Below are 144,179 nucleotides of genomic sequence, written 5' to 3'. Positions count from 1 at the left end.
GAACCAATTGGGTCTAGTGTGTTGTAGATTTTTTGTATCAACCATTTGGGTTTATAGTATAGTAAGTCTATGCACATTTCTATAAACAAAAACGAACCTTACTATGGAATTAATTGAAACTACATTAACACTCTATAACTTGGAAGGAATCAACAAGTTATTCGTTCGAAAAAAGGTAGATGAAAGGAAGGGATCATAATGAGGTAATTATGAAAGCGAAGGGATCAAATAGTAGAATAAAGGAAAATGAAATTCAAAGAATGTGAAAAAGCGTTAAGATAAATTAGCATAATAGTAATAAGTTGATTTGGTTTTGAAATGAGGAATTTATGAATTAATAAAAAAAAAATGTTAAGTATATATTGTCATAACACTTCACTCCAAATTCTGATTTAATATAGACCCAATTGGGTCTATGATGTTGTGGAAATTTAGTACAAATTTACACCAAATACTCTTTCACCATATAACCAAAAGGGTCAGAACTATCATGGAGTAGAATCTCATTTTTTACATCGTTACGCCATTCAAGATACCATAGAACCAATTGGGTCTAGTGTGTTGTAGATTTTTTTATTAACCATTTGGGTTTATAGTATAGTAAGTCTATGCACATTTCTATAAACAAAAACGAACCTTACTATGCAATTAATTGAGACTAGATTTACACTCTATAAATTGGAAGGAAACAACAAGTTACTAGTTCGAAAAAAGGTAGAAGAAAGCGAAGGGATCAAAACGAGATAATTATGAAAGCGAAGGGATCGAATGGTTTAAATGAAAGGCAGGGGATCAAATTGTAGAATAAAGGAAAAAGAAATTCAAATAATGGGAAAAGGCGTTAAAATAAATTAGCATAATAGTAATAAGTTGATTTGGTTTTGATATGAGGAATTTAAGAACTAATAATAAAAAAATGTTAAGTATATATTGTCATAGCACTTCACTCCAAATTCTGATTTAATATAGACCCAATTGGGTCTATGATATTGTCGAAACTTAGTACAAATTTACACCAAATACTCTTTCACCATAGAACCAAAAGGGTCCTAACTATGATGGAGTAGACGGTCATTTTTTATATTGTTACGCCATTCAAAATACCATAGAACCAATTGGGTCTAGTGTGTTGTAGATTTTATATTAACCATTTGGGTTTACAGTATAGTAAGTCTATGCACATTTCTATAAACAAAAACAGACCTTACTATGAAATTAATTGAGACTACATTAAAACTCTATAACTTGCAAGGAATCAACAAGTTACTAGTTCGAAAAAAGGTAGATGAAAGCGAAGGGATCAAAACGAGGTAATTATGAAAGCGAAGGGATCGAATGGTTTAAATGAAAGGCAGGGGATCAAATTGTAGAATAAAGGAAAAAGAAATTCAAAGAATGGGAAAAGGCGTTAAAATAATATAGCATAATAGTAATAAGTTGATTTGGTTTTGATATGAGGAATTTAAGAACTAATAATAAAAAAAAAATGTTAAGTATATATTGTCATAGCACTTCACTCCAAATTCTGATTTAATATAGACCCAATTGGGTCTATGATATTGTCGAAACTTAGTACAAATTTACATCAAATACTCTTTCACCATGGAACCAAAAGGGTCATAACTATGGTGGAGTAGACGGTCATTTTTTATATTGTTACGCCATTCAAAATACCATAGAACCAATTGGGTCTAGTGTGTTGTAGATTTTATATTAACCATTTGGGTTTACAGTATAGTAAGTCTATGCACATTTCTATAAACAAAAACGAACCTTACTATGCAATTAATTGAGACTACATTAATACTCTATAACTTGGAAGGAATCAACAAGTTACTAGTTCGAAAAAAGGTAGATGAAAGCGAAGGGATCAAAACGAGGTAATTATGAAAGCGAAGGGATCGAATGGTAGAATAAAGGAAAAAGAAATTCAAAGAATGTGAAAAGGCGTTAAAATAAATTAGCATAATAGTAATAAGTTGATTTGGTTTTGAAATGAGGAATTTAAGAACTAATAATAAAAAAAATGTTAAGTATATATTGTCATAGCACTTCACTCCAAATTCTCATTTAATATAGACCCAATTGGGTCTATGATGTTGTGGAAATTTAATACAAATTTACACCAAATACTTTTTCACCATATAACCAAAAGGGTCAGAACTATAATGGAGTAGACAGTCATTTTTTACATCGTTACGCCATTCAAGATACCATAGAACCAATTGGGTCTAATGTGTTGTAGATTTTTTTATTAACCATTTGGGTTTATAGTATAGTAAGTCTATGCACATTTCTATAAACAAAAACGAACCTTACTATGCAATTAATTGAGACTACATTTACACTCTATAAATTGGAAGGAAACAACAAGTTACTAGTTCGAAAAAAGTTAGATGAAATCGAAGGGATCAAAACGAGGTAGTTATGAAAGCAAAGGGATCGAATGGTTTAAACGAAAGGCAGGGGATCAAATTGTAAAATAAAGGAAAAAGAAATTCAAAGAATGGGAAAAGGCGTAAAATAAATTAGCATAATAGTAATAAGTTGATTTAGTTTTGATATGAGGAATTTAAGAACTAATAATAAAAAAAAAATGTTAAGTATATATTGTCATAGCACTTCACTCCAAATTTTGATTTAATATAGACCCAATTGGATCTATGATATTGTCGAAACTTAGTACAAATTTACACCAAATACTCTTTCACCATAGAACCAAAAGGGTCATAACTATTAGGGGTGTTCAAAACCGAACCAACCCAATAGAAAAACCGCAAACCAAACCAATCCAAACCGAAACCGCAAAAAACCGCACTTGGTTCGGATGAATTCGGATGACTTTTGCACTGAACCGCGCGGTTCGGTTCGGTTTGCGGTTTGCATCTCAGAAACTGAACCAAACCAAACCAAACCGCAAGAATAATGAATATTACTTAAATATGTACTAGCTCAATTACATAGCTCAAGAATAATCTCTTTTGATTCGATTTTTCCATCGTTGCACCATCATGTTCGATTATAATTCCTTTCCATCTCTTTCAATTCATTTTCAGTGATGAATTTGTTTTCTTTACTTCCCAATAATTTTGTTTCATGCTTATGTTTCTTCTTAATTTTACCTATTTTGATATAAGTTTTACCTAATATTTTATCATATAAACTTCAAAATAAAATGTCCTATGTTTATTTTGTAACAAGTTGGCAATATTAGAGTTAATGTAATATTTTTTATCTCGCGATAAACCGCACAAACCGAACCAATTCAAACCGCATTGGTTTGGTTTGGTTTGGTTTGGATGACTTTTCAAAAATCAACCGAACCAAACCAAACCGCATGCTTTTTTATCTCGCGGTTTGGATGACTTTTTTGCTCAAAACCGAACCAAACCGCACCGCGAACACCCCTAATAACTATGATGGAGTAGACGGTCATTTTTTATATTGTTACGCCATTCAAAATACCATAGAACCAATTGGGTCTAGTGTGTTGTAGATTTTTTGTATCAACCATTTGGGTTTATAGTATAGTAAGTCTATCCACATTTCTATAAACAAAAACGAACCTTACTATGCAATTAATTGAGACTACATTAAAACCCTATAACTTGGAAGGAATCAACAAGTTACTAGTTCGTAAAAAGGTAGATGAAAGCGAAGGGATCAAAACGAGGTAATTATGAAAGCGAAGGGATCGAATGGTAAAATAAAGGAAAAAGAAATTCAAAGAATGTGAAAAGGCGTTAAGATAAATTAGCATAATAGTAATAAGTTCATTTGGTTTTGAAATGAGGAATTTAAGAACTAATAATAAAAAAAATGTTAAGTATATATTGTCATAGCACTTCACTCAAAATTCTCATTTAATATAGACCCAATTGGGTCTATGATGTTGTGGAAATTTAGTACAAATTTACACCAAATACTCTTTCACCATATAACCAAAAGGGTCAGAACTATAATGGAGTAGACAGTCATTTTTTACATCGTTACGCCATTCAAGATACCATAGAACCAATTGGGTCTAATGTGTTGTAGATTTTTTTATTAACCATTTGGGTTTATAGTATAGTAAGTCTATGCACATTTCTATAAACAAAAACGAACCTTACTATGCAATTAATTGAGACTACATTTACACTCTATAAATTGGAAGGAAACAACAAGTTACTAGTTCGAAAAAAGTTAGATGAAATCGAAGGGATCAAAACGAGGTAGTTATGAAAGCGAAGGGATCGAATGGTTTAAACGAAAGGCAGGGGATCAAATTGTAGAATAAAGGAAAAAGAAATTCAAAGAATGGGAAAAGGCGTAAAATAAATTAGCATAATAGTAATAAGTTGATTTAGTTTTGATATGAGGAATTTAAGAACTAATAATAAAAAAAAATGTTAAGTATATATTGTCATAGCACTTCACTCCAAATTTTGATTTAATATAGACCCAATTGGATCTATGATATTGTCGAAACTTAGTACAAATTTACACCAAATACTCTTTCACCATAGAACCAAAAGGGTCATAACTATGATGGAGTAGACGGTCATTTTTTATATTGTTACGCCATTCAAAATACCATAGAACCAATTGGGTCTAGTGTGTTGTAGATTTTTTGTATCAACCATTTGGGTTTATAGTATAGTAAGTCTATCCACAATTCTATAAACAAAAACGAACCTTACTATGCAATTAATTGAGACTACATTAAAACCCTATAACTTGGAAGGAATCAACAAGTTACTAGTTCGTAAAAAGGTAGATGAAAGCGAAGGGATCAAAACGAGGTAATTATGAAAGCGAAGGGATCGAATGGTAGAATAAAGGAAAAAGAAATTCAAAGAATGTGAAAAGGCGTTAAGATAAATTAGCATAATAGTAATAAGTTGATTTGGTTTTGAAATGAGGAATTTAAGAATTAATAAAAAAAATGTTAAGTATAAATTGTCATAGCAATTCACTCCAAATTCTGATTTAATATAGACCCAATTGGGTCTATGATGTTGTGGAAATTTAGTACAAATTTAAACCAAGTACTATTTCACCATATAACCAAAAGGGTCAGAATTATAATGGAGTAGACAGTCATTTTTTACATCGTTACGCCATTCAAGATACCATAGAACAAATTGGGTCTAGTGTGTTGTAGATTTTTTTATTAACCATTTGGGTTTATAGTATAGTAAGTCTATGCACATTTCTATAAACAAAAACGAACCTTACTATGCAATTAATTGAGACTACATTTACACTCTATAAATTGGAAGGAAACAACAAGTTACTAGTTCGAAAAAAGGTAGATGAAAGCGAAGGGATCAAAACGAGGTAATTATGAAAGCGAAGGGATCGAATGGTTTAAATGAAAGGCAGGGGATCAAATTGTAGAATAAAGGAAAAAGAAATTCAAAGAATGGGAAAAGGCGTAAAATAAATTAGCATAATAGTAATAAGTTGATTTAGTTTTGATATGAGGAATTTAAGAACTAATAATAAAAAAAAAATGTTAAGTATATATTGTCATAGCACTTCACTCCAAATTCTCATTTAATATAGACCCAATTGGGTCTATGATGTTGTGGAAATTTACTACAAATTTACACCAAATACTCTTTCACCATATAACCAAAAGGGTCAGAACTATAATGGAGTAGACAGTCATTTTTTACATCGTTATGCCATTCAAGATACCATAGAACCAATTGGGTCTAGTGTGTTGTAGATATTTTTATTAACCATTTGGGTTTATAGTATAGTAAGTCTATGCACATTTCTATAAACAAAAACGAACCTTACTATGCAATTAATTGAGACTACATTATTACTCTATAACTTGGAAGGAATCAACAAGTTACTAGTTCGAAAAATGGTAGATGAAAGCGAAGGGAACAAAACGAGGTAATTATAAAAGCGAAGGGATCGAATGGTTTAAATGAAAGGCAGGGGATCAAATTGTAGAATAAAGGAAAAAGAAATTCAAAGAATGGGAAAGGCGTTAAAATAAATTAGCAGAATAGTAATAAGTTGAATTGGTTTTGATATGAGGAATTTAAGAACTAATAATAAAAAAAATGTTAAGTATATATTGTCATAGCACTTCACTCCAAATTCTCATTTAATATAGACCCAATTGGGTCTATGATGTTGTGGAAATTTAGTACAAATTTACACCAAATACTCTTTCACCATATAACCAAAAGGGTCAGAACTATAATGGAGTAGACAGTCATTTTTTACATCGTTACGCCATTCAAGATACCATAGAACCAATTGGGTCTAATGTGTTGTAGATTTTTTTATTAACCATTTGGGTTTATAGTATAGTAAGTCTATGCACATTTCTATAAACAAAAACGAACCTTACTATGCAATTAATTGAGACTACATTTACACTCTATAAATTGGAAGGAAACAACAAGTTACTAGTTCGAAAAAAGTTAGATGAAATCGAAGGGATCAAAACGAGGTAGTTATGAAAGCGAAGGGATCGAATGGTTTAAACGAAAGGCAGGGGATCAAATTGTAGAATAAAGGAAAAAGAAATTCAAAGAATGGGAAAAGGCGTAAAATAAATTAGCATAATAGTAATAAGTTGATTTAGTTTTGATATGAGGAATTTAAGAACTAATAATAAAAAAAAATGTTAAGTATATATTGTCATAGCACTTCACTCCAAATTTTGATTTAATATAGACCCAATTGGATCTATGATATTGTCGAAACTTAGTACAAATTTACACCAAATACTCTTTCACCATAGAACCAAAAGGGTCATAACTATGATGGAGTAGACGGTCATTTTTTATATTGTTACGCCATTCAAAATACCATAGAACCAATTGGGTCTAGTGTGTTGTAGATTTTTTGTATCAACCATTTGGGTTTATAGTATAGTAAGTCTATCCACAATTCTATAAACAAAAACGAACCTTACTATGCAATTAATTGAGACTACATTAAAACCCTATAACTTGGAAGGAATCAACAAGTTACTAGTTCGTAAAAAGGTAGATGAAAGCGAAGGGATCAAAACGAGGTAATTATGAAAGCGAAGGGATCGAATGGTAGAATAAAGGAAAAAGAAATTCAAAGAATGTGAAAAGGCGTTAAGATAAATTAGCATAATAGTAATAAGTTGATTTGGTTTTGAAATGAGGAATTTAAGAATTAATAAAAAAAATGTTAAGTATAAATTGTCATAGCAATTCACTCCAAATTCTGATTTAATATAGACCCAATTGGGTCTATGATGATGTGGAAATTTAGTACAAATTTAAACCAAGTACTCTTTCACCATATAACCAAAAGGGTCAGAATTATAATGGAGTAGACAGTCATTTTTTACATCGTTACGCCATTCAAGATACCATAGAACAAATTGGGTCTAGTGTGTTGTAGATTTTTTTATTAACCATTTGGGTTTATAGTATAGTAAGTCTATGCACATTTCTATAAACAAAAACGAACCTTACTATGCAATTAATTGAGACTACATTTACACTCTATAAATTGGAAGGAAACAACAAGTTACTAGTTCGAAAAAAGGTAGATGAAAGCGAAGGGATCAAAACGAGGTAATTATGAAAGCGAAGGGATCGAATGGTTTAAATGAAAGGCAGGGGATCAAATTGTAGAATAAAGGAAAAAGAAATTCAAAGAATGGGAAAAGGCGTAAAATAAATTAGCATAATAGTAATAAGTTGATTTAGTTTTGATATGAGGAATTTAAGAACTAATAATAAAAAAAAATGTTAAGTATATATTGTCATAGCACTTCACTCCAAATTCTCATTTAATATAGACCCAATTGGGTCTATGATGTTGTGGAAATTTACTACAAATTTACACCAAATACTCTTTCACCATATAACCAAAAGGGTCAGAACTATAATGGAGTAGACAGTCATTTTTTACATCGTTATGCCATTCAAGATACCATAGAACCAATTGGGTCTAGTGTGTTGTAGATATTTTTATTAACCATTTGGGTTTATAGTATAGTAAGTCTATGCACATTTCTATAAACAAAAACGAACCTTACTATGCAATTAATTGAGACTACATTATTACTCTATAACATGGAAGGAATCAACAAGTTACTAGTTCGAAAAATGGTAGATGAAAGCGAAGGGAACAAAACGAGGTAATTATAAAAGCGAAGGGATCGAATGGTTTAAATGAAAGGCAGGGGATCAAATTGTAGAATAAAGGAAAAAGAAATTCAAAGAATGGGAAAAGGCGTTAAAATAAATTAGCATAATAGTAATAAGTTGATTTGGTTTTGATATGAGGAATTTAAGAACTAATAATAAAAAAAAATGTTAAGTATATATTGTCATAGCACTTCACTCCAAATTCTCATTTAATATAGACCCAATTGGGTCTATGATGTTGTGGAAATTTAGTACAAATTTACACCAAATACTCTTTCACCATATAACCAAAAGGGTCAGAACTATAATGGAGTAGACAGTCATTTTTTACATCGTTATGCCATTCAAGATACCATAGAACCAATTGGGTCTAGTGTGTTGTAGATATTTTTATTAACCATTTGGGTTTATAGTATAGTAAGTCTATGCACATTTCTATAAACAAAAACGAACCTTACTATGCAATTAATTGAGACTACATTATTACTCTATAACTTGGAAGGAATCAACAAGTTACTAGTTCGAAAAAAGGTAGATGAAAGCGAAGGGAACAAAACGAGGTAATTATAAAAGCGATGGGATCGAATGGTTTAAATGAAAGGCAGGGGATCAAATTGTAGAATAAAGGAAAAAGAAATTCAAAGAATGGGAAAGGCGTTAAAATAAATTAGCATAATAGTAATAAGTTGAATTGGTTTTGATATGAGGAATTTAAGAACTAATAATAAAAAAAATGTTAAGTATATATTGTCATAGCACTTCACTCCAAATTCTCATTTAATATAGACCCAATTGGGTCTATGATGTTGTGGAAATTTAGTACAAATTTACACCAAATACTATTTCACCATATAACCAAAAGGGTCAGAACTATAATGGAGTAGACAGTCATTTTTTACATCGTTACGCCATTCAAGATTCCATAGAACAAATTGGGTCTAGTGTGTTGTAGATTTTTTTTATCAACCATTTGGGTTTATAGTATAGTAAGTCTATGCACATTTCTATAAACAAAAACGAACCTTACTATGCAATTAATTGAGACTACATTAAAACTCTATAACTTGGAAGGAATCAACAAGTTACTAGTTCAAAAAAAGGTAGATGAAAGCGAAGGGATCAAAACGAGGTAATTATGAAAGCGAAGGGATCGAATGGTTTAAATGAAAGGCAGGGAATCAAATTGTAGAATAAAGGAAAAAGAAATTCAAAGAATGGGAAAAGGCGTTAAAATAATATAGCATAATAGTAATAAGTTGATTTGGTTTTGATATGAGGAATTTAAGAACTAATAATAAAAAAAAAATGTTAAGTATATATTGTCATAGCACTTCACTCCAAATTCTGATTTAATATTGACCCAATTGGGTCTATGATATTGTCGAAACTTAGTACAAATTTACATCAAATACTCTTTCACCATGGAACCAAAAGGGTCATAACTATGATGGAGTAGACGGTCATTTTTTATATTGTTACGCCATTCAAAATACCATAGAACCAATTGGGTCTAGTGTGTTGTAGATTTTATATTAACCATTTGGGTTTACAGTATAGTAAGTCTATGCACATTTCTATAAACAAAAACGAACCTTACTATGCAATTAATTGAGACTACATTAAAACTCTATAACTTGGAAGGAATCAACAAGTTACTAGTTCAAAAAAAGGTAGATGAAAGCGAAGGGATCAAAACGAGGTAATTATGAAAGCGAAGGGATCGAATGGTTTAAATGAAAGGCAGGGAATCAAATTGTAGAATAAAGGAAAAAGAAATTCAAAGAATGGGAAAAGGCGTTAAAATAATATAGCATAATAGTAATAAGTTGATTTGGTTTTGATATGAGGAATTTAAGAACTAATAATAAAAAAAAATGTTAAGTATATATTGTCATAGCACTTCACTCCAAATTCTGATTTAATATTGACCCAATAGGGTCTATGATATTGTCGAAACTTAGTACAAATTTACATCAAATACTCTTTCACCATGGAACCAAAAGGGTCATAACTATGATGGAGTAGACGGTCATTTTTTATATTGTTACGCCATTCAAAATACCATAGAACCAATTGGGTCTAGTGTGTTGTAGATTTTATATTAACCATTTGGGTTTACAGTATAGTAAGTCTATGCACATTTCTATAAACAAAAACGAACCTTACTATGCAATTAATTGAGACTACATTAATACTCTATAACTTGGAAGGAATCAACAAGTTACTAGTTCGAAAAAAGGTATATGAAAGCGAAGGGATCAAAACGAGGTAATTATGAAAGCGAAGGGATCGAATGGTAGAATAAAGGAAAAAGAAATTCAAAGAATGTGAAAAGGCGTTAAGATAAATTAGCATAATAGTAATAAGTTCATTTGGTTTTGAAATGAGGAATTTAAGAACTAATAATAAAAAAAATGTTAAGTATATATTGTCATAGCACTTCACTCAAAATTCTCATTTAATATAGACCCAATTGGGTCTATGATGTTGTGGAAATTTAGTACAAATTTACACCAAATACTCTTTCACCATATAACCAAAAGGGTCAGAACTATAATGGAGTAGACAGTCATTTTTTACATCGTTACGCCATTCAAGATACCATAGAACCAATTGGGTCTAATGTGTTGTAGATTTTATATTAACCATTTGGGTTTATAGTATAGTAAGTCTATGCACATTTCTATAAACAAAAACGAACCTTACTATGCAATTAATTGAGACTACATTAAAACTCTATAACTTGGAAGGAATCAACAAGTTACTAGTTCAAAAAAAGGTAGATGAAAGCGAAGGGATCAAAACGAGGTAATTATGAAAGCGAAGGGATCGAATGGTTTAAATGAAAGGCAGGGAATCAAATTGTAGAATAAAGGAAAAAGAAATTCAAAGAATGGGAAAAGGCGTTAAAATAATATAGCATAATAGTAATAAGTTGATTTGGTTTTGATATGAGGAATTTAAGAACTAATAATAAAAAAAAATGTTAAGTATATATTGTCATAGCACTTCACTCCAAATTCTGATTTAATATTGACCCAATTGGGTCTATGATATTGTCGAAACTTAGTACAAATTTACATCAAATACTCTTTCACCATGGAACCAAAAGGGTCATAACTATGATGGAGTAGACGGTCATTTTTTATATTGTTACGCCATTCAAAATACCATAGAACCAATTGGGTCTAGTGTGTTGTAGATTTTATATTAACCATTTGGGTTTACAGTATAGTAAGTCTATGCACATTTCTATAAACAAAAACGAACCTTACTATGCAATTAATTGAGACTACATTAATACTCTATAACTTGGAAGGAATCAACAAGTTACTAGTTCGAAAAAAGGTATATGAAAGCGAAGGGATCAAAACGAGGTAATTATGAAAGCGAAGGGATCGAATGGTAGAATAAAGGAAAAAGAAATTCAAAGAATGTGAAAAGGCGTTAAGATAAATTAGCATAATAGTAATAAGTTCATTTGGTTTTGAAATGAGGAATTTAAGAACTAATAATAAAAAAAATGTTAAGTATATATTGTCATAGCACTTCACTCAAAATTCTCATTTAATATAGACCCAATTGGGTCTATGATGTTGTGGAAATTTAGTACAAATTTACACCAAATACTCTTTCACCATATAACCAAAAGGGTCAGAACTATAATGGAGTAGACAGTCATTTTTTACATCGTTACGCCATTCAAGATACCATAGAACCAATTGGGTCTAATGTGTTGTAGATTTTTTTATTAACCATTTGGGTTTATAGTATAGTAAGTCTATGCACATTTCTATAAACAAAAACGAACCTTACTATGCAATTAATTGAGACTACATTTACACTCTATAAATTGGAAGGAAACAACAAGTTACTAGTTCGAAAAAAGTTAGATGAAATCGAAGGGATCAAAACGAGGTAGTTATGAAAGCGAAGGGATCGAATGGTTTAAACGAAAGGCAGGGGATCAAATTGTAGAATAAAGGAAAAAGAAATTCAAAGAATGGGAAAAGGCGTAAAATAAATTAGCATAATAGTAATAAGTTGATTTAGTTTTGATATGAGGAATTTAAGAACTAATAATAAAAAAAAATGTTAAGTATATATTGTCATAGCACTTCACTCCAAATTTTGATTTAATATAGACCCAATTGGATCTATGATATTGTCGAAACTTAGTACAAATTTACACCAAATACTCTTTCACCATAGAACCAAAAGGGTCATAACTATGATGGAGTAGACGGTCATTTTTTATATTGCTACGCCATTCAAAATACCATAGAACCAATTGGGTCTAGTGTGTTGTAGATTTTTTGTATCAACCATTTGGGTTTATAGTATAGTAAGTCTATCCACATTTCTATAAACAAAAACGAACCTTACTATGCAATTAATTGAGACTACATTAAAACCCTATAACTTGGAGGGAATCAACAAGTTACTAGTTCGTAAAAAGGTAGATGAAAGCGAAGGGATCAAAACGAGGTAATTATGAAAGCGAAGGGATCGAATGGTAGAATAAAGGAAAAAGAAATTCAAAGAATGTGAAAAGGCGTTAAGATAAATTAGCATAATAGTAATAAGTTGATTTGGTTTTGAAATGAGGAATTTAAGAATTAATAAAAAAAATGTTAAGTATAAATTGTCATAGCAATTCACTCCAAATTCTGATTTAATATAGACCCAATTGGGTCTATGATGATGTGGAAATTTAGTACAAATTTACACCAAGTACTCTTTCACCATATAACCAAAAGGGTCAGAACTATAATGGAGTAGACAGTCATTTTTTACATCGTTACGCCATTCAAGATACCATAGAACAAATTGGGTCTAGTGTGTTGTAGATTTTTTTATTAACCATTTGGGTTTATAGTATAGTAAGTCTATGCACATTTCTATAAACAAAAACGAACCTTACTATGCAATTAATTGAGACTACATTATTACTCTATAACTTGGAAGGAATCAACAAGTTACTAGTTCGAAAAATGGTAGATGAAAGCGAAGGGAACAAAACGAGGTAATTATAAAAGCGAAGGGATCGAATGGTTTAAATGAAAGGCAGGGGATCAAATTGTAGAATAAAGGAAAAAGAAATTCAAAGAATGGGAAAGGCTTTAAAATAAATTAGCATAATAGTAATAAGTTGAATTGGTTTTGATATGAGGAATTTAAGAACTAATAATAAAAAAAAATGTTAAGTATATATTGTCATAGCACTTCACTCCAAATTCTCATTTAATATAGACCCAATTGGGTCTATGATGTTGTGGAAATTTAGTACAAATTTACAACAAATACTATTTCACCATATAACCAAAAGGGTCAGAACTATAATGGAGTAGACAGTCATTTTTTACATCGTTATGCTATTCAAGATACCATAGAACCAATTGGGTCTAGTGTGTTGTAGATTTTTTTTATTAACCATTTTGGTTTATAGTATAGTAAGTCTATGCACATTTCTATAAACAAAAACGAACCTTGCTATGCAATTAATTTAGACTACATTTACACTCTATAAATTGGATGGAAACAACAAGTTACTAGTTCCAAAAAAGGTAGATGAAAGCGAAGGGATCAAAACGAGATAATTATGAAAGCGAAGGGATCGAATGTTTTAAATGAAAGGCAGGGGATCAAATTGTAGAATATAGGAAAAAGAAATTCAAAGAATGGGAAAAGGCGTTAAAATAAATTAGCATAATAGTAATAAGTTGATTTGGTTTTGATATGAGGAATTTAAGAACTAATAATAAAAAAAAATGTTAAGTATATATTGTCATAGCACTTCACTCCAAATTCTCATTTAATATAGACCCAATTGGGTCTATGATGTTGTGGAAATTTACTACAAATTTACACCAAATACTCTTTCACCATATAACCAAAAGGGTCAGAACTATAATGGAGTAGACAGTCATTTTTTACATCGTTATGCCATTCAAGATACCATAGAACCAATTGGGTCTAGTGTGTTGTAGATATTTTTATTAACCATTTGGGTTTATAGTATAGTAAGTCTATGCACATTTCTATAAACAAAAACGAACCTTACTATGCAATTAATTGAGACTACATTATTACTCTATAACTTGGAAGGAATCAACAAGTTACTAGTTCGAAAAATGGTAGATGAAAGCGAAGGGAACAAAACGAGGTAATTATAAAAGCGAAGGGATCGAATGGTTTAAATGAAAGGCAGGGGATCAAATTGTAGAATAAAGGAAAAAGAAATTCAAAGAATGGGAAAGGCGTTAAAATAAATTAGCAGAATAGTAATAAGTTGAATTGGTTTTGATATGAGGAATTTAAGAACTAATAATAAAAAAAATGTTAAGTATATATTGTCATAGCACTTCACTCCAAATTCTCATTTAATATAGACCCAATTGGGTCTATGATGTTGTGGAAATTTAGTACAAATTTACACCAAATACTATTTCACCATATAACCAAAAGGGTCAGAACTATAATGGAGTAGACAGTCATTTTTTACATCGTTACGCCATTCAAGATACCATAGAACAAATTGGGTCTAGTGTGTTGTAGATTTTTTTTATCAACCATTTGGGTTTATAGTATAGTAAGTCTATGCACATTTCTATAAACAAAAACGAACCTTACTATGCAATTAATTGAGACTACATTAAAACTCTATAACTTGGAAGGAATCAACAAGTTACTAGTTCGAAAAAAGGTAGATGAAAGCGAAGGGATCAAAACGAGGTAATTATGAAAGCGAAGGGTTCGAATGGTTTAAATGAAAGGCAGGGGATCAAATTGTAGAATAAAGGAAAAAGAAATTCAAAGAATGGGAAAAGGCGTTAAAATAATATAGCATAATAGTAATAAGTTGATTTGGTTTTGATATGAGGAATTTAAGAACTAATAATAAAAAAAAAATGTTAAGTATATATTGTCATAGCACTTCACTCCAAATTCTTATTTAATATAGACCCAATTGGGTCTATGATATTGTCGAAACTTAGTACAAATTTACATCAAATACTCTTTCACCATGGCACCAAAAGGGTCATAACTATGATGGAGTAGACGGTCATTTTTTATATTGTTGCGCCATTCAAAATACCATAGAACCAATTGGGTCTAGTGTGTTGTAGATTTTATATTAACCATTTGGGTTTACAGTATAGTAAGTCTATGCACATTTCTATAAACAAAAACGAACCTTACTATGCAATTAATTGAGACTACATTAATACTCTATAACTTGGAAGGAATCAACAAGTTACTAGTTCGAAAAAAGGTAGATGAAAGCGAAGGGATCAAAACGAGGTAATTATGAAAGCGAAGGGATCGAATGGTAGAATAAAGGAAAAAGAAATTCAAAGAATGTGAAAAGGCGTTAAGATAAATTAGCATAATAGTAATAAGTTCATTTGGTTTTGAAATGAGGAATTTAAGAACTAATAATAAAAAAAATGTTAAGTATATATTGTCATAGCACTTCACTCAAAATTCTCATTTAATATAGACCCAATTGGGTCTATGATGTTGTGGAAATTTAGTACAAATTTACACCAAATACTCTTTCACCATATAACCAAAAGGGTCAGAACTATAATGGAGTAGACAGTCATTTTTTACATCGTTACGCCATTCAAGATACCATAGAACCAATTGGGTCTAATGTGTTGTAGATTTTTTTATTAACCATTTGGGTTTATAGCATAGTAAGTCTATGCACATTTCTATAAACAAAAACGAACCTTACTATGCAATTAATTGAGACTACATTTACACTCTATAAATTGGAAGGAAACAACAAGTTACTAGTTCGAAAAAAGTTAGATGAAATCGAAGGGATCAAAACGAAGTAGTTATGAAAGCGAAGGGATCGAATGGTTTAAACGAAAGGCAGGGGATCTAATTGTAGAATAAAGGAAAAAGAAATTCAAAGAATGGGAAAAGGCGTAAAATAAATTAGCATAATAGTAATAAGTTGATTTAGTTTTGTTATGAGGAATTTAAGAACTAATAATAAAAAAAAATGTTAAGTATATATTGTCATAGCACTTCACTCCAAATTTTGATTTAATATAGACCCAATTGGATCTATGATATTGTCGAAACTTAGTACAAATTTACACCAAATACTCTTTCACCATAGAACCAAAAGGGTCATAACTATGATGGAGTAGACGGTCATTTTTTATATTGTTACGCCATTCAAAATACCATAGAACCAATTGGGTCTAGTGTGTTGTAGATTTTTTGTATCAACCATTTGGGTTTATAGTATAGTAAGTCTATCCACATTTCTATAAACAAAAACGAACCTTACTATGCAATTAATTGAGACTACATTAAAACCCTATAACTTGGAAGGAATCAACAAGTTACTAGTTCGTAAAAAGGTAGATGAAAGCGAAGGGATCAAAACGAGGTAATTATGAAAGCGAAGGGATCGAATGGTAGAATAAAGGAAAAAGAAATTCAAAGAATGTGAAAAGGCGTTAAGATAAATTAGCATAATAGTAATAAGTTGATTTGGTTTTGAAATGAGGAATTTAAGAATTAATAAAAAAAATGTTAAGTATAAATTGTCATAGCAATTCACTCCAAATTCTGATTTAATATAGACCTAATTGGGTCTATGATGATGTGGAAATTTAGTACAAATTTACACCAAGTACTCTTTCACCATATAACCAAAAGGGTCAGAACTATAATGGAGTAGACAGTCATTTTTTACATCGTTACGCCATTCAAGATACCATAGAACAAATTGGGTCTAGTGTGTTGTAGATTTTTTTATTAACCATTTGGGTTTATAGTATAGTAAGTCTATGCACATTTCTATAAACAAAAACGAACCTTACTATGCAATTAATTGAGACTACATTTACACTCTATAAATTGGAAGGAAACAACAAGTTACTAGTTCGAAAAAAGGTAGATGAAAGCGAAGGGATCAAAACGAGGTAATTATGAAAGCGAAGGGATCGAATGGTTTAAATGAAAGGCAGGGGATCAAATTGTAGAATAAAGGAAAAAGAAATTCAAAGAATGGGAAAAGGCGTAAAATAAATTAGCATAATAGTAATAAGCTGATTTAGTTTTGATATGAGGAATTTAAGAACTAATAATAAAAAAAAATGTTAAGTATATATTGTCATAGCACTTCACTCCAAATTCTCATTTAATATAGACCCAATTGGGTCTATGATGTTGTGGAAATTTAGTACAAATTTACACCAAATAATCTTTCACCATATAACCAAAAGGGTCAGAACTATAATGGAGTAGACAGTCATTTTTTACATCGTTATGCCATTCAAGATACCATAGAACCAATTGGGTCTAGTGTGTTGTAGATATTTTTATTAACCATTTGGGTTTATAGTATAGTAAGTCTATGCACATTTCTATAAACAAAAACGAACCTTACTATGCAATTAATTGAGACTACATTATTACTCTATAACTTGGAAGGAATCAACAAGTTACTAGTTCGAAAAATGGTAGATGAAAGCGAAGGGAACAAAACGAGGTAATTATAAAAGCGAAGGGATCGAATGGTTTAAATGAAAGGCAGGGGATCAAATTGTAGAATAAAGGAAAAAGAAATTCAAAGAATGGGAAAGGCGTTAAAATAAATTAGCATAATAGTAATAAGTTGAATTGGTTTTGATATGAGGAATTTAAGAACTAATAATAAAAAAAATGTTAAGTATATATTGTCATAGCACTTCACTCCAAATTTTGATTTAATATAGACCCAATTGGATCTATGATATTGTCGAAACTTAGTACAAATTTACACCAAATACTCTTTCACCATAGAACCAAAAGGGTCATAACTATGATGGAGTAGACGGTCATTTTTTATATTGTTACGCCATTCAAAATACCATAGAACCAATTGGGTCTAGTGTGTTGTAGATTTTTTGTATCAACCATTTGGGTTTATAGTATAGTAAGTCTATCCACATTTCTATAAACAAAAACGAACCTTACTATGCAATTAATTGAGACTACATTAAAACCCTATAACTTGGAAGGAATCAACAAGTTACTAGTTCGTAAAAAGGTAGATGAAAGCGAAGGGATCAAAACGAGGTAATTATGAAAGCGAAGGGATCGAATGGTAGAATAAAGGAAAAAGAAATTCAAAGAATGTGAAAAGGCGTTAAGATAAATTAGCATAATAGTAATAAGTTGATTTGGTTTTGAAATGAGGAATTTAAGAATTAATAAAAAAAATGTTAAGTATAAATTGTCATAGCAATTCACTCCAAATTCTGATTTAATATAGACCTAATTGGGTCTATGATGATGTGGAAATTTAGTACAAATTTACACCAAGTACTCTTTCACCATATAACCAAAAGGGTCAGAACTATAATGGAGTAGACAGTCATTTTTTACATCGTTACGCCATTCAAGATACCATAGAACAAATTGGGTCTAGTGTGTTGTAGATTTTTTTATTAACCATTTGGGTTTATAGTATAGTAAGTCTATGCACATTTCTATAAACAAAAACGAACCTTACTATGCAATTAATTGAGACTACATTTACACTCTATAAATTGGAAGGAAACAACAAGTTACTAGTTCGAAAAAAGGTAGATGAAAGCGAAGGGATCAAAACGAGGTAATTATGAAAGCGAAGGGATCGAATGGTTTAAATGAAAGGCAGGGGATCAAATTGTAGAATAAAGGAAAAAGAAATTCAAAGAATGGGAAAAGGCGTAAAATAAATTAGCATAATAGTAATAAGCTGATTTAGTTTTGATATGAGGAATTTAAGAACTAATAATAAAAAAAAATGTTAAGTATATATTGTCATAGCACTTCACTCCAAATTCTCATTTAATATAGACCCAATTGGGTCTATGATGTTGTGGAAATTTAGTACAAATTTACACCAAATAATCTTTCACCATATAACCAAAAGGGTCAGAACTATAATGGAGTAGACAGTCATTTTTTACATCGTTATGCCATTCAAGATACCATAGAACCAATTGGGTCTAGTGTGTTGTAGATATTTTTATTAACCATTTGGGTTTATAGTATAGTAAGTCTATGCACATTTCTATAAACAAAAACGAACCTTACTATGCAATTAATTGAGACTACATTATTACTCTATAACTTGGAAGGAATCAACAAGTTACTAGTTCGAAAAATGGTAGATGAAAGCGAAGGGAACAAAACGAGGTAATTATAAAAGCGAAGGGATCGAATGGTTTAAATGAAAGGCAGGGGATCAAATTGTAGAATAAAGGAAAAAGAAATTCAAAGAATGGGAAAGGCGTTAAAATAAATTAGCATAATAGTAATAAGTTGAATTGGTTTTGATATGAGGAATTTAAGAACTAATAATAAAAAAAATGTTAAGTATATATTGTCATAGCACTTCACTCCAAATTTTGATTTAATATAGACCCAATTGGATCTATGATATTGTCGAAACTTAGTACAAATTTACACCAAATACTCTTTCACCATAGAACCAAAAGGGTCATAACTATGATGGAGTAGACGGTCATTTTTTATATTGTTACGCCATTCAAAATACCATAGAACCAATTGGGTCTAGTGTGTTGTAGATTTTTTGTATCAACCATTTGGGTTTATAGTATAGTAAGTCTATCCACATTTCTATAAACAAAAACGAACCTTACTATGCAATTAATTGAGACTACATTAAAACCCTATAACTTGGAAGGAATCAACAAGTTACTAGTTCGTAAAAAGGTAGATGAAAGCGAAGGGATCAAAACGAGGTAATTATGAAAGCGAAGGGATCGAATGGTAGAATAAAGGAAAAAGAAATTCAAAGAATGTGAAAAGGCGTTAAGATAAATTAGCATAATAGTAATAAGTTGATTTGGTTTTGAAATGAGGAATTTAAGAATTAATAAAAAAAATTTTAAGTATAAATTGTCATAGCAATTCACTCCAAATTCTGATTTAATATAGACCTAATTGGGTCTATGATGATGTGGAAATTTAGTACAAATTTACACCAAGTACTCTTTCACCATATAACCAAAAGGGTCAGAACTATAATGGAGTAGACAGTCATTTTTTACATCGTTACGCCATTCAAGATACCATAGAACAAATTGGGTCTAGTGTGTTGTAGATTTTTTTATTAACCATTTGGGTTTATAGTATAGTAAGTCTATGCACATTTCTATAAACAAAAACGAACCTTACTATGCAATTAATTGAGACTACATTTACACTCTATAAATTGGAAGGAAACAACAAGTTACTAGTTCGAAAAAAGGTAGATGAAAGCGAAGGGATCAAAACGAGGTAATTATGAAAGCGAAGGGATCGAATGGTTTAAATGAAAGGCAGGGGATCAAATTGTAGAATAAAGGAAAAAGAAATTCAAAGAATGGGAAAAGGCGTAAAATAAATTAGCATAATAGTAATAAGCTGATTTAGTTTTGATATGAGGAATTTAAGAACTAATAATAAAAAAAAATGTTAAGTATATATTGTCATAGCACTTCACTCCAAATTCTCATTTAATATAGACCCAATTGGGTCTATGATGTTGTGGAAATTTAGTACAAATTTACACCAAATAATCTTTCACCATATAACCAAAAGGGTCAGAACTATAATGGAGTAGACAGTCATTTTTTACATCGTTATGCCATTCAAGATACCATAGAACCAATTGGGTCTAGTGTGTTGTAGATATTTTTATTAACCATTTGGGTTTATAGTATAGTAAGTCTATGCACATTTCTATAAACAAAAACGAACCTTACTATGCAATTAATTGAGACTACATTATTACTCTATAACTTGGAAGGAATCAACAAGTTACTAGTTCGAAAAATGGTAGATGAAAGCGAAGGGAACAAAACGAGGTAATTATAAAAGCGAAGGGATCGAATGGTTTAAATGAAAGGCAGGGGATCAAATTGTAGAATAAAGGAAAAAGAAATTCAAAGAATGGGAAAGGCGTTAAAATAAATTAGCATAATAGTAATAAGTTGAATTGGTTTTGATATGAGGAATTTAAGAACTAATAATAAAAAAAATGTTAAGTATATATTGTCATAGCACTTCACTCCAAATTCTCATTTAATATAGACCCAATTGGGTCTATGATGTTGTGGAAATTTAGTACAAATTTACACCAAATACTATTTCACCATATAACCAAAAGGGTCAGAACTATAATGGAGTAGACAGTCATTTTTTACATCGTTACGCTATTCAAGATACCATAGAACCAATTGGGTCTAGTGTGTTGTAGATTTTTTTTATTAACCATTTTGGTTTATAGTATAGTAAGTCTATGCACATTTCTATAAACAAAAACGAACCTTGCTATGCAATTAATTTAGACTACATTTACACTCTATAAATTGGATGGAAACAACAAGTTACTAGTTCCAAAAAAGGTAGATGAAAGCGAAGGGATCAAAACGAGATAATTATGAAAGCGAAGGGATCGAATGTTTTAAATGAAAGGCAGGGGATCAAATTGTAGAATATAGGAAAAAGAAATTCAAAGAATGGGAAAAGGCGTTAAAATAAATTAGCATAATAGTAATAAGTTGATTTGATTTTGATATGAGGAATTTAAGAACTAATAATAAAAAAAAATGTTAAGTATATATTGTCATAGCACTTCACTCCAAATTCTCATTTAATATAGACCCAATTGGGTCTATGATGTTGTGGAAATTTAGTACAAATTTACACCAAATACTCTTTCACCATATTACCAAAAGGGTCAGAACTATAATGGAGTAGACAGTCATTTTTTACATCGTTATGCCATTCAAGATACCATAGAACCAATTGGGTCTAGTGTGTTGTAGATATTTTTATTAACCATTTGGGTTTATAGTATAGTAAGTCTATGCACATTTCTATAAACAAAAACGAACCTTACCATGCAATTAATTGAGACTACATTATTACTCTATAACTTGGAAGGAATCAACAAGTTACTAGTTCGAAAAAAGGTAGATGAAAGCGAAGGGAACAAAACGAGGTAATTATAAAAGTGAAGGGATCGAATGGTTTAAATGAAAGGCAGGGGATCAAATTGTAGAATAAAGGAAAAAGAAATTCAAAGAATGGGAAAGGCGTTAAAATAAATTAGCATAATAGTAATAAGTTGAATTGGTTTTGATATGAGGAATTTAAGAACTAATAATAAAAAAAATGTTAAGTATATATTGTCATAGCACTTCACTCCAAATTTTGATTTAATATAGACCCAATTGGATCTATGATATTGTCGAAACTTAGTACAAATTTACACCAAATACTCTTTCACCATAGAACCAAAAGGGTCATAACTATGATGGAGTAGACGGTCATTTTTTATATTGTTACGCCATTCAAAATACCATAGAACCAATTGGGTCTAGTGTGTTGTAGATTTTTTGTATCAACCATTTGGGTTTATAGTATAGTAAGTCTATCCACATTTCTATAAACAAAAACGAACCTTACTATGCAATTAATTGAGACTACATTAAAACCCTATAACTTGGAAGGAATCAACAAGTTACTAGTTCGTAAAAAGGTAGATGAAAGCGAAGGGATCAAAACGAGGTAATTATGAAAGCGAAGGGATCGAATGGTAGAATAAAGGAAAAAGAAATTCAAAGAATGTGAAAAGGCGTTAAGATAAATTAGCATAATAGTAATAAGTTGATTTGGTTTTGAAATGAGGAATTTAAGAATTAATAAAAAAAAATGTTAAGTATAAATTGTCATAGCAATTCACTCCAAATTCTGATTTAATATAGACCCAATTGGGTCTATGATGATGTGGAAATTTAGTACAAATTTACACCAAGTACTCTTTCACCATATAACCAAAAGGGTCAGAACTATAATGGAGTAGACAGTCATTTTTTACATCGTTACGCCATTCAAGATACCATAGAACAAATTGGGTCTAGTGTGTTGTAGATTTTTTTATTAACCATTTGGGTTTATAGTATAGTAAGTCTATGCACATTTCTATAAACAAAAACGAACCTTACTATGCAATTAATTGAGACTACATTTACACTCTATAAATTGGAAGGAAACAACAAGTTACTAGTTCGAAAAAAGGTAGATGAAAGCGAAGGGATCAAAACGAGGTAATTATGAAAGCGAAGGGATCGAATGGTTTAAATGAAAGGCAGGGGATCAAATTGTAGAATAAAGGAAAAAGAAATTCAAAGAATGGGAAAAGGCGTAAAATAAATTAGCATAATAGTAATAAGCTGATTTAGTTTTGATATGAGGAATTTAAGAACTAATAATAAAAAAAAATGTTAAGTATATATTGTCATAGCACTTCACTCCAAATTCTCATTTAATATAGACCCAATTGGGTCTATGATGTTGTGGAAATTTAGTACAAATTTACACCAAATAATCTTTCACCATATAACCAAAAGGGTCAGAACTATAATGGAGTAGACAGTCATTTTTTACATCGTTATGCCATTCAAGATACCATAGAACCAATTGGGTCTAGTGTGTTGTAGATATTTTTATTAACCATTTGGGTTTATAGTATAGTAAGTCTATGCACATTTCTATAAACAAAAACGAACCTTACTATGCAATTAATTGAGACTACATTATTACTCTATAACTTGGAAGGAATCAACAAGTTACTAGTTCGAAAAATGGTAGATGAAAGCGAAGGGAACAAAATGAGGTAATTATAAAAGCGAAGGGATCGAATGGTTTAAATGAAAGGCAGGGGATCAAATTGTAGAATAAAGGAAAAAGAAATTCAAAGAATGGGAAAGGCGTTAAAATAAATTAGCATAATAGTAATAAGTTGAATTGGTTTTGATATGAGGAATTTAAGAACTAATAATAAAAAAAATGTTAAGTATATATTGTCATAGCACTTCACTCCAAATTCTCATTTAATATAGACCCAATTGGGTCTATGATGTTGTGGAAATTTAGTACAAATTTACACCAAATACTATTTCACCATATAACCAAAAGGGTCAGAACTATAATGGAGTAGACAGTCATTTTTTACATCGTTACGCCATTCAAGATACCATAGAACCAATTGGGTCTAGTGTGTTGTAGATTTTTTTTATTAACCATTTTGGTTTATAGTATAGTAAGTCTATGCACATTTCTATAAACAAAAACGAACCTTGCTATTCAATTAATTTAGACTACATTTACACTCTATAAATTGGATGGAAACAACAAGTTACTAGTTCCAAAAAAGGTAGATGAAAGCGAAGGGATCAAAACGAGATAATTATGAAAGCGAAGGGATCGAATGTTTTAAATGAAAGGCAGGGGATCAAATTGTAGAATATAGGAAAAAGAAATTCAAAGAATGGGAAAAGGCGTTAAAATAAATTAGCATAATAGTAATAAGTTGATTTGGTTTTGATATGAGGAATTTAAGAACTAATAATAAAAAAAAATGTTAAGTATATATTGTCATAGCACTTCACTCCAAATTCTCATTTAATATAGACCCAATTGGGTCTATGATGTTGTGGAAATTTAGTACAAATTTACACCAAATACTCTTTCACCATATAACCAAAAGGGTCAGAACTATAATGGAGTAGACAGTCATTTTTTACATCGTTATGCCATTCAAGATACCATAGAACCAATTGGGTCTAGTGTGTTGTAGATATTTTTATTAACCATTTGGGTTTATAGTATAGTAAGTCTATGCACATTTCTATAAACAAAAACGAACCTTACCATGCAATTAATTGAGACTACATTATTACTCTATAACTTGGAAGGAATCAACAAGTTACTAGTTCGAAAAAAGGTAGATGAAAGCGAAGGGAACAAAACGAGGTAATTATAAAAGTGAAGGGATCGAATGGTTTAAATGAAAGGCAGGGGATCAAATTGTAGAATAAAGGAAAAAGAAATTCAAAGAATGGGAAAGGCGTTAAAATAAATTAGCATAATAGTAATAAGTTGAATTGGTTTTGATATGAGGAATTTAAGAACTAATAATAAAAAAAATGTTAAGTATATATTGTCATAGCACTTCACTCCAAATTCTCATTTAATATAGACCCAATTGGGTCTATGATGTTGTGGAAATTTAGTACAAATTTACACCAAATACTATTTCACCATATAACCAAAAGGGTCAGAACTATAATGGAGTAGACAGTCATTTTTTACATCGTTACGCCATTCAAGATACCAAAGAACAAATTGGGTCTAGTGTGTTGTAGATTTTTTTTATCAACCATTTGGGTTTATAGTATAGTAAGTCTATGCACATTTCTATAAACAAAAACGAACCTTACTATGCAATTAATTGAGACTACATTAAAACTCTATAACTTGGAAGGAATCAACAAGTTACTAGTTCGAAAAAAGGTAGATGAAAGCGAAGGGATCAAAACGAGGTAATTATGAAAGCGAAGGGATCGAATGGTTTAAATGAAAGGCAGGGGATCAAATTGTAGAATAAAGGAAAAAGAAATTCAAAGAATGGGAAAAGGCGTTAAAATAATATAGCATAATAGTAATAAGTTGATTTCGTTTTGATATGAGGAATTTAAGAACTAATAATAAAAAAAAATGTTAAGTATATATTGTCATAGCACTTCACTCCAAATTCTTATTTAATATAGACCCAATTGGGTCTATGATATTGTCGAAACTTAGTACAAATTTACATCAAATACTCTTTCACCATGGAACCAAAAGGGTCATAACTATGATGGAGTAGACGGTCATTTTTTATATTGTTACGCCATTCAAAATACCATAGAACCAATTGGGTCTAGTGTGTTGTAGATTTTATATTAACCATTTGGGTTTACAGTATAGTAAGTCTATGCACATTTCTATAAACAAAAACGAACCTTACTATGCAATTAATTGAGACTACATTAATACTCTATAACTTGGAAGGAATCAGCAAGTTACTAGTTCGTAAAAAGGTAGATGAAAGAGAAGGGATCAAAACGAGGTAATTATGAAAGCGAAGGGATCGAATGGTAGAATAAAGGAAAAAGAAATTCAAAGAATGTGAAAAGGCGTTAAGATAAATTAGCATAATAGTAATAAGTTGATTTGGTTTTGAAATGAGGAATTTAAGAATTAATAAAAAAAATGTTAAGTATAAATTCTCATAGCAATTCACTCCAAATTCTGATTTAATATTGACCCAATTGGGTCTATGATGATGTGGAAATTTAGTACAAATTTACACCAAGTACTCTTTCACCATATAACCAAAAGGGTCAGAACTATAATGGAGTAGACAGTCATTTTTTACATCGTTACGCCATTCAAGATACCATAGAACCAATTGGGTCTAGTGTGTTGTAGATTTTTTTTAATAACCATTTGGGTTTATAGTATAGTAAGTCTATGCACATTTCTATAAACAAAAACGAACCTTACTATGCAATTAATTTAGACTACATTTACACTCTATAAATTGGAAGGAAACAACAAGTTACTAGTTCAAAAAAAGGTAGATGAAAGCGAAGGGATCAAAACGAGATAATTATGAAAGCAAAGGGATCGAATGGTTTAAATGAAAGGCATGGGATCAAATTGTAGAATATAGGAAAAAGAAATTCAAAGAATGGGAAAAGGCGTTAAAATAAATTAGCATAATAGTAATAAGTTGATTTGGTTTTGATATGAGGAATTTAAGAACTAATAATAAAAAAAATGTTAAGTATATATTGTCATAGCACTTCACTCCAAATTCTCATTTAATATAGACCCAATTGGGTCTATGATGTTGTCCAAACTTAGTACAAATTTACACCAAATACTCTTTCACCATAGAACCAAAAGGGTCAGAACAATGATGGAGTAGACGGTCATTTTTTATATTGTTACGCCATTCAAAATACCATAGAACCAATTGGGTCTAGTGTGTTGTGGATTTTTTATTAACCATTTGGGTTTACAGTATAGTAAGTCTATGCACATTTCTATAAACAAAAACGAACCTTACTATGCAATTAATTGAGACTACATTAATACTCTATAACTTGGAAGGAATCAACAAGTTACTAGTTCGAAAAAAGGTAGATGAAAGCGAAGGGATCAAAACGAGGTAATTATGAAAGCGAAGGGATCGAATGGTAGAATAAAGGAAAAAAAATTCAAAGAATGTGAAAACGCGTTAAGATAAATTAGCATAGTAGTAATAAGTTGATTTGGTTTTGAAATGAGGAATTTATGAATTAATAAAAAAAAAATGTTAAGTATATATTGTCATAGCACTTCACTCCAAATTCTGATTTAATATAGACCCAATTGGGTCTATGATGTTCTGGAAATTTAGTGCAAATTTACACCAAATACTCTTTCACCATAGAACCAAAAGGGTCAGAACTATAATGGAGTAGACAGTCACTTTTTACATCGGTACGCCATTCAAGATACCATAGAACCAATTGGGTCTAATGTGTTGTAGATTTTTTTATTAACCATATGGGTTTATAGTATAGTAAGTCTATGCACATTTCTATAAACAAAAACGAACCTTACTATGCAATTAATTGAGACTACATTAATACTTATAACTTGGAAGGAATCAACAAGTTACTAGTTCGAAAAAAGGTAGATGAAAGCGAAGGGATCAAAACGAGGTAATTATGAAAGCGAAGGGATAGAATGGTAGAATAATGGAAAAAGAAATTCAAAGAATGTGAAAAGGCGTTAAGATAAATTAGCATAATAGTAATAAGTTGATTTGGTTTGAAATGAGGAATTTAAGAATTAATAAAAAAAATGGTTAAGTATATATTCTCATAGCACTTCACTCCAAATTCTGGGTCTATGATGTTGTTAAAATTGAGTACAAATTTACACCAAATACTCTTTCACCATATAACCAAAAGGGTCAGAACTATAATGTAGTAGACAGTCATTTTTTACATCGTTACGCCATTCAAGATACCATAGAACCAATTGGGTCTAGTGTGTTGTAGATTTTTTATTAACCATTTGGGTTTATAGTGTAGTAAGTCTATGCACATTTCTATAAACAAAAACGAACCTTACTATGCAATTAATTGAGACTACATTAAGACTATAACTTGGAAGGAATCAACAAGTTCTAATTCAAAAAAGGTAGATGAAAGCGAAGGGATCAAAACGAGGTAATTATGAAAGCGATGGGATCGAATGGTTTAAATGAAAGGCAGGGGTTCAAATTGTAGAATAAAGGAAAAAGAAATTCAAAGAATGTGAAAAGGCGTTAAAATAAATTAGCATAATAGTAATAAGTTGATTTGGTTTTGATATGAGGAATTAAAGAACTAATAATAAAAAAAATGTTAAGTATATATTGTCATAGCACTTCACTCCAAATTCTCATTTCATATAGACCCAATTGGGTCTATGATGTTGTCGAAACTTAGTACAAATTTACACCAAATACTCTTTCACCATAGAACCAAAAGGGTCAGAACTATGATGGAGTAGACGGTCATTTTTTATATTGTTACGCCATTCAAAATACCATAGAACCAATTGGGTCTAGTGTGTTGTAGATTTTTTATTAACCATTTGGGTTTATAGTATAGTAAGTCTATGCACATTTCTATAAACAAAAACGAACCTTACTATGGAATTAATTGAAACTACATTAACACTCTATAACTTGGAAGGAATCAACAAGTTACTAGTTCGAAAAAAGGTAGATGAAAGCGAAGCGGTCAAAATGAGGTAATTATGAAAGCGAAGGGATCAAATAGTAGAATAAAGGAAAAAGAAATTCAAAGAATGTGAAAAAGCGTTAAGATAAATTAGCATTATAGTAATAAGTTGATTTGGTTTTGAAATGAGGAATTTATGAATTAATAAAAAAAAATGTTAAGTATATATTGTCATAGCACTTCACTCCAAATTCTGATTTAATATAGACCCAATTGGGTCTATGATGTTGTGGAAATTTAGTACAAATTTACACCAAATACTCTTTCACCATAGAACCAAAAGGGTCAGAACTATAATGGAGTAGACTGTCATTTTTTTACATCGTTACGCCATTCAAGATACCACAGAACCAATTGGGTCTAGTGTGTTGTAGATTTTTTTATTAACCATTTGGGTTTATAGTATAGTAAGAACTCATTGATAGTGGATTGGAGAGATCAATCTCTCCCCGAGAGTATGTCAAGTTGGACCGAACTGGGTAAACATTTCTTGCGTTGTTATCTTTTATTTACTCTCTTTATCTTGTTTATTCTTTGGTTGGATTGTGGTTTTGCTATTCACTTGGTTTCTAGATTAGGTCTAGATTGTTGTTGTTGCTTGTGGTTACTTTGGTTGTTGGTTGTCATTGATACTTGCCCCGCGAATCTAAATTTCATTGATGTGAGGTTTGGAATTTGAGACCAAATTCACAACACCTAGCAAATTAGCTACTAATGTTATTCTAAACATAAACAAAATACTCTCTCCGTCCCATATTATAAGGAAAAAAAATCACACTTATTAAGAAAACCAAAACATAGCAGTTTACAACATAGTTTCTTGTGTTATCCTTGAAATAAATTTTATAGGAAGATGTAAAAACAATTTTCATTAGTTATTGGTTATTGAGAAAATGAATGAGAGGGCAAATTGAATGCACTTTGCATTTAATTTTCCTTTGAAAAAGATAATTTTTTGAAACAATATAATTAAATATGATTAAAGTTAGTCTTTTTTTTGTTTATAATTTGAGACAAAGAAAATGAGTTTTTTTTCTTATAATTTAAGACAGAGGGAGTAGTATGTAAAGAGAAACATAAATCGTGACCATCGTTGGTCACATATTCACTTATGGGATGCCTTCAATCAATGGTCGCCTTCACAAATCACGATTTCGTTTCTCCTCGTTGTTCGAACTTGTTTTTCAAGTGAGGTGTGGCCTTTAATTTCTTTTTTAGTCAAGTAAAACCCTAATTTTCTGGAACAGCTATTGCACAATCCACACAAGCTCATGCGCATCACATCTTAGACAGTAGTAATCCTCCTTGCTTTCTTGTTTTTATGGCACAATGTGTGGCTCTTAGAGCATCACATCTTAGAAGTTAGAATGCATCATGTCGACTCTGTTTGGTAAAAACAGCGGATAGCTGATAGCTTATAGCTGATAGCTGATGACTAATAGCTTATAGCTGATAGCTTATAGCTGATGACTGATGACTGATAGCTGATAAGCTAATTTAAGTGTTTGGTAAAATTAGCGGTTCAACTAACTGATAAATGTAAAATGACATAAAAGGTCATCTTTAATTCATAATAAAATATATTTATATTAATATTTAAGTATTTAATAATTTATTATTTTTAAAAGTAATTTAAATTTATTAAATTATTTTTTATTGGCTGAAATTTTATTTTAATTAAATGTTTGTACTTTATAAAACAATTATATGTAACAATAGACCATTATTATTATATGCATTTATTTAGAAGAATTATTATTAAATGTTTTATTAACAATAATAGATACTTACAACTCTTGTCAAAAAAAATAATAGATGCTTATAATGAATATTATCTTTTGAAAAAAAAAATTGAATGTTACATGTACTATATTATTAACAACGGAAGGTATATTTGAATGAAAAAACTTATTAAAAGTTGACGTGCTGAAAAAAAATAATGGAATGTATATTTATAATTGAATGAAATAACGGAAGGCACGCACGCAGTGAAAAAGATATGTGCAGCTGGACTATTACACAGGCAATGAAATAAACAACATAAGGGTAAAAGTGGGTTTTGATAAAAATAATAAGGGTAGAAGTGGAAGAAATATTAATAAGCTATAAGCTATAAGCTCAAACGCTACTTGGAATAGCGTCTGAAAAATAGCTTATAAGCTCGTGGAAATTCGTGAAATAAGCTATAAGCTCGTTGGAAAAAATGTTACCAAACAGAGCTTATTTTGTCAGACGAGCTTATAAGCTATCCGCTATAAGCTATAAGCTCTTTTTATGGCCTTACCAAACAGAGCCGTCATGTCATGGGTAGTAGCTATCAATCTCCCGTTTACTTCTGACTGTACGACACGTGGATTCTACCATGCCAGAGACTAACTTCTTTGAAATTTTTCAACCCTTTGTCCTATTTCCCTTCACTGAAACGTCCTAGTGACTACTCCCTCTGTCCCAATTTATAAGAAAAAAACACAATTTCACATTTATTAAGAAAAGCTAAAACATTGTAATTTGAGGTATAATTTTTTGTGTTATTCTTGGGATAAATGTAAAAACAAATATCATTGGTTAATTGTTATGGAGAAAATAAAAAGGAGAACAAATTGAATGCAATTTGCATTTAATTTTACTTTGAAAAGATTATTTTTTTTGAAAAAACATAATAATAGCATAAAAGTTGGTCTTTTTTGCTTATATTTTGGAAAAAGAAAATGAGATTTTTTTGCTTATAATTTGGAACGGAGGGAGTATACCTCATGAAACCATTTGATAATCTTGTAAAAAGTAAATGCTATATTGATATTCTAAAGATAATAAATGCTACATTGATATTCTGAACTGACAATAATTTCAAGACAAAAAAAACATAAAGCAACAATTATAAAGAGACGGGTGAAGTATTTACTTCATCAATGAGAATTTGGGCTACCCACCAACAATACGGTTTTATGCTAGATTCACAAATCCAAAGGCATAAACAAAAATAAGGAAAGAAAACAAAACCATTTTGAATATGATTTTTTTTTCAGACAGACCAATATTTTAAAATTAGGAAGGGAACTTCTACGGTACATTCACAAAGTGAGGTGTACCGGTACTCTCGCTTCATAATTTTATAAATTAACGATCATTTTTCATGTAAGAAATAGCTATTTTTCAATATTTATATTTTATAAAGCCCCAAAGTCCATCGGAAGAAACACAAATTAATGATTATAACTTAAAAATTGATCTAGTATAATTAAATATAGTTAAATTGACATAAAAACCTCTATACATTAGACTTTGTAATTTGTGAACTTATCAATAATCTTAGAGAACGAGTGAGTGAGCCAATATCGAAGAAAATGAAACAAGCATCTTCTTCATCCTTCACCCTTCATCTTCATCAACAAAGGAGTACGAAGAATCGTTTACTTTGGTTGTCAACCATCCTTTCTTTTCAATGTCACGTCAGCATTGGGAGCATTGGCTCCAATCATTTGAGTGTTCTCAGAAACCCTAACATCTCTGGATGTCAGAAATATAGGTCGTGTATTGGTTGATGATGTTGTTGTTGTTTTGTCGTGATCAATCTGAGGAAATATATCACGGTTTATTTCTATGTATCAGAGTGTTGTTGTCTCCATCCCTTTTTGTAAAACTACTATACAAAAATGTTTTGTCGCTAAATATAAGACTATCTACAAGTTTTTAGATGCATTTATTACTCTTTTTCCAAATACATTCCTCATTAATATTATCATGAAATATGAAAAGTTAACATTAAATATATCTATAGATAAATGGTAGTTTGGTAATAGTGACATGCATTTATGACAAATTTATTACTACAAACATTTTTTTAATACCCGCAATTTTTGTAAATTATTCCTATAAAAAGGGAGGGAGGGAGTATAAAATAAATCTGGTTGAAGAAAAAAGGTACAAAATAAGTAAAAAAATTACTAGAATAAATAAAAGGATGTAGAAATAAAAGGAAAGAAACAAAAATAAAAGAACATATTATCAACACGCAATCCATTCCCAATTTCAATTTCAATCGCATTTTTGTGTCCTCTCTCCTCACAATATCATTAAATCCACTATGTCCCCAATTCCTAAGGTTTCCCTCTCTCTCTTTCTTAAATCAACTCATTTTCCTCAATTCTTTGATTCTCTTTGTCCATTCATTCGATGAGAAGTATGATGGAACAACATCAGGAGCAGCAACCAACTCTGCAACCAGTAATTTTAGAAATTAGAGAAGTTAGGGTTTTGGCGAACACTCGATTATAACTTGAAATCTTGCAAATCGCCTGTAAATAGCTCGCAAACCCCTCACACTCCATATTTTTTAGTGCATTTCTTATTTCTTAACTTTGCATCTCATATCCTTTGCCAAACGATTGAGATTCTCTCCATTGAAAATTCTCTCAAGTTTTCTCATGTGGAATCTCAACCATCAATCATGAGAGAGAAAGTGAGAATTAAATTATAATGAAAAGTCGTTGTTGTATTTTAATTGTGGAGATTGAAAATTGAGAAAACTTGAGAAAATTTTCAATAGAGAGGATCCAAATCCCTAGTTTTTTTGGATGTGTTGGGTCACACGAATTTCATTATGTCTAAATTTAAGGGACTAAAATATCCAACATTTGTAATTTACACGACACAAATGGATAAAAAAATCTTAAAAATCAAAGTGATCCAACATTTGTAATTTACACGACACAAATGGATAAAAAAAATCTTAAAAATCAAAGCGAATCGTACATTCTAAAATTATTTACAGATTTTAGATTTTGTTTAAAAATTTTACACCTTTGTTTTCTACAATAATTATCCAAATTAAGTGAATTTTTTTTGTGGTCAAAATCAAATTTTACTCGTAAATATCTCTACATGCATGCTAGTGCATGTCGTACGGATAACCTTTCAAAACATGGCGACATATTAGGATCTCTACTCGTATTAAATTTTTATAAAAAGCAGATCATATGATCAAAACAAAACAAAAATTCGATAAGTGTTATTCTCAGAACAAAACAAAAAATCCATATGTGTATATAAATAAATTATAAAATCACATCTTCTATTAATCAGATCACATATTTCATACAGATCACGTATCGATTATTAATAATAGATAGATAGCTTTTCTACTCATAGACCAGATGGGTTGTGAGACTAAAAACTTGTTGATTCTGTCTCTTCTTCTCTTGGGGGCAAGCTGCATGCAACAATGTGTATATGGAGCACCTCAAGTGCCTTGTCTTTTTGTTTTTGGTGACTCTTTATCTGACAGTGGAAACAACAATGATCTTGTTACAACTGCAAGAGTTAATTACAAACCATATGGCATCGATTTTCCGACAGGTCCAACAGGAAGGTTTACTAATGGATTAACATCAATTGACATAATTGGTAACATTCGCACCATTTTTTTAAATTCATAATCATAGGATTTCTTTTTAAATCACATGTCTTACTTTATAAAATAACAAAATGAAAAGCTATAGACGCTATGAAGCACATGTACTATTTGGATTGTGCATGTTCTGGTGTGGAACATGCATTTGTCTTGAAAAAAATATGTTTAATTATGTAATTTTTTAAAATTATTATCGGTGTCAACGTGTCAGTGTCTGTGATTTGTCTGAAGTTCGTGTTTGATAGTATATACATAATATGAGGTCTTAAAATATTCCCAGGTTCAATTTTTAAATCTAATAATACTTCTTGTTCAACTCAAACTAATATTTGACCATTAATTTGCAGGTCAACTTTTGGGATTGGATTTTATCCCACCCTTTGCAAGCCTTGCTGGCTGGGATATATTGAAAGGTGTTAACTATGCATCTGGCTCAGCTGGAATTCGCCACGAGACAGGCAAACATACGGTAAAAATTAAATTGAATAAACTCATCCTTATTTTATACACGTGTTAATATCCTTATATAAGTGACCAATTGATTTGAGGTAAAATATTTTTGACAAAAATAAAACACTAAAAATAAATTCGTCATTTTTTTTTTTTTGAACCTAGTATCTTGTCCAATGACATATTAATCTAAGATGTCCCATCTCACCATTACCTATAAATTTAATTGGTCGTATTGAACATACGCATAAAATAATTTGAATAATCTCTATCTTTTATTCGTTCGTTGTTTCAAATTTAATGGATTTTCTCTCGCTCACTATATTTTTTTTTCCCGCAAGATATATATATATATCAATGCAAATTAAACCATGAATATTCCTCTCAAATATTATCTCAATGCAATGCAGGGGGACAATATTGGTTTGGGAACACAGTTACGACGTCATGAACTGATAATTGCACGAATTGCTATCAAGCTGGGAGGTGTTCTACAAGCTGCAGAATATCTAAATAAATGCTTGTATTATGTAAATATAGGCAGCAATGATTATATAGATAATTACTTCCTTCCTAAGCTATACTCAACAAGTCGCAATTATAATCCGGAGCAGTATGCTGGTGTTCTTATTGATGAGTTATCTAAATCTATACAGGTATTAATTTATGTTTCACATGAAGAAAAGAAAGGAAAATATAACAGACATTAGTTAATAATTATAAATTGATATATTTTTAAGGCAATTCTTGAATCATAAAACCATGAAAGTGTTAATTTGATGATAGTATTAGCAAATTAAGGTAGCTTCTACAATACAATTGAAAATTCGACATGTATCAATTCACTTGTTTCTCAAATCAATAAATTAACTATTATTTTATAAAATAAAAAGATATATGTTGACTTCTATATTTTTTAAAATATCATTTCATAAGAAGAAGAAAAAACACCATTTAGTTATTTATAAGAATCATACAAAATTTCATACATTTTATCGTAAAAAAAATAAATAAAAAAATCAATGTTCATTATTTTGAGTAATAAAAATTCTGAAAAATTAAATTTTACTTCACTAATACTTTTGATAAATAATATACTTAGTTGTTATAGTTTAAATAAAAAAAACTTATTTAGCTATTAAATTAAATATCGATGTACATGGGAAAAAAAATGATACAATTGAAAATTGACATGTACATCGAAATTAATAAGACATAAAAATTAATAAGTTTTGTTATTTTTTATGAAATTGTTCAATTTGTATTTTCCGTAGTTCATTAACAAAACATTTAAGTTGAAGTATCTTCATTTTAGCCAAATTTAATGCATTGGTCCCTTATGTTTATTTTAGAATTTATGTTGTTCCATTTTCTTTAAAGGGTTAATGGTGATTTACCCCCCCTATAATATAGGTCATTTCCAAGTTTATCCCTGTAAAATATATTTTTTGATTTACCCCCTGTAAAAGTTTTTTTTCCAGAATACCCCCCTAATAGGACATACAAAAACCAAAAATTTTGTAAAAAAAATAAAAATCCGTTTTTGTTTGGCTATTAGGGGGTATTCTGAAGAAAAAAAAATTATTTTACAGGAGGGTAAATCAAAAAAAATATTTTACAGGGGGTAAATCCAAAAATGACCTATATTACAGGGGGTAAAACACTATTAACCCTTCTTTTAAAAAAATTTGGGTTAATACATGTTTACCCCCTCTAATATTAGCGATATTCGGTTTTACCCCCTCTAAAAAAAATTGTTTAGATTCCCAACATGTAATTTGAAGATTCTTTGATTTTGGACCTTCATGGCATCAATTTACAAAATTTAATGTATTTTTGCCCCTGTAATTTGAGAGAATTTCGGTTTACCCCCTGCCATATCATCGATTTTGTACAGTCAAAATTCATGAAGGTCCAAAACCAAATAATCTTCAAATTATAGGGGTGAAATCTAAACAATTTTTTTTTTACAGGGGGTAAACTGGAAATCGCTAATATTACAGGGGGTAAACATGTATTAACCCAAAAATTTAAGTTGGTTATGTTTTAAAGGTTTTAAGTTGGTACAAAGCGTTATTCATGTTGGAATAAGTTTTTCTCTTCCGTCACATAATATTGAGTTTAATAAAGCAACAAAATTAGAAAAATGTTTTAAAATTGATTTTGTAAATAAGTGAAATTCCCACGGTCATATTCTCAACTAAAATCTCTAAATGGCTAAATGACGGAATGGACTAACTTATTCCAGTGTGAGTAATGTTTTGGGCTAAATCGAAACTTTTAAAATTTAAGAGACCAACTTAAAACTTTTAAAAACACAAGAGGCCAACTTCAAACTAAAAATAGACATAAATGACCGAGAAATTAAACCATTAATTTTTTATTTTAACAATAATATTTAAATGATTTATTGGACAGAAATTGCATGATATTGGTGCAAGAAAAATGGTGCTAGTTGGGGTAGGTCCTATAGGTTGCACTCCAAATGCCCTTGCTAAAAATGGAGCATGTGTTGAAGAGCAGAATGCTGCTGCATTAATTTTTTCTAGCAAACTTAAATCTCTAGTGGATCAACTCAATAATCAATTCAGGGATTCTAAATTCGTCTTTAGAAACAGTACAGCAGACACGTTTGACAGTTCAAAAGGTAAAATTGCATTTTCACTTGACTATATGTTAAATTTTTTTACTTATATTTTTTTTTTAAAAAAAAAATGCTAACATGTGTCTCAATGACATATATTAAGGAGATTAATGCACAAATTCTATTTTTAAGATCTTTAACATGTACCTTGAGGAAAAAAGTTAACAAGATCATTTTAAGATCTTTAATTTAATTGATTTCTTCAAAAAAAAAAAAAAAAACTTTAATTTAACATGTGTCCTAAAGACAAGAGTTAACAAAACCCTTTTTAAATTTCCATTTTAACTCTATTTTTCTTATTTGAGTTCTAATACATAATTAGTGTAACAATGATTCTTTTGTTTCAGGTTTTAAATTTTTGAATGAAGCTTGTTGTCCATTATCATTGAATATATTTTGTACTCTTGATCGAACTCCATGCCAGAATAGAAATGAGTACAAGTTTTGGGATGGATTTCATCCCACCCAGGCTGCTAATCAAATCGGGGCAATAGATTCATACAATTCTTCTAATCCAAACATCATTTACCCAATGAATATTCAACAGCTAGTTCGGTCATGATAGATGATTAGTTCAATTGTGTGTGTATATATTTTATGAATAGTTGAATTGTGTATATCATTCTGTAAATTTGTTTTTCCTAAACATAAATTCAATTCAGCTTATCATGTATAATTAATTATTCATAATAATTGAGCAAATAAATTTTGATGATGGGCTTTCTTTTTACTATTTTATAGGTTGTTTATTTGGTATTGTTTTTTTTTTTTTTGAAGGAGGAAAGAAAAATATCTCAAAATATTAATTTCTCAAAATATGGTTAGATGAACATATATTGGTAGGAAAAATATCTTGACGATATTTTAATTTGTTAAAAAATATAATTTGAACTTATCACTATACAAAAGCAAAATGTTATAAGAGGGAACTAAGTGGAAAGAATTTGAGGTAATTACGTTACGTTAGATTCAGTTCCAAAGTTAATACTAAAACTAAAAATGTAGTGTGACTCCAAATTTCATGATTTTGTACCTGCCTAAATCGTGGGCGTGGCACGATGATGATGGCTCGTTGCACTGCACGATCTTCATGCCTATCACAACGGTAACTTGTACTATAAATTGCGGCACGATTTGTGTACATTGTTAGGCGATTTTTCACACATGTTTTGACCCATTTAATAATATACACCACTGTTGTTCTGAAATCTAGGTGATAGTTTTCGAATTTATATAATAAGAGAGTTCTTTAAATATGGTTCAGATTACATAATCCGAACATAAGAGCAATTTCGGAAAAAAAAATGGGATGCACAAGAAAGTCATGGGTTGGAAAAAGTAATAGTCTGAATATAAACTACCAATTGTAATAATTTCCACGACAAATGTATTACACACAAATCCAATTCAAGTTATCATCCTTTCAATTGTTAACTGCACAAATTAGAGCACAAAGTTAACAGAATTCATACAGTTGTATTTGATCAAGGACCAGGATTTTGAGATAAGGCCTAACAAATCAAGGACCATTTCAACAATTGCATCAATAAAAAATCAAGAAAGAAGAGAAAAACAAAATCCAACATAAAAGCAAGACAAAAGGAATCACCTTCAAGGAACCATATGGAACAGTAACATCAATAAAAACAACCCATAAACAAAACAAAAAACACAGAGAAGAAGTAACGAAAATAAAGAAAATGGGCAACTAAGAACAGCAGTTTGTGAGGTTAAGGTAGGAGCAGAGTGATGTCTGAAGGCAAAGAAGCAAGTTAACGCCACCAAAACTCATTCTTTTCACATAGATACAAACAGAGCTTGTGTTTTTTTGCTTTCAAAAAAAGACGCTCTTAATTTGATATAAGAGTGACATCATCATTGATCTTCATTACCAATTGTTGAAACTTTCAAGGAAGGATTCTCCAGATGCAACTTTTGTGACAACAAGTCCAGCCATGAAATCAGATGACATATTCTTAAGCCAAAATGGCCACTTTACTCCCAAAGAGCAACACATTCAAACCGTGATCAGTGTATGCATATCCTTTTTTAATGCCAATACAACAAATTTCAGAGCTTTGGTTTAACTATTCACAGGCTGTCCTACCATTGCTATCACCTTGAATTTCTGACAACAACTGATTCTTCAGCAACACTTGATGCAAGATCAGTACCAAAGTCCATTAATTTTCTTCCAACTAGCGTGGAGGTCTCTGATTATGATTTGCCGATGAATAATGATTTATATATGAATGCTTTATCCAATGTTTTATATATGTCGTGATTGACTATTCACAGCTTTTTCTGGACTATTCACACATAGCTCTCTTCACACACTTTCTCTGACTTCTCATTTTCACTACCCAATTTCCATCCTCTTTTTTCAATGGCTCTTCTTTCCCTTTATGTAAAGCTTCTGAAATCACCTTAGAAAGAGCCTTGTCTTCTTCACTAGGCCTTAGTTACTCAGCCAAATAGTCCTTCACAGTGACCCCCTTTTTCTTTTCAGTTCCATTATTATTACCAGTACTAGCTCCAAACTACTGATTCTTTTATTATCCTATACTTCGGTTAGGTTCATTTCAATTTTATCAAATGCACAAATCATAATTATCCTTGCTCTCTGTCTCTGCTACCACTTTCCCTCAACAACTCAATCAAATTCCTCCAATCTTTTCTTCATACCCTTTTATTCATTTTACATTCTCTAACAACCTCTTTGTCTCTCATACTATAACACAAATCCTAGCTGCTACCTCAAATACTGTTCTGCCACTAATCGAAATCTAATCCATAAAATTCAAACATGGCTTCAAAAACGAACTACATCAGCAAGTATGATCAGATCACCATGAACATCAAAGAGGATTTAAAAAATGAACAACTTCAACAAGTATAATCAGTTCACCCTCAGAGAAGATTTTAATCAGAGAGGATGTGGCTTCAAAAACCAACAAGCAATCAAATATGAATAATCAGATCACCATGAACTTGCATTTCTCTTTCTCTGCTAATTACATAAGGAATGATATAGAACAAAACGCATAGTCAACAATTTCTCATCGCATATATGTTTAAACTAGCTAGGAATATAGAATCTAAAATCCTCTTCTACACTAAGTCGAGACTGCTATCAGAGGATATATTGAGAAGCTTGTGTGTGTAAAATACAGTTGTAGAAGAAACTATTCGGCTAAAGTTTAAGCAAAAACACATTTACTATTAGCACAACTATAAACAAGGAAATCTAAATAGCATAACTACCGTACAAAGGGGGTCAAATATGCAACAAATCTCAAAAAATATAAACTACCAAGACAGCTTCCATTACTTTTAAGTTGTTTTGGATTTGTAAATTAGTAAATTTATAAATCTGTAGCAAACATCTAAAGTGTTCATACAGAGTACCTTTGCAATTATTTTGTGTATAAGAAATACAAGACAACTGCAAAATCAATCAATTTGGCATATAATCACAATCAGTAAATCATCACAAATCTATCATGAAAAGAAAGACAATGGTTTTTTTTAACGCATTTATAAGACTACTGAAGTTAAATATGTATTCTTTTTTTTTTGGCTTTCGCACCGGTTTCCGACCCACCAAAGGTGGGCGACTAATCCGGCTCGTGCATAGAGGCATGCGCACTGGCCAAGCGTTGTTCCCCCTGGGAATCGAACCCGGTATTCCTCGGGTACGTCCTTGGAAGGAGCTCCTTGCCACTGGAGCCCAAGCAACTTGGTTAAGTTAAATATGTATTCTAGAAGTCTTTTTTTACTCATTTATATTTCACTGAAACTTCAGCTAGATTTAACTTATTTATTAAATAAATCATGTCAGAGCAGGCCAAAAATAAACAGGTTAAGCTCGAGATCATGATGAGTCCATTGTTAATTAATTTTCATCTCTAGCTTTGTAAATCCAACAAAAGAAGTGTTCTAGTCACTATTTGAGTTATGGCGTGTTTGGCCTGTTCAATTAAATATTTGTACAATATGTAGCTAAAATAAATTTCAACCTGAGACGTTGAATTCAATGGTCATTTTCTACCTTTACTTTTCTAATCCATATAGGCTAGCTACTTGAAAACCATAATCTGAATCACACAGGAAACTCCATAGTAAACAATGAAAACAAACAGATAATCTGATCTATAAAGGCTAGTAATAATTAAACACCTCATACCATTGTGTACGGTAGGTGCCCGAAAATACTGATGCAGGAAAAGCTAAAGAACAGTACCATACCAAATAATCCACATAGAAAGGCCATAAAAAGACCTATAGAACAAGAAGATAAGGGTCTGTTTGATTTCAAAAGACATTTTTTGTCACATTATTTCCACTGATTCCTGTTTTCAAATTTGTATAGAAAATAATAAAAGTTGTTCTCATTGCCTTATATGCAAAACTTTGAAAGCATGAAACAACATGAAAACAAGGTAACATTTAGTAATTAAAACTTAAAAAAGAAAAAAGTGAAACAAAAACCAAACAAACCCTATTTCTCTAACGTTAAAAGGTAGCTAACAAGTCTTTTGTTGGGCTCATAAGATCTACAGAGAGGATGGAGAAAGGTGGATTAAGTGTGAGCAAAAAGATTTTGCTTAAATGTTAATATCACATCAATACTCTCCATACTATACTTTATTATCAGATAAAAGATCTGTATTTCACTTGTCATTTCACAATAAACTTAAGTAGAAAACACAAGAAAATGATACTCAGAATTCTAAATACCTCAACGAAGCAAGTATGAGCTTATGCTATGATTTGATGTTGAATGACATTGTCTGTTACATGGTACATCCATGCAATCCAGATCCGATAAGTTACCTCCGTAGTGCAACAGTCCAATGGTATAAAGTATGCAACAATGTCCAGCAACTAGTGTCTAATTCTTTGTAACATGTTAAGTGTTCGCAGCCATGAGTTGAACATATCAGATACCGGATGGAGGTGCTCAAGAAATAAATAAACGCAATGGCTGACATCTCTCAAATGCTTTTCTGGCAGCATGATTATACATGTTCACAAAGAAGAAATTAATCGGTCTCCATACCAGTTTTCAATCTGGTAACAGTTTACAACCTTTTGACTTCAGTTTAGACTCTAGACCAAAGAACTTCAATCCCGATATTACCAAGTCTGCTGTCTTTTTCTTCATGTGATCAATTAGTAATTCGTCGTACACAATTGTGTCAGATTCTGTCAACAATTTGCGCTCCCTCAAAATTGAGAAAACCTTTCTAGTCTCTTCAATTGTTCCATACTTGCACATGCCAGAGATGATTGCAGAACATACAACATTGTCTAAAGAGCAACCTTCTTGCATCATCTCATTCAATACATCAATCACCTTTTCTGCATCATTTGACTTGCACATACGAATAATGGTAAGACAATACTTAAACTCCATAGGTCCACTTGTAACATTGCCTAAGCAATCTCTGACAAGCAGCATGGCTTCGTCAATCTCTCCAATGTTGCAAAGACCTTTAGCAAGGCAATTATAAGCAGCTACAGAAGGAATAGAACACATCTCAATTATCTTATTATGACATTCACATGCCTCCTTAATTTCACCGCGATCAACAAGGCAAAGAATTGCTATGTTATATGTGGATGAGTCGGGCTCCAAGTCTGAGCCCTTTATTTCATCAAAGAGTGATAATGCTTTTTCCACCTTACCACTCAGGTGAAGAGATTCCATAAGAATATTGTAAATTTCAACACTAATATAACTTTTTTCTTTCAAATGTGTAAATATCTCTAGTGCCATTTCTGTTCCTTTCTTCTCAACCAGATGGGAGAAGAATTTTGAGAGGTCGTCAATAACTGGAAACCCCAACTTCTTCATCTTCTCGAGCAACTTAAAAAAATCGTCCATTCGTTTTGCTTCGGCATAGGCCAACAATAACGGTTTTACAGACAAGAAGTCCGGCTCAAGACCCTCCTGAATAATGACTTGGAAAAGCTTGTAAGCCTTCTCAACCTTATTCAAATTGCACAAACCTTCAATAAGGTTATTATAAATCCCCAAATCAGCACGGTATCCCGAGCTCACCAAATCCTTCAACAAATCAAAAGCCAAAGCAACCTTATTCCCCGCCACAAATGACTCAACCAACGATCCATATATCGCTCTATCTATCAAATGACCCTTACTCTTCATCTCTTTGAACAACTCATAACCCTCCAAAACCCTTCCCCCTTTCGCCAAACCACCAATGATAGTACCATATGCCATGACATCCGGCTCGACTCTATCTCTCTTCATTTCCTTCCAAACCCTCAAACATCCATCCAAATTTCCCTCTTTAACCATAATCCGAACCAACGCGGTATAGGCAAACACATCCGGCTTACACAATTTCTCCCTCATCCTTCCCAGAACCTCTAACATCTCATCAATTTTCCCACCTTTACACAATCCCTTTATCAAAATCATAAAAGTAACACTCTCTTCAACCAATCCATCTTCCCTAAAATCATTATAAACCGACAACGCCAAATCCAAATGCCCAGTCTTAACCAAAGCATCCATAATCCTATTATACAAAAACACCCTAGGTTTCACACCAAACTTATTCCTCATCTTATCATAAACATGATAAACCCTAAGACCTCTACCAGCATCGGAATGCATCCGAATTAAAATCTCGAATTGCTTCTCCGACGGAGGCTTTCCCTGAGCAACCATCAGCTCAGGTAGCTGATCGGCTGCACGGAAATGGTTGGCACGGTTAAGGCAATAAGTGAAGGCATTGTAAGAGGCGAAATTATGGTGATAACCTTTTTGTTTCTCTACCCAATGAAAAAACTTGAAAGCTAGAGTAGGGTTAGTTTGAACTTTAAGAACCTCGGCGACTAGGGTGGGAGTAACTCTGCGGAGTTTGTTGAGTTCGGTTACAACAGGTGGGCCCCAGTTGTTATTGTTTTTGCGGAAGGCGTCGAGGATGAAACGGGCGATCGGGGAGAGACGGAGCGAGGCAGAGAATGTGGCCTCCGGGGATGGGGATGGTGATGAGGAGTTTGGTTGGGAAAGGAAGTGTGGGTCCCACTTTTGGATTTGGAAACTTTGGGTTGATTTGGTGGGTTTAGGTTTGGGAGGAGTGAGAGTTTGGCGATTGGAAAAGAGGCCTCCGCGTACAGTAGGACGGTTTTGAGAAGGTTTGCGGTGACCGTAGAAGAAGTAGAATTTGTTTGGTGGGGTTGGCGTTTGAGGAGGCATTTTATTGTGTTTTGTTGGTGGCAATTGATGTTGATATTGTTTTTCTGGTCCGTAAAAGTTTAGGTGAGCAAGGCTTTGAGACTTAACAGGGTCAGGGCAAGCCTCAAGGCTGAGCAAATGGTGTTGATATTTTGGTGATGAGAAATTAAGAATGTTAAGTGTATGAAGCTGTTGGGTGGGGTAGTTACTGGTGACAAAACAAAACTGAAGATTGTTGGAAATGTACGGAATGTGTGATCTGATGCCTCCTCAAACCATAATAACGACCGCTGACCTACAAATCAGACTGGGAGCAGCAGCTCATAAATTGATTAGCAGCGGCTCCATTTCCATTTCATGAAACCTGTTCAATATGGAATGTCATGTGAAATACAAATCAATTGAATTTTCTGCACAGACTATTTAAGATAGAGAAATGGAGAAAAAAAAATTATCCCTTTTTGAATTGAATTATAGAAAAATTTGAATTTCTTGTCATCAATTAAAACTAGTAGAAATGAAGAGCAAGTTACCGTGAAAGAATAAACAGTGCAGCGATGACAACCTCACTCATAGCATCACATCCTCAACCACACATTTTTTTTAAGATTTAAGCAGTGCATTAAAACTCAGATTAGTGATCGACCCAATTATGACCTCGGGTCACTGGTTGGACCGGCGGTTAATCTAGGGCTCGTTTGGATTGGCTTATTTTTGAGCTTATGCAAATAAATAAGCTTTTATGTATTGTTCCTAAGCTTGTGAAGGTAGTTCATGAAGAAAAAAAAAACTCATGAAGATACAATTTTCATTAAGGAAAGCTTATGAATTAACAAAAAAGCTCATTTACTTGCATAAGCTATTTTTAATAAGCTAGTCCGAAATAAGCCAATCTAAACGGCCCAAAAATTTAAAATGATTCATAACATCAGATTCATAGCTATAATTTCACAAGGTCGTTTTAAAGAGAGCATTACATAATTATTATTATTATTATTATCTTATAAAGACATAAATTGATTGAATGGGATCAGAATTTGAATTTTCGTGCTGAGAATTATAAGTAGTAAAAATGGAAGGGGAGCATACCGAGAAGGCGATGACAAACTCACTCGGTCTTGGCATCACGGTGACGAGTGGCGCTTTAACAACGGGAATCAGGCTCTCTGCAACTCAACACTTATGTGAGATAGAGAGAGTGTAGTTTTTCCTTTTAGAGGGACAGAGGTATTTTTTTTTTTTTTTTAGGGAAGGGACAGAGGTAGTTGATCCTCTGTTTTATAAATATAAATATTAAGATTTGTTTCGATAAATATTTTTAAAATAGTATCAAGTTATTATAGATAAGTTAAGATATGTCCTTGTGAGTTTAGCTCAGTTGGTATGGACAATGCATCAAATATGCAAGGTTCGGGGTTCGAACCTCGACAACAAAAAAAAATATTATATAAGTTAATCACAGTTGAATATCAACATGTGTAAACTTATTGAATGAAAACTAAATTAATTCATTAATAGGGATATGATCTCTATTTTTTAAAAAATAATATACAAAATACAAATTTTTTTTGACCAGGTATCCTCCAATTTTTTTTGATCATGTATCCTCAGCGTGTAACCATGACAAACGAAGGAATTTTTTTATTATTGTCCATTCATGTGTAAATCATTGATATATATTTCTATCAATTAAAAAAAAATTTGTCCACGTGAGCATAACTCAATTAACAAAGACATGCATTGTTATATGTAGGGGTTGGGATTCGAACCCCAGACACCCACTTATTCAGCTTGACAAAGGTGAATTCTAACCACTAAACTGCTTGAAAAAAAAAAATTGGAAAGAAAAATGTAAAAAACTTAGTGATGCTGAGATCCATTATTTATTGCGTTTACATCTATTTAAGAAATGAAGAGGGTTTCTATTCCACTATATAAATCTAAATTTGCAATGATCCTTTTGTTGCCATGTGTTTTCTTTTTATCAATGAAAATAGAGATGTTCATTTCGAAAAGGATACACACATGACACACCCCAGTGACCTTTTGAGTCTCTAATTTGATGATATTTTTGGGACTTCCATACCCTACGAGTGTTTGTTTAGTTCCATAGTTTGCTTAGTTCTTTTCTTGGCCTTAGCCTCTTTTGTTAAAAACTAATAAGTATATTTTATTGTATCTATCTATAATCATTACGTAACATATTAACAGATTCTGGATTTACTTCATTTATCTACCTCCATTGTATTTTTTAGAGAGAGGACACCAGAGTGGAGGATTAGTGGAACTCACTAGTGAGGTTCACTTATCAAAATTAATCTTACTAATCTATCACTAACATATTTTTTTGGAAAAACACCAAATCTCTGTTGACGCCAAGAGTGAAGGTTACTCAGAGTGCGATGAAGTCTCATGTCAACAGTCCCAATACTACGAGTACAAATATTTTGAACAGTTGAAATGTATGTATCATCCCTTAGTCAAACTTGCTCAAAAAATTTACCAAGAAAATGTCAATTCCTGCATAAAATGTTAGTAGACAACTCTGATAAAAGAGGACAATGATTCGAGGTATATCTAAGAATATGAGTATTTGAGTAGTTAAGAGAGGAGGAAATCCAGCCACTAGTGGCTAGAAGTTTATCCAACCTAGATTTTATGTGATGACGATCGCGTTGATTATTAGCCCAGGTATACATATCACCGTGGCATTGATAACCAAAACCAGAAAGATTTTAGATGTTTACAGTATCTCTAAAAGGAATAGTTAGGTTAGGGTCAATAGGATTTCCCTACAGAATCCTTTCTTGAACAACTTGGTTATCCATGAAGAATTGGAGGAATCTTGAATCAATTTCTTGGATTTGTAAACCAGCTGGTGACCCCCAAATATTAGCTAAACTCGTATGAATCAAATTTACTTGAATAGGTTTATCAGTAAGAAATTTGCCTATAATACTTTTCTTGCAATCACTGACACCTTCATAAATAATATTCTCAGAATAGATGAAAAAACATGGCATTTGCTGTTGATTTCGTTGGTTATTTTAACTTGTAGGTGTAGCATGTCCATGAAGAGAACCCATCCGGAATCAAGATTTTTGGAGGTGTGCTCATACAGCTCTGTGAGGGACTGGGGTGCTGCAGATTGCTAGCATTAGTAGAGGAATTGTTGTTCAATTTAGGTGCAATGACAAGGACTGAGTATTTTGATGGATCCATGATCAAATGTGTTGAGGAATCACCCAGAAACCTAGGCACCAGCTAGTAATATGGAGCAGTAAAAAGAAAGGGAAACTAAAGGAAAATTCCAGGGATTCAATGGTGATGAAGGAGCACCGAAGCAAGATATAGATATTAAGGAGGAAAGAACAAATAGAAAAGGAAAGACAGATTAGAGAACACAGAAAATTCAGGAGTAAAAGCGGAAAAACCAGACAAAAACATCAACAAAATTATTTGGTATCTATTTGTTTTAGATGATGAAATGCATTCCTGAAAGTTCTTTAAAACAAATAACAATTGACATAAGGTTATTGACAGTTCAAAGTTTCATATAATGAAAGGTTTTGAAAGTAGGGAATACTTGTAGGGTACTCCATAGGAGTTCTAGAGTGCTATAAACTTCCATTCTTACATGTTCATAGGAAAATTATGAATATATTGTACTGCACTGCATTCGCCTTTTCATTTAAGTAATTAATTGGTATTTTTCTGAATAAATAGTATTTTTTTTATCTACATTGGAGAAATAAATTATTCCTTACATTATAAACCCTTTATAAGCTTACATATCAGATCATATTACATGATTGTTGCTTAAGCAGAGAGAATGATAGCTGATAACCAATGGAACATGGACTAAGAGAAACTTAGAGCCTATAGATAAACACCTCCCTTATTCCTCCCTACTCATTTGCAAGTTTACTGAAGATCACCTCAAATTTAAGCTTCCCTTTTAGGCCTGTTGCGGCCACGTGGAAGGACAGGTTCTTGTTCTTCTTGTGAATAAGTTTCCACATCATCATCATCATTATCCTCTTCTTCCTCTTCGTCAATTTCCATGATAGCTTCGTTCTTCGCCATCTGGTATTAAAAAAAACATGTCACAAAAACAGGGAAAACAAAAAACAACCGACAAATATTTCCAAAAGAGGGTAGTTAAGAGTCACATAAAGATTAAAAATTAGAAATTTGCGAATAGAGGCACATGAAGATTAGATATTCCTTATTGAGCTGGTAAGTATAATCGCATACACTTGCACATATTACAAACGTGCTAGATATTAGTGAGTCAACTGTTTCGGCTCATATGAGTGTAAATTCAAGTCTATTAAATATTCATTGAGGTAACTGATCAGACATGTGCATGGATTAAAGGCACTATCAAACAATTCTCTGTTTACCAAAAAATAAGAGAAATTTCAACCATCTCTCAGGTTATGATGAAAAACCGTCAACCATCTTCTTAACTCTAGACTCCAAAGATTTATTTTAAAGATGTAAAGATATGATGCTAAATATATCACATCTCTACAATCTGGAAAATTTCTTAAGGTAGACATATCATAGCTAAAGTTGGACAGGTCATGTTAGAAATTTCTTTAAGGAACGACTTTATTTTATGCGCATATCAACTTTAATTGAGTGTAAGGTAAACACGTTTTTGTCCTATATTTCTAAGTTTATATGTTAAACACATTCTAATTCATGCATCATGGCACTTCAGAGACTCCTAGATATATCTTCTGTATTTAACAAGTGTTAACAGACATATGCACACACACAAGGGAAGATCAACCAACTCAAAAGGCTTAATTTGGCATATAGAAATCTAAATTATAGTAATTGGAAAGAAAAAAAAATGAGTACTGATATATCTCCCGAGAGATTTTCCCACGAAGGGATAGCGAAATACTATTTAGCCAAAAAAAACTGCTGCTGTCCGGAAAAAATGGCCTTGTGGTTCCCATATATTTTTGAAGTAGCAGTTAGTCAAACAATCAAATAAAATCAAAGGGACAAAATGTTGCCAACACATTCGGGAAATTTCACGAGCTTTCACCTCGCACTATCCAGCATTATCCGGAAAAAAAATCCACTAAGCAACTCAACAAAAGAGAACTTATTCGCAAACTTCAAATCTAAGGTATAAAATTGATTTTGACATGTTTGGTTGCTCTTGGGTAGAATAAATTTTGCCTCCGTTACAAATTGGAGTTTTTTACTCTAGAATTAATTTTTACACTCAACTTTGTAATTCCACTCAGTTTTATATACATGAATGCATCCAAACATACATCACTATACCTTCAACTTACTTTTAGCCTATGTTTGGTTCCACATTTGGAGCACCCATAATTGATTCTAAATGTGTAAAATTGATTGATTTTGACATGTTTGATTGCTCTCTAGTAGAATCGATTTTGCCTCCAAAATCCAAAATGGATTCTAAGTTGAAGCTAGGATTTGTAGCGTTTGATTCTAAACGTGATTTTTACAATGAAATTTATTATTCAATTTACATTCAACTAACTGGTAAAATCAATTGCACAAAATCAATTCATTCAAAATAAATTTTTACCACTGCATAATCAATTCACTCAAAATCAATTTTTGTCACATCAAAACAAAACAATGTAAATTTGGTTACTTTCAATTTTGTAAAAATTCAAAAAATCACAACCACATTCATTCAACCAGATGGCAACACTACTTTTTTTTTAATGACAAATGTTAGTTGTTAACTATTATGTTAGTATTTGAACTCTAGACCTTTAACTCCTTCGCTTGTATGTAAGTGATTGCAATTGCAATTATACAATTGTGCAAAACCCAGTTGAGGAATTTCATCAAACACATGGAAGACACAAAAATAAACTACAAAATTTTCAACAAACAGCACAAACAATGAATCACATTACTGAGAAAAACCCCAATATTAGTTTGTGGCCTTACCTCTTCGTAGAAATCTTGGTCAAGCTTCTCACCAATCCGAAGAGCAGTGAAAACAGTTACACCGAGGAGAGAAAGAGGAAGAGCAATCGCGAAAGCATAGCTACTTGTACTTGCGCCAGCACGTGTGACCACCGTCGCGGTTCTCGGTCTCCGGCAGCCGGTGAGGAGAAGAGGCGGAGAGTTGCAGGAAGGTGGGGCCCTCAAGGAAGGGAATGTGAAAGAATGAGAAATTGGATTAGAGAGAGGAAATAACGTCGCCATGGATTACAGTGTAATCTATTTGTGTAGTGTGGATGATGAATTGTTTTCGTTTTTTAACGTTATTGTTGTTGTAGTGTTATCATTTTGGGATAAACCGTTATTTCTGGTCTAAATGTGTCAAACATGTAACTAAAATGTAACCGATTTTTTTTATATAAAAATAAATTAAAATCAGCTCATTTTAATTTTTTTTATTTTAAAAAAAGATTAGCTGAGTTGGATTTCGAGAAAATAAAAAATAGTTGAACTCACAATTTAGTAGGTGAAGTAACTAAAAATTAAAGGTTTTGAAAAACGCAAAGGGAGACAAAATTACCATTTTTTGTGCAAATTTTTTTAGGTAATTTTTAAGACCAAACTAAATTACTAAGTAACGAAAACTAAATTAATCAACGAAAGACATTCAAAATTAAACTATTAACTAAAATACAAGATTTGATGGATTAAATCAATTCTAAGTTATCCTAAAAAGAAATGTATCTGACATTTAACTAGATCTTGGAAGGAGGGAGGGTGATTAACAAATTCGGTCATGATACTTTTCCAGCCTATGTGTTCATCTCCATCCCCACTCATTGAATGCAAAACTAGGTGGTTGAAGGCATGTTTGGATTTACCTTGGTAGTCCTTTTCGGCGTCCCAAGGTGTTCTAGACGTGATAATAGAGAAGCTTTAATTAGAGTTTGGGAATTTTTCGCATCTCAAGGTGTTCTAGACGGGATAATAGAGAAGCTTTAATTTGGAGAGTTTGGAAAAACGTACGTTGGGTGGGTATCCCACCGTGGAAACAAACACATACTTGGTTTTTTAGTGAGATAAATGTCACAAACAATTGAGTTATATGATCAAATTTCTTTTTTTGATAAGAAAAGTTTAGAAGAGTTGGAAACTAGACTCACCAAGATCCAAGCATCAAGGGTTTATAAAAATATTTATATATTACCTACCAACGAGAATCTAATATAGGAGCCAAATTAAAACGGAGGTCTTTGTTGAGGTCTTTGTAGGATCTAAGTTGATTCCTTAAAAATTGTATCAACCTACATTGGCAAATCTCAACTTTTTTTATCACTTCACAATTTTTCCAATGTACTTGTAGAAGAATTGTATTATAGTAATGATTAGTCCTTTTATGCCTAAAAAAAATTGTGTTTTATTACATGAAGCAACTATTAATTTACACTCACTAATATAGCATGTCATGTTTGTTTGTTGAATATCTTCATATTGTGAAAATTACATAAAATAGAATTCACATTAGTATAGCATTCTATACAGAAAAAAATGACAAAAACAAGATATGACATATCAACCTATGGAAGGAAAAGAAAAGGTGGTCTTGAAAGTTGAAACTGATCATGAATGTGAAATGAGGTTACTATCTTCTACTACTCCTGGTGGAGACTGCGGCGGTACAGCCAATTCTTGAAATACAGAAGATTCAAGATCCAAAACCTTCCTTGCAGTTGCTTGAGATTCTTTGGTTCTTCCAACCTTTCTAGATGGGAGAGATAAAGAGGCAACAGCTCTTGTTGAATTGCTACTGTCAATTGAATGCAAAAACTTTTCTTTGGAGAGTGATGGGGCTGATGCAATGACAGAACTGAATACTCCAGATTCCCTCAAACTTTGTATTATGACCTGAAGACAAATTCATCGAGAAACAAGATTGATGCTACGAAGAAAAAAGTAAAATATGTAGAAATGGATAAATTTTCTAGATAGTAAATGTTCCAATTGGGTCTAAATCTAACTAAGTTTTTTCAATCACTGATCGCAAAGAACAGCATTTTGTTCAGATTCCACAACACAATAGTGTTATAGTGCCGTTATATCAACTATCTGACAACATCCTATGCTAAATAGCATATCCCATAACAATAGTACTTTGTTTAAATTCCACTATGTTATAGCGCTAACCTCTATTTAACAACACTACTCTAAAAAGCTGAGTCGTTGGGAGTTGGGACAACTTTTACTCCATGAAGGGTGTTAGTATCTTGTTTGTGTCCATACCATTATGAGCATGAGATTTGAATCGCAATACATAATATATGTAATATTTTCAGTTTACAATGGGAGTGACCTTGGTTTTCTTTATTCTCTTCCCTAATGACTTATCACTTACCATGGGAGTGTATATGCGAGTCAATATTCCTTTCCTCAACAGTTTAATCTTCACCTCTTTATCACCCCACACAACATGCTCATTATACCTACAACAAGAAGCAAAGACCACATGTTTCAGGAAGATTAATAACATAATGGTCAAGAAATCGAAGACGAAGAGATCATAAATGAATAGGAATTCAAGCTAGCATACCACTTCAACATTTCTTCTTCAGTTGCAGTTGAAGCAATGATGAATGCCTGAAATTCATAAAGTCTACTTAGCATAAATCAAAAGATATGATGAATGCCTAGAATCGAAAAGGTCTACTTATCAGTTATCATCAATGAGTGATTATCGATAACAAATATTTTCAAATATATAGTTAACACCGATGTAACACTGTCACTTCAGATTGAAGTTGTGTGTCCAATGTCTGACATGTGTCAATGTCATACACCGACAAGACACCAGCACATGTGATTACATTAAATTGCTTCTATTTTTAAATTATTACAGGTGTCTACGTGTCAGTATCGTGTCCGGTGTCTAAGTAAGTGCTTCATAGGTTAACACGTCATTCTCACACCAGAAAATAGAGAAATGGTAGCTCCCTACGTGAGGTTCCCAACACTACGCAAGCATTGACTCTACATTCTAGATAAAATTTCTTTTAACAAAATTCACTAAAAAATAGCCAAACGTTGTAGCAAAATAATAATACCCCAGCTGAATATATCCGGTTTTCTGATACGCAATCCAAGTGAAAACTGAATTGCAGAGAAGGTAGGAAAATAAGAAAGAACAACTGAAACTTACAGATCTGTCAAATTCCAACATGAAGCATCTTTTGACATCTTCTTTTGTAGGTTTGCAACCACAGCGATCACGTCGAGAAGTTAAATCTGAGAATTTGGCGTATGTGTAATGTAAAACAGCAGCCTCTTCCAATTTGATTTCACTGGCATAATTCAGAAGAACCATCAAGATACTAATTAAAATATCATAGATACAAATGCTTTATAGATTGATTTTGTATTATACTTTGGGGTTTTCATATAATTATGCCATCTGTGTGCACCGTTAGGCCGAAGGTGATCTTGTACCCGTGCAACTGATTTTCCGTTTCCATAAGTCAGGAAATAGTTTGGATTGCCGCGCACAGAATCTTTGTACATGCCAAAGTATGTATCCTTTGGAAGATGATCATAGTTCTTCTTGAACATCGTTACCTGCTTAGATGGATCAGAAAATAAAGAGGGACGTAGAATCGTAAATAACAAAACATGCAAACTTCAAACCAGAACCACAGAAATATCCTCCCAATTCAACCAAAACACAAAACATACACAAATAATAAAACAATTACATCCTTTACAGATTCTTCTTTTAGAATATAACACCCAACTAATTTCAAAGGACGAGCCAAAGGGACAGAGAAAAGTTTTAAGAAATCAACAAAAGTAAACGAATGAAAGTAAGTTAACAAATTTATTAATTTACATAGCATCAGTTTTGACTACTACAGTTTTTTTCTCTTAGCTGGGACTACTAAACGTATATCCCTCAATCAAATGACATTTAGAATCATTGTGCGATGTCAACGAGATTTTCAACCACCCAAATACAAATCTTGTTTAACTGAGGCAACCAAGAAACAGAGACGATTGATATATTCATCCTAGCATATAAAAAACCTGCCAATGCTTACAAAGTCATACAAAACCTAATGCTCTTTTTCATGGCACACAATTGGTATAAGTGTGTCATCAATAAAGTATCCCAAAGATTAAATCAACAGGTGAAGACACATGAATAGTTTTTATATCATATCTCTAACAATCCCATCAAGCAGCAGACCTTTGGATTTAAAGTATGGACTATGCACATGCCCACCAACCTTAATCTAAAATTCAACTTTTTTTAATTCAAAGAATAGGGCAAAAAGAATCAAACTCTGGATAACTTATTCATAATGGCTCTGAAAGCATGTCATCTACAAACTATCCCAAAAACTTCAGCTGTTAGGTGAAGAGACAAGAAGGGTTATTATTGTATATTTCTTACAACTTTGGCTAAGTAATGTTGTGCTAGCCTCGAAGGCTCCAACACCAGGTTTACATATGCAATGTACTGACCACAAATCCAATATTTTCTTTACGGTAAATAAAATTGGATTCGATAGTTTTTCTTTTAGCTAAATGATACTCCATCCGGGCTTAATTGTAAGCAAAAATACCTACTCTCACACTTATTAAGGAAGGTAGTTATGTACATTTAATTTCTTGATTTCTTGGTATTAGAGCCTACACAAGATGGAGTATTTGTTGTGTTTCGTTGCCTAGTAATGCACCATCAATTATTATTAACTTTAAGTCCTTGCATCTGTCTTATTTTTTTGTTAAAAAATTCAATTATTAAATTACTTCAAAACAGTTCTCTATCCTACTCAGCTAAGTCAGCTGAACAACTCTGATGCTCAACCCAACAAGAAATGCTTGCAATCACAACATCTCAACCTTCATGGACTTGTTCACTCTAAAGTGACCTGATGCACCAGTCCGCGTGATAAATCTAAAACTCTAAACTCAAGGACATATACATCAACTGCAGCACAAAACTAGTACCATATAGATATTGAGACTTTGAACTTTACCGTCAATAAACTTATGCTTTAACGAAAAATTCATTAAAAGCTAAAATCAAATTAAAGATAAAAAATTCAATATTATCAGCACACTTGGTTGAAGAAAAGGAATAGCATCTTTAAAATATCTACATACGTATAACTAACGAGTCTCGTATAATTATATGATAGGCCGGTTCTTTTTTTACTTCATTTCATATTCTCTGTAAATAAGTTGCACACTTTTAGCAAAGACTCTGAAAAGCTTTCAAGACTTACCTCACTAAATGGTTCTTTGATATCATCTCGCTCAACACTGCTCTCCTAGAAAAAGAAAACTGATAGAATTAGTTACAGAAGTGAAGCTAACAATATAGCCATTTCTCTTCCAGTTCCACGACTTATAAATGAAAATCATGCAATTACAAAGAATTTGCAGATTCTACTCACATAGTTAGGAAATATGACCATATCAACATTTCCTGGAACATCAAGAAGCAACTGCCTTAAAGAATACTCCCGAGCACCAGCCGGGTGTATTAATTCATCTGTATCGAGATGAAGAATCCAGTCCATACCAGAATCCTGATGTTACAACATGCAGAAAATTGCGTTGATCAACCAAATTACGCAGAAAACAATAATATTATAATAAATGAGAATTTGCGCAATTTGACATACCCTTGCCATAACAATAGCCATCTCCATATTGAGGGATTGCTTTACAAAAAGTTCATAATTGCATGGCTTGTAAAAGAAGCTTGCCAGCCATGTCTCGTTCCAAATACGGCTGATGCAACCAACATCTTATATGATAAGTATGAAAACTCCCACTCATAGAAACTAAGGAATTAGAATTAGAATAAAAATACATAAATGTATCCTGAAGACAGGAGAATGCAAGAATATCACCATGTCATATAAAAAGTATAACACTGACAAGGAAAATAAATAAAAATTTATGGTAATGAGCATGGTAGCCTTATGGTGTTGAGCATTGTAGTTTTTGTTAAGGGGTTTAAGCCTTGAGTTGTGGCTTCTACTTAATGGTTAAAATTTTGTCCTTTGTTGGCTTTGATGATTTGTGTTTCTTCCTTATTGTGGTTAAGCATTGATAGTTGCCCTTGGATTGTCGTTTCAACTGACATATCCCAGCATCTGTCGTTGAATTTTTTTTATTTGATATGTTTTCTATTGCTCATCCCAAGCTGGAAGTGCTGTGAACACCTTCCAGCTTGCAAGCAGGGTATAAGAGATATCAGTAGTTAGTAATAAGGTAGTACCTAGTTAGCAGTTAGTTTTCTATATGTAGGATGTAGGTACCGAACGTGGGAACAATTTTTGTCAATTGTATCATTTTACATTCATCACTATAATGCAGTTTTAGACTTATTTTTTTCTCCTGTGGATGCCATGTTTACTAACAGAGTTATTGTGGACACACAAATGTCAAACTATTATCATGAAAGCATATCTAAATTTAAATTGGCAAACTCTGGAGAACACTATAACCAATTGGAAATAGCAAAATCAATTCAAAAGGATGAGATTCAATAATAAAATGGTAAAAATGATTAACCTCTTAGCTTGTTGTTCTTCCAGCTGTGTTGTTCTATATATAACCTTTACACCCTGGTTAAATAACATAAACCAAATTAGAATAATAGCATTAGGGAAGAGAAATAAGGAACGTGAAATGAATTAACAGAATTGAATCCTAATACTGATTGAACACTGAAATTTATTGTTCAACTCACTTTCACCTCAATGTATCCAAACATAAATCATTACTTTGTGTACCTTAAACTGGTTTTTAACTAAAATTAATTCAATCAAAAACAATTTTCGCTACTGTAGAACCAAACACATGCTGAATTTGTGCTACTTACAGGAATTGATTCCAGGACCTTTGATACTTCAGGAGTGGCAGCCTTCCCCTCCACAAAGAGAAAAAAGTTTGTCACTCCAATGACTTTATGATAAAACATCCAGGGAAGAATCTGCTCAAGCCCTGCTGAAGTACTACTTGTGACACAGATCTGCTCATCAAGAAGAAAATATGGATTAAATTTATATCCGGAAGTGACGGACACTTGATAAAATCTATAAAGATGAAATAAATCTACAAAAAAATGAAGCGCGGGAAACGGCTTTCCATGTTTAAAATAGCTTAAACCTAAGAACACTAAAAAACTCCTAGAAACAATCTTCAACAAAAATATCTCAAAATTAACTCAACTTTCAGAACACGTCAAACACAGATCATGGAAAATCAATGAAACATAGATCATGAAATCACTCCCCAGTACTAATAACATAATTTAGTCAAAGCTCAACTCAGCCAGGACTAAATCTTAAACAAAAACTACTATAAGATTAAAAAATATCGTTTAAAAAAAAAAAAAAAAAAAAAAACTTCACTAATCGTTACTCGAAAACAATGCAAAACATACAATACTTTCATAAACAACCTTCATTATCCTCATAAACTTCACTAACAAAACTTCTACATCAACCCCATTCATAAACACAGATCACATGGCCTCAAATATCAGAAATAGCCAAAATAATTTACTCTAGTAATAACATAAACTACTCACAGTTTAACCCATCTAGTACTAAATCTTAAATATAATTTTCTATAAAGTTAGGAAAGAATTTTAAAAAATAGAAAAAATAGAAGATATTTTGCTAACCAAAATACCTTAAAACAAAAGAACAACAACACAAACAAACAATATTTTTAGAAACACCCTTCATTATCCTCATAACTAATCAGCAACAAAATTTCTACATCAGCCCAATTTAAAAACACAGATCACGTGATTAACGATACACCACAACTAGGAACATTGACTAAAATCCAAGCTCATCACAGATCATCAAACCCAAAATGAAAATCCCTATTATGAAGCCACCTCTTTTGATCGAAGTTAAAACCATACAACAACAATCAAGCATTATCCCATTAAGTGGGGTCGGCTACATGGATCAAACGACGACATAGCCCATAATGATCTATCATATACCATATTTCCATCCAGCACATTAATCTCTAGTTCTTTCTTGATAGTTTCTAGTTTTTCTATGTCTTCCTATGCCTCTAGTAATTTGACTACTCTACTCTCCATCTGGTCTACTCTCCTTACTACATAATCTACAGATCTTCTCTCTACATGCTCAAACCACCTAAACCCATCCCATATACTAAATTACTAATCACCAACCAAATTTTTACATCACAATTTAAAAACAGAGATCACGTAACTTATGATCCAGCAGAACTACTAAAATTGACTAAAAACCAAGTTCACACAGATCATCAAACCCAGAATGATACAAAACACAAAAAAAGATATAGATCACCATTATAAAGCCAACCCTTTTGCTTCAAAGTTACAATCATACAAAACAACAAAAAACAAGCACACCCCACAATTCAAAATAATTCAAAGAAGCTAAAAAAAAAAAAAAACAAACCTTTGGAGTAAGTGAGTCACCAAAATCAAGTTTCCAATTATGGTAATAAGGAAAAGACGGAGAAGAAGAACGACCAAGGTTAAGACAATCAGAAGAATGAGTAGTAGTATGAGTAAGAGGTGAAAGAGGAGAAGAATCCATGCCAGGGAAGTTATGAGCGCCATGAGGGGACAAAAGGGTCGCTGGATCGGTGATACCACCACGCCATTGAAGGATGAAAGCTATAGTAGCGAGGGAGACAGGGAGGAGAGTGAGGAGGAGGAGGATCTTGGAGGTGAAGGAGGAGGAGGTGGTGGAGGTGGGTTGACGGAGAGGGGTGTGGAGGTGGTTGTGGTGGTTGGTGATTGGCATGGTGGTGGTTGATGGAATGTGTAAATTGGGTTACACACGCAACAGCAATGAGTGCTGTGTTGTGTGATAGTGAAGAAAGTTAGAAGAAGAAGAATGAATCATGGAGTGATTTGAGTCTTATGTGTTTTACTTCTTTCATTTTCCTTTTTTGAATAACTATTTTGGACTCAAAATTACTAAAAATAAAAAGAAAACCTCTTAAAAGGTTTTTATTCACCAAACTACAAATATTAAAGAAATGTTGTGTATCCGGGGAAAAAAATGTTAATATAGTAATTTTTATATTAGAAATTGTGTAGTTATAACTTTTGTATGTATTTGACTTAGACTTTCATTTCAAGACAAAAATTCTTTTACAGATTTCTTAAACAATGTCTTTAGACACTTGTTAGCATTTCCTCAAATGTTAATCCTTAAATCAGATATAATCATAATGGACAATAATAAAGATTTTATGAAAAATATATACTATAGGTAAAATATAGAATATGTGAGGAAAAAATGATAGATATTCGAGTCATCTAAAACAATTGTGTTCATTGATAATTTAGTTTATTGTAAGATTATAATTCAGATAAAAAATTGGTATAAAATAAAATTATATTTTTACTACTATTTAAATTAATTATAATTTGTTTGATTTTGGATAATATATTAAGTTAAATTAGTTTTTTTTAAAAGAAGTTAAATTAGTTTTCCCTAAAAAAGAAAAAGAAGTTAAATTAGTTTGTTGTATCCAAAAAAAATATTAGGTTTTTTTTTAGAGGAAAAAAAATAAAATAGTTAGTCCCAGATAAAAGAAATTAAAAAAAATCTTTGCAAAAACATTAATTTATCATTTTCTTTTGTATTAATAATTGGTAAAAAAAATTACTAGTTGGGAAATTATTTAAAAAAATAAAAAAAAAACTTGTTGTGAAAAGACGATTTGGGGCTGTAGAGACAACTACTTTAGAAGAGACAGGTCCAGCGGCTGATCCACGTCTGTCGTAGTTGTCTGAATTTCGAATCCAAAGGTAACCTCGCCTTCACTCAGATCCAACTCAATTGTTTCATTCATTTGCATTATAGATTTTAATTGTGATTTTGATTTGCTTGCTTTCTCATATAATTTTCCAATTTTATTCTATTTTTCTGTTATCTATTTTATGAATGTCTTCACATTTCAATGTATTGCACTTTCCTAACTCAACGTGTGTTGCTCTTTTATGTTTCATTGCATCTTCATTTGCCTTATAGGTTCAATGGTTTATGTATTTTAGTTGAATTGAGATGCGAATTAGTATTTTTCAAAATTAGATTATTATTTCATATGAACTCTTTTACGCCCCCTTTCTACCTGCATTTTTTTTTTTTTTTTAGGCAAATGATCAAACCATGTCATCAAGTTTATATCACGATAATAGTCGCGTCAAGATCATTTATATTATTAGATTTTTATATTGAAACTAACTCTTCAGAGGTGTCACCCTTAACCTATGAAGCACGGATACAGACACGGACACGGGACACGACACAGACACTGACACGCCGACACAGCTAATAATTTGAAAAAATCACATAATTTAGTGTAATTCCAAGTGTCGGTGTCGTGTCGGTGTCAGACACGACATGTGTCCGACACCGGGACACGCCTAATCCAAGGAGTGTCCGTGCTTCATAGGAAACTTTTTTAGACCTTATGTCTTTTTTATGTGAGACTTGGATTTTTTTTTTCGAAGAATACAAGAATCTGGGTCAGATGCAGCTGATACGGCTCATATTGTGAGCGCGTCGTGGTTGTAGAGAAGTAAAAAACCACGACCGAGATTGTGGTTGTGGACTATTTAAAAATAGTCTTGCATTTCATTGTAAACTGAGATTCTTTGTGGGAAAATATTTATAGGTGAAAAGTTTTATTTTTATTTTGTTTATTTATATTTTCAATAAGAAGTCATGAGTTAGTTTTGTTGACTGCACATATCTTTTGGTGAGAAAGTTTGATTTTTTTTTTTACTTTCATGCATATTTCTCTCATATATTGTTCTTATATTGGTGCTGCATTTTCTATTATGTATTTATATCTCTTTTTATATTGTGATTTTTTGTCAAGTTTTAATGTTAAGATATGATGCATGAATTATAATGTTGCTTATTGCACTGAATTTTTGTGACTTGAAGTGGACTTGATTATCTTCTATTTCAGCATCTATAGCCATATTTGTGTGAACATCTTTCTCTTTTTTCACTGTGTAGGTAGAAGGAAAAGTTGAAAACGATGGTGAAGTCTACTGCTAAGGATGCACAAGATCTTATCCGCACTCTTTGGTCCGCTTATTCTGCAACCCCCACAAATCTCAAGGTTGTTCCTCTCTTTCCCTCTGCATTTCTACAAAAATATTTATTTTTGCTAACCCTGCTTTGGCTTTTCATTTAGATCATTGATCATTATGTCGTGTTCGCTGTCTTCACTGCCCTCATCCAGGTACTTCCTTTCCTTGCTTCAATTTCTAAAGATCTGTTCTTTCAACTTTTGTGTAATGATATGTTTATCTGTAACATTAGTAAATCAATCTTTGATTTTTGTGGTGTCTCCGAATATCATTATCAGATTAGTCCAAATCAGCTGTTTTATTTTGATTACTGTTTGATGATTGGAGTGGCTTTCAGTTTTTCTTTTTATCTAGTTTCAATGCTTAGACAATGTTAGCATTGGGGTGGAAGAAACTCTTATCTGGATTACTTGCATTAGTACACCAGACACATGTTATTGCATATATTATGACATTGTGCTGAATTTCCCGGTCCAGAAGTTACTTCACAAATCTGCAGAATGCACTAGAAACATGGACACGGTCATCCAATTACATAACACACATAAAGGCCAAAAGAAACTGTTATCTAGATTCCTTGCATTAGAAATTGCACGCACTTACATGCATTAATTGATTTCGACCAATGATTTGAGATAGGTGAGCTTGCATCACAATTCACCAAATCATCTTGAAGGAAGTAGATTAGGGCAGGCTAACAGCGCCAGGAAATGTATGAGAACTTGCCTGTCCTGCCTATGTAACCTATTCAATTCACTCTCCTGGTCCGACGGCAAAACAAAGTTAACTTCCACGGGATCTGCCATCGAAAGGAAATGGCCTGGACATTGCAGGAGGAAATACAAATATATAGGCTGCACATTGCCCAGAATATGCGATTGCGGATATACCTGAATACGCTATGGGGCTGATCTTTCCCTTGCCAGCTGGGATATTTTATGTGAGCAAGCCTCTTTCTTCCTTTTCTTTGGGACGAGGCCTGTTATCTTAATCCATCCAGAGGGAGTGCCCCATAAGCCAATGCCATTCCATTCATTTCCTGTTACCTGCCAGCCATTAATTAGGAATTAGGAGTTCTGAAATAATTTATATCATTGATTTGACATCAGACGGCCCAGATTATTTACCGTGTCACACATTTAATGCCAAGAATCCTAATCCAAGAAACTGCCTCACTGGAGTCCAAATATCATAGAACTCTTCACGCTTTCTAACTACCTCGATCACCACAACATTTGTGATCTTACTTTACCAAATAATATCCTTCCAGACATTATTGAGGAATTCCCTCCAATTTTTAATCTTACTCTACCAGATAATACTATCCTTTTAGATTCTAGTTTAATGAACTCCCAAGTCTAATTTTTTAAAAACACATTGTACAAGTGAAATTAATATTTTGGTGATGGGTTAAAGGTTAGCCAGTAGGTTGATGTTGAAGTTACTTGCTCTTTTTTTTTTTTGACAAAAAGTTTGTCTTGTTAAAACTTATATGTTTTTCATTTTCTTAATGACCAGGTAGTTTACATGGCTTTGGTGGGAACATTTCCATTTAACTCCTTCCTTTCAGGCGTACTTTCTTGCGTAGGGACTGCAGTTCTGGCTGGTAAGTAGTGAAGTTGAATCAAAATTTTCAGTGCAGCCAGCTATGCAATTTATGCACACACATATATTTCAGTACACTTAGATACAATAGTTCTAATCTGCCTAGGTTCATATGCATAAGTTTAGTTCTTGTCTTTCTTATCTATGTTACCATCCTCTATTTTTTGACCAGTTTGTCTCCGGATCCAAGTGAATAAAGAGAACAAGGAATTCAAGGTAAAAATCCTTTCTTGTGTATTATGATGTTTTAGTTGATCTATACGAGTTTTCTTTCATTTATTCGTTGTATTAATGTCATTATTCTGGCAAAATTATGTAGTTTTATACTTAACCTCTGAATATTTCATGTATCTTTAACTTGACTGAACAAAATAGAAAGGAAATGATGAAACAATGTGTTGGATTGTTTTCTTCACTTGATATATTCTTACAGATGATTGGTATTTCATATACAGGACATTGCACCCGAGCGTGCTTTTGCAGATTTTGTTCTCTGCAATGTGGTGCTCCATTTGGTGATCATGAACTTTCTTGGTTAAGTTGGGTTTGTGTGGCTTCATTGTAACAGAACTCATTGACCCAAAAGAAGAAGAAAAATAGACTGGGATAGGAAAAATAATGATAGTACTATACCTGGATATTTGCCCTTTCCTTTTCTGGGAATTTTGTTTGGACAGAGAAATGCTAGATCTTTTAAAAGTTTGTTGAATTACACAAGATGTTTACATCGACTATCTAAATCTGAGCAAGGTGTTCACGTTTTAGTCTTCTGAACAAAATTGAATGATCTGTTATAACTGCCTTCTCCTCCATCTAAATGAAAAGAATGTTAGATCAGAGTACCTCCAACAATGATTTGGGTCTGTTTAATCTTTGAATCAAATAATTTCTCTGTCTCACGACCGATTTAAACTAAACCACCAATTTTTGGTAGTTAACAATTGTTTGGGGATAATGAGACAGAATTGAGAATGCTGGAACTTTCAAGTGAAGGTTACTGAACAAGAGGATTAGAAAATCACCAATCTCTTGAATGTAAAACCAAAAACAATTAGTTTCTTCTTCCAAATCCTACAGTACACATAGTTAATTGGGAAATTTCAATCTGTAAATTGAAATAGACTTGAGCTATGTTTACAACCATGGTGGAAGCCTTGTAGACGCATGTTTTTTCGAAGCAACAAATGCTAGCTTCTCATTATCAAGTCAAAAGGCCCTGTGAACGCGTGTTTTTTCGAAGCAACAGATGTTAGCTTCTATCTAGTCAAAAGGCCTTGTGAACACGCAGCTGCGGTGAAAAGAAATGGAACCAAACACATCATTAAAATGATATGACATCTTTTTTTATGTTAAAAGACAATTTTATTAACAAAAGTCTGGCAAAAAATCAAATGATTAAAATGATACGGCATCTTGCTCAAAGTAAATAGTTGACATAACGTAAGTGGAATCTAACGAACCATACAATATAAAGTATAATTTTAATGGTAAATCTTGTATCATAAGATAAAACTTGGGAGATTGCTCCATAAGAGACTTGTTTGATTTTTTCAGTTTAGAGAGCATGTAAAGTTATATTCAGTTCACCATTTAATAAGTAGTGATAAGGGGTGTATAAACTAATAAAATGGAACCATCACATGGTTCCATGTTTAAATAAAGTTGTCATGCAATTGCATAAGCAAAAAGCAGCTACTTAACCATTTTCTTTCCAAATGTAAAATTACAAGACATGAAAAGTACAATCCAATTACCACACTGAACAGGACACACCTAAAACATAAATTCAAGGACTCTATTCTGCCATGTAACTTACATTAACCATTCATTTATTTCAAAATGAAATGACGTAAAGTTGATCAAACCATAAACATTCCAAGACTTGAGCCGTTTCAAACTTGAAAGTCTCACCTACCATTAAATACACTACATGAAAACCAACAAGAAAAATACAAAGACACTACCACACCTTCTTCTATATACACAAGTTATTTCAACAGAGATTGCATACTCTAGTCAGAAACTTGCAGTTCAAGCAAGTTATCGGTATGAGCTTCAAAGTTTATCCTAACGAGGTTGGTGAATTCTTTGAGGTGCACACTTGAGGTTAACATATTGTGCTGGCTTCTCAAAGTGCTTTGGAGATCCAATAGGGGACTTTGGACCCCTTTCCTTTGGTGACAAGATCTTGATGAGAGCTGCAGCATCCTTGTTAACACCTGATTAAGAAAGAAATCAATTATGAGACATTACATATTTTGTGATTAGTAGGAATCGATCTCAAAATTCTAGGGTTTACAACACCCCTACAGACAGTGTGCACTAACTACTAGTGCTTCACCTTGGTGGTATGACACATTACATTTACTCACTTTTGGTGCTTGCTATATAAACTAGAATGCAACCACTATCACAACTCAACATAAATTAAACACTTAAAATAAATTGCCTCAACCTTAAATTGAGGCTTATATTTGACAAACTTGAAGTAGAAAAATGAGATTAATTTAATACACTTTGTAAAACTTTTTACACCACTGAACAAATCACAAATAAACCTTTGTATGATTTTTAAAGTAGATATGATGAAAGTAACATATTCATAGTGATCCAATGATAGCAATTGACAGTGGAAAATAACACATTGTTGGTGCATATCAATTAAAACCAAAACATATAAGCGTATCACCACATACATCTTGGATTTCTCAAGGACCTGTTTAGTTTGAAAAGGTATTTTCTATTTTTATTTCTTGATTGTACTTTTAAACACAATACATTTTAGGTATCTTAAGAATCTGATTAGTTTGAGAAAATACTTAAGAATCTGATTAGTTTGAGAAAATATATTCTGTTTTCAATTTCTAATATCTACTTTATAACACAACTATCACATTGTTTCATTTTGTTTCCAATTTTCAAAGATTTGTACATATAGTGTACGAAACAAACTTACATTGTCAAATAGCAATATAAACAAAAATGGCATCATGTAAATATATTATCATAAAATATTTTAATGATCAAATATAAACAGTTACAGAATCAATTTTCCAATAAATTAGATTCAACGCTTACCATGAACAGGCTTTTTTTCCTCAACAGGATCATCCATAACTGGACACTCTTGAGCTTCATCGGACATCACCAATTTCTCAAACTCATTATCTAGAAAGTTGAATTCTTCTTCAATGCCAAGATCAAAAGTTTCTGACAGCATATGTTCTATATCATCATCATTAGTAGCATCGTTTCGGCCACTTTCGACAAAATCTTCCTCCTTATGCTGGCTCAACCAATAGTTATGAAACCATGTCGAAGATTTCACAAGCTCCCACCATTGAGGGGAAAAATCCTCCACTTGACGAAATGCAGCAGGTATGAAGAGAGGTGCATTTGGATTCAGAGCTGAACTTCTTCCGGTTACCAATGCCATCAGAACTTATCAGCAGAATGCAATAACTTAAGCACAATCCTACAAAGTGTTCATAAAGTATATATCAGCTTACAATTACATGAGAATAGAACAGTGTTGTCAACCGTGGATCTTGAAAAATAGCAGTTCGTTCAAATTACGCTATGCTAAAACTGCTATGATTCAAATCATGTGTTAAGATCACAAGATTGCAAATAATAGCAAATGATTTGAGGAAATAGGCGATACTCATCTAGTGTCTCTCAACAGATTTTCAGTGACACTATTTGGCCAACATTTTATACTAAATTTTCTAACAAAAAAGTAAATTTCTTTTCGAGTTTAAAAACTATGCACTGACTGTGTAAACAATCATTCAATCAAATTTTGCCACGTAGACGCTTATTTTGATATTTAAGGAAATAAAACAACAGAGTGACAGCAAGGTAAAATCTGATTTGATGACTGTTGTACAATCCATAAAACTCTTGTTTTTATATGCATATTGAAAAATACCTTAAAGTTTTAGTAAAGAGTAAAAAGACAAATAAATGGATACTTATAGAATATAGTATACTATCTCACAATCAAAATTTTAGAATCATGTCAAATACTAGAATAAAAATAAATAAGCATGCTAAATATTTAGAAATACTTGCTTCAAATTAATTAAAAAAAAAAAAACATTCTTCAGATCCAGAGAAGATAACACTTGATTCAGATCATTATCCCACAACAAGGATCAAAAGTTTTGATCTCAAACACAACCCCTCCAAAAACACTTCATCTTTTCTTAGATTCATATATCAACACAGTTAATATCCATCATCAAGCTAATAAGACTATGATCCATCCAAGATTTACTATATACTAGCAACAATACTACCCTTTTTTTATAATACACACATCACAAAGAAAATCAGCAAACCCATCATATCAATTCCTAGTGAAAAAAAAAATAATGAAAATTCACAGCATAGTAAATAATCAATGAAAAATTGAATCTTTCTAGTACCATCCAAATAAAAACTTGACTCAAATATGCAGAATAAGTTCACTACACTAGCTTTGTTAAAAACATCATAAGAAAATATTAGCATCATAAAAAAAATATCAATGGATCACAATAAAAAGAACAATCTTTTTTTCAATGGATCAAAGATATTGAACAAGAAATAGCATCCATCAAATGGGCTATAAAAATTGGAGGAAAAAAAACATTTTTTTCTCAAAAGATAACAATGGAACAAAGATATAGAACAAAAACATCACTCATCTAAAAGAAGAAGAAAACATAACATGATGATGTTTCATGGTTACCTATTACCACAAGAGTGTATTTTGCAGAGTGATGTTATGATTGTTTAGAAATATCACAATCAAAGAGTGAATTGAATGAGTTGAAACAAAGCAAAATGGCATATAACATGTTGAATGGAAAGTGGATAAAGAAGAGAAAAAGACAGAATCTAGCTTCGGGTGATCCAAACCTGAGGTTCGGATTTGCTTTATTTGAGGTGTGGACCCACCACGTGGGTGGAAAGTGAGGAGAGTGGTCGATGGTGGAGAGAGAGTGGTTTGATCGGACGGTTGAGAATGTTACAAGTGGGGTGGATATTTTGGGTAATGGGTCAATGATGACTTGGTGTGTTGATAAGGGCGGCTTGAGGAAAAATATGGTGTGGGTGGTTGTATAGTTTTGTAGATTGTGGACTCACTTGGATGGATCTAGTGTGAGAGATATGACCTATGAAGCCCGGATACGAGATATGATACGGATACGATACTGCACCGATACGTCGATAAGGGAAAATTTCAAAAATCAAGATACAATACGGCTGTGATACGTTAATAAAAAAATCATATAATTAAATATACAATATAATTATAATATTTTTTTTAATATGCAAATATATTAGCCAACAAAAGAAATCAGTCATATGCTCGTAGACATCAACATAAATATAAATAATATTAATGATTAAAGAGTGATGATTAGTCAATTACATACACAATATATCCTAAAAAGAGCATCATCAGTGTTATACTATATCCAAAAGGAACATTGTTAGTGATATACTATATCGATCAAAAAAAGAAGCATTATATCCAAAAAAGAACACATCAGTACTCAAGAGTTAAGTTATTTTAGTTAACATTAATTGGGAAATATCGGGGCATGTATCAGTGCAGGATAATAGTCAGATACTCTCTTGATACGTATCGGGAAGTATCGGATAATTATTTTTAAAAAAATAAAATTTAATCTGCAGATACTCTCCTGATACGTATCGGGAAGTATCAGGCAGGTATCGGTGCAAGATACGCAGGGGATACTATACGTCATCCATTTTGAAGTATCGGGACTTCACAGGATATGACTATAAGAACCCTTAGATATGAAGAGATAAAGTATATTTTTATGGGTCTTGCTAATCAATGCCCTAAGGGCAATGGTTAAGGAATCCATAAATACAAATTTTGTCTTGGAAATTTAAGCTGTTACAATAGACCAAGTAATAATTACACTACTTTTTATTAAAAACTTACTTATTTTGGTTGCTTGACCAATGCCCTTAGGGCACTGGTTAGCATTCTCCTATTTTTATTGATCCAGTAAGCTCTTGATCTTAATGAATAGTGAAAGTGAATTTTCTGTGCATTAGATGCATATGGTGATCTTGATCGTTGAATCTAAAATGAACAACCGCATACATTGTGAGATGCGGTTGTTCATTTAATATACAACTGAACTCGTTGAGATTTGTGTTGTATATTCAGAGAAGTTGGGTCACAGTTGACGATCGAAGTTTTCTACAATAGTGGGCTCAAGTCCATGAATAGTAGTGACAATAATAGAGTGAAAGGTGTGGTAAAACGGGTCTAATTTGTCGGGTTGGTTTGTTTAGTCCGCTATTTTTGATGGGCTGAGCCGAAGTTTTGGACTCGGTTACATAAATTGTCTTATCCTGTTTTTGGGATTTAAACGGGGTGAGCCAACCCGCTTTATTATCCTAATAGATTGTTATTGATTTGGATTAATTTACTTGGTTGATTGACTTACTAGAAAAATTATGTTGGTAGATTTACTTTGAGACTTATTTTATGTTTTTTATTTGAGAAGTGTTATTTCTTACTAATGAAATAGGCACGAAAAGCAAGAATTACTCTTATAAGACCATCCACAATGCAACACCTCGTTTGGGTGCTTAAACGGGTCCCGACGGTACACGTCACTCGTTTCATAATTAATATATTATAAGCACCTAAACTCTCCAATCCATCACCCGAGATAATTTATTAAATGGGTCCTAGTAATATCATTTTTTTTTTTTGAAGGACAATATTTCTGGTTTGGTTTTTGCAATGTAGTTAGTTTAGTTGCTGAAAGTTGTCCCGTCCTTTGTCTGCTTGTCACTATTATGTGCTCCAGTTTGAACTTGAATGTGAAAAAATGCAAAGATTTGAAGAAATTATATGGTTTTGCTTAATGTCATCTTTTTTATTAACTATTAATATATAATATCCCTGTAATGCAGTTCAATGATTCTTTTTCTACATGTTACACTACTAAGCTTTTATTTGTTGATGAACATTTACACTCAGATTATATTTTTATTTTTGCATTTAGCTCTGAATTGGACCGATTTTTCTTTACTCACGAGGTGAGCTGATTTTCATTATGGTTTTTAGCCTTTGTTGGGATGATGCAATAATCTTATGCTTTCAGTTTGATTACACTAAGGGTTTTCATGGTCTGTTTTTATGATATTTATTTATGAATTTATAACTTAGTTCCAAGAATGGATTGTAGGTAACCTTATAAAAGAAGCCTTTGTTTCTAGGTATCTAGTGTAATTAACTACTTATACTATGTGTTGCTCTTGAATAACTAAGAAACCAAAAGCTTCTCTGGTATAATCTTCCTATCGAAGTTTAGTAATAACTATATATCATTAAATTTTAACAATAATTTATCATTCATTCATAATTATATAAATTTGAAATATTGAATTAATTAATTTCATTATAAACTATAAAAAAAGAAAAATGTGATTTTTTAAAATTTTATTAATAATTCAAAAAAAACAAACTAAAACAAGAAAAAAAATCAAATTATAATACAAACACTTGATTTCTTTTTTAATTTTAAGATGAATAAATTATTTGATGTAGTAAAAAATAGTCTTTCATTGAAAATTCATAGTTTATCGATTAAATATGAGTACGCATTAAATATAACACTTGTAAGTATTATTTAATTTATTTTTTTACTATTAAAATAATATAATACTCCCTCCGTCCCATAATACTTGACACAATTGACCTTATTACGCATACCAATGCATAACTTTGAGCTTAAATATCTTGAATAATATATTAGAAAAAATTATGAAAATTTGATATTTTGAAAATACTAATCGAGACGAATTTAACGACATCTTATATGATATTATTTATCTTTGTATATTAGTCGAAAAATACGGTCAAAGTAAGTTAGGTCAAAATTGCACATTTTCAAATGGGTCATCTATTGCGGGACGGAGGGAGTAATTGAATAATGAAAAATCCACAATTAATTATGAGAAATGATATTTTGACAACCACTTTTTGACAACTTTTGGACAACTTTCTCTCTCATACTCACATGATATTGTTGCCCTCTCTCTTCCTTTTTCTCTCTCCATTGTTTTTGACCAATAAGAAGTGAGAAAAACAAGGTTGTCAACAAAGTTGTCATCAAATGGATGTCAAAATATCATTACTTATTAATTATGTATTTGGGACCCATATGTAATAGGAGAGAGAGGGTGTCTATAAAAACACTCATCTCTATAGGCACCCAATTAATTGGTGTCACAATGGGGGTGATTATTTAGCTTGGTGCTAAATAGGGGAAGAACCCCCCATTGTGGATGGTCTAAAAGTTAACAAAGTCCAAATAAAGGGAATGGGCGAAATACATGGAGGAGATGGAAATAAAATCAACGGATTCAGATCTATTCTTCGCTTTTGTGTGTAGACAATTTGTATTAATAATCATTACCCTTTTTATTTTGTTTTGGTTTTTGATTTATTTTTGGATTTGTTTTAGAGGAATGCTAGCAACACTCATTTTTTAATACTCTCTCTAGCACCTACTTTTTTATTGGATGGAATCCATGTATATCCCACCACTTTTTGTGAGTTTTATTTTCAAAATGTAGACTCACAATAATTTAAACCAATAAGAGAGTGAGTATTAGAGAAAGTGTTCAAAAGAGAGTGTTGCTAGCACCACTCTTTGTTTTATGTTGACGAATTCCAAAAATATTATCACTACTTTAGGAAATAATCACAAAACTGATTCTGGACAAAATCACGTGTCTTGGCCAACAAGTAAATAGGCGTGGATTCCTTAAATAGATAAAGCGCGCGTTAAACATGGCACATAATCAAGGCACACTGAACCGTGCCAACATGTTGAAACATTTGGTCCAACATCTTGCTTGTATATTTGATTTAGCAAAAATGAGGCCAAAAAACAAATATCCAACAGGTACCTATTTAAGTGATGAGTTGGTGGGGTTTTATCCTCTCCACCAGTTGTTGAGTTTCATCGTATTCACCTAAGGTTATATGCACGTCAAAGTTATAGGGTCGTCAATCCTATATGCATAATGCACCTTCCTATGGAGAATTAGGTGGGGTCCTACTCACTCAGAGGTAATTAAAACATTGACTTAAATTAGAGTTCCTAAATTTATCCTAAATGTTCCATTCTCTGTGAATCTTATAAGTACGTTAACATAATTTCTCTTCTCGATAGTTCTACAAATGGGTAACCCTATCTCGTCTACCTTACCAAGGATGAAAACGTAAAATTACTATGCAACGTTGAGATTAGGATGTTGGCCTAATTCTATGTTCATTCACCATTTTTCTAGATATGACACTTTCCCTAATTTGAGTAGTTGTCCACCATTATCTTAGATACTTCCTAATTCAAGTAATTTATTCATGTTATCTTAGGTATTTCACCTCCCTAATTAGAGTGATTATTACCGTTATCTCAGATGCGTCTTAGGTCATGTGAAAGAATTAAGATCTTTGCATAAGAAAATATTAAAATTAAATATGCCTCATAAAATAACTAAATAAAAATACTCAAATTAAATAGACCCAACAAATAAAATAGTTATATTAGAACCCTACCAAAATGAGGTTTAGTTACTCATGATAACTAAAGACAAATTAGAAAGAAAAAAAAAATACCCTAGAGACTTAGAGTGAGGAGAGGAGTCAGAGAGAGACTCCTCCCTTTATGCTCTTACCAAATTTTTGAGTCCCATGCTGACACTTCATGCGGACCGTCTTGCACCCTCAACCCATTCCATCCTCGCGAAATCCCCACTTCAATCATCTAAGCCAACACCTCTTCTCCATCATTTATAACCATGTACACCACCACCCATGGTCACACATGCATGTAGATCCAAAGTATCATGTGATTCAGATCCATCTATGAATTTAACTTTTGGAATCCAATGGTAAAGTTTCTAATTTGGACACAGATCAATATATGAGTTTTTAGATTTATCAATCGCAATATCATTTGTCAAAAAATCCAACACCTCACCTCTACCCTTCACGATAAATTAACATGGGCGCAATAAGAGAGATTGTTGTGAATTCATGTCAACGTAAAGTTTTTTTGGGTAATAAGATAACGTTCTTGAAATAGAGATAATGGAGAAGAAATCTTGTTGAACGGGTGTCTTGTTTGTTTTAATTAGGTGATATTTTAAATTAAAAAAAAAAAAAAAACTTGAACAGTCGGTGACCAAGAACATCAATGACGTGGCTCAATAATTGAGCAAGTGTTCAAGAGCAAGTGTGGAAACGCCTGTTCGTAGCATTCCTCCTTCACAAATTATCATTTCATCTCACATTCTTGTTGAACAAGCGACTTCAAACACACAAGAGGGGGGTGAATTGTGTTCTTTAGAAAACGATTTAAAATAAACACTTAAAAAATGTTTTAACCAATTAAAATAAAGTGCTTATAAAAGGTTTAAATAAATATAAAAATAGATACGGTGAGATAAAATAAATGACAAGTAAAGTAAAAGAGATAAAGGGATGGGAGAAAAGACACAAGAAGTTTATACTAGTTCGGCCTAAAACAACAAGGCATGGAATAAGGTAGGTAAAGGCAAACAATGTACATAAGTTTGATATCTGCAGGAGTTAAAAGTGGAAATAAATTACTCACTAAAAGTGTGTGTTTGGTTCAACTTCGGATATAATTGATTCTGACAGAATTGATTCTGGTAGAATGGATTCTGACAGAATTGATTTTGAGAGAATTGATTTATGTTTGGATACAATAATGCAGAACTGATTAAACAAAATGAATGTTGTTTGGATAGTTTTTTTTTATCAAAATTGCTTTTGAATGTATAATTACTAAAATAGACATAGCTAAATTCAAGTAAATGTGCATATTAAATGTAGATATATTATCTAATTTAAGTAGATCAATATTACAAAATATTTGTTCATATATTTTATATTTTTTGATAAAACATATTTAAGTTAAATAATACTAGAATTAGTTGCAAAAAATGATAAAATATAGCGTAAAAGAAAGGTAAAAGAAAAAATACAGTAAATCTGAATGGGGACACCGTAAAGGAAAATCCAAAATTTGGTAACTAATACCATAAACATTTTTCGGGGGATAATTTGGTTGGTTAAGTTTTCTGATTAAATTTGGTTTATCAAATTAATTACAAAGCAAAACGAAGGAGAATTGTTAAAGGGCAATAAAGGAAAATAATAGGTTGTAATAATTAAAATATTAAATTTAATGTAGAATTGATTCCAGGAAAGCCAAAAGCTAGGAATTGTAGCTTTAAGGAGAATTGCTTTTGGAGGATAAAAGCAATTCTGAAAAGCCAAACCAAACAACATTGAAAACTCAGTTTCCACTTTTGAGGTTTGTAGAAGTGCTTCTTGTTGCTGAAAAGCCAAAACAAACAGGCCTATAGTCTAGTCCCCAAGGAAAAGTCCCTTGAGATTTTCAGTGCTCAAGCTTTTAATTAGGATAAGCTGATAACCTTTACAAATAACGAGCACTCTCCAAACAAAACAATCCTTTGTAGAAGAGTCTCTAAAACCAAGAGATATTACAAATAAGAGTTACAACAATTAAATAATACACCAAATGTGTAAATATAACAAATTGAAGCACAAGTACTCAACTATGTAGTATAAAAAAGCTCTCAAGATAATAAATTAGCAAGTGTATGAATAATAAGTTTTGACAATGTTTGAGTGCAAAAAATTAGTTGTTCAAAAAGCCAGCATAGGACGGCAATTTATAATGCAAAATGAGAATGAAGAGCATTAAACAAAAATTGGCCGTTGTGACAAAAATGAATAAGCTAGCCGTTGTTGCACTGTGCCCGTTTGGTTCAACTTTGAATATAATTGATTCTGAGAGAATTGATTCTGATAGAATTGATTCTGACAGAATTGATTCTGAGAGAATTGATTTATGTTTGGATACAATTATGTAGAATTGATTAAACAAAATGATTTATGTTTGGATGCAATTATGTAGAATTGCTTTTGAATGTATAATTACTAAAATAGACATAGCTAAAGGAGAATTGATAAAGAATGAGAATTGATAAAGGGCAATAAAGTAAAATAACATGTTGTAATAATAAAATATACAAACCTATACACGTTGTTCAAGGAGAATTGATTCTAGAAAAGCTAGAAGCTAGGATTTGTAGCTTCATGGAGAATTGCTTTTGGAGGATAAAAGCAATTCTGAAAAGCTGAACCAAACACGTTGTTTTTGGCTATAATTGCTTTTGGCACTGTAGAGAATTGATTTTGGGCTACAATTGCTTCTCAGAAGCCAAACCAAACAGGCCCTAAGATGACTAATGTCATTATATGCAATTTAAATGAATTAGCCGTTGAAATTCTGCCACATTAAATTGTAGAATCAAAAGATCAATTTCTCCATGATCCATTTAAAAACATTAGCGTGAGACTTATCAAGATATGATATATGATTTTGAAACATTAATAAAGATGCTCAAATTGATGCAGGACATAATTGATTGTAAAAAGTATAAATCACGGCTTTAGAAAAACATGATGAAATTGATTTTAAAAGTCATAATAAAATATGCAATTTTCAAAATCAAATAGTTTTTCTAGTCAAAAATATTTTCATGCAAAATCATTTTAGATGAAAATTATTGTGAATGTGTGATTTATTTTCATGAGAGCTTTTTCTACTACTTACATAAAGTCCTAATATAAATAAAAATAAAATTCAAGACTAGAAAGCTTGAATCTTCTTTTCGGCTTTTTGCATTGTTGTTCTTCTAGGACTTCATTTGTCAATCATTAAAACTAAAGTGTTCCTGTCAAGGCATATATTCACAATTCTTTCCTTCCATTTTATAGTAGAGTTCATGGTGATAATGTTCCACGATCGACTTTTCATAGAAAAAATCCTCTCATATTTTAAGGATAATATAAATGGCCATAGAACAATGTCCCACTCTACTAATTCACATGCTACAAATTTAGCTTTACCCCTCCTCTCCCATCTTAGGATGTGCGAGAGGGTTGACAAACTTTTTTCTCCTTCTCCCTCCATCTTCTTGTACCACAAATTTCATTAGGTGTTTAATAGTTTGTTGTAGGGGTGTTCGCGGTGCGGTTTTGAACAAAAAAGTCATCCAAACCGCGAGATAGAAAAGCATGCGGTTTGGTTTGGTTCGGTTGATTTTTAAAAAGTCATCCAAACCAAACCAAACCAAACCAATGCGGTTTGGATTGGTTCGGTTTGTGCGGTTTATCGCGAGATAAAAAAATATTACATTAACTCTAATATTGCCAACTTGTTACAAAATAAACACAAGACATTTTATTTTGATGTTTATATGATAAAATATTAGGTAAAACTTATATCAAAATAGGTAAAATTAAGAAGAAACATAAGCATGAAACAAATTATTGGGAAGTAAAGAAAACAAATTCATCAATGGAAATGAATTGAAAGAGATGGAAAGGAATTATAATCGAACCTGATGGTGCAACGATGGAAAAATCGAATCAAAAGAGATTATTCTTGAGCTATGTAATTGGGCTAGTACATATTTAAGTAATATTCATTATTCTTGCTGTTTGGTTTGATTTGGTTCGGTTGCTGAGATGCAAACCGCAAACCGAACCGAACCGCCCGGTTCAGTGCAAAAGTCATCCGAATTCATCCGAACCAAGTGCGATTTTTTGCAGTTTTGGTTTGGATTGGGTTGTTTTGTGATTTTTCTATTGGGTTGGTTCGGTTTTGAACACCCCTAGTTTGTTGTAATAAAGATTAAGTTAATGTAAATGTATTATGAAATTATTGATCAATTAATAAAAATGTTAAATTATTGAAAATTTGTACCATGTATCTTTATATTTATTTTATTTTTTCATTTTAAATTATATCATTTTTATAATACATGTCACTACTGTGTTTGAAAAGCTGATTAAAAATTTGGATAAAAAAAATATTCGGATTGTATAAGTACTTACTTACCATCATGTCAATCTCTATATAAAAAGAGTTAATGACAATATGTATAAATTATTTTAACGTCAGAAATTATTTTAACCAATCAAATACACAATATTTTAAAATTTCAATACTGTGATTACGCATATCTCATTATACATTAAAATAACTAGGGAAATGTTATAGAGTTCCCCCGGGGCATTCTTTAAACCCTTTAAATAGTAAGTTTTTAATGAAAAGTTGTGTATTGAATGTATTGAAAATTATAACAGTTGACTTTTTAAAAGAATAATTATTAAATTTATAATGCTTAAAGAGTGCTCCGGGAGCACTCGTTAACAAGACCCAAATAACTATGGCTCTAATTATCTTTTTAAACTAAGTGGTAATTTCTCATTGAGAAATGATATTTTGACAACCACTTTTTGACAACTTTTGGACAACTTTCTCTCTCATACTCACATGATGTTGTTATCTTCTCTCTTCCTTTTTCTCTCTCCATTGTTTTTGACCAATAAGAAGTGAGAAAAACAAGGTTGTCAACAAAGTTGTCATTAAACGGATGTCAAAATATCATTACTCTTTCTCATTTCTTCTTTTGATGTGACATAAAATGCAATCAATAGTCCTACGCGTGTTGTTTATAGTCAATACACCATAGTGTGTGTGGGGCACATGCAATTACTTGGTCATGGGGTCCGTAGTAACTTCTTTTTTACCTTTTTCTATCAATTTTTTTTATTATTACAATCAATTATGTTTTTTTGACAAAATACAAGCAATTGTGTTGGAATATCATAAATCAATATTGAATATATTTATTTATAGGAAAATGTTAACTAGTGCCCTGGGACACTGGTTAAGGGTCAAATATAGTAGGATTTGCATTGAGAGATGTGTAATCGGTGCATTGAAAGTTGAAAAAGTATGTTTTTTTATTTAAAATTTCCTCTTTTGGCTTCCTTAACCAGTCCCGGCGGCACTGGTTAACAAAACCCTTATTTATAAAGGACAATTATATGAGAAATGCTAACTCCTAAGATACTGGTTAAAGATACTAAAAAAAATTATATAATAATTATTGGATTGAAAACCATCTAATTATACAAATTCGAACACATAATAAAAATAAATAAAAGAAAAAGGCAACTTGTTTTTTCCTTGCAAGTGGAGAGAAGGTGGCCATATATGTTCAATCAGTTGATAAAAAAGCTACATTATCTACATCTTACTTTCTCTTCCATATGAAACTTCATCATTGATATCTTGTTGTGCTTCCTCTAAGTCTTTCTTTGGGAGATTTATCAAGTTCTTCACTTTGTTTGTTCCACACACACTTTCAAGTAATTTCTCCTTTCAACATATATATTTTATATTTGACATATTTTATATTGCTTCTAAATCTCTCTAATTTTTATGCACACTCTCAACTCACTCTCTCTTCACTTGGCAGATCTCAGTTTGGTGTTATTTTTTGACAAAGATCTTAGTTTGTTTGTTCTCACACTTTCAGGTAAATATCTTGTTAACTCAAGTTAATCTTTTTAAATTATGTTACGGGATCCATTCCAAAATAAGTGACAAGCTTATACCAAACTGTGTTACTTTCAATTTTTTATGTCATGTTAATTAATTTTTTTGAGGGGTGGATGTTAATTCATTATTATTTTTCAATTATACTACTATCTTATTAATATTATGTGTATCACGTGTATCTGCAGATCAGTCACTTAAAAGTGTAGCTGAAAACTTATAAGGGTTAAATATGTTTTTGGTCCTATAAATATATCAACTTTTCGTTTTAGTCTCTCTAAAATTTTCCTTCAACTTTTAGTCACTAAAAAATTTTCAATCACTACTTTTGGTCCCTATTTTTAAGTTAATTTTTGTATTTTTTAATGAAATTGTGCAGAAATGTGTAGAATATTGTAAAAAAAATTCCCCCAAAAAATTAGAATTTTTTAACAAAACATAAATTAATTATGAATTTTTAACCGTCAAACATATAAAAATTCATATTAAATTCATGTTTTGTTAAAAAATTCTAATTTTTTTTTGGAGAGATTCTTATAATATTATGAATTTTTCTGCAAAATTTTATTCAAAAATATGTACTCTACATATGAGTTTACTTTAAAAGCGGGACCAAAAATGAAGATGGAAAATTTTATAGGGACTAAAAGTTGAAGGAAATTTTTAGAGGGACTAAATGAAAAATTGGTATATTTATAGGGACCAAAAACATATTTAACCCAACTTATAATTCATACGAGTCAACCGTTTATCATTAATCAATTAATTTATATTTTTTCTTCTAAATAAAAATTAAATAGAATGTTTTAATATATATTAATTATAATTTATTATAAAAGTCATACATGGGACAAACATAAATGTTAGCGAATGTTTTAAAGGCATTTCTTAAAGACTTTAGATAGTAAGTTTTAATGAAAACTTATGTATTCGATTCATCAGAAATTTTAGCATCAAACTTTTTCAATAAATAATTTCTTAACTATAATTTTTTTTTGAGGAATTAACTATAAATACTTAAAGAGTGTATCATGAGTCATGACACTCATTAACAAGACATCTTTTTAAATAGAGAAATGATATTTGTACAACTAATTTGTGACAACTTTTGTACAACTTTCTCTCTCTCATACTCACATGATGGTCTTATCCTCTCTCTTCCTTTTTCTCACTCCATTGTTTTTGACCAATAAGAAGAAAGAAAAGCAAGGTTATCACTAAAGTTGTCATGAAATGGATGTACAAATATCATTGTTCAACAAACGTTAGAATTTTTTTATAAGTTTAATATTAAGTGTCGGTAAAATGTTAACTTTCAACTCATTTGTTCCTTTTTTGTCTAGAAAAACTCATTTGTTTCTTAAAAAAAACTCATTTGCAGAAAAGCATCCTTCAAAAATTGGCCACCGAACTATCTGTTTTTATTATATATATATATATATATATATATATATATATATATATATATATTTTGGTTTAATTCATCAATTGTTTTTTTGAATTCGTTTTTTCTTATCAATTTAATTAAATATAAGTTATCTTAACTTATTAAAATTTCAATCCAATCTAAAATGGTTACTTAGTTTTGAAGTTCTCTTTAATTATAATGTAGATAGTGGTCTGAAGTCTGAGATGAGCCAGCCTTTATAAAATCTAAAATTGTCATATAAAAAAATTTAAGGATTATTTAAAAGTCTATATTACATCTTTTTCTTCAAAAACAAAAGTCTTACATTTTAAAATTTAAGGATTATTTTACTTATATAAATAGAAATTGAAATAATACCAAGAAAATAAAAAATGACAATAATTGTTTTTTTTGAAAGGAAAATGACAATAATTATTTAAAAAGGTTGAGTTGACGAAACTTCAAGCAGTCAAATTTGTCTATTACTGATTTTTATATTAAGTCATTTGTAAAAAACTAATTGCTAAACTGAAAATTCTTTATGTTGTTGTTATAGAGATAGGAAGTGTCAAATTAAGATGAAATAAATTAATGAACCACGTGATAATCTTTTAACAAATAAATTTATTTGCAGTAACTGAAAATATATCATTGAGGTAAGTAAATATAATCATACCTACTTATTAATGCAATTAAAACGAAAATTCTCCCCTATTTGTAACCGAGAAAATTTATGTCCTCGTGGGCTTAACTCAACTGGTAGGAACAATCCATAATGGCTTAAACATACTTTTGGTGCTCCTATTCTCAAAAAAAGAAATTTGAAGTTTTGGTGTCCATATTTCAAAAATGATTTTTTTTTACCCCTATTTTACCTTTTTTGGGAATTTCAGTCCCACATCTCGTTTTTGGTCATTTTATGTTTTTTATGATTTTACTTATTCATTTATGACATGACAATGCTTGTTAGACATATTTTTGTTGACATAGATATTCAGTATGGTCTAATAAGTGTTATTATTTCATAAATGAATAACCCACATCATAAAAAAATGAACAAAATATGGGATGTAAGGCCAAAATTCTGAAAATGTTAAATAAGGGGACCAAAACTCAATTTTTGAAATAGGGAGACCAAAACTTCATTCTTTTCTAAAATAAAGGGACTAAAAATGCATTTAAGCCTTTTTCTAAGAAACTAAAAATACTCATTGTTTTTTGTTTATTTTTTTTTTACATAAATCACCCATTGTTAAGTTAATCATAATTAGAAGCATATTGTATGACTCTTGTTTCGTTATTATTATGCATATATATATAATTCTTGTTTCATTTAATTTTACTTGACAGAAATAACACATTCTTGTTTCAGGCTCAATATATCATGGCAGAATTGGTAGGTGGGGCATTTCTTCAGTCTTCCTTTCAAGTTATTATTGAGAAGTTGGCTTCCGTTGTTATCAGAGACTACTTTGGTAGTAACAATGTTGATGACCTTGTGAAAGAACTTCATACTGCACTTGATTCTATCGACCTAGTACTGGACGAAGCAGAGATAAAGCAGTACCAAATCCCACTTGTGAAGAAGTGGCTTGATGAACTTAAACATGTTGTTTATGAAGCAGACCAACTATTGGATGAGATTTCTACTGATGCAATGATAAATAAGCTGAAAGCTGAATCTGAACCACTTACCACCAATTTATTGGGTTTGGTTTCAGCTTTAACTGGAAATCCATTTGAATCTAGGCTCAATGAACAACTGGACAAACTAGAACTTCTTGCAAAGCAAAAGAAAGAGTTGGGATTGGGAGAAGGTCCTTATGCTAGTAATGAAGGTTTAGTCAGCTGGAAACCTTCTAAAAGAATGTCATCTACAACTCTCGTGGATGAGTCAAGCATGTATGGTAGAGATGATGATAAGGACAAGATAATCAAGTTGTTACTTGCAGGCAACGACAGTGGCAACCAAGTTCCAATAATCAGCATAGTCGGTTTAGGAGGGATGGGGAAAACCACCCTTGCTCAGCTTGTGTACAACGACAACATTATAAAGGAGCATTTTGAACTTAAAGCATGGGTCTATGTTTCAGAATCTTTCGATGTTGTTGGACTCACCAAAGCAATTCTCAACTCATTTAAATTTCAAGCAGATGGTGAAGACTGGAATCTACTCCAACTACAACTCCAAGACAAGCTAATGGGAAAGAAGTACTTGCTTGTTTTAGATGATATCTGGAATGGGGATGCAGAATGTTGGGAGAAGTTACTACGTCCGCTTAACCACGGATCTTCTGGAAGTAAGATTATCGTGACAACACGTGAAAATAACGTAGCACATCATGTCCTGAACTCCACCAAGTTATTTGATTTAAAGCAATTGGAGAAAAACGATTGTTGGAGTTTATTTGTGAAACATGCTTTTCATGGCAAGAATGTGTGTGAACATCAAGATCTTGAATCAATTGGCAGGAAAATAGTGGACAAGTGTGGAGGGTTGCCTTTAGCTGTAAAAACATTGGGGCAACTATTGCGAAGAAAATTTTCTCAACATGAATGGTCTGAGATATTGGAGACTGATATGTGGCAATTATTAGATGGGGACAACAAAATTAACCCAGTGCTGAGATTGAGTTACCACAATCTCCCTTCCAATCAGAAGCGTTGTTTTGCCTATTGTTCCATTTTTCCCAAGGGTTATGTATTTAAAAAAGATGGATTGATCAGGCTTTGGATGGCAGAAGGTTTGTTGAAGTGTTGCGGAAGAGACAAAAGAGAAGAAGAGTTAGGTAATGAAATTTTCAGTGATCTTGAGTCAATTTCATTTTTCCAAATATCACATTGGAAGACCTATTTCATGCATGATCTTGTCAATGATTTATCCAAATCAGTGTCAGGAGAATTTTGTAAGCAAATAAAGGGTGCTATGGTGGAAGGTAGCCTTGAAAGGACGCGTCATATTCGGTTCTCTCTTCAATCAAATTTTGTTGATAAATTACTAGAGCCAATATGTGAGCTGAAGGGACTACGAAGTCTGATACTAATAGACAACAAGAGTGTGTCGATAAGCAACAGTGTGCAACATGATCTGTTTTCAAGACTAAAATGTTTGCGCATGTTGTCATTTAGATCATGTTATCTCCTAGAGCTAGTTGATGAGATAAGCAATTTAAAACTTTTGCGTTATCTAGACCTTTCTTACAATAAGATTACAAGCTTACCTGATACCATTTGTATGTTGTATAATTTGCAAACACTCTTGTTGGAAGGCTGTGATGAATTGACAGAGCTCCCTTCAAATTTTTCCGAACTCATCAATTTACGTCATCTTGAACTCCCAAGTGATTATAGAGGCACTAGAAGAATAAAGAAGATGCCAAAGCATATGGGAAAACAAACCAATCTTCAAACCCTGTCATATTTTATTGTGGAAGAGCAGAATGGATCTGATCTTAAAGAGTTGGCAAAACTAAACCATATTCATGGAACAATTCATATTGAAGGGTTGGGTAATGTGATTGATCCTGCAGATGCTGTGACGGCCAATTTAAAAGATAAGAAGCATTTAGAAGAATTACATATGAAGTTTGATGGCGGAAGAAAAGAAATGGATGGCTCAACAATTGAATGCAATGTATCTGTCTTGGAGGCTCTTCAACCAAATAGCAACTTGAAGATGCTTACTGTCTCACAATACAAAGGTAATAGCTTTCCAAATTGGCTAAGGGGTTGTCATTTACCCAACTTAGTATCTCTTAAACTAAAGGGTTGTGGATTATGTTCTTTGTTGCCACCACTTGGGACGCTCCCCTTTCTCCAGAACCTTTCTATTTCAGACTGTGATGGAATAAAGATCATTGGTGAAGAGATTTATGGTAACAATTTAACAAATGTTCCTTTCTTGTCCCTTAAAGTTTTGGAATTTGAGAAGATGAACAATTGGGAGGAGTGGTTGTGTCTTGAAGGGTTTCCTTTGCTTAAAGAGATTTCTATAAGAAATTGTCCCAAATTGAAAAGAGCTCTGCCTCAACACTTTCCTTCTTTACAAAAATTGGAGATTAGTGATTGCAACAAGTTGGAGGCATCGATTCCCAAGGGTGATAATATGATAGAGTTAGATATACAGAAATGTGATAGAATTTTGGTAAATGAATTGCCGACGAGCCTGAAAAAGTTACTCCTTCTGAGAAATCGGTACACCGAGTTCTCCCTGGACCAAAATTTAATCAATTTTCCCTTTCTTGAAGAGTTGGGGTTGGATTGGAGTGGCTCTGTGAAATGTCCTTCTTTGGATTTACGTTGCTATAATTCTCTTTGTCGACTTTCAATAAAAGGATGGGGCTCCTCCTCCTTGCCTTTATCACTACACTTGTTCACCAAACTTCGTTATCTGTATCTGTACGATTGTCCAGAGCTGGAATCGTTTCCAATGGGTGGTTTGCCTTCCAACTTGAGTTTGCTTTATATAGAGAATTGTCCAAAACTGATTGGTTCAAGAGAGGAGTGGGGTTTGTTCCAACTCAATTCCTTGAAACGGTTCTTTGTTAGTGATGAGTTTGAAAATGTGGAGTCCTTCCCAGAGGAGAATCTGCTGCCACCAACTCTTGAGTCTCTTTGGTTGGAAAATTGTTCAAAGCTAAGAATAATGAACAACAAGGGTTTTCTCCACCTCAAATCTCTCAAACAACTGTATATTATCAACTGTCCTAGTCTTGAGAGCTTGCCAGAGAAGGAGGCTCTACCCAACTCCCTTTCTGAATTGTATATTTTCAATTGTCCAATAATAAAGGAGAAGTATGAAAAGGAGGGAGGAGAGCGTTGGCATACAATTAGTCACATCTCTGATGTGAGGATTGACGGAATGATGCAGAAATGAGATGTTAATCCCACCGCACAGTCCAATTGTGGGTCCCACGTTTGTATGAAGGTGCGAACATATTCTTTATACAAACAATCGCATCAAATATCTTTGTTATTCTTCTTAATTTTATTTCCCTTTTTTTATATTCTTATTTTCTGATTTCAATTTTTTTCCCAGGCTAAATTGGAGTGTGGTGATTCAATTTCTAGTCAGATATATATATTTATAGCTTTTACATCAATGGAGTTCCCAGCACATATTCTTCCTCTTCAGGTAAATTACTGCCTATGTGGAGAATCTACAACTCATTTGCTAACTAGTTTATTTTTAATTTTTTTTTTATTGTTGTGATTGAAACAGTTTTTCTCATTTTTCCAAACCATTAGTCCTTATGGCAAGCTCATTATTGACAATTTTCTCATTTAGATATGATATATTCATATTTATAGATTCTCTAATTTCATATTTTGCATGCCATAGAATTTATAGATTCTCCAATTTCATATTTTACATGACATAGAATTTATAGATTCTCTAATTTCAGTTTTGAAGCCAGAAAATACTAACAATTATTTATTTTTCAAGCAACCAAAGAATACTAACTGCCATTTTATTTTTATTTTTTATTTTTTTTACAAAAAACAGAACACTATGTTTAATAAGTTTAAACTTTAATTAAAAATGGTCTTCACAGCATGCTGCTATAACCACATTTTCTCATTCCATGGCTTCAACGGGATTTGCTCAATGTTTAAAGAAACTCTTTGCCTAATCAGAGGTATTTGGATATAATGACGTGTTTTTGATTTCTTTCGCCAAAGCTGGTATTTACTACAACATGATTGATATGTAATTTTCTAATAAAAGTTGAATGATGAAACTTTGTTCCTTTGCTCCTAAGGTGGTTTGGATTCTATGTATTTGCTCAATTCCTTTTCACTTACTGCATGTGAATTATATCCATGTGGTTACAATTTGTATTCAAGCATTATAATGAAACATTTTTCACCAAACTGTTGTACAAAGTTGTCTGCAACAAATTTTCATGGAGTATATTAAACGGCTTGTTTTCAAGCATTATAATGAATCATGTATTTGAGATTAGAAAATATAATGTTGTCTATTATAACATGTATTTATTTTTTAATAGAATACTTTTATGTTCACTTATTCATAAGTAAGAGATCAATCCCTGGCTTTACTAAAAATATTGTTTCCAAATAAAAAGCAAATTTCCCCGTTGTTATTCTTCTGACTGTGTCCCTTTTTACAATTAGTCACATCCCTTATGTGGAGATTGACGAATTTATATATGTTAATCCCTCCGCCACATAGTGCTAGCAAGACCAAGTTATGGATCCAACATATGGATACTTTGACTATTGGTGAATATCTGAATCTTTATTCTTTTACTTTTTTGAAGAGTAGTAGTGGCAATCTGAATCACATTGTAGGACCCTTTTTTGGGCTCTTTAACGTTAATTATCTGTTTTTTATTGTCTTATGAAAACAATCATGAAATACATTTTACTTTGAAGGTTGCGACTTATAAAGGTTTCTTTCAAATAAAATTGTTTTAGAAGTTTTTAAATAATGCTAATTTGAATAATGAGATGTATTTTACTTTGAAAAATGCAGCTGGATGGCATAATTATCAAAACCATTGAGACAGCTTTATATCAAGGACTGAAGGAAGCCAGGGAGTTGATCTTGCACATTGAAAGGCATAATTTGTATCAGACATGCTCAGAGCTTTATACCGATGGTAAGTACTTGCTCACAGCATTCTTCGGCCACACTTAATTGAGTAGATGAAAACAGGAAATTAGAAAAATGCATGTAACATACAGAGGGGAGTAAGAATTAAGTGGTGAAAAATAAATTTCAGTTCACTTTCAGCTGTTTTAGTGTCCGAATTTGAGGATGAACAAATCAATTTTTTGGGAAGACTATGCAAATGATACCTACATGAGAAGTCAACATACCGAGCCTATATATCAGATGTAAAAGTATATTTTAGTACATTTATTTAGTTTCAGTATCATTTTCCATATGATTAGTTGGGTCATGGTATTTCTTTGGTCAATTCTCTATATTCATTGACATCCATTTAGATTTGATTCCTGTTCTGTATTCACAACTAGTTTTGGTTGGTGTTTTCGCATACCATTGATCAGATATTTGCATCGGTCATATCTCTCTCGAGCCACTCCGTGAAAGTTCTCTGACCCATGTGCATTGCTCTTTGCAGATTGAATGATGGCTCCTGCTGGTTAGAGCTACCTAACCATTCAGCTTCTCATGTCATGATAGGTCTTCACAAAGATGTTTTTGAGGAAAATGTTTGATTCTCTTTGTAAGAGTCTATCAGTTGGCAAGAGAAGAAGGCTTATTGGACTTGAGCGCTCTTTGGGATTCCGGGAGTTCAAATCCCATCTGAGCTTCATCAACCACTGATATGGTGAAAGTGAGAACCATTCTATTTCTAATGACCTACTCTGCAATTAAGACTTCAAATATATTTTCAAAATGCTCACTTTGTACTTTGGTCAATAAAAAGGGTAGTCCCTACTTATCATAATTTGGTTTGTGTACTTAGAATTCATTCTATATTGTAGGTTGCCGAATATTCAAATTTCAACCTCTGCTGAATACCTTAAAACCAAATTAAGACTGTTCTGGTAATTGTGCAAATATTACTTTATGTATACACTTTTTTATTGTTTTGTAAGATTATATATACGATGAACCAACATATCCTTTCTAACATACTTCTTATTCTGCAGTGCCCTGAATATTCGAGGTTGTAGATAATTTTTTCCCATGAGAAGTCTTTCTCAATTTGGTTGCTTTGGTACCATACTGATGCTGAAACTACAAGATTAACATGTTAAGAAGACAGTTCAAAGTTTAAATTTGCAGCTGAGTTTTGGCTTCCCGGTTTTGTTGGAAAACCATTAAATGGGTAATGTAATGGGGCGTTATGATGGAATATGCCTAATGATCATGGATCGAGGAAACTAGGAGTAGCAAGACAAAATGTTAACTTGCATTGTGATTTAAATTAAATTCTTGTGGTTGATAACATTCTGGTCTGCCATATTAAAAGTAAGAGAATTATACTTGTGATTGTGACTCTCTGTTGACATATTAAAAAAATAGGAGAGAGACTCTTCCCTCGAAGCTCTTACCATATTTTTGAGTCCCATGACCGTAACACTTCATGCTGACCCTTTTCACAAATTCCTCCAATAAATATTCACCCATTCTTCATAAATTATCATTTCATCTCACATTCCTTCCTTCAATTTTATAGTAGTGTTCATGGTGACAATGTTCCATGATTGGCCTTTCATACAAAAAAATCCTCTCATAGGATAATATAAATGGTCATAGAACAATGTCCCACTCTACAAATTCACATGCTACAAATTTAGCTTTACCCCTCCTCTCCCATCTGAGGATGTGCGAGAGGGTTGACAAACTTTATTCTCCTTCTCCCTCCATCTTCTTGTACCACAAATTTCACATTAGGTGTTTAATAGTTTGTTGTAATAAAAATTAAGTTAATGCAAATGTATTATGAAATTATTGATCAATTAATAAAAATGTTAAATTATTGAAAATTTGTATCATGTGTCTTTATATTTATTTTATGTTTCATTTTAAATTATGTCATTTTTATAATACATGTGTCACTATTGTGTTTGAAAAGCTGATTAAAAATTTGGATAAAAAATGTATAGATTATTTTAATGTCAGAAACTATTTTAACCAATCAAATACACAATCAAAGAATATTTCAAAATTTCAATATTTTGATTACTCATATCTCATTATACATTATTAAGGGGCCAAAATAACTAGACTAAGTGGTAATTTCTCATTTCTTTAGATGTGACATAAAATGCAATCAATGGGGATGTAAGGAAAGTCTTACGCGCTGTTGTTAATAGTCAATACACCATAGTGTGTGTGGGGCACATGCAATTACTTGGTCATGGGGTCCGTAATAACCTTTTTTTTCCTTTTTCTACCAATTTTTTATTATTATTACAATCAATTATGTTTTTTTTGACAAAATACAACCAATTGTGTTGGAATATCATAAATCAATATTGAATATATTTATTTATAAAGGACAACTATATGAGAAATGTTAAGAGATGCTCTGAGATCAGCGGCGAAGCTCGCACAATTTTTACGAGGGGGCCAAATATAAAGAAGAAATAAAATATATTTTAAAAACTAATATATTAAACTTAATCAACAAGAAAAATAAATTTACAATAATTTTTACTTATATTTAATGAAACGACAACGATGAAAATAAAAAGTTAAACAATAGTTATTTATAAAAGTTGAGCTTTATGAAGTTATATGAACTTAAATTGATCCATAATTGACACTAAACTAAATATATTATCAATATTTATGCAATATTTTTTTTGGTTACATAATATTTATGCAATATCATCTCTCTTTAAACCAACAAAATTATTTGAAGTTGCCAGATAATATATTAATGGGGTAGCTACATATAAACCTATACCAATTATTAAAGTTTTTTTCTTCTTTTCGGTAGCCAATGCTGCCCCATGACTATAAAGCCAATCGCCCCTGTCTGAGATACTGACTAAGGATACTAAAAAAATTATATAATAATTATTACATTAAAAACCATCTAACAAATTCGAACACATAATAAAAATGAATAACTCGTAGAAGAAAAAGGCTCCTTGTTTTTTCCTTGCAAGTGGAGGGAAGGTGGCCATATATGTTCAATCAGTTGATCAAAAAGGTACATTATCTCATTCATTTTCTACATCTTACTTTCTCTTCCATATCAAACTTCATCTTTCATATCTTGTTGTGCTTTCTATAATTTCATCATTGATATCTTGTTGTGCTTCCTCTAAGCCTTTCTTTGGGAGATCTTCCAAGTTCCTCACTTTCTTTGTTCCACACACACTTTCAGGTAATTTATCCTTCAACATATTTTTTATTTGACATATTTTATATTGCTTCTAAATCTTTCCTTGACAGATCTCAGTTTGGTGGTTTTAATTTATTGACAAAGATCTTAGTTGGTTTGTTCTCACACTTTCAGGTAATCTTTTAGATTATGTTACGGGATCCATCCCAAAACAAGTAACAAGCTTATACCAAACTGTGTTACTTTCAATTTTTTAAGTCATGTTAATTAAATTTTTTGAGGGGAGGATGTTAATTCATTATTATTTTTCAATTATACTACTATCTTATTAATATTATGTGTATTATATAACCAACAATATACTATCTTATTAACATTACGTGTATCACTTGTATCTGCAGATCAGTCACTTAAAAGTGTAGCTGAAAACATATAATTCATACGAGTCAACCGTTTATCATTAATCAATTAATTTAATTTTTTTTCCTTCTAAATAAAAATTAATCAGAATGTTTAAATATATTAATTATAATTTATTATAAAAGGGGACAAACTTAAATGTTAACGAATGTTTTAAAGGCATTCCTTAAAGACTTTACACAGTAAGTTTTAATGAAAACTTATGCATTTGATTCATCAGAAATTTTAGTATTAAACTTTTTTAATAAATAATTCTTATACTATAATATTTTTTTTTTGAGGAATTAACTATAAATACTTAAAGAGTGTATCATGAGTCATGACACTCATTAACAAGACATCTTTTTAAATAACAAACGTTAGAAATTTTTTATAATTTTAATATTAAGTGTCGGTAAAATGTTAACTTTCAACTTATTTGTTCCTTTTTTGTCTAGAAAAACTCATTTGTATCTTAAAAAAAAACTCATTTGCAGAAAAGCATCCCTCAAGAATTGGCCACCGAACTATCTGTTTTTATTGTTGTGTTTTATTATTTTATATATATATATATATATATATATATATATATATATTGAAGTAAAATAATATCACAAGAAAGGGGGGTTTGAATTGTGATCTAATAAAAATTACCAAATAAAAATTCTCAAGTGTATACTTGGATTAGGTTAGTGCGTTAGTTAATAAACAATAATATTGTGAGGTGTGTGATATTGTTTAAAGTAAAAGAGATAGAGAAAGAGAAAATCACACACGAGAAGTTATCCTGGTTCACCCAATGTGGGCTAGTCCAGTCCCCACAATACTTGTGAGATTATCCACTAGGTAGTTGAGTTATAACTTAACCTCAACTCCTTCTTTTTTAGATCACTTCCTTGATCTATACAATTTCTTTCTTTTCACCCCTTTGGGCTTTTCACTAGTTTCACTCACTAGATTTTTACAAACAAAAATCACTAGACACTTTTAGTGATTTTCCTAAATATCTTTGCTTTCGATATACAAATGTTTTTGCCTTTGTAAAGAACTCAAAAAGAAAGAGTTGCTGCTGGATTTTGCTATTGCTCACAATGAAAGAGTCTTTGAAGTGTTCTTGATGCTTTGAAAATCAAGTATGTTGTATTTGCTTAGATGACTCAATGAAAATCCTCTTTGTAAGCCCTTGTATTTATAGATGGAGAGAGTCCCTTGCTGCAGTAATAAAAACACGCTCCTGAGGGTAAAAGAGGAAGAGAAAAGTTTGCCAACTCACTTAAGTGAGAAACTCTTGTGAAAAATGTTTTGCTGAAGTTCTGGTTCATTCTGAGAACGTTCTCACAAATTTGCTTGGACAGCTTGCAACAAAGTGAATAGTACTCTGCAGAAATATGTTTGTTAGTTGGCCCACAAGGTTTCTTTTGTTTTGCTGTAACCACTTCTCACGCCTTGGAGGTAAAGAAACAAGTACAAGGAGATTTGACATTAACCCATACTTTAGCTTGATGTGTTGTCTCTTTCTTATTGGCTTGGAACTTCATTCTTGATGTGTTGTCTAATTCTCATGGGTTCCATTTTGTTTTATCATAGGATCTATATTTATTTATTTTCTCTTCATTCCCTTGAAGGTATATTATAATAAATATGCTCCTTTTGTAGCATAGAATTTTTTTGTTCTTTTTGTTCCTTCTTTCCACAAAGATCCTTGACACATAAATTCTTCTTAAATACCAAAATCTTCTTATTTGTCTTTGCTTGGGCTGACTTTGGCGTGGCATAGTAAGAGAGTTGTGATCAGCTTTGTTCTGAGAATGTTCTTGAAAATATTTGCTTGTTTTGCAACCTATCTTTTAAATCACTCAAGAACACATGTTAAATAACAAATAATCTCAGAATTCATTTAATATAATTTAAATGTTTTGTTATCATTAAAACAATTTAAAAGGGATTTTTGGATTTTATCTCAACAATCTCCCCCTTTTTGATGATGACAAAAATTTGAATTATATTTTGAATTTGTTTTGAATTCTGAGTGTTTTGAGTTTTATGACTAGTGCAATATTTATCATAAGCTCCCCCTCAATTTAACATTCATTTTCACTTAAGAACTTTTGAGAAAAATTATGAGAGATAATTAATTTCTCCCCCTTAATTTTCGAAATTGATGTCAGAGTTAAAAGGAAACAAAATAAGTTTGTTTGAACCAAAATATTTTTCATTCATTTAGCATTGAAGGTACATGATTGATATTTCACTGGTTCAACAAAAAAAAACATGAAAAAGAAAGTGAGGTAGGTCAGAGCCTTCACACATAAAACATAAAATAGAAGATGCATTTTCAAAACAGCCAGACACAAAATATCATTTCAATTCTCCCCCTTTGTCGCATCAAAAAGAAGGGGGTTGGCCTAAAGTGCAGCAGAGGAGACACAAGTTAGCCACGATCGGCTGGAGCCCTGAAATCTGGAAGATCTTCAGCAATGGAGGCAGGAGGAGGAACAAGACCATAGGGTGTTTTAGAACAATATTCTTCAGCCAGCCACTTGCGAAACTTTGCATAGTCAAACATCTGATAGGACACCATAGTTTGCAGAGTCTGAACATTGTTCTGCAACACTTGAATTTGCTCCAAAAGCATAGACAGAGTTGGGACAGAATTGTTAGTACCAGAAGCGTTGGATTCACGAGCGGTAGAGGAAGCTTGGAATTGCATTGTTGGTAAAAATTGTGGTTGAGTTAGTGGTGGATTGAGAGAGGCACCAGTAGAACTGAAAGATTCAAATGAACCAAAATTCGATTGAAAGGATGGAAGAGAGGTGTCAAAGTTAGCTTTTGGACCAGAAGCAAAATAGCTTGGAGTTGGAGTTTTGAGAAGATTATTCAGAAAATCAGAGCTAAAACTTGAGGTGGAAAAGTTTTGATTTGATGAAAACAGAGGAACAGAAGTTGTTGTGTTTTGAGCGTGCATTCCTTCAAGAATGTTTGCAGCGTCACGGGTAGGACTTTCAAAGTCAGGAAAGAAACTGTTGAAGTTCAGATTTTTGTTGAGGTCAATATTGTGATTGACAAGTGGAGGACTTGGTGGAGCTTGTGGAAAGAAATCGTTCTGAAATATAGGAGGATTTTCTTCAATTTTTTGCCTTTTAGGACTAGGAACATCGACAGACACATCAGGAGAAACAGGGTTGTCATTTTCAGGCAGGTTTTTCATATGTTTGACATTTTTAAGATTGAAAGTCTTGACAGCAGATTCACAGTGTTCATTTGAGAGATCGATCTTGAAATGATCGAATACTCGTGTCAGCAACATACCATAAGGAACAGTGAAATTTTTGTATTTGGAATTCGAAGCGATGATCATATGCTGAATGATTAAATAAGCAAGATCAAGGCGGTTTTGCTCAGAGGGTGGACTAGATAAACAATGCATGATGAGAAGATCATTATCAGAGACCTTGTTTTTGTTACCTGTGTGAGGAAGAAGATTGAACAAGCAGAGACTGTGAAGAATTTTGAACTCAGGTTTCAGTCGAGAAGAGGAAGGAATTTCAGTGATTCTTTCTTCACCAACATTGAACATTTTTCTGATTAGGTCGGTTTTGCATGTCATAACCTTTGTATACCAGTTTGGACCCATAACTTGCATTCCCCCTTTGGGAATGCCAATGATATCAGCAAGAATATCAGGCTCGAGTCTTATCTCAATTCCTTTGAGATTGGACACAATGATGCTTTTATCAGGATACCCTTTAGCCTTAAAGTAGAAAGCACGAACCAGTTTTGGAAAGTAGACATCTTTCATACGCAGGAAATCGATCCATCCTTGATGCTTCACTGGATTGAGAATGTTGAAACCTCCTGCGAGCAGATCTTCAAAGTCATAGATTTTTCCTACGGCAACTGGTCGAAAGGCCCAACTTTCAGCAAAGATTGAATCCAAGTGAGGAGAGAAAGCAGGTACAGAAGTTGCCTTCTTTTTACTTTTGATGAGATAATCTTTCAGAAGCTCTTTTCCTTTGGCTGGTTTTTTGGATTCAGAGGTCATCTTTTGAGATATGGAAGTGGTTTTTTCTTTTGGTTGAGGGCTAGGTTTATCTAAATCGACATCATCAAGGTTGACAAAGGCTGGTTCTTCATTTCGAGTTTTGTATTTTTTGGAAATTCTTGTGGATTTGCGAACGTTTGGGATATCAACTGATTTGGTTTTTCTGGGTTTGTAAGTTTTCTTAAAGGGTTTGAAAGGGGCTGATGTCGTAGTGCTTTTTGGAGGTGAAAGAGAGTAAGGTTCATGTGAGTCAGATGATTTCCTAGGAGAAGGTGTTGAAACATCAGAGTTTTTTGGTGAAGGTGGAGATGGTGGGTGTGATCGAGGTTGAGGGTAGGCGAGAACATCATCAGGACATGCAGGAGTTGTTTTGCTTCTAGCCATTTTTGATTTGGAAGGCATGGTTTTTTCTGGTAGAAGATGAAGGTTTAAATAGAGAGGATGGAGGGCGACGAGAGTGAGAGAAGAGTGTTGTCTGTGAAGAAAGTGAAATAAGAAAGAAGGAGAAGAGACTTGAGAAGAATTGGCATTGGGAAAGATGCAAAAATTGCTGGAAACTAGAGTAGGAATGATTAATTCTTGGATATCCAACAGATGAATCAGAAAACTGGTGGATATAAGCCGTGAGGTGCCACACGCGCGCAGGAAAGAAGATAAATGCAGAGTTGTTTCGTTTTTTGAGGAGAAGGGAAAAGGTTGGAGGATTTTGTGGAAAACAAAAAGGAAATAAAAGATTTAAAAAAATCAAGAAATTATATTTTTTCTTTTTTTTTAAAAAAAAAACGGTTTCTATGAAGATTAACTTTTAACTAGGATTTTTAATAATGTGCAATTTTTCTTTGATAAAAATAAAACGGTCTTCAACCATTGGTTTAGTAAAAATGTCTGCGAGTTGATTTTTAGTGTCAATAAAAGTTAACTCGACATCCTTTTTGTTCACATGATCTCTTAAAAAGTGATGTTTAATCTCAATGTGTTTTGAACGAGAATGTTGAATGGGATTTTTTGACAGATTAATTGCACTAGTATTATCACAAAGTATTTGAATATTTGTGTACCTTAAAGAGAAATCCTCAAGTTGGTTTCTTATCCATAATACTTGAGAACAACAGCTTGCGGCTGAGACATATTCAGCTTCAGTTGTGGACAAAGCAATTGTGTTTTGTTTTCTGCACGACCAACTGACAAGTGCTTCTCCTAAAAGTTGACATGCTCCAGATGTACTTTTTCTTTCAATTTTATCACCGGCATAGTCAGCATCACAATATGCTATAAGATCAAAGTATGAACCCTTTTTGTACCAGAGACCAATGTCAGTAGTACCAACAAGGTATCTGAAAATTCTTTTGACTGCTGTGAGATGTGATTCTTTAGGAGCAGTTTGGAATCTAGCACATAATCCCACTGCGAAGACAATATCGGGTCTACTTGCTGTTAAGTATAGAAGTGATCCAATCATTCCTCTATATTCCTTTTCAGATATAGGATTTCCTGTTTCATCTTTGTCTAGGCTTGATGAAGGATGCATTGGCGTTGACATCATTTTTGCTTCATTCATTTTGTATTTCTTTAAAAGATCTTTGATATATTTTTCTTGACATATGAAGATGCCATCTTCATTTTGTTTGATCTGCAAACCTAAAAAGAATCTGAGCTCTCCCATCATGCTCATTTCAAATTCACTTTGCATGAGATTTGAGAATTCTTCACACATTTTTTCATTTGTGGCTCCAAAAATAATATCATCAACATACACTTGAACAATTAGTAAATCATCTTTGTCTAATTTTCGAAAAAGTGTGGTGTCAATTTTTCCTCTTGAAAAACCATTTTTAATTAAAAAAGTGCTCAATCTTTCATACCAAGCTCTTGGAGCTTGTTTGAGTCCATAAAGTGCTTTGGTGAGCTTAAAAACATGATTTGGTTTTTCGGAGTTTTCAAAACCAGGAGGTTGATGAACATACACCTCCTCATTTAGATAACCATTTAAAAAGGCACTTTTGACATCCATTTGAAAAAGTTTAAAACATTTATGAGATGCATATGCAAGTAAGATTCTTATGGCCTCTAATCTAGCGACTGGGGCATAAGTTTCATCATAATCAATTCCTTCTTGTTGATTATATCCTTGTGCCACTAATCTGGCTTTGTTTCTAATAACTTTGCCTTCTTCATCTAGTTTGTTTCTAAAGACCCATCTCGTTCCAATGACTGATTGATCTTGAGGAGCTGGGACGAGTGTCCATACTTCATTTTTATCAAATTGTGATAATTCTTCTTTCATAGCTTCTATCCATGAGTTATCAATGATTGCTTCTTTTATGGATTTTGGTTCTATTTGAGAGATCATTGCCATGTCATTATTTTGAAAAGATCTTCTTGTTCTTACTCCATCTGTTGTTTGACCAATTATTTGATCTTGCGGATGATAATCAACGGTTCTCCAAGATCTTGGAGGACTTTGAGGAGTTTCTTCATTTGAAGATGTTTGATTTGAATTTTCAGGATTTGAAATATTTTGAGCTTCATCTTCTTCTTCTTCCAAGATTTTTCTTTGAGTTTCTATTTCTTCAAATTCATCAAATTTGATGTGCATGCTTTCTTCAAGAACTCTTGTTCTTAAATTGTAGATCCTATAAGCTTTTGATGTGGACGAATATCCCAAAAATATTCCTTTGTCTGATTTTGAGTCAAACTTTCCCAGACTATCTTTGTTGTTTAGAATGTAGCAATAACATCCAAAGATATGAAAATATGAAATGTTTGGCTTTCTTCCTTTCCAAAGTTCATACGGGGTTTTGTTTAAAACTTTTCTTATTGAAACTCTGTTTAAGATATAACAAGAAGTATTTATGGCTTCTGCCCAAAAATATTTTTCAACATTTGATTCATTTAAAATAGTTCTTGCCATTTCTTGTAATGTCCTAATTTTTCTTTCTACAACACCATTTTGTTGAGGTGTTCTAGGACAAGAAAAGTTATGAGAAATTCCATTCTCATTGAAGAATTGTTCAAAAGAAGAGTTTTCAAATTCTCCCCCATGATCACTTCTTACAGAAATGATATTGGTTTCCTTCTCATTTTGGACTTGTTTGCAAAAAGTTTTGAAAGCTTCATAAGAATCGTATTTGTGTTTTAAAAATAAAACCCAAGTGAATCTGGAGAAATCATCAACGATTACAAAGCCATATCTTTTTCCACCAAGACTTTCTATTGAGATAGGTCCAAATAAATCTATGTGTAGCAGTTCAAGGGGTCTTTTTGTTGAAATAAATTCTTTTGGAGGAAAACTACTTTTGACTTGTTTTCCCTTGACACATGCTTCACATATTTTGTCCTTCTCAAAATTTATCTTAGGAAGTCCTCTTACTAGATCAAGTTTTGAAATTTTTGAAATGGTTTCCATACTTATGTGTCCAGCCCTTTTGTGCCAAATCCATTTGTCTTTTTCAAGAGATATAAAGCAGGATTCAACAGGGAGTTCATCTAAGTATAAAACGTAAACATTTTTATTTCTTGATCCAGTAAACAAGATTTTTCCTGAAGATTCTTGTCTTACTTCGCATGTGTGAGGTTTGAATGTTACTTCAAAGCCACTATCACACAATTGACTGATGCTGATCAAGTTGTGTTTTAATCCTTCTACATATTGGACATTTTCAATTTTTGCAGAATTTATCTTACCAATAACACCTTTACCTTTAATACGAGATTGTTCATTGTTACCAAAAGTCACCAATCCTCCTTCTTTTTCAACGAAGGATAGGAAGCTTTGTTTGTCTCCAGTCATATGTCTGGAGCATCCACTGTCCAAGTACCAGGGCTTTTTCTTGACTGTCATGAGACATTCCTGCAGTAGATGTTAGTAGTGTCTTAGGTACCCATATCTTTTTGGGTCCTTGATTGTTAGTGTTAGGATATCCTCTTTTGTAGGTTTTAACAAAGTTTGGTTTGTAAACACTTTTTGTTTTTTTAAAGGCTTGTTCTTTCTTTTTCTTAAAGCAGAAGGGTTCAAGATGTCCATACTTTTCACAATATGTACATTTATATCTTTCTGTCTCCTTTTTTGGAATAAAAAGATTTTCATATAGTTTTATTTTATGATTAGTTTTATTAAAACCTATGCAACTTTTATCAAAAGCGTTTTTTTGCGCTCCTATGATATTTTGAAAAGTTTCAGTAGATTTAACAAAGTTTGTGATGTCATTTTTTAACTGATGAACATTTTCTTTTAAAATATTGTTTTCTTCTTTTGTTTTTTCGTTTTTATCAAAAGCATTTTTTTGTTGAAAGGTTTTGAGAAGATTTTCCAAGTCTTCTTTTTCCTTTTTAAGTTGATTATTCTCATTTCTTAGTTTTTCACAGGTTTGTTCAAGAATTTGAGAACTATGAAAAAGATTATCAAACAGATATTCAGTTTTTTCGCAAGATGAGCAAGGTTCAGTATTTACCTCTTCGTTATCTGTTTTTGCCATTAGACAAAGATTAGCTTGTTCATCTTCATTTGTTGGTTCATCTGGATCATCCCACGTGGTTAGAAATGATTTTTGATTTGACTGGTAGTTGTTTGATTTTCTTTTGTTTTGTGGACATTCATTTTTGTAGTGTCCCAGTCTGTTGCACCCGTAGCAAGTGACTTGACTTTTGTCAATTTCGGTTTTCATGTTTTCTTTTCTAGCTGGGAAATTTCTTCTATTTTGATTGCTTCTTTGTATCATTCTTTGAAGTTTTCTGGTGAGAAGAATGATTTGATCTTGATGGTCTTCTTCATCAAACTCCTGTTGTTGATTTTCAAAAATTGTTTCTGTTTCTTGATTTTGTGATTCTTGATCTGTTTTGAGTGCAATCATTTTGCTTTTGTTTGAGGATTTGTCCTCTTGTAACAGAACTTCATGAGCTTTTAGAGATCCAATGAGATCTTCTAATCTGAGTTTAGTCAGATCCTTTGCTTCTGTTATAGCAGTTACAATGTGTCTCCAAGATTTTGGAAGACATCTTAGAATTTTTCTGACTCTGTCATGAACAGAAAAACTCTTTTCAAGGGATCGTAACTCATTTGTTATGATGGTAAACCTTCCAAACATTTCATCTATTGTTTCGGTTTCCTTCATTTCGAATAATTCAAATTTGCGTACTCCTATGTCAATTCTTGTTTCTTTTACATGACTGGTTCCTTCATGATGTATTTTTAGTGTCTCCCAGATTTCTTTGGCAGTATTGCATTCTTGTATTCTATCAAATTCTTCCCTGCTTAAAGCCACGGTTAGAAATAATTTAGCTTTAAAGTTTAATAGAACGCGTTTACCTTCCTCTTCTGACCAGTCTTCCTTTTTCTTGACGTTTAGATCTTCATCATATGGAATGTAATTTCCATCTTCTATTACAGGCCACATATTATTGTCTTGTGATCGTAGAAATAGTTCCATTTTGTCTTTCCAGTAATAATAATCAGTTCCCTCAAAGAGAGGTGGTCTGGTTGAGGATCCTCCTTCAGACATAAACTTGACTTTAGACATTTTTATTTTTCCTGGATTTTTCCTCGTACACTGTTAAGTGCTCGAATCTTAGAGGCAGTGCTCTGATGCCAATTGAAGTAAAATAATATCACAAGAAAGGGGGGTTTGAATTGTGATCTAATAAAAATTACCAAATAAAAATTCTCAAGTGTATACTTGGATTAGGTTAGTGCGTTAGTTAATAAACAATAATATTGTGAGGTGTGTGATATTGTTTAAAGTAAAAGAGATAGAGAAAGAGAAAATCACACACGAGAAGTTATCCTGGTTCACCCAATGTGGGCTAGTCCAGTCCCCACAATACTTGTGAGATTATCCACTAGGTAGTTGAGTTATAACTTAACCTCAACTCCTTCTTTTTTAGATCACTTCCTTGATCTATACAATTTCTTTCTTTTCACCCCTTTGGGCTTTTCACTAGTTTCACTCACTAGATTTTTACAAACAAAAATCACTAGACACTTTTAGTGATTTTCCTAAATATCTTTGCTTTCGATATACAAATGTTTTTGCCTTTGTAAAGAACTCAAAAAGAAAGAGTTGCTGCTGGATTTTGCTATTGCTCACAATGAAAGAGTCTTTGAAGTGTTCTTGATGCTTTGAAAATCAAGTATGTTGTATTTGCTTAGATGACTCAATGAAAATCCTCTTTGTAAGCCCTTGTATTTATAGATGGAGAGAGTCCCTTGCTGCAGTAATAAAAACACGCTCCTGAGGGTAAAAGAGGAAGAGAAAAGTTTGCCAACTCACTTAAGTGAGAAACTCTTGTGAAAAATGTTTTGCTGAAGTTCTGGTTCATTCTGAGAACGTTCTCACAAATTTGCTTGGACAGCTTGCAACAAAGTGAATAGTACTCTGCAGAAATATGTTTGTTAGTTGGCCCACAAGGTTTCTTTTGTTTTGCTGTAACCACTTCTCACGCCTTGGAGGTAAAGAAACAAGTACAAGGAGATTTGACATTAACCCATACTTTAGCTTGATGTGTTGTCTCTTTCTTATTGGCTTGGAACTTCATTCTTGATGTGTTGTCTAATTCTCATGGGTTCCATTTTGTTTTATCATAGGATCTATATTTATTTATTTTCTCTTCATTCCCTTGAAGGTATATTATAATAAATATGCTCCTTTTGTAGCATAGAATTTTTTTGTTCTTTTTGTTCCTTCTTTCCACAAAGATCCTTGACACATAAATTCTTCTTAAATACCAAAATCTTCTTATTTGTCTTTGCTTGGGCTGACTTTGGCGTGGCATAGTAAGAGAGTTGTGATCAGCTTTGTTCTGAGAATGTTCTTGAAAATATTTGCTTGTTTTGCAACCTATCTTTTAAATCACTCAAGAACACATGTTAAATAACAAATAATCTCAGAATTCATTTAATATAATTTAAATGTTTTGTTATCATTAAAACAATTTAAAAGGGATTTTTGGATTTTATCTCAACATATATATATATATATATATATATATATATATATATATATATATATATATATATATATATATATATGGGATAAGATCAAATGACACCAAGGTGTCAAATTAAATTTGACACCAAATCCTAGCCATTAATACAGTTTTAATCTAATGACTCACATCATTTCATTAAGTGCTCACATGATTGATCAAGTGACCCACCTTTTATTTTTAGAAATAATTTATTTTTTCTTCTTTTGGTTAATTCCTTTCCAAAAATTATAATCTATATTTTTTTTAAGGATTCTACATCGTTTATTCTTAGGGCTCTCGCACATGACTTAACCCTATTTCATTACTCCAAAACCTAATTGCCGTTTTTTTTTTGCTATACCACTATTTTATGCTTCACTTCTATTCACCATCACAACTTCCATCTTCTCTTTTCCTATACTAGTCGAAAACTTAAATTTTGTGGCTGCTGTCCAAAACTTAATTGTCGTTTTTCTCATCCTTTAACAACCTTATTTCTTTATTGAGTTTATTCCTATTAACTATTTTTTAGAAGAGCCTTAAAAAAATGTTTTAAAGAAGGGCCGGGGAGGCCAAAAACATGAACAAAGTGAATATTAACTAATTCTCTAATCTAAGTTTTTTATGCAATGTTGTGAGTAATTCATAGTGTGACGACCTCAATCCGTAAGTGAAGCATAAAATACTGGTATAGCAAAAAAAAAAAAAAGGCGATTAGGTTTTGAAATAATGAAATAGAGGTAAATCATGTGCAAGAGAGCCCTAAGAATAAATGATATAGAATCCTTCAAAAAAAAATTATAGAATATTAGAATTTTTGGAAAGTAATTAACCAAAAGAAGAAAGAATAAATTATTTCTAAAAATAAAATGTGGGTCACTTGATCAAGCATGTGAGCACTTAATGAAATGATGGGAGCCGTTAGATTAAAACTGTATTAATGGCTAAGATTTGGTGTCAAATTTAATTTGACACCTTGGTGTCATTTGATCCTATCCCTATATATATATATATATATATATATATATATATATATATATATATATATATATATATATATATATATATTTTTTTTTTGAAGAAATATATATATATATATATATATATATATATATATATATTGGTTTAATTCATCAATTGTTTTTTTGAATTCGTTTTTTCTTATCAATTTAATTAAATATAAGTTATCTTAACTTATTAAAATTTCAATCCAATCTAAAATGATTACTTAGTCTGAAGTCTGAGATGAGCCAGCCTTTATAAAATCTAAAATTGACATATAAATTTTTTTAAGGATTATTTAAAAGTCTATATTACATCTTTTTCTTCAAAAATAAAAGTCTTACATTTTAAAATTTAACGATTATTTTACTTATATAAATATAAATTGAAATAATACCAAGAAAATAAAAAATGACAATAATAAGTTTTTTTTGAAAGGAAAATCACAATAATTATTTAAAAAGGTTGAGTTGACGAAACTTCAAGCAGTCAAATTTGTCTATTACTGATTTTTACATTAAGTCATTTGTAAAAAACTAATTGCTAAACTGAAAATTCTTTATGTTGTTGTTATAGAGATAGGAAGTGTCAAATTAAGATGAAATAAATTAATGAACCACGTGATAATCTTTTAACAAATAAATTTATTTGCAGTAACTGAAAATATATCATTGAGGTAAGTAAATATAATCATACCTACTTATTAATGCAATTAAAACAAAAATTCTCCCACGTACCAAAAAAAAAAAAAAACAAAAATTCTCCCCTATTTGTAACCGAGAAAATTTATGTGCTCGTGGGCTTAACTCAACTAGTAGGAACAATCCATAATGGCTTAAACATACTTTTGGTGCTCCTATTCTCAAAAAAAGAAATTTGAAGTTTTGGTGTCCATATTTCAAAAATGAATTTTTTTTTACCCCTATTTTACTTTTTTTGGGAATTTCGGTCCCTCATCTCGTTTTTGGTCATTTTATGTTTTTTATGATTTTACTTATTCATTTATGACATGACAATACTTGTTAGACATATTTTTGTTGACATAGATATTCAGTATGGTCTAATAAGTGTTATTATTTCATAAATGAATAACCCACGTCATAAAAAAATGAACAAAAAATGGGATGTAAGGCCAAAATTCTGAAAAAAGTTAAATAAGGGGACCAAAAATCAATTTTTAAAATAGGGAAACCAAAACTTCATTCTTTTTTAAAATAAAGGGACTAAAAATGTTTTTAAGCCTTTTTCTAAGAAACTAAATATACCCATTGTTTTTTGTTTATTTTTTTTTTACATAAATCACCCATTGTCAAGTTAATCATAATTAGAAGCATATTGTATGACTCTTGTTTCGTTGTATGATAAATCAAAACGAGAGATATTCATTTATTATTATGCATATATATATAATTCTTGTTTCATTTAATTTTACTTGACAGAAAGAACACATTCTTGTTTCAGGCTCAATATATCATGGCAGAATTGGTAGCTGGGGCATTTCTTCAGTCTTCCTTTCAAGTGATTATTGAGGAGTTGGCTTCCGTTGATATCAGAAACTATTTCAGTAGTAACAATGTTGATGAACTTGTGAAAGAACTTCATACTGCACTTGATTCTATCAACCTGGTACTGGACGAAGCAGAGATAAAGCAGTACCAAATCCCACTTGTGAAGAAGTGGCTTGATGAACTTAAACATGTTATTTATGAGGCAGACCAACTATTGGATGAGATTTCTACTGATGAAATGATAAATAAGCTGAAAGCTGAATCTGAACCACTTACCACCAATTTATTGGGCTTGGTTTCAGCTTTAACTGGAAATCCATTTGACTCTAGGCTCAATGAACAACTGGATAAACTAGAACTTCTTGCAAAGCAAAAGAAAGAGTTGGGATTGGGAGAAGGTCCTATTGCTTTCCATCTCACAATACAAAGGTAATAGCTTTCCAAATTGGCTAAGGGGTTGTCAATTACCCAACTTAGTATCTCTTAAAATTGAAGGGTGTGGATTATATTCCCATTTGCCACCATTTGAGCAGCTCCCCTCTCTGAAGGAGCTTTATATTTCATGTTGTAATGGAATTAAGATCATTGGTGAAGAGTTTCATGGTAACAATTCAACAATTGTTCCGTTTTTGTCCCTTGAAGTTTTGAGATTTGAGAAGATGAACAATTGGGAGGAATGGTTGTGTCTTAAAGGGTTTTCTTTGCTTAAAGAGCTTTCTATAAGAAATTGTCCCAAATTAAAAAGGGCCTTTGCTGCCTCAACACCTTCCTTCTTTACAAAAACTGGAGATCCGTAATTGCGACAAGTTGGAGGAATTGTTATGCCTTGGAGAGTTTCCTTTGCTTAAAGAGTTTTCTATATCCTATTGTCCCGAATTGAAAAGGGCTCTGCCTCAACACCTTCCTTCTTTACAAAAACTGAAGATTAATGATTGTAACAAGATGGAGGCATCAATTCCCAAGTGTGATAATATGATAGAGTTAGATATACAGAGATGTGATAGAATTTTGGTAAATGATTTGCCGACAAGCCTGAAAAAGTTACTCCTTCTGCGAAATCGGTACACCGAGTTCTCTGTGGACCAAAATTTAATCAATTTTACCTTTCTTGAAGAGTTGGGGTTGAATTGGAGTGGCTCTGTAAAATGTCCTTCTTTGGATTTACGTTGCTATAATTCTCTTCGGAGACTTTCAATAACAGGATGGGGCTCCTCCTCCTTGCCTTTTTCACTACACTTGTTCACCAAACTTCATTCTCTGTATCTGTACGATTGTCCAGAGCTGGAATCATTTTCTGAGGGAGGTTTGCCTTACAACTTGAGCAGCCTTGCAATATACAATTGCCCAAAAATGATTGGTTCAAGAGAGGAGTGGGGTTTGTTCAAACTCAATTCTCTGGAATATTTCCATGTTGGTGATTATGAGTTTGAAAACGTGGAGTCCTTCCCAGAGGAGAATCTGCTGCCACCATGTCTCACCCTTCTCCATTTGTTTAGATGTTCAAAGCTAAGAAAAATGAACAACAAGGGTTTTCTCCACCTCACATATATATTCTTAACCAAACAATTGCATCTAGAATTTATTTTCTTAATTTTATATTCTTATTTTCTGACCTCAATTTATTTTCCCAGGCTAAGAGGGATTCTGCTCAGATTTATCTTTTTAGTTCCCAGCACATATTCTTCTTCTTCAGGTAAATTACTTTTGGAGAATCTACAACCCATTTGCTATTTTTCTTTTAACTAGTTTATTTTTAATTTTTTTTGTTGTGATAGAAACAATTTTTCTCATTTTTCCAAACCATTAGTCCTTATGGCAAGCTCATTAACCATTTGATTTACAATTTTCTCATTTAGATATGATATGATATATCATGTCATATGCCTAATATAGATTCTCTAATTTCATATTTTGCATACCATAGAATTTATAGATTCTCTAATTTCAGTTCTGAAGCCAGAAAATACTAACAATTAGTAAGAGTTTTTTTCAAGAAACTAAAAGATAGTATCTGCTAGCACTGGACAACGGTTGGTTCGGACCGGAAGTCGGGCCCAAAAGTCGGAACCGACTCAACCGACGGTTGCAATATCACAGCCCATTTCCGACCATATATGTAGTTCGGTTTAAGCGGTTTCGGTTTAACGGTTTACACGGTGATTCGGATGGATAACATCGGTTAAGCTTTAAACAAGATTTAATTTAAAAAAAAAAAAAATAAACTTCACACATCCAGAATTTGGGTTGAGAATGAAAAGAAAAGAATACAGGTCGGAAAGATTAATTTCAACTTATACAACCAGCAATTATTAATTGAGCAGATGTTGAATCTTCTTAAACATATGATTTCAACTTAAACATCAAAATTTTGACTTCTTCTTTAAATCAAATGTTGAATCTTGTGTAGATCTACAAAGTTTAATTCAGCAGATTTGATGTAAAAGCTGCATTTATTAATTTGGGTTGAAGAAAAAGAAAGTGGGTGCTCACACATGATAGAGTTTGGAAAAGAATTGTGGTGAAGAAGGAAGAGGAAGGAGTTTGGAAGAGAGAAAAAAGAAAAGGATAATCTGGAAGAGTGAAGAGAGAAAGGTAGTTGTTGAGAGATGATACTGTGAGCAAAAAAGAAGTCATGAGAAAAAGCCAAAAAGGTGTTAAGCATGTGCTATCACGTGTATTGGTTGGGGGTTGTATTTATTAATTAATTAATTATAATTATATAAATGTTGGGCCGGTCGGCTGCGGGTTCCGTAGGGCCTAAAAACTGAAACCGAACCGAACCTATGTTACCCATTTCAAACCAATTGTTTTGCCCGTTTGACCCGCACAACCCGTTTTAACCGCCCGTTTCGGTTTTGAGTGGGTTGGGTAGCTCGGTTTCGGGCGGTAATGAAATGTTTGTCCAGCCCTAGTATCTGCCATATATATATTTTACAGAAAACAGAATACTATGTTTAACACTCTTTACAACAGCATGCTGCTATAACCACATTTTCTCATTCCATGGCCGGGTTACAGTGTAAAGAAACTCTTGCCTAATCAGATGTATTTGGATACAATGACATGTTTTTGATTTCTTTCGCCAAAGCTAGTATTTCCTACAATACAACATGATTGATATGTAATTTTCTATTAAAAGTTGAATGATGAAACTTTGTTCCTTTGCTCTTAAAGCCTTTGTTCAATTCTTTTTCTCTTACTGTGAATTGCATCCATTGCAATGTGGTTACGATTTGCATTCAAGCATTATAATGAAACATTTTCCACTAACTGTTTTACAAAGTTGTCTGCAACAAATTTTCATGGAGCATATTAAACGGTTTGTATTCAAGCATTTTAATGAAATATAATGCCTGACTCAATACTAGTAACTGGTGTCTATTATATTATGTATTTATTTTTCAAAGTAGAATACTTTTGTGTTCACTTATTCATAATTTAGAGATCATTCCCTGGCTTTACTAAAAATACTGTTTCCAAATAAAAAGCAAATTTCCCCTTTGTTATTCTTCTGACTGTGTCCCTTTTTTACAATTAGTCACATCCCTTATGTGGAGATTGACGGATTTATATATGTTAATCCCACCGCCACATAGTGCTAGCAAGACCAAGTTATGGATCCAACATATGGATACTTTGACTATTGGTGAATATCTGAATCTTTATGTTTTTTACTTTTTTGGTTAATAATGAGAATCTGAATCACATTGTAGGACTCTTTTTTGGTGTCTTTAACGTTAATTATCTGTTTTTTATTTTGTGCCTGCAGAAAACACGGGCCTTGAGAAAAGAACGTGATGATGTCTTATGATAATGTTTTTGAGAAATTGAGAGATTTATGTACAAAGGTAGGAGACAGTAAACTAGCAAAAGAAAATACTAAAAATCAGTATAAATTTTTAAAGCAACTAGAAAATACTAACAGTGGCATATTCTTTTTTACAGAAAAGTTTACCAGTGATATGCTTGTAACAAAAATGTCTTCACACAAATTTATTAACAGAGCATTAGAAGCTTGACACTTGTGCAAGCAAATAATGATTTGGAGATTTCATCTCACATTCTACTGAGCATTACAAGGTTGTAACTTATAAAGGCTTCTTGCAAGTAAAGTTGTTTTAAAAGCTTTCTAAGTGTATAAGTTGTAACTTATACACCTGTGCTCATTTGAACTGAAGGAAGGAAGCCAGGGAGTTGATCTTGCACATTGAAACGCATAATTTGTATCAGACATGCTCACAGCTTTATACCAATGGTAAGTGCTCACAGTATTCTTCGGCCACACTTCATTGAGTAGAAGAAAACAGGAAATTAGAAAAATGCATGTAACATAAAGAAAGGACTGAAAATTGAGTAGGATAGAGAAGTTTCGACATCCATTCATTATTTGATGTATGGTGTAAAATAAATTTCAGTTCACTTTCAGCTGTTTTAGCGTCCAAATTTGAGGATGAACAAATCAATTTTTTTGGGAAGACTATGCAAATGATACCTACACGAGAAGTCAACATACGGAGCCTACATATAAGATGTAAAAATACATTTAGTTTTGGTATCATTTCAATATGGTACATTTCTTGGTCAATTCTCTCTATTCAACTACATCCATTTAGATTTGATTCTTGCTCAGTAATCATCATTAATTTTGGTTGGCGTTTTTGCATACCATTTATCAGATATATGCATCGGTGATATCTCTCTTGAGCCACTCCGTGAAAGTTCTCTGACCCATGTCCATTGCTCTTTGCAGATTGAAAGATGGCTCCTGCTGGTTAGATCTACCTAACCATTTCAGCGTCTTCTGTCATGAAAGGTTGTTTGGTCCGTTTCCTCCTTAAAGAGATTCACCTTTTCACATTCAATGGACTCCGTTCATAGAAGTATTTCTTAACAAGGATGTCTTCTGAAAACAATGATATATTCTAAACAAAGAGATTTGAGCTCTGGGTATAATACTTGAATTAGCCAAAGTAAAACCTGTAGGTGTGAACTGAAAACAAATATGTGATGACCCAAGTGGATGAGCTGCATAGCGACGGGGATGAGGGAGAGGAAGTACCCATTCCACAATTGAGAGCCAAGAGGAACAATGCAAAGGCCCAAATATCTGAAGGATTATGTGGTCCCAAAGGGAATATTCCCCAAGTAAGGACTCACCATGATTCTAGAAGCGGCCAGGCACGGATCTAGTGTGGGGGCAATGGGGTCAAGCGACCCCACTTGCCTCCACACGTGTATTGTATTTTTAACCCAAATTTAAATATATACTTAGTTTCCTTAAAAAAAAATATATACTTAGTTTGACCCCTCTTTATATAATATTATTGTCTTTATATACTCTATTTATTACATATAAAATATTACAAAACTAAGAAGGATCTTAACGAGTGTTCTAAGATCATTAGTTAATAAATTAGAATAAGTAGTTTTTTTTTTTTTTTATAAAAAGTTGTTATAATTATTATCTCAGAGCATATCGTTAGCAAGACCATACAACTATTATTATAATATAAACTATTCTTATATTTGTTGAAAAAGGTTGTGACTGACGCTACGTTGGTGGTGAAAAAATATTAATTATGGTTATATTATTTATACCCTGCTAGTTAAAAAAATCAACATTTTAGGACAATTATAAATATAACTTGTATAATTTTCGCACGCTTACGCGTTTATAAATTTTTTATGATATAACTTGACCCTACTTATTAAAATTTATGGATCCATCACCGGAAGCGGCTGTACTCTTAGTCAGATAGGATTTGTTAAGAAATGCATGTGCTCATAGTGCTATATATTTTAATGATTGCATATGAATAAAGGCAGAGAATGATTAACGAAGTAATATTCTAGTTTCCTTTCTATTCCCTTTCATCAAAATTATTTTTCCAATAAGCTGCTGTTACCATCTCTTTCCCAGATCTCCATCCATAACAAAATGGATCCAGGTGTGAGTATACACAAGTTTAACAATAATTCAGTTGTATTTTTATTTGTCAACTACACTTCATGATGACATTCATAACAAATATTAACAAAGAAGTTCAATGCTACTCAAAATTATTACTGTAAAATTTGCTTCTTATTGCAAACTATTCTATTTCTAAGGACCTACTCAGCTTAAGACTTCAAATATATTTTCAAAATGATCACTTTGTAATTTGGTCAATAATAGTCCCTACTTATCATAATTTGATTTGTGTAATTAGAATATACGCTATATAGATTGCTATGCCAAATACCTTAAAACCAAATTAAAACTGTTGTCGTAATTGTGCAAAGATTACGTTATTTATACACTTCATTTTTGTTTTGAGATTATATACATGATGAACCAACAATACGTATCCTTTCTAATGTATTTCTTATTATGCAGTACCCTGAATATTCGAGGTTGTAGATAAAAAAAATTTCGTGAGAAGTCTTTCTCAATCTGGTTACTTTGGTATCAAACTGATGCTGAAACTACAAGATTAACATGTTAAGAAGACTGTTCAAAGTTAACATGCAAGATTATATACTTGTGATGCATATCGCCCAATGGCATCAGGAGGGAGTGTGTGGTTTCCTAATCACATTGTTATATTTATACCACATGATTGGGATGTGGACTAGAAAACAGGAGAGATGGCATCATGATTTGGTCTTCATGTATTCATTTTTGATTTTTTTTTTTTTTACACTTTTATCTATTTTCCAACTATCTTGGTTTTATGTAATTGATGTCTTTTCCCTTTTATGTTCATAAGAACATTCATAAAGTTCTCCAATTCATAGTTGGTAAATAGTCCCACATCGAATAAAATATGGTTTGAACATGTGTTTATAAGTGGGGGCAATCCTCACCTCACAAGCCGGTTTTGTGGGGTTGTGTAAGACCCAACCACGATAGTCAAACAATAGTCAATGTCAATATCAATGTCAATATTTTTAGTCGTCAATGTCAATATCAATGTCAATATTTTTAGTCAATTTATTTCGAGAGTCAATTTTAGTCAATTTATTTATTTCGAGAGTCAATAGTCAATTTTAGTCAATTTATTTCGAGAGTCATTTCGAGAGTCAATTTTAGTCAATTTATTTATTTCGAGAGTCAATAGTCAATTTTAGTCAATTTATTTCGAGAGTCAATAGTCAATTTTAGTCAATTTATTTCGAGATATTTCGAGAGGAATTACATTGCTATATTTAGGCATTATTTAGGCATAAGCATAAATTACTATATATTTACTATATTTGGAGAGGAATTACATTGCGAATTACATTGCTATATTTAGGCATAAATTACTATATTTACTAGAATTTTTTCCTATGTCAATTTTAGTCAATTTATTTCGAGATATTTCGAGAGGAATTACATTGCTATATTTAGGCATTATTTAGGCATAAGCATAAATTACTATATATTTACTATATTTCGAGAGGAATTACATTGCTATATTTAGGCATAAATTACTATATTTACTAGAATTTTTTCCTATATATTTACTATATTTCGAGAGGAATTACATTGCTATATTTAGGCATAAATTACTATATTTACTAGAATTTTTTCGAAAGTGAATTAGAATTTTTCGAAAGTGAATAACATATGAGTCTTGTTAACGAGTGTCCCGGGGCACTCTTTAAGCATTCTAAATTAGAAAGTTACTTTTTAAAAAAAGTGAAATAGTTCAATTTTCAATGCATTGAACACAACTTTTCATAAAAAGTTACCATTTATGACGCTTAAAGAGTGCCCCGGGGCACTCGTTAACATTTTCCATAACATATACCAGTGTGTTGCACAAATTGATTTACCACAATAGATAGAATTTCTTCAATTTGATTGTATTTTACCAATGGAAGAGAATTGGATGACTTTGAAGCCCTTCAACCAAATAGCAACTTGAAGAAGCTCAACGTCAAACACTACCAAGTTTGAAAAAGTTTGTCCTTATTAGTAAAAATGGCTATACCAAGTTCTCCGTGGAGCAAACTTTAATCAATTTTACTGCTCTTGAAGAGTTGGAGTTTGATTTTAGAGGCTTCATAGAGTGTCCGTCTTTTAATTTTCATTTCTATAATTCTCTTCAATTTCTTTCCTTAAAAGGTTGGCACTCCTCCTCCTTGCCTTTTTCAATACACTTGTTTACCAATCGTCATTATCTTGTGTTGTCCGATTGTCCTGAGTTGGAATCGTTTCACAGGGGAGGTTTGCCTTCCCACTTGAGCTCCCTTGTAATATTCAATTCCCTAAACTGATTCCTGCGAGAGAGGAGTGCAGTTTGTTCCAACTCAATTCCTTGAAATATTTAAGTGTTGGTGATGACTTTGAAAATGTGGAGTCCTTCCCGAGGAGAGTCTTCTGCCACCAACTCTGAAGTATCTTAGTTTGTATGATTGTTCAAAGCTAAGAGTAATGAACTACAAGGGTCTTCTCCACCTCAAATCCCTTAAATATCTAAATATTTTCAACTGCCCTAGTCATGAGCGCTTTCCAGAGGAGGCCCTAAAATTTGTCACATCCGTCATGTGGTAATTGTCCATTAATCAAATAGCAGTACCGAAAGGAGCAAGGAGAGCGTTGGCATAAAATTTGTCACATCCGTCTGTTACTACAGGCAAGTGCAAATTCCTCCACCTCTTCTTTTCATATTGAACGCTGGCATCCTGGCAGGTGTTTCAAAGGTGTCTGTGGCTCTTACATTTGGATGGCTGGTTATTAAACTGTTGGGAAGGTGAAATCTTAGTTTTTATTTTTTACTGTTAGGAAAAATATTCGATGTCATGCCACTTTGTAATCAAATATAATTTTGATGTTTTCTTATTGTACTGTGATTTAAATTAAATTCTTGTGGTTGATAACATTCTGATCTGCCATATTAAAAGTAAGAGAATTATAATTGTGATTGTGACTCTCTGTTGACATATTAAAAAAATACCCTAGAGACTTAGAGTGAGGAGAGAGACTCTTCCCTTGAAGCTCTTACCATATTTTTGAGTCCCATGACCGTAACACTTCATGCTGACCCTTTTCACAAATTCCTCCTATAAATATTCACCCATTCTTCACAAATTATCATTTCATCTCACATTCTATCCTTCAATTTTATAGTAGTGTTCATGGTGACAATGTTCCATGATTGGCCTTTCATACAAAAAATCCTCTCATAGGATAATATAAATGGTCATAGAACAATGTCCCACTCTACAAATTCACATGCTACAAATTTAGCTTTACCCCTCCTCTCCCATCCGAGGATGTGCGAGAGGGTTGACAAACTTTATTCTCCTTCTCCCTCCATCTTCTTGTACCATAAATTTCACATTAGGTGTTTAATAGTTTGTTGTAATAAAGTTAATGCAAATGTATTATGAAATTAATGATCAATTAATAAAAATGTTAAATTATTGAAAATTTGTATCATGTCTCTTTATATTTATTTTGTTTCATTTTAAATTATGTCATTTTTATAATACATGTCACTACTGTGTTTGAAAAACTGATTAAAAATTTGGATAAAAAATATATTCAGATTGTATAAGTATTTACTTACCATCATGTCAATTTCTATGTAAAAAGAGTTAATTACAATATGTATAGATTATTTTAATGTCAGAAATTATTTTAACCAATCAAATACACAATCAAAGAATATTTCAAAATTTCAATATTGTAATTACTCATATCTCATTATACATTATCAAGGGGCCAAAATAACTATCGCTCCAATTATTTCTTTTAGACTAAGTGGTAATTTCTCATTTCTTTAGATGTGACATAAAATGCAATCAATGGGATGTAAGGAAAGTCTTACGCGCTGTTGTTAATAGTCAATACACCATAGTGTGTGTGGGGCACATGCAATTACTTGGTCATGGGGTCCGTAATAACTTTTTTTTTTCCTTTTTCTACGTACCAATTTTTTTTATTATTACAATCAATTATGTTTTTTTGACAAAATACAACCAATTGTGTTGGAATATCATAAATCAATATTGAATATATTTATTTATAAAGGACAATTATATGAGAAATGTTAAGAGATGCTCTGAGATCAGCGGCGAAGCTCGCACAATTTTTACGAGGGGACCAAATATAAAGAAGAAATAAAATATATTTTAAAAACTAATATATTAAACTTAATCAACAAGAAAAATAAATTTACAATAATTTTTACTTATATTTAATGAAACGACAACGATGAAAATAAAAAGTTAAACAATAGTTATTTATAGAAGTTGAGCTTTATGAAGTTATATGAACTTAAATTGATCCATAATTGACACTAAACTAAATACATTATCAATATTTATGCAATATTTTTTTTGTTACATAATATTTATGCAATATCATCTCTCTTTAAACCAACAAAATTGTTTGAAGTTGCCAAATAATATATTAATGGGGTAGCTACATATAAACCTATACCAATTATCAAAGTTTTTTTCTTTTTTTCGGTAGCCAATGCTACCCCATGACTATGAAACCAATCGCCCCTGTCTTAGATACCGACTAAGGATACTAAAAAAAGGATATAATAATTAATCAAATTTTAATTTAACAGGGACTAAAAACACTAATGGAAAATTTTGTAGGGACTAAAAAGTGTGATTTATTTTTATAGGGACTAAAAACAAAACTGCAGATATTTATAGGGACCAAAAACTTAATTAACTCTAATAAAAATGAATAACTCGTAGAAGAAAAAGGCTCCTTGTTTTTTCCTTGCAAGTGGAGGGAAGGTGGCCATATATGTTCAATCAGTTGATAAAAAAGGTACATTATCTACATCTTACTTTCTCTTCCATATGAAACTTCATCATTGATATCTTGTTGTGCTTCCTCTAAGTCTTTCTTTGGGAGATTATCAAGTTCTTCACTTTGTTTGTTCCACACACACTTTCAGGTAATTTCTCCTTTCAACATATATATTTTATATTTGACATATTTTATATTGCTTCTAAATCTCTTTAAGTTTTATGCACACTCTCAACTCAATCTCTCTTCACTTGGCAGATCTCAGTTTGGTGTTATTTTTGGACAAAGATCTTAGTTTGTTTGTTCTCACACTTTCAGGTAATATCTTGTTAACTCAAGTTAATCTTTTAAATTATGTTACGGGATCCATTCCAAAACAAGTGACAAGCTCCCTCAAAAAAAAAAAAAAAAAAACAAGTGACAAGCTTATACCAAACTGTGTTACTTTCAATTTTTTATGTCATGTTAATTAAATTTTTTGAGGGGAGGATGTTAATTCATTATTATTTTTCAATTATACTATCTTATTAATATTATGTGTTTTATAACAAAAAATATACTATCTTATTAACATTACGTGTATCACGTGTATCTGCAGATCAGATCAGTCACTTAAAAGTGTAGCTGAAAACTTATACTGTACTAATTCATACGAGTCAACCGTTTATCATTAATCAATTAATTTATTTTTTTTTCTTCTAAATAAAAATTAAACAGAATGTTTTAATATATTAATTATAATTTATTATAAAAGTCATACATAGGACAAACATAAATATTACTCCCTCCGTCCCATAATACATGACACAGTTGACCCTATTACGCATCCCAATGCAAAATTTTGAGCTTAAATATCTTGAATAATATGTTAGAAAAAATTATGAAAATTGATATTTTGACTCTATTACGCATGCCAATGCATAATCGAGACGACTCTAACGACATCTTATATGATATTATTTATCTTTGTATATTAGTAGAAAAATATGGTCAAAGTAAGTTAGGTCAAAATTTTAAATTTTCAAATTGGTCATCTATTGCGGGACGGAGGAAGTAACGAATCTGTTAAAGACATTCATTAAAGACTTTACACAGTAAGTTTTAATGAAAACTTATGCATTCGATTCATCATAAATTTTAGTATTAAACTTTTTCAATAAATAATTTCTTAACTATAATATTTTTTTTTAGGAATTAACTATAAATACTTAAAGAGTGTATCATGAGTCATGACACACATTAACAAGACATCTTTTTAAATAACAAACGTTAGAAATTTTTTATAATTTTAATATTAAGTGTCGGTAAAATGTTAACTTTCAACTCATTTGTTCCTTTTTTTTCTAGAAAAACTCATTTGTATCTAAAAAAAAACTCATTTGCAGAAAAGCATCCTTCGCAAATTGGCCACCGAACTATCTGTTTTTATTATTGTGTTTTATTTTATATATATATATATATATATATATATATATATATATATATATTGCTTTAATTCATCAATTGTTTTTTTGAATTCGTTTTTTCATATCAATTCAATTAAATATAAGTTATCTTAACTTAATAAAATTTCAATCCAATCTAAAATGGTTACTTAGTTTTGAAGTTCTCTTTAATTATAATGTAGATAGTGGTCTGAAGTCTGAGATGAGCCAGCCTTTATAAAATCTAAAATTGACATATAATTTTTTTTAAGGATTATTTAAAAGTCTATATTAGATCTTTTTCTTCAAAAATAAAAGTCTTACATTTTAAAATTTAACGATTATTTTACTTATATAAATATAAATTGAAATAATATCAAGAAAATAAAAAATGACAATAATTATTATTTTTTTTTTTGAAAGGAAAATGACAATAATTACTTAAAAAGGTACTTCATGTCAATTCCACCTATCTACCTTTGGTTTATAATACTATTGGTTTCAATTTCATCAAAATTTAAGTACATTTCCTTTTTAAGTGCGGTTTTCAAATATGTTTTTGTACTAGAATCATTAATCGTGATATCTGTTCTTGCATGAAGAGAAACTTGTGGTACTTCAGTTGACGAAACTTCAAGCAGTCAAATTTGTCTATTACTGATTTTTATATTAAGTCATTTGTAAAAACTAATTGATAAACTGAAAATTCTTTATGTTGTTGTTACAGAGATAGGAAGTGTCAAATTAAGATGAAATAAATTAATGAACCACGTGATAATCTTTTAACAAATAAATTTATTTGCAGTAACTGAAAATATATCATTGAGGTAAGTAAATATAATCATACCTACTTATTAATGCAATTAAAACAAAAATGAATTTATTTGTTACCCCTATTTTACTTTTTTTGGGAATTTCGGTCCCTCATCTCGTTTTTGGTCATTTTATGTTTTTTATGATTTTACTTATTCATTTATGACATGATAATGCTTGTTAGACATATTTTTGTTGACATAGATATTCAGTATGGTCTAATAAGTGTTATTATTTCATAAATGAATAACCCACGTCATAAAAAAATGAACAAAAAATGGGATGTAAGGCCAAAATTCTGAAAAAAGTTAAATAAGGGGACCAAAACTCAATTTTTAAAATAGGGAGACCAAAACTTCATTCTTTTCTAAAATAAAGGGACTAAAAATGCATTTAAGCCTTTTTCTAAGAAACTAAAAATACTCATTGTTTTTTGTTTATTTTTTTTTACATAAATCACCCATTGTTAAGTTAATCATAATTAGAAGCATATTGTATGACTCTTGTTTCGTTGTATGATAAATAAAAATGAGAGATATTCATTTATTATTATGCATGTATATAATTCTTGTTTCATTTAATTTTACTTGTAGAGGCTTTAAGACTTGTGCTTCAGGCTCAATATATCATGGCAGAGTTGGTAGCTGGGGCATTTCTTCAGTCTTCCTTTCAAGTGATTTTTGGGAAGTTGGCTTCCGTTGATATCAGAAACTATTTCAGTAGTAACAATGTTGATGAACTTGTGAAAGAACTTCATACTGCACTTGATTCTATCAACCTAGTACTGGACGAAGCAGAGATAAAGCAGTACCAAATCCCACTTGTGAAGAAGTGGCTTGATGAACTTAAACATGTTGTTTATGAGGCAGACCAAGTATTGGATGAGATTTCTACTGATGAAATGATAAATAAGCTGAAAGCTGAATCTGAACCACTTACCACCAATTTATTGGGTTTGGTTTCAGCTTTAACTGGAAATCCATTTGAATCTAGGCTCAATGAACAACTGGACAAACTAGAACTTCTTGCAAAGCAAAAGAAAGAGTTGGGATTGGGAGAAGGTCCTTATGCTAGTAATGAAGGTTTAGTCAGCTGGAAACCTTCTAAAAGAATGTCATCTACAACTCTCGTGGATGAGTCAAGCATGTATGGTAGAGATGATGATAAGGACAAGATAATCAAGTTGTTACTTGCAGGCAACGACAGTGGCAACCAGGTTCCAATAATCAGCATAGTCGGTTTAGGAGGGATGGGGAAAACCACCCTTGCTCAACTTGTGTACAGCGACAACATTATAAAGGAGCATTTTGAACTTAAAGCATGGGTCTATGTTTCAGAATCTTTCGATGTTGTTGGACTCACCAAAGCAATTCTCAACTCATTTAAATTTCCAGCAGATGGTGAAGACTGGAATCTACTCCAACTACAACTCCAAGACAAGCTAATGGGAAAGAAGTGCTTGCTTGTTTTAGATGATATATGGAATGGGGATGCAGAATGTTGGGAGAAGTTACTACGTCCGCTTAACCACGGATCTTCTGGAAGTAAGATTATCGTGACAACACGTGAAAATAACGTAGCACATCATGTCCTGAACTCCACAGAATTATTTGATTTAAAGCAATTGAAGAAAAACGATTGTTGGAGTTTATTTGTGAAACATGCTTTTCATGGCAAGAATGTGTGTGAACATCAAGATCTTGAATCAATTGGCAGGAAAATAGTGGACAAGTGCGGAGGGCTGCCTTTAGCTGTAAAAACATTGGGGCAACTATTGCGAAGAAAATTTTCTCAACATGAATGGTCTGAGATATTTGAGACTGATATGTGGCAATTATTAGATGGGGACAACAAAATTAACCCAGTGCTGAGATTGAGTTACCACAATCTCCCTTCCAATCGGAAGCGTTGTTTTGCCTATTGTTCCATTTTTCCCAAGGGTTATGAATTTAAAAAAGATGGATTGATCAGGCTTTGGATGGCAGAAGGTTTGTTGAAGTGTTGCGGAAGAGACAAAAGAGAAGAAGAGTTAGGTAATGAAATTTTCAGTGATCTTGAGTCAATTTCGTTTTTCCAAATATCACGCTGGAAGACCTATTTCATGCATGATCTTGTCAATGATTTATCCAAATCAGTGTCAGGAGAATTTTGTAAGCAAATAGAGGGTGCTATGGTGGAAGGTAGCCTTGAAAGGACGCGTCATATTTGGTTCTCTCTTCAATCAAATTTTGTTGATAAATTACTAGAGCCAATATGTGAGCTGAAGGGACTACGAAGTCTGATACTAATAAACATCAAGAGTGTGTCGATAAGCAACAGTGTGCAACATGATCTGTTTTCAAGACTAAAATGTTTGAGGATGTTATCATTTATATGGTAATTTAAAACTTTTGCGTTATCTAGACCTTTCATACACTAAGATTAGAAGCTTACCTGATAGCATTTGTATGTTGTATAATTTGCAAACACTCTTGTTGGAAGGCTGTGATGAATTGACGGAGCTCCCATCAAATTTTTCCAAACTCATCAATTTACGTCATCTTGAACTCCCAAGTGATTATAGAGGCACTAGAATAAAGAAGATGCCAAAGCATATGGGAAAGCAAACCAATCTTCAAACCCTATCATATTTTATTGTGGAAGAGCAGAATGGATCTGATCTTAAAGAGTTGGCAAAACTAAACCATCTTCATGGAACAATTCATATAGAAAGGTTGGGTAATGTGATTGATCCTGCAGATGCTGCGACTGCCAATTTAAAAGATAAGAAGCATTTAGAAGAATTACATTTGATGTTTAATGGTACAAGAAATGAAATGGATGGCTCAACAATTGAATGCAATGTATCTGTCTTGGAGTCTCTTCAACCAAATAGCAACTTGAAGAGGCTTACCATCAAACAATACAAAGGTAATAGCTTTCCAAATTGGCTAAGGGGTTGTCATTTACCCAACTTAGTATCTCTTAAACTAAAGGGTTGTGGATTATGTTCTTTGTTGCCACCACTTGGGACGCTCCCCTTTCTCCAGAAGCTTTCTATTTCAGACTGTGATGGAATAAAGATCATTGGCGAAGAGATTTATGGTAACAATTTAACAAATGTTCCTTTCTTGTCCCTTAATGTTTTGGAATTTGAGAAGATGAACAATTGGGAGGAGTGGTTGTGTCTTGAAGGGTTTCCTTTGCTTAAAGAGCTTTATATAATAAACTGTCCCAATTTGAAAAGGGCAATGCTGCCACAACACCTTCCTTCTTTACAAAAACTGAAGATTAGTGATTGCAGCAAGATGGAGGCATCAATTCCCAAGTCTGATAATATGATAGAGTTAGATATACAGGGATGTGATAGAATTTTGGTAAATGAATTGCCGACCAGCTTGAAAAGGTTACTCCTTCGTGATAATCAATACACCGAGTTCTCCGTGGACCGAAATTTAATCAATTTTCCCTTTCTTGAAGGGTTGGGGTTGGATTGGAGTGGCTGTGTGAAATGTCCTTCTTTGGATTTGTGTTGCTATGATTCTCTTGAAACACTTTCAATAAATGGATGGGGCTCCTCCTCCTTGCCTTTTTCACTACACTTGTTCACCAAACTTCAATCTCTGTATTTAATTGATTGTCCAGAGCTGGAATCGTTTCCAATGGGTGGTTTGCCTTCCAACTTGATCTCCCTTGGAATATACAATTGCCCAAAACTGATTGCTTCAAGAGAGGAATGGGGTTTGTTCCAACTCAATTCCTTGAAAGGGTTCCACGTTGGTGATGAGTTTGAAAATGTGGAGTCGTTCCCAGAGGAGAATCTGCTGCCACCAACTCTTCACACTCTTTCTTTGTTTAATTGTTCAAAGCTAAGAATAATGAACAACAAGGGTTTTCTCCACCTCAAATCTCTCAAAACTCTAGTTATTTCCAACTGCCCAAGTCTTGAGAGCTTGCCAGAGAAGGAGGATCTACCCAACTCCCTTTTTGAATTGTTGATTATTAATTGTCCAATAATAAAGGAGAAGTATGAAAAGGAGGGAGGAGAGCGTTGGCATACAATTAGTCACATCCAGAGTGTGTCAATTGACGACATTAAACAGAAATGAGATGTTAATCCCACCGCACAGTCCAATTGTGGGTCCCACGTTTGTATGAAGGTGCGAACATATATTCTTATTCTTATACAAACAATCGCATCAAATATCTTTGTTATTCTTCTTAATTTTATTTCCCTTTTTTTATATTCTTATTTTCTGATTTCAATTTTTTTACCAGGCTAAATTGGAGTGTGGTGATTCAATTTCTAGTCAGATATATATATTTATAGCTTTTACATCAATGGAGTTCCCAGCACATATTCTTCCTCTTCAGGTAAATTACTGCCTATGTGGAGAATCTACAACTCATTTGCTAACTAGTTTATTTTTAATTTTTTTATTGTTGTGATTGAAACAGTTTTTCTCATTTTTCCAAACCATTAGTCCTTATGGCAAGCTCATTAACCACTTGATTGACAATTTTCTCATTTAGATATGATATATTCATATTTATAGATTCTCTAATTTCATATTTTGCATGCCATAGAATTTATAGATTCTCCAATTTCATATTTTGCATGACATAGAATTTATAGATTCTCTAATTTCAGTTTTGAATCCAGAAAATACTATTAATTATTTATTTTTCAAGCAAACCAAAGAATACTAACTGCCATTTTATTTATTTATTTTTTTTTACAAAAAACAGAACACTATGTTTAATAAGTTTAAACTTTAATACAAAAATGGTCTTCACAGCATGCTGCTATAACCACATTTCAACATTTCATGGCTTCAACAAGATTTGCTTCAGGTTACAGTTTAAAGAAACTCTTGCTTAATCAGATGTATTTGGATACAATGACATGTTTTTGATTTCTTTCGCCAAAGCTGGTATTTATTACAACATGATTGATATGTTATTTTCTAATAAAAGTTGAATGATGAAACTTTGTTCCTTTGCTCCTAAGGTGGTTTGGATTCTATGTATTTGCTTAATTCCTTTTCACTTACTGCATGTGAATTATATCCATGTGGTTACGATTTGTATTCAAGCATTATAATGAAGCATTTTTCACCAAACTGTTTTACAAAGTTGTCTGCAACAAATTTTCAACGGTTTGTTTTCAAGCATTATAACATGTATTTATAACAAATTTGAGATTAGAAAATATAATGCTTGACTCATTACTAGTAACTGTTGTCTATTATAACATGTATTTATTTTTTAAAATAGAATACTTTTGTGTTCACTTATTCATAATAAAAAGCAAATTTCCCCTTTGTTATTCTTCTGACTGTGTCTCTTTTTACAATTAGTCACATCCCTTATGTGGAGATTGACGAATTTATATATGTTATGGATCCAACATATGGATACTTTGACTATTGGTGAATATATGAATCTTTATTCTTTTACTTTTTTGAAGAGTAGTGACAATCTGAATCACATTGTAGGACCCTTTTTTGGGCTCTTTAACGTTAATTATCTGTTTTTTATTGTCTTATGAAAACAATCATGAAATACATTTTACTTTGAAGGTTGCGACTTATAAAGGTTTCTTTCAAATAAAATTGTTTTAGAAGTTTTTAAATAATGCTAATTTGAATTATGAGATGTATTTTACTTTGAAAAATGCAGCTGGATGGCATAATTATGACAACTTTATATCAAGGACTGAAGGAAGCCAGGGAGTTGATCTTGCACATTGAAAGGCATAATTTGTATCAGACATGCTCAGAGCTTTATACCAATGGTAAGTACTTGCTCACAGCATTCTTCGGCCACACTTAATTGAGTAGATGAAAACAGGAAATTAGAAAAATGCATGTAACATACAGAGGGGAGTAAGAATTAAGTGGGATAGAGAAGTTTCGGTATCCATTCATTATTTGATGTATGGTGAAAAATAAATTTCAGTTCACTTTCAGCTGTTTTAGTGTCCAAATTTGAGGATGAACAAATGAAATTTTTGGGAAGACTATGCAAATGATACCTACATGAGAAGTCAACATACCGAGCCTATATATCAGATGTAAAAGTATATTTTAGTACATTTATTTAGTTTCAGTATCATTTTCCATATGATTAGCTGGGTCATGGTATTTCTTTGGTCAATTCTGTCTATTCAATGACATCCATTTAGATTTGATTCCTGTTCTGTATTCACAACTAGTTTTGGTTGGTGTTTTCGCATACCATTGATCAGATATATGCATCGTTCATATCTCTCTCGAGCCACTCCGTGAAAGTTCTCTGACCCATGTGCATTGCTCTTTGCAGATTGAATGATGGCTCCTGCTGGTTAGAGCTACCTAACCATTCAGCTTCTCATGTCATGATAGGTCTTCACAAAGATGTTTTTGAGGAAAATGTTTGATTCTCTTTGTAAGAGTCTATCAGTTGGCAAGAGAAGAAGGCTTATTGGACTTGAGCTCTCTTTGGCATTCTGGGAGTTCAAATCCCATCTGAGCTTCATCAACCACTGATATGGTGAAAGTGAGAACCATTCTATTTCTAATGACCTACTCTGCAATTAAGACTTCAAATATATTTTCAAAATGCTCACTTTGTACTTTGGTCAATAAAAAGGGTAGTCCCTACTTATCATAATTTGGTTTGTGTACTTAGAATTCATTCTATATTGTAGGTTGCCGAATATTCAAATTTCAACCTCTGCTGAATACCTTAAAACCAAATTAAGACTGTTCTGGTAATTGTGCAAATATTACTTTATGTATACACTTTTTTATTGTTTTGTAAGATTATATATATATATATATGATGAACCAACATATCCTTTCTAACATACTTCTTATTCTGCAGTGCCCTGAATATTCGAGGTTGTAGATAATTTTTTCCCATGAGAAGTCTTTCTCAATTTGGTTGCTTTGGTACCATACTGATACAAGATTAACATGTTAAGAAGACAGTTCAAAGTTTAAATTTGCAGCTGAATTTTGGCTTCCCGGTTTTGTTGGAAAACCTTTAAACAGGCAATGTAATGGGGCGTTATGATGGAATATGCCTAATGATCATGGATCGAGGAAACTAGGAGCAGCAAGACAAATGTTAACTTTCAACCTGGAGCTCTCTGTTTTGAGGTGCTCTGGCTTAGCTTTGAGTGAGTGTATTTGCATTGCTTTCCGTTCTAGTGTAATCTTGTCAAAAAACATATAAAAAGGTGCGGGAAATGGAACGTAATAGCTTTCTCGCATAATTGGTAATATAGTTATACTTAGATATATTTTCATCTTATTGTTTCTCAATTCAATCATAATTTTACAGATAAGTATTTCATCAACATTAGAAATCAAGTAATGAATTTTGTTTCAAACCATAAACCTTTAGGAATTAAGATTTGCGACAACACGTGACAAGCACGTTGCATTAATCGTGAAATCCGACCATCAACTTCATTTAAAGCAATTGACAGAGAGTGATTGCTAGAGTTATTTGTGAATCATGCTTTTTGTGGAAGGAATGATTTTGAATATCCAAATCTTAAATCAATTGGAAAGAAGGTTGTATAAAAGTGTGGAGAGTTACCTTTACCCGTGAAAACATTAGGTAATCTCTTGCAAAGAAAATTTTCACAAGGTGAACGGTTTGACTTTAACATATTGGAGACTGATATGTGGCATGTATCGAATGGTGATGATGAAATTAACCCGTTATTGAGATTGAGTTATCACAATCTTCCTTCCACTCTGAAGCGTTGTTTTGCACATTGTTCCATGTTTCCCAAGGGTTATGTGTTTGAAAAAGACGAAATTGTCAGGCTTTGGATGACAGAAGGTTTGATGAAGTGTTCAAGAAGAGTCATATGTGAAGAAGAGTTTGAGTAATGAATTCTTCGATGATCTAGAGTCCATTTCATTTTTCCAACAATCACTAAATTCACATTCTTGTAGTATGGTAGTGTAAGATCTTGTCAATGATTTAGCAAAATAAGGAGAATTTTTTTCCTCTAATTGATGGTGATTATCCCTCAAAGAACATGCTACATTTGGTGCTCTCTTGATTCAAAAGATTCTAGAAAAGTATTAGAAACATTTGTAAGATTGAGGGTTTACGTGGACTGATGGTACAATCACAAAATTGGATTTATTTGAAGATTGTATTAGATCAATCTATTATTAAACCCAACATCGTTAGCGAAATATTTTCAAAATTTCATATTTTTATGATTATTTTTAATTTAGGGTGGTTACTTTTGTGTTTTCTATCTTGTGTGTTACGAGTTCCCTGTTTCTTTTATTACCATCAAGCCATGAACCATCACGACACTAACACTTGCACATAGACACCATCAATAACATGAGAAAATGAAATTGATTGAATCCAACCACGTGTATCGTTATTAGACACCAACATGTGTCGTACTTCAGATACGGTTTCAGTCTGAATAGTCCGTGCTACAAGTCCTGTTCTAGTGCTGCTGTAACAGCTCAGATTCAATAGTATTCAGATTGTTATTGAGCTTGTCTCAGAACCACTTTATAGACTTGGTGTCTCATTGCAGTATCACTACTTCCAATTTTCTTTGCAATATCTATTATTGCTGTTCATGGAAAAGCTAGTTATAATAAGTTTATCATATCTTGTAAGTTGTTTACATCTGTTACCATTTATTTATACATGTAGTAACTTTCTATATTTATTGAATCTATATGTAATATAAAAAATGTCGTCTTCTATCCTATTTGAACACAAACTCATGTGCTTTGATGTCTGAAGTATGGAATTTGCCTTATCTTTGCTTCAGAGCCGGTCCAAAGGTTATGAGAAAAAAAGCATCATATATTTTTTTTTGGTAGAAAGAAAAAAAGCATCATATGTTAGACAAAAAAGGTCACATATATCAAATATTGTTTTAAACCTCACTTATTTTTGAAGATTATTGGACCAACCTTTGCTTTTCATCTATTATTGTATATGAATATGACATCTTTCACATGAAAGGCCGCATTTGACATATAGCACACCATCATAATCTTTAACAACACAAATGGACTAAATAACTAAAATTGATAGAGGTTTGGGAAGCATGAGGTCCTAGGTTCAAACCTCAATACCTCCATTGTACACCAAAACAAAAAAAAACTATCACCTAACACTTTACAATTTTAAAAATATATTTGTCAATTCATGTTTAAAGAATATGTTCATTTTTTCTTTATAATATAATAAAGGACTATGTTCATTTAACGTATACGTAATTTTTTTATCAAAGTTATGTGACATAAGCCTAGATACATGTGAACAAAGTGCAAGTGGTAGATGATTAACAATAAAAAAATTGAATAAAAAAACATCATGGTAGGTGTTGGAATTTTGTTGCGTTGACGAGACAGAGTTGGGTTGGATTTGATACTAAAAAGTGCTTCTCTTTTGCAACCTTTCTTCATTCATTCACTTACTCTCTACATTCTCTATTAATTGAAACAAGTTCAAGGTAAATTCCCTCTCTATCTCTCTCATATGGAAAATTTTCGTATTTGTTTCCTCTGCTTCATTTCATATGGTAACAATTTTCAATTTCAGGCTATTCTCACCTTTTCTAATGTTTCTTAATTTCTACTTTAGTAGTAAATCTTAATTTATACTTTAGTATGGGAATTTATTTATCTTTTTATATAGTTCTAAACAAAAGACTTGTATGTAGTTAGAGCTATTTTCACTTGCAAGTTAGATATTGTGGAGATTTTTTAGGAACTAATCTATGAAAGAGGAGACTTAATGTAATTTAATTGGATGCATGTGTAAAAATATTTTTCAAGTAATTTCCCCTTCCAACATATATATTTTGAGAAGGGATCCATTGACTCCAAGAGTAAGTATAAAGAGTTACTCCAAATCCTAACCATTGATTTTAATATTAATTAATGGTTATGATCAATTGCTATTAATCCTCATTATTAGGTTTATATACTCCTTCTTCCTAAACGGTACCAATTGTAAACAAAAAAAAAAAAAAAAGGCACCAGTGATACAAGAATCTTAATATAAACACCTTATTCCTGCCGAAGGATTTTTGATTCATTGTCTTAATATCAACAATAAAGGTACTTAATAGTGTGAATAGTGTTGTATTGACAGCCACCAACCTAAAAAATACTCAACCTCGAAGCAATGGTTTTATAAGAATTTAGGAAATTAGGGTTGTGATTCGGTGATTCTTTATGGTTTTTTTTTTTTTTTTACTTTTATGATTTTTATCCAATTTCTTTCTTGCATTATGAGTTTTGATTAGGAATAAAAAAAATATCATTCTTGATCAGAGAATGGTAAAGACAACGAAATTGGATATACGTTGTTTAGTTTCAGTGGTGTATCTCAAGGATTTGTTCTAGAGAAGGGAGTGTAAAATGTCCACATTAAGAATTAATAGCAATTGATCACAACAATTAATTAATATTAAAATCAATGGTTAGGATTTGGAGTAACTCTTTATACTTACTCTTGGAGTCAATGGATCCCTTCTCATATATTTTATATTTCAAGTTCTTCACTTTGTTTGTTCCACACACACTTTCAAGTAATTTCTCCTTTCAACATATATATTTTATATTTGACATATTTTATATTGCTTCTAAATCTCTCTAATTTTTATGCACACTCTCAACTCAATCTCTCTTCACTTGCAGATCTCAGTTTGGTGTTATTTTTTGACAAAGATCTTAGTTTGTTTGTTCTCACACTTTCAGGTAATCTGTTGTTTTAACTCAAGTTAATCTTTTAAATTATGTTACGGGATCCATTCCAAAACAAGTGACAATCTTATACCAAACTGTGTTACTTTCAGTTTTTTATGTCATGTTAATTAATTTTTTTGAGGAGAGGATGTTAATTCATTATTATTTTTCAATTATACTATCTTATTAATATTATGTGTATTATAACAAAAAATATACTATCTTATTAACATTACGTGTACCTGCAGATCAGTCACTAAGTGTAGCTGAAAACTTATAATTCATACGAGTAAACCGTTTATCATTAATCAATTAATTTATATTTTTTTCTTCTAAATAAAAATTAAACAGAATGTTTTAATATATTAATTATAATTTATTATAAAAGTCATACATGGGACAAACTTAAATGTTAACGAATGTTTTAAAGGCATTCCTTAAAGACATTAGATAGTAAGTTTTAATGAAAACTTATGCATTCGAATCATCATAAATTTTAGCATCAATCTTTTTCAATAAATAATTTCTTAACTATAATTTTTGTTTTTTTTAGGAATTAACTATAAATACTTTTTTTTTCACAAAAGCAAAACGATATTCATTCATTCAAATCGATAGAGTACATCAGATACAAACATCGCTAAAAACGTAAAGGGTGAATCTGCGAACAAACTCACAACACCTAAGTTAATAGCATAAAACGGCAAAATGTCTACAAATAAAATGATAAAACCTAATTCACCGAAATACACATGCTTTCGGATCTGCAACGTTGACGCCCAAATCATTGGTTGAATTTGTAATTGACTGATATCGATCTTTCAATAGGAACTAAATGAACACCGCAAAAAGACGCGAAATCAAACGCCACACAAGGCGACGAACAAAACAACGGCGCACATAGACGACGAAATCACAAAAACACAAAAGGAAAAACTTGTTATATGTGAAAACCACTTATTTAGATGGAAAAAACAAGGGGGAAAGATGTAGAGGGGTGATTCTAGGTCAAAAAATGACCTAAAACCACCCTCCTCAATGAACGAAGAAGAAAGAAAGTTTAGAAAGAAGTAGGAGTTTCTCTCACTAGAAAACTAGACAATTAACTATAAATACTTAAAGAGTGAATCATCACGAGTCATGACACTCATTAACAAGACATCTTTTTAAATAACAAACGTTAGAAATTTTTAACAATTTAAATATTAGGTGTCGGTAAAATGTTAACTTTCAACTCATTTGTTCCTTTTTTGTCTAGAAAAACTCATTTGTTTCTTAAAAAAAAACTCATTTGCAGAAAAGCATCCTTCAAAAATTGGCCAGCGTCCCTTCAAAAAAAAAAAAAAAAAAATTGCCCAGCGAACTATCTGTTTTTATTGTGTTTTATTTTTTATATATATATTTTGGTTTAATTCATCAATTGTTTTTTTGAATTCGTTTTTTCTTATCAATATAATAAAATATAAGTTATCTTAACTTATTAAAATTTCAATCCAATCTAAAATGGTTACTTAGTTGTTTTTTTTTTTTTTGGAAAGAAAAATGGTTATTTAGTTTTGAAGTTCTCTTTAATTGTGATGCAGATAGTGGTCTGACGTATGAGATGAGCTAGCCTTTATAAAATCTAAAATTGACATATAAAAAAATTTAAGGATTATTTTTCCTGTTCTAGTGTAACCTCTTAAAAGTCTATATTAGACCAACCACAATGGTTGCTGTATACCTATTTAGTACCAAATTAAATAGACAACCCATTGTGAAGTAAAATATATGGGTGCCTATGAAGAAGGGTGGCTATAGAAGCACCCTCTCTCTCTCTCTCTTCATTTTTCGCGGGTCCTATTTAATAAATCTTAATAAATTAAATAATTTTTGTTGAAATATAATGATATTGAATTATTTGTGGGGCCTATTTAATAATTTCTTTTGAGGTGTTGAGTTGGAGAAAATTGATGCGTATTACTGTAAAATTAATGATAGATTGATATGGACCCAGATGACCCATTTAATCACTCAATTTGGGGCGCTCTGTTGTAGATGGTCTTACATCTTTTTCTTCAAAAATAAAAGTCTTACATTTTTAAATTTAAGGATTATTTTACTTATATAAATATAAATTGAAATAATACCAAGAAAATAAAAAATGACAACAATTATTTAAAAAGGTTGAGTTCCACGAAACTTCAAGCAGTCAAATTTGTCTATTACTGATTTTATATTAAGTCATTTGTAAAGACTCATTGGTAACAAAATTCTTTATGTTGTTTTATTTTTTATTTTTTTAAAGAAAATTCTTTATTTTGTTGTTATAGAGATAGGAAGTGTCAAATTAAGATGAAATAAATGGCTTAAATGCTCAGTTGGTCCCTTAACTTGATTTCAAGTATCGGTTTGGTCTCATAAGTAATAAAAAGTTCGTTTAGGTCCCTTAACTTTATTTAAAGTATCAGTTTGATCCCTTCTGTTAATTCAAATCAAATAAAGGTTAAGTTTAAGGACCAAACTAATGCTTATGAGACCAAACCGATACTTGAAATCAAGTTAAGGGACTAATTAAACATTTAAGCCGAAATAAATTAATGAACCACATGATAATCTTTTGACTTTCATATTTCTACTAATTTTTAACAAATAAATTTATTCAGTAACTGAAAATATATCATTGAGGTAAGTAAATATAAGGGTAAATTGCACGGACCTCCTCTGAGGTTTACTTATACGACATAAATACCCCCTCTAGTTTTCTAAACTCACTTGCCTCCCTTCTTTCTAACGGTGTCAAACTTATGTCTATGAAACCAATAACAAGTACAAACTCTATGAAATTACAACATACAACCAATGGCTCCCAGTTAATTCTTTGTTTATTCTTTTTTTGCACCATCAGACTCACCTTCAAACCAGCATAAAGCTTCATATGATGCATCCCTACATTATCATCAAACTATTCTCCCAAATTGCAATATTTTCTTCCTTAATTTCAATTCTATCTACGACAACCCTTCCCATTTTCTTTATCTCCTTATTATTTACTCCCCCAAATTGAAATTTTCTACTTTAATTTCAATTCAATTCCTTATAGTGTGATTATAAATGTTTCTACTTTGCATTACCTGTACCACTTCAGAAGAACTACGGGAGGCTTGGAATTAGAGCATCAAGGCAATATTGAATATTGATGCTCGTGTGAAACATGGAGCGGTGCTCTAAGAATCATTTCGAGAATCAATCGAAGAAATACCAGTTCATAAAATTAACCGTGAAAAATAAGAAAAAACAAATGTTAACGAAAAATTAACGGTGTTAACATGGAAGGGAGGTGTTAGTCTATATGATGAGAACTTAAGGGAGGTTATTGTATGTTTTAAAATTAGAGGGGATGTTAGTGTCATTTTAATGAACCTTAGGGGAGGTGGGTGTAATTATCCCTAAATATAATCATACCTACTTATTAATGCAATTAAAACAAAAATTCTCCCGTTTGTAACTGAGAAAATTTATGTTCTCGTGAGTTTAGTTCGGTTGGTAGCGACAATACATAATGGCTTAAACATCCTTTTTGTGGTCCGATTCTCAAAAAAAGAAATTTGAAGTTTTGGTGTCGATATTTTAAAAATTATTTTTTTTACCCCTATTTTACTTTTTTTGGGAATTTTGGTCCCTCATCTTGTTATTGGTCATTTTATGTTTTTTTTTATGATTTTATCTATTAAGTTCGGACATGACAATGATTGTTAGACATAATTTTGTTGACATAGATAATCAGTATGGTCTAATAAGTGTTATTATTTCATAAATGAATAACCCACATCATAAAAAAATGAAAAAAAATGGGATGTAAGGCCAAAATTCTGAAAATGTTAAATAAGGGGACCAAAACTCAATTTTTAAAATAGGGAGATCAAAACTTCATTCTTTTTTAAAATAAAGGGACTAAAAATGCATTTAAGCCTTTTTTTATTTTAAACTGAAAATAACCATTGTTTTTTGTTTATTTTTTTTTTTTACATAAATCACCCATTGTTAAGTTAATCATAATTAGAAGCATATTGTATGACTCTTGTTTCGTTGTATGATAAATCAAAACGAGAGATATTCATTTATTATTATGCATGTATATAATTCTTGTTTCATTTAATTTTCCTTGACAGAAAGAACACATTCTTGTTTCAGGCTCAATATATCATGGCAGAATTGGTAGCTGGGGCATTTCTTCAGTCTTCCTTTCAAGTGAGTTTTGAGAAGTTGGCTTCCGTTGATATCAGAAACTATTTCAGTAGTAACAATGTTGATGAACTTGTGAAAGAACTTCATACTGCACTTGATTCTATCAACCTAGTACTAGACGAAGCAGAGATAAAGCAGTACCAAATCCCACTTGTGAAGAAGTGGCTTGATGAACTTAAACATGTTATTTATGAGGCAGACCAACTATTGGATGAGATTTCTACTGATGCAATGATAAATAAGCTGAAAGCTGAATCTGAACCACTTACCACCAATTTATTGGGTTTGGTTTCAGCTTTAACTGGAAATCCATTTGAATCTAGGCTCAATGAACAACTGGACAAACTAGAACTTCTTGCAAAGCAAAAGAAAGAGTTGGGATTGGGAGAAGGTCCTTATGCTAGTAATGAAGGTTTAGTCAGCTGGAAACCTTCTAAAAGAATGTCATCTACAACTCTCGTGGATGAGTCAAGCATGTATGGTAGAGATGATGATAAGGACAAGATAATCAAGTTGTTACTTGCAGGCAACGACAGTGGCAACCAAGTTCCAATAATCAGCATAGTCGGTTTAGGAGGGATGGGGAAAACCACCCTTGCTCAGCTTGTGTACAACGACAACATTATAAAGGAGCATTTTGAACTTAAAGCATGGGTCTATGTTTCAGAATCTTTCGATGTTGTTGGACTCACCAAAGCAATTCTCAACTCATTTAAATTTCAAGCAGATGGTGAAGACTGGAATCTACTCCAACTACAACTCCAAGACAAGCTAATGGGAAAGAAGTACTTGCTTGTTTTAGATGATATCTGGAATGGGGATGCAGAATGTTGGGAGAAGTTACTACGTCCGCTTAACCACGGATCTTCTGGAAGTAAGATTATCGTGACAACACGTGAAAATAACGTAGCACATCATGTCCTGAACTCCACCAAGTTATTTGATTTAAAGCAATTGGAGAAAAACGATTGTTGGAGTTTATTTGTGAAACATGCTTTTCATGGCAAGAATGTGTGTGAACATCAAGATCTTGAATCAATTGGCAGGAAAATCGTGGACAAGTGTGGAGGGCTGCCTTTAGCTGTAAAAACATTGGGGCAACTATTGCGAAGAAAATTTTCTCAACATGAATGGTCTGAGATATTGGAGACTGATATGTGGCAATTATTAGACGGGGACAACAAAATTAACCCAGTGCTGAGATTGAGTTACCACAATCTCCCTTCCAATCGGAAGCGTTGTTTTGCCTATTGTTCCATTTTTCCCAAGGGTTATGAATTTAAAAAAGATGGATTGATCAGGCTTTGGATGGCAGAAGGTTTGTTGAAGTGTTGCGGAAGAGACAAAAGAGAAGAAGAGTTAGGTAATGAAATTTTCAGTGATCTTGAGTCAATTTCATTTTTCCAAATATCACGTTGGAAGACCTATTTCATGCATGATCTTGTCAATGATTTATCCAAATCAGTGTCAGGAGAATTTTGTAAGCAAATAAAGGGTGCTATGGTGGAAGGTAGCCTTGAAAGGACGCGTCATATTCGGTTCTCTCTTCAATCAAATTTTGTTGATAAATTACTAGAGCCAATATGTGAGCTGAAGGGACTACGAAGTCTGATACTAAAAGACTATAAGAGTGTGTCGATAAGCAACAGTGTGCAACATGATCTGTTTTCAAGACTAAAATGTTTGAGGATGTTATCATTTAGATGGTGTGGTCTCTCAGAGCTAGTGGATGAGATAAGCAATTTAAAACTTTTGCGTTATCTAGACCTTTCATACACTGAGATTACAAGCTTACCTGATAGCATTTGTATGTTGTATAATTTGCAAACACTCTTGTTGGAAGGCTGTAGTAAGTTGACAGAGCTCCCTTCAAATTTTTCCAAACTCATCAATTTACGTCATCTTGAACTCCCAAGTGATTATAGTGGCACTAGAAGAATAAAGAAGATGCCAAAGCATATGGGAAAACAAAACAATCTTCAAACCCTGTCATATTTTATTGTGGAAGAGCAGAATGGATCTGATCTTAAAGAGTTGGCAAAACTAAACCATCTTCATGGAACAATTCATATTGAAGGGTTGGGTAATGTGATTGATCCTGCAGATGCTGTGACGGCCAAGTTAAAAGATAAGAAGCATTTAGAAGAATTACATATGAAGTTTGATGGCGGAAGAAAAGAAATGGATGTCTCAACAATTGAATGCAATGTATCTGTCTTGGAGGCTCTTCAACCAAATAGCAACTTGAAGAGGCTTACCGTCTCACAATACAAAGGTAATAGCTTTCCAAATTGGCTAAGGGGTTGTCATTTACCCAACTTAGTATCTCTTGAACTAAAGGGTTGTGGATTATGTTCTTTGTTGCCACCACTTGGGACGCTCCCCTTTCTCCAGAAGCTTTCTATTTCAGACTGTGATGGAATAAAGATCATTGGTGAAGAGATTTATGGTAACAATTTAACAAATGTTCCTTTCTTGTCCCTTAATGTTTTGGAATTTGAGAAGATGAACAATTGGGAGGAGTGGTTGTGTCTTGAAGGGTTTCCTTTACTTAAAGAGCTTTATATAATAAACTGTCCCAATTTGAAAAGGGCAATGCTGCCACAACACCTTCCTTCTTTACAAAAACTGAAGATTAGTGATTGCAGCAAGATGGAAGCATCAATTCCCAAGTATGATAATATGATAGAGTTAGATATACAGAGTTGTGATAGAATTTTGGTAAATGAATTGCCGACGAGCCTGAAAAAGTTACTCCTTCGGCAAAATCGGTACACTGAGTTCTCTGTGGACCAAAATTTAATCAATTTTCCCTTTCTTGAAGCGTTGGAGTTGGATTGGAGTGGCTCTGTAAAATGTCCTTCTTTGGATTTACGTTGCTATAATTCTCTTTGTCATCTTTCAATAAAAGGATGGCACTCATCCTCGTTGCCTTTTTCACTACACTTGTTCACCAAACTTCATTATCTCAAATTGACCGATTGTCCAGAGCTGGAATCGTTTCCAATGGGTGGTTTGCCTTCCAACTTGACCACCCTTGGAATATTAAATTGCCCAAAACTGATTGGTTCAAGAGAGGAGTGGGGTTTGTTCCAACTCAATTCCTTGAATTCATTCAGTGTTAGTGGTGAGTTTGAAAACGTGGAGTCCTTCCCAGAGGAGAATCTGCTGCCACCAACTCTTGAGTATCTTACATTGAGAAATTGTTCAAAGCTAAGAAAAATGAACAACAAGGGTTTTCTCCACCTCAAATCCCTCAGAATTCTATCTATTGAAAACTGCCCTAGTCTTGAGCGCTTGCCAGAGAAGGAGGCTCTACCCAACTCCCTTTCTGAATTGTTGATTATTAATTGTCCAATAATTAAGGAGAAGTATGAAAAGGAGGGAGGAGAGCGTTGGCATACAATTAGTCACATCCTTTATGTGGAGATTAAGGAATGAGATGTTATGGGTCCCACTTTTGGTCAAACCTTTTTGGTTTGGAAGGTACGAACATATATACTTAACCAAACAATTGCATCTAGAATTTATTTTCTTAATTTTATATTCTTATTTTCTGACTTCAACTTTTTATTCCCAGGCTAAATTGGAGCGTGGTGATTCAATTTCTACTCAGATATAAATGTATAGCTTTTACATCAATGGAGTTTCCAGCACATCTTCTTCCTCTTCAAGTAAATTACCATATTATATTTTTCTTTTAATTGGTTATTTTTAATTTTTTTATTGTTGTGATTGAAACTAGTAATTGACGGACTTTGTACGAATGTGTTTCCCCTATTCTGGTTAATCACATTCTCCACTACCATATTCAAATTTGTGATTTTTGCTTCAAACAGTTTTTCTCATCTTTCCGAACCATTAGTCCTTATGAGGAGCTCATTAACCACTTTGTTGACAATTTTCTCATTTAGATATGATATATTCATGTCATATGCTAATATAGGTTCTCTAATTTCATATTTTGCATGCCATAAAATTTATAGATTCTCTAATTTCAGAAAAATATGAATTTTCAAAAAAATATGAATTTTCGAAAAAAATATTTAAATAGTAGAAGTTCAAATAGTAAAACAAATATAAATTATGTTTGACTCAAATACCATTGAAACTAGTAGACACTAACATAAAAAATGTTTTGAGCAGTTTGTATGTTTTTCGAAAAAAATATGAATTATGTTTGACTCAAATACCATATTTTTTTTTTATCTTTTTTTTTTGAAAATTTAGTTTTTGTAAATATGATTAATCTTTTTTCAAAAATTTCAAGATTGGTCATTTTCAAAAATTTGAAGATTATTCATATTTATAAAAACCATGTCCGAATAACAGGATACAATGTATATTGATTGACACCGGTATATAAATCATGTTATACGGTTGAATGACAAGTACTTTCCGAAAAAAATATGATTTTTTTGTCATTTTTCCGGTATTGAAAAAATCTGGAAATATGAATTTTTCAAAATTTATTAATTTTTTCCATAATGCTATCATTTTTTTAATTTTTCCAGATTTTACTTTTTATTTTTAAAATTTTCAAGATTTTTGTTTACATTTTTATTAATTTTTCCAATTTTTTTAAAAAATTTTCGGTATTTTTTTATTTTTTTCCAGAATTTTTTTTCATTTTTTTTATTTGTTAAGAATTTTTTTCGTTTTTTTTATTTTTTTAAAAAAAAATTTTAAAAAAAACTTAAAAAAAAATATTTTTTTAATTATTAAAAAAATATTTTTTTTATTAAAAAAATATTTTTTTTATTAAAAAATAGGAAATGCCACGTGTCCCTATTAAAAAATAAAAAATAAAAATAATTATACAGTCAGCGTGCCACGTCATCAAAAAAGGTGACGTGGCGCGCCACATCAGCACCTGGCGTGTGCCAGATTTGACCAGGGGTGTTTTCGACGGAATCTTCATATTTCAGGGTTGGAATCGAAAGAATCTTTTTTACAGGGGGGAAAACCGGAACTCACCTATATTACAGGGGGGTAAAAATGTATTAACCCTTTACAACTAGTCGCATCCCTTATGTGGAGATTAATGAATTTATATATGTTAATCCCATCGCCACATAGTGCTAGGAAGACTAAGTTATGGGTCCTACATATGGATACTTGACTATTGGTGAATATCTGAATCTTTATTTTTGTACTTTTTTGAATAGTGACAATCTAAATCACATTGTAGGACCCTTTATCTGTTTTTTATTTTGTGTGTCTGTGCAGAAAACACGGGCCTTGAGAAAAGAATGTGATGATGTCTTATGAAAACAATAATATTTTTGAGGAATTGAGAGATTTATGCACAAAGGTAGGAGACATTAAACTAGCAACAGAAAATACTAAAAATTAGTATAAATTTTTAAATCAACCAGAAAATACTAACAAACTTTTTTTTTTTACAGGAAACAGAAAACGACACGCTTACCAAGTTTACAAGTGATATGCTTGTAACAAAAATGTCTTCACACAAATTTATTGAAAGAGCATTTGGTGATTTCATCTCACATTCTAAATCCTGTTGTTGAGCATTAGAAGGTTGCGACTTATAAAGGTTTCTTTCAAATAAAGTTGTTTTAAAAGCTTTTTAACATGTGCTCATTTGAATATGAAATACATTTTACTTTGAAAAATGCAGCAGGATGGTATAATTATCAAAACCATTGAGATAGCTTTATATCAAGTTCTGAAGGAAGCCTGGGAGATGATCTTGCACATTGAAAGACGTCATTTGTATTAGACATGCTCACAGCTTTATACCAATGGTAAGTGCTCACAACATTCTTCGGCCACACTTAATTCTCTCTATTCAATTACATCCATTTAGACTTGATTCCTGTTCAGTGTATTCACCACTAGTTTTGGTTGTTGTTTTCGCGTACCATTTATCAGATATATGTATCGGTCATATCTCTCTCGAGCCACTCTGTGAAAGTTCTGTGACCCATGTGCATTGCTTTTTGCAGATTGAAAGATGGCCCCTGCTGGTTAGAGCTTCCTAACCATTCAGCTTCTCATGTCATGATATGTCTTCACAAAGATGTTTTTGAGGAATTGAGAGATTTATAGACACCAGGAAAATGTTTGACTCTCTTTGCAGATCCTGGCTATCAAGAGAAGAAATCTGAGCAGAGTCTATCAGTTGGCAGGAGAAGAAGAAGAAGACTTATTGGACTTGAGCTCTCTTTGGCATTCTGGGAGCTCAAATCCCATCTGAGCTTCATCAACCACTGATATGGTGAAAGTGAGAACCATTCTATTTCTAATGACCTACTCTGCAATTAAGACTTCAAATATATTTTCAAAATGATCACTTTGTAATTTGGTCAATAAAAAGGGTAGTCCCTACTTATCATAATTTGATTTGTGTACTTAGAATTCATTCTATATTGTAGGTTTCCGAATATTCAATCTTTGTTGAAAACCTTGAAGCCTAATTAGACTGTTCAGGTAATTGTGCAAAGATTACTATATGTATACACATAATTATTGTTTTGTAAGATTATATATATGATGAACCAACGACCCGTATCCTTTCTAACATACTTCTTATTCTGCGCAGTGCCCTGAATATTCGAGGTTGTAGATAATTTTTTTCCCATGAGAAGTCTTTCTCAATTTGGTTACTTTGGTACCATGCTGATACAAGATTAACATGTTAAGAAGACCGTTCAAAGTTTAAATTTGCAGCTGAATTTTGGCTTCCCGGTTTTGTTGGAAAACCTTTAAACGGGCAATGTAATGGGGTCTTATGATGGAATATGCCTAATAATCATGGATCGAGGAAACTAGGAGCAGCAAGACAAAGTGTTAACAATCCATCAATCTTTCTGCTTTCATCCTGGAGCTCTCTGTTTTGGTCAATATGCCTTTGAGATGCCCTGGCTTAGCTTTGAGCGAGTGTATTTGCATTGTGTTCCGTTCTAGTGTAATCTTACCAAAAAACATATTAAAAGGTGCGGGAAATGGAACGTAATAGCTTTCTCGCATAATTGATAATATAGTTATACTTAGATATATTTTCATCTTATTGTTTCTCAATTCAATCATAATTTTATAGATAAGTATTTCATCAACATTAGAAATCAAGTAATAAATTTTGTTTCAAACCATAGATCTTTAGGAATTAAGATTTGTGACAACACGTGACAAGCACGTTGCATTAATCGTGAAATCCGACCATCAACTTCATTTAAAGCAATTGACAGAGAGTGATTGTTTAATGAATGACCCATGAAGCAGCACAGTCAGTTTTTAATTCTCCTAAATTCTAGGCAATAAAGATTAACTGGCTGATTTGATTTCCTTTTATTTAGGCATCAGTTATGTTAATTAGTAGCCTACGTTTCTGCCTTTCTGCTTTCCTTATGGCTGTATAAGTAGACAGTATTTCCTGCTAAATAAAATATAAGCCTTTTGCATTCATATTTTCTCTCTGTTCATTCTTGTTATAACCACTATATTTCATCAAATAACCAACAAATTGGTAATCAGAGCATTTTTCTTACGAGATCTGTGAGATGAATGCTGAAACAAGTTTTTCACATGTTGCTCTTCCTATTTTTGATGGTGAAACTGAAAGCTATGATCTATGGGCTGTGAGGATGGAAGCCTACCTAGATGCTTTAGATCTTTGGGAAGCTGTGGAAGAAGATTATGATGTTCCTCCGCTTCCAGACAATCCCACCATGGCTCAGATTAAAAATCACAAAGAGAAAAAAACCAAGAAGTCAAAAGCAAAAGCATGTCTATTTTCCGGTGTCTCAAAAACCGTCTTTACCAGAGTCATGACTCTCAAAACGGCGAAAGAAATTTGGGATTATCTGAAAGAAGAATACGCAGGAGACCAAAGGATACGAAGCATGCAGGTTATAAACTTAAGAAGAGAATTTGAGATGCAGAGAATGAAAGAATCTGAGACAATCAAAGAGTACTCTGATAAATTACTCAACATTGCTAATAAGGTTAAATTGCTTGGTGCTGAGTTTCCGGACTCAAGAATTGTAGAAAAAATTCTCGTGACATTACCTGAAAGATATGAAGCATCTATAGCCACCTTGGAGAACACAAAAGATTTGTGCAACATCACTCTTGCAGAAGTGTTACATGCACTAAAGGCACAAGAGCAAAGAAGGCTTATGAGACAAGAGGGGTCTATGGAAGGTGCATTTCAAGCCAAGCTGCAAATCAACAAAAATGGGAAAAGCCGCAGCAGCAACAACAATCAAAGCACTAGCAGTCAGTCATATCCACCCTGCCCTCATTGCAAAAAAAAACAATCATCCAGAAAAAAGGTGTTGGTGGAGACCAGATGTAAAGTGCCGTAAGTGTGGTCAGTTAGGGCACATTGAAAGGATATGCAAATCTCAACAGCAGCAAGAAGAGGTCAAGATTGCTGAGGATGAATCACAGGATGAGCAATTGTTTACTGCGTCATGTTTTGCTTCAAATCATTCCACAGAAAGCTGGCTTATTGATAGTGGTTGTACAAATCACATGACTTACGATCGTGAGCTTTTCAAAGAGCTTGATAAAAGTGTCATCTCTAAAGTCAAAATTGGAAATGGAGCATACATTGAAGTAAAAGGCAAAGGCACTGTGGCTATCGAAGGTCACACAGATCTGAAACTTATCTCTGATGTTTTATATGTTCCTGAAATAAATCAAAATTTGTTGAGCGTTCCACAATTGTTGGAAAAAGGTTATAAGGTGTTTTTTGAAGATAAAATTTGTATGATTAAAGATTCAGAAGGTAAAGAGGTGTTCAAAGTTCAAATGAAAGGTAAAAGTTTTGCCTTAAATTTCATGAACAATGAGCAGGCTTCAATGCACAAAGAGGTCAGCAATACAATGCTTTGGCACAAGAGGTTGGGCCACTTTCATCATGCTGCTTTAATCTTCATGAAAAAGAACAACTTAGTGAAAGACCTGCCCAATTTAGAAGTTATGCCTCCAGAATGTACTGCTTGCCAATATGGGAAGCAAAAAAGGCTTTCTTTTCCAAAAAACAAAGCTTGGAGGGCTACACAAAAGCTGCAGTTGGTACACACAGATGTGGGAGGACGTATGAAAACACCATCATTGAATGGGAGTAAGTATTACATTGCATTCATTGATGATTATTCAAGGATGTGTTGGATTTATTTTATGAAGTTCAAATCTGAAGTTGCTGATATTTTCATGAAGTTTAAAGCTTGGGTTGAAACTCAAAGTGAAAGCAAGATGCAGGTCATCAGGTCCGATAATGGGACTGAATATACATGTGAAAAATTTAACAAATTTTGTGAAGATGCATGTATTGAACATCAACTAACAGCACCATACACTCCACAACAGAATGGTGTTGTAGAGAGGAAAAATCGAACAATTATGGAGATGGCAAGGTGCTTACTTCATGATAAAGGGTTGCCAAAGAAATTTTGGGCAGAGGCTGCAAATACTGCAGTTTTTCTGCTGAACAGATTGCCAACAAAAGCTGTGCAGAAAAAGACTCCATTTGAAGCTTGGCATGGCAGCAAACCAAAGGTAATTAATCTGAAGACATTTGGCTGCCTATGTTTCTCATATATACATCAGGTTAAGAGAGACAAGCTGGACAAGAAAGCAGAACCAGGAATTTTTGTGGGCTATAGCTTAACTGCTAAAGCCTATAGAATATATTTACCACACCACAACAAAATAATTGTTAGCAGGGATGTAAAATTCATGGAATTTGATAGTTGGAGCTGGGAAAATGACAAGAATATTGAATTTCAAGAAGTGAATGAAGATGTAGATGATGAACCTGTCAGAGGAGTAAGATCACTTTCTGACATCTATCAGAGGTGTAATGTTGCAATCATGGAGCCTGCTGGATATGAAGAAGCTGCAGCTGATAAAAAATGGATAGATGCAATGAAGGATGAGCTCAATATGATTGAAAAAAATCAGACATGGAAATTGGTGGACAAGCCTAATCATAAGAAAGCTATTGGAGTCAAATGGGTTTATAGGACCAAGCTTAATCCTGATGGTTCTGTAAACAAGTATAAGGCAAGACTTGTTGTTAAGGGATATGCCCAAATCTTTGGGGTTGATTTCTCTGAAACATTTGCTCCAGTAGCTAGACTGGATACCATAAGGTTGTTGCTAGCACTAGCTGCACAAAACGGCTGGGTCATACATCAAATGGATGTCAAATCCGCTTTTTTGAATGGATGCTTGGAGGAAGAAATATTTGTCGAACAACCAGAGGGTTTTGTTGTTCAAGGACAGGAGGAGAAGGTATATAGACTGAATAAAGCTTTATATGGGCTAAAACAAGCACCGAGATCATGGTACAGTAGAATTGATACACACTTGATGAACTTAGGCTTTGTAAAAAGTCCAAGTGAATTTACCTTGTATGTCAAAAAGGTTGAGAGTGAAATACTTGTTGTATCACTCTATGTTGATGATTTGTTCGTTACAGGAAGTGATAAGGAGCTTATTTACAAGTTCAAAGAAGAAATGAAAGGTGCTTTTGAGATGACAGACCTTGGAAAAATCCTTGGAATGGAAGTGCAACAGAAGCAAAATGAGATATTTGTGTGCCAACAAAAATATGCAAAAGAAGTTCTAAAGAAGTTCAATATGGAAGAATGTAAACCAACTGCAACTCCGATGAATCAAAAAGAGAAGTTTTCCAAAGAAGATGAAGCTGAAAGGGTTGATGAAAGGTTGTACAGAAGCATAATAGGTTGTTTGATGTATTTAACAGCAACCAGGCCTGATATTATGTATGCTGTAAGTTTACTGTCAAGGTACATGCATTGTGCTAGTGAAATTCACTTTCAAGCTGCAAAACGGATTCTGAGGTATGTTAAGGGCACACTTGATTACGGAATAAGGTTCAGTCAAGTTAAAAGTTCCAGCCTTCTTGGTTATTCTGACAGTGATTGGGCAGGATGTGTTGATGATATGAGAAACACCTCAGGTTATTGTTTTACAATGGGTTCTGGAATTTTTTCATGGTGTTCAAAAAAACAAGAAGTTATAGCTCAATCAACAGCAGAGGCAGAATATATCGCTGCTGCTGCTGCCGTGAACCAAGCTATTTGGATTAGAAAGCTCATGACAGACTTGCACATGATTCAAACAGAAAGCACTAAGATATTTGTGGACAACCAAGCTGCAATTTCAATTGCTAATGATCCAGTGTTCCATGGTAGAACCAAACACTTCAAGATCAAGTTTTTCTATCTAAGAGAAGTTCAGAAGGATGGAGAAGTTAAACTTGTCTATTGTAGAACGGAACATCAGAATGCAGACATCTTAACAAAGGCACTTCCTAAAGCCAGATTTGAGTTCATGAGAAAAAGGCTTGGAATATGCAGCTCCAGTGTCAAGGAGGAGTGTTTAATGAATGACCCATGAAGCAGCACAGTCAGTTTTTAATTCTCCTAAATTCTAGGCAATAAAGATTAACTGGCTGATTTGATTACCTTTTATTTAGGCATCAGTTATGTTAATTAGTAGCCTACGTTTCTGCCTTTCTGCTTTCCTTATGGCTGTATAAGTAGACAGTATTTCCTGCTAAATAAAATATAAGCCTTTTGCATTCATATTTTCTCTCTGTTCATTCTTGTTATAACCACTATATTTCATCAAATAACCAACAGTGATTGCTAGAGTTATTTGTGAATCATACTTTTTGAGGAAGGAATGATTTAAATCAATTGGAAAGAAGGTTGTATAAAAGTGTGGAGAGTTACCTTTAGCCGTGAAAACATTAGGGAATCTCTTGCAAAGAAAATTTTCACAAGGTGAATGGTTTGACTTTAACATATTGGAGACTGATATGTGGCATGTATCGAAGGGTGATGATGAAAATAACCCGTTATTGAGATTGAGTTATCCCAATCTTCCTTCCAATCTGAAGCGTTGTTTTGCATATTGTTCCATGTTTCCCAAGGGTTATGTGTTTGGAAAAGAAGAGATTGTCAAGCTTTGGATGACAGAAGGTTTACTGAAGTGTTCAAGAAGACACATAAGTGAAGAAGAGTTGGGTTTTGAATTCTTCGATGACCTTGAGTCCATTTCATTTTTCCAACAATCTGTGAATTCACATTCTAGTAGTATGGTAATGCACGATCTTGTCAATAATTTAGCAAAATCTGTGTCAGGAGAATTTTGTTTTCTAATTGAGGGTGATATAGTGCAAGATATCCCTCAAAGAACACGTCACATTTGGTGCTCTCTTGATTCAAAAGATTCTAGAAAAGTATTAGAAACATTTGTAAGATTGAGGGTTTACGTGGACTGATGGTACAATCACAAAATTGGAGTTATTTGAAGATTGTATTAGATCAATCTATTATTAACCCCAACATCGTTAG

The 144,179-nt window shown here is 32.1% G+C and overlaps 10 protein-coding genes and 2 pseudogenes across 47 annotated transcripts; 8 read left to right on the top strand and 4 right to left on the bottom strand.

Moving 5' to 3' along the window:
- Nucleotides 1-33,818: 33,818 nt before the first annotated feature.
- On the top strand, nt 33,819-38,050 carry LOC146936004 (GDSL esterase/lipase At1g29670-like). The gene is made up of 5 exons (XM_085751036.1): nt 33,819-34,234; nt 34,589-34,710; nt 35,102-35,347; nt 37,110-37,338; nt 37,683-38,050. Exons 1-5 carry the CDS (start codon nt 33,985-33,987, stop codon nt 37,895-37,897), a joined length of 1,062 nt encoding a protein of 353 aa, XP_085607162.1. The 5' UTR covers nt 33,819-33,984; the 3' UTR covers nt 37,898-38,050.
- A 3,853-nt stretch (nt 38,051-41,903) lies between these two features.
- On the bottom strand, nt 41,904-45,763 carry EMB3131 (Pentatricopeptide repeat (PPR-like) superfamily protein). The gene is made up of 2 exons (XM_085751035.1): nt 45,638-45,763; nt 41,904-44,912 (listed from the first exon to the last, which is right to left on the bottom strand). The coding sequence occupies exon 2, from the start codon at nt 44,567-44,569 to the stop codon at nt 42,404-42,406; it is 2,166 nt and encodes a 721-aa protein (XP_085607161.1). The 5' UTR covers nt 44,570-44,912; nt 45,638-45,763; the 3' UTR covers nt 41,904-42,403.
- Nucleotides 45,764-48,211: 2,448 nt separating this feature from the next.
- HCF153 (high chlorophyll fluorescence 153) lies at nt 48,212-50,871 on the bottom strand. Its single transcript, XM_085751029.1, has 2 exons — nt 50,507-50,871; nt 48,212-48,634 (listed from the first exon to the last, which is right to left on the bottom strand). The coding sequence occupies exons 1-2, from the start codon at nt 50,765-50,767 to the stop codon at nt 48,494-48,496; spliced, it is 402 nt and encodes a 133-aa protein (XP_085607155.1). The 5' UTR covers nt 50,768-50,871; the 3' UTR covers nt 48,212-48,493.
- Nucleotides 50,872-51,895: 1,024 nt separating this feature from the next.
- Nucleotides 51,896-59,415, bottom strand: KOB1 (elongation defective 1 protein / ELD1 protein). Its single transcript, XM_085751034.1, has 11 exons — nt 58,984-59,415; nt 57,393-57,542; nt 57,083-57,135; nt 56,185-56,293; nt 55,954-56,088; nt 55,783-55,827; nt 53,922-54,109; nt 53,697-53,838; nt 53,091-53,137; nt 52,896-52,983; nt 51,896-52,408 (listed from the first exon to the last, which is right to left on the bottom strand). The coding sequence occupies exons 1-11, from the start codon at nt 59,332-59,334 to the stop codon at nt 52,124-52,126; spliced, it is 1,593 nt and encodes a 530-aa protein (XP_085607160.1). The 5' UTR covers nt 59,335-59,415; the 3' UTR covers nt 51,896-52,123.
- Nucleotides 59,416-60,256: 841 nt separating this feature from the next.
- LOC146936000 (dolichyl-diphosphooligosaccharide--protein glycosyltransferase subunit DAD1) lies at nt 60,257-64,009 on the top strand. 2 transcript variants are annotated; one of them, XM_085751031.1, is made up of 6 exons: nt 60,257-60,350; nt 61,570-61,675; nt 61,751-61,798; nt 63,165-63,252; nt 63,424-63,467; nt 63,707-64,009. In XM_085751031.1, exons 2-6 carry the CDS (start codon nt 61,592-61,594, stop codon nt 63,788-63,790), a joined length of 348 nt encoding a protein of 115 aa, XP_085607157.1. In that variant the 5' UTR covers nt 60,257-60,350; nt 61,570-61,591; the 3' UTR covers nt 63,791-64,009. The 2 variants fall into 2 exon arrangements, with proteins under 2 accessions (XP_085607157.1, XP_085607159.1); XM_085751033.1 differs by lacking the exon at nt 60,257-60,350 and adding an exon at nt 61,011-61,219.
- A 920-nt stretch (nt 64,010-64,929) lies between these two features.
- LOC146935999 (protein EARLY RESPONSIVE TO DEHYDRATION 15-like) lies at nt 64,930-68,063 on the bottom strand. The gene is made up of 3 exons (XM_085751030.1): nt 67,987-68,063; nt 66,330-66,726; nt 64,930-65,470 (listed from the first exon to the last, which is right to left on the bottom strand). The coding sequence occupies exons 2-3, from the start codon at nt 66,685-66,687 to the stop codon at nt 65,319-65,321; spliced, it is 510 nt and encodes a 169-aa protein (XP_085607156.1). The 5' UTR covers nt 66,688-66,726; nt 67,987-68,063; the 3' UTR covers nt 64,930-65,318.
- A 10,393-nt stretch (nt 68,064-78,456) lies between these two features.
- Nucleotides 78,457-138,853, top strand: LOC146935993 (putative disease resistance RPP13-like protein 1). 13 transcript variants are annotated; one of them, XM_085751001.1, is made up of 12 exons: nt 78,457-78,585; nt 78,696-78,755; nt 81,556-85,110; nt 85,222-85,317; nt 85,739-85,822; nt 137,050-137,134; nt 137,229-137,361; nt 137,462-137,588; nt 137,790-137,810; nt 137,924-138,067; nt 138,219-138,273; nt 138,386-138,853. In XM_085751001.1, the coding sequence occupies exon 3, from the start codon at nt 81,568-81,570 to the stop codon at nt 85,057-85,059; it is 3,492 nt and encodes a 1,163-aa protein (XP_085607127.1). In that variant the 5' UTR covers nt 78,457-78,585; nt 78,696-78,755; nt 81,556-81,567; the 3' UTR covers nt 85,060-85,110; nt 85,222-85,317; nt 85,739-85,822; nt 137,050-137,134; nt 137,229-137,361; nt 137,462-137,588; nt 137,790-137,810; nt 137,924-138,067; nt 138,219-138,273; nt 138,386-138,853. The 13 variants fall into 13 exon arrangements, with proteins under 13 accessions (XP_085607127.1, XP_085607128.1, XP_085607126.1 ...); XM_085751002.1 differs by having other exon boundaries at nt 137,716-137,810; XM_085751000.1 differs by having other exon boundaries at nt 137,465-137,588; nt 137,790-138,067.
- On the top strand, nt 78,457-138,853 carry LOC146935995 (putative disease resistance RPP13-like protein 1). Of its 14 annotated transcripts, XM_085751024.1 has the most exons (11): nt 78,457-78,585; nt 78,696-78,755; nt 114,897-114,956; nt 117,469-121,014; nt 121,133-121,228; nt 137,050-137,134; nt 137,229-137,361; nt 137,462-137,588; nt 137,790-138,067; nt 138,219-138,273; nt 138,386-138,853. In XM_085751024.1, exon 4 carries the CDS (start codon nt 119,323-119,325, stop codon nt 120,961-120,963), a length of 1,641 nt encoding a protein of 546 aa, XP_085607150.1. In that variant the 5' UTR covers nt 78,457-78,585; nt 78,696-78,755; nt 114,897-114,956; nt 117,469-119,322; the 3' UTR covers nt 120,964-121,014; nt 121,133-121,228; nt 137,050-137,134; nt 137,229-137,361; nt 137,462-137,588; nt 137,790-138,067; nt 138,219-138,273; nt 138,386-138,853. The 14 variants fall into 14 exon arrangements, with proteins under 14 accessions (XP_085607150.1, XP_085607151.1, XP_085607152.1 ...); XM_085751025.1 differs by lacking the exon at nt 114,897-114,956; XM_085751026.1 differs by lacking the exon at nt 78,696-78,755 and having other exon boundaries at nt 78,462-78,585.
- On the top strand, nt 89,847-109,229 carry LOC146935998 (putative disease resistance RPP13-like protein 1). Of its 4 annotated transcripts, none has more exons than XR_015030422.1 (8): nt 89,847-90,022; nt 90,091-90,154; nt 103,848-105,587; nt 107,433-107,540; nt 107,664-107,742; nt 107,840-107,974; nt 108,073-108,149; nt 108,645-109,229. XR_015030422.1 is itself a non-coding variant. In XM_085751027.1 (3 exons), the coding sequence occupies exon 3, from the start codon at nt 103,860-103,862 to the stop codon at nt 104,325-104,327; it is 468 nt and encodes a 155-aa protein (XP_085607153.1). In that variant the 5' UTR covers nt 89,853-90,022; nt 90,091-90,154; nt 103,848-103,859; the 3' UTR covers nt 104,328-104,535. The 4 variants fall into 4 exon arrangements, 2 of the variants coding, with proteins under 2 accessions (XP_085607153.1, XP_085607154.1); XR_015030423.1 differs by lacking the exon at nt 108,645-109,229 and adding an exon at nt 108,310-108,634; XM_085751027.1 differs by lacking the exons at nt 107,433-107,540; nt 107,664-107,742; nt 107,840-107,974; nt 108,073-108,149; nt 108,645-109,229 and having other exon boundaries at nt 89,853-90,022; nt 103,848-104,535.
- On the top strand, nt 108,902-112,602 carry LOC146935997 (uncharacterized; annotated as a pseudogene).
- Nucleotides 114,659-138,853, top strand: LOC146935994 (putative disease resistance RPP13-like protein 1). Of its 9 annotated transcripts, XM_085751006.1 has the most exons (11): nt 114,659-114,786; nt 114,897-114,956; nt 127,546-127,605; nt 131,767-135,306; nt 135,401-135,494; nt 137,050-137,134; nt 137,229-137,361; nt 137,462-137,588; nt 137,790-138,067; nt 138,219-138,273; nt 138,386-138,853. In XM_085751006.1, the coding sequence occupies exon 4, from the start codon at nt 131,779-131,781 to the stop codon at nt 135,259-135,261; it is 3,483 nt and encodes a 1,160-aa protein (XP_085607132.1). In that variant the 5' UTR covers nt 114,659-114,786; nt 114,897-114,956; nt 127,546-127,605; nt 131,767-131,778; the 3' UTR covers nt 135,262-135,306; nt 135,401-135,494; nt 137,050-137,134; nt 137,229-137,361; nt 137,462-137,588; nt 137,790-138,067; nt 138,219-138,273; nt 138,386-138,853. The 9 variants fall into 9 exon arrangements, with proteins under 9 accessions (XP_085607132.1, XP_085607131.1, XP_085607135.1 ...); XM_085751005.1 differs by lacking the exon at nt 114,897-114,956; XM_085751009.1 differs by lacking the exon at nt 114,897-114,956 and having other exon boundaries at nt 131,745-135,306.
- On the top strand, nt 117,504-119,255 carry LOC146935996 (putative disease resistance RPP13-like protein 1 pseudogene; annotated as a pseudogene).
- Nucleotides 138,854-144,179: the final 5,326 nt, after the last annotated feature.

The sequence above is a fragment of the Medicago sativa genome, chromosome 3, assembly GCF_051527215.1.
Source record: "Medicago sativa cultivar Bolivia chromosome 3, Bolivia_mono, whole genome shotgun sequence".
Lineage (NCBI taxonomy): Eukaryota > Viridiplantae > Streptophyta > Magnoliopsida > Fabales > Fabaceae > Medicago > Medicago sativa.
Note: the sequence above shows the minus strand (reverse complement) of the source record. Positions and strands in the feature narration are given on the sequence as shown.

Excerpts from the sequence above, each read along its gene's own strand:
- LOC146936004 (XM_085751036.1), top strand. The coding sequence starts at position 33,985 with ATGGGTTGTGAGACTAAAAACTTGTTGATTCTGTCTCTTCTTCTCTTG. Across the intron at positions 34,235-34,588 it reads AACATCAATTGACATAATTG|GTCAACTTTTGGGATTGGAT; the intron begins GTAACATTCGCA and ends ATTAATTTGCAG. Across the intron at positions 34,711-35,101 it reads ACGAGACAGGCAAACATACG|GGGGACAATATTGGTTTGGG; the intron begins GTAAAAATTAAA and ends AATGCAATGCAG.
- EMB3131 (XM_085751035.1), bottom strand. The coding sequence starts at position 44,569 with ATGCCTCCTCAAACGCCAACCCCACCAAACAAATTCTACTTCTTCTAC.
- HCF153 (XM_085751029.1), bottom strand. The coding sequence starts at position 50,767 with ATGGCGACGTTATTTCCTCTCTCTAATCCAATTTCTCATTCTTTCACA. Across the intron at positions 48,635-50,506 it reads ACCAAGATTTCTACGAAGAG|ATGGCGAAGAACGAAGCTAT; the intron begins GTAAGGCCACAA and ends TTTTAATACCAG.
- KOB1 (XM_085751034.1), bottom strand. The coding sequence starts at position 59,334 with ATGCCAATCACCAACCACCACAACCACCTCCACACCCCTCTCCGTCAA. Across the intron at positions 56,294-57,082 it reads GAAGAACAACAAGCTAAGAG|CCGTATTTGGAACGAGACAT; the intron begins GTTAATCATTTT and ends TGGTTGCATCAG. Across the intron at positions 53,138-53,696 it reads TGTTGGAATTTGACAGATCT|GCATTCATCATTGCTTCAAC; the intron begins GTAAGTTTCAGT and ends TATGAATTTCAG.
- LOC146936000 (XM_085751031.1), top strand. The coding sequence starts at position 61,592 with ATGGTGAAGTCTACTGCTAAGGATGCACAAGATCTTATCCGCACTCTT. Across the intron at positions 61,676-61,750 it reads CAACCCCCACAAATCTCAAG|ATCATTGATCATTATGTCGT; the intron begins GTTGTTCCTCTC and ends CTTTTCATTTAG. Across the intron at positions 63,468-63,706 it reads AAGAGAACAAGGAATTCAAG|GACATTGCACCCGAGCGTGC; the intron begins GTAAAAATCCTT and ends TTTCATATACAG.
- LOC146935999 (XM_085751030.1), bottom strand. The coding sequence starts at position 66,687 with ATGGCATTGGTAACCGGAAGAAGTTCAGCTCTGAATCCAAATGCACCT. Across the intron at positions 65,471-66,329 it reads GGAAAAAAAGCCTGTTCATG|GTGTTAACAAGGATGCTGCA; the intron begins GTAAGCGTTGAA and ends TTTCTTAATCAG.
- LOC146935993 (XM_085751000.1), top strand. The coding sequence starts at position 81,568 with ATGGCAGAATTGGTAGGTGGGGCATTTCTTCAGTCTTCCTTTCAAGTT.
- LOC146935998 (XM_085751028.1), top strand. The coding sequence starts at position 103,860 with ATGGCAGAATTGGTAGCTGGGGCATTTCTTCAGTCTTCCTTTCAAGTG.
- LOC146935995 (XM_085751025.1), top strand. The coding sequence starts at position 119,323 with ATGTTGTATAATTTGCAAACACTCTTGTTGGAAGGCTGTGATGAATTG.
- LOC146935994 (XM_085751005.1), top strand. The coding sequence starts at position 131,779 with ATGGCAGAATTGGTAGCTGGGGCATTTCTTCAGTCTTCCTTTCAAGTG.